Consider the following 144,179-nt stretch of genomic DNA (forward strand, 5'->3'; position numbering starts at 1 on the left):
GGATGAACCTCTCTGGATGAATCTGCTATACAGACTGACAGGATGAACCTGCTATACAGACTGACAAGATGAACCTCTTTGGATGAACCTGCTATACAGACTGACAGGATGAACCTCTATGGTTGAACCTGCTATACAGACTGACAGGATGAACCTGCTATACACACTGACAGGATGAACCTGCTATACAGACTGACAGGATGAACCTCTATTGTTGAACCTGCTATACAGACTGACAGGATGAACCTGCTATACAGACTGATAGGATGAACCTATATGGATGAACCTGCTATACAGACTTACAGGATGAACCTGCTATACAGACTGACAGGATGAACCTCTATGGTTGAACCTGCTATACAGACTGACAGGTTGAACCTGCTATACAGAATGACAGGATGAACCTCTATGGTTGAACCTGCTATACAGACTGACAGGATGAACCTGCTATACAGACTGACAGGTTGAACCTGCTATACAGACTGACAGGATGAACCTCTATTGTTGAACCTGCTATACAGACTGACAGGATGAACCTGCTATACAGACTGACAGGATGATCCTCTATGGTTGAACCTGCTATACAGATTGACATGTTGAACCTGCTATACAGAATGACAGGATGAACATCTATGGTTGAACCTGCTATACAGACTGACACGTTGAACCTGCTATACAGACTGACAGGTTGAACCTGCTATACAGACTGACAGGTTGAACCTACTATACAGACTGACAGGTTGAACCTGCTATACAGACTGACAGGATGAACCTGCTATACAGACTGACAGGATGAACCTCTATGGTTGAACCTGCTATACAGACTGACAGGTTGAACCTGCTATACAGACTGACAGGATGAACCTCAATGTATGAACCTGCTATACAGAATGACAGGATGAACCTGCTATACAGATTGACAGGATGAACCTCTATGGTTAAACCTGCTATACAGACTGACAGGATGAACCTCTATGGATGAATCTGCTATACAGACTGACATGATGAACCTGCTATACAGACTGACAAGATGAACCTCTTTGGATGAACCTGCTATACAGACTGACAGGATGAACCTCTATGGATGAACCTGCTATACAGACTGACAGGATGAACCTGCTATACACACTGACTGGATGAACCTGCTATACAGACTGACAGGATGAACCTGTTATACAGACTGACAGGATGAACCTCTATGGTTGAACCTGCTATACAGACTGACAGGATGAACCTCTACGGATGAACCTGCTATACAGACTGACAGGATGAACCTGCTATACAGACTGACAGGATGAATGTCTATGGTTGAACCTGCTATACAGATTGATATGATGAACCTCTATGGTTGAACCTGCTATACAGACTGACAGGATGAACCTCTATGGATGAAACTGCTATACAGACTGACAGGATGAACCTGCTATACAGACTGACAGGATGAATCTCTATGGTTGAACATGCTATACAGACTGACAGGATTAACCTGCTATACAGACTGACAGGATGAACCTGCATTACAGACTGACAGGATGAACCTCTATGGTTGAACCTGCTATACAGACTGACAGGATGAACCTGCTATACAGACTGACAGGATGAACCTGTTATACAGACTGACAGGATGAACCTCTATGGTTGAACATGCTATACAGACTGACAGGATGAACCTGCAATACAGACTGGCAGGATGAACCTCTATGGTTGAACCTGCTATACAGACTGACAGGATGAACCTGCTATACAGACTGACAGGATGAACCTGCTATACAGACTGACAGGATGAACCTGCTATACAGACTGACAAGATGAACCTCTTTGGATGAACCTGCTATACAGACTGACAGGATGAACCTCTATGGATGAACCTGCTATACAGACTGACAGGATGAACCTGCTATACACACTGACTGGATGAACCTGCTATACAGACTGACAGGATGAACCTGTTATACAGACTGACAGGATGAACCTCTATGGTTGAACCTGCTATACAGACTGACAGGATGAACCTCTACGGATGAACCTGCTATACAGACTGACAGGATGAACCTGCTATACAGACTGACAGGATGAATGTCTATGGTTGAACCTGCTATACAGATTGATATGATGAACCTCTATGGTTGAACCTGCTATACAGACTGACAGGATGAACCTCTATGGATGAAACTGCTATACAGACTGACAGGATGAACCTGCTATACAGACTGACAGGATGAATCTCTATGGTTGAACATGCTATACAGACTGACAGGATTAACCTGCTATACAGACTGACAGGATGAACCTGCATTACAGACTGACAGGATGAACCTCTATGGTTGAACCTGCTATACAGACTGACAGGATGAACCTGCTATACAGACTGACAGGATGAACCTGTTATACAGACTGACAGGATGAACCTCTATGGTTGAACATGCTATACAGACTGACAGGATGAACCTGCAATACAGACTGGCAGGATGAACCTCTATGGTTGAACCTGCTATACAGACTGACAGGATGAACCTGCTATACAGACTGACAGGATGAACCTGCTATACAGACTGACAGGATGAACCTGCTATACAGACTGACAGGATGAACCTCTACGGATGAACCTGCTATACAGACTGACAGGATGAACCTCTATGGATGAAACTGCTATACAGACTGACAGGATGAACCTGCTATACAGACTGACAGGATGAACCTCTATGGTTGAACATGCTATACAGACTGACAGGATGAACCTGCTATACAGACTGACAGGATGAACCTCTATGGTTGAACCTGCTATACAGACTGACAGGATGAACCTGCTATACAGACTGACAGGATGAACCTGCTATATAGACTGACAGGATGAACCTGCTATACAGACTGACAGGATGAACCTCTATTGTTGAACCTGCTATACAGACTGACAGGATGAACCTGCTATACAGACTGATAGGATGAACCTATATGGATGAACCTGCTATACAGACTGACAGGATGAACCTCTATGGTTGAACCTGCTATACAGACTGACAGGTTGAACCTGCTATACAGAATGACAGGATGAACCTCTATGGTTGAACCTGCTATACAGACTGACAGGATGAACCTGCTATACAGACTGACAGGTTGAACCTGCTATACAGACTGACAGGATGAACCTCTATTGTTGAACCTGCTATACAGACTGACAGGATGAACCTGCTATACAGACTGACAGGATGAACATGCTATACAGACTGACAGGATGATCCTCTATGGTTGAACCTGCTATACAGATTGACATGTTGAACCTGCTATACAGAATGACAGGATGAACATCTATGGTTGAACCTGCTATACAGACTGACACGTTGAACCTGCTATACAGACTGACAGGTTGAACCTGCTATACAGACTGACAGGTTGAACCTACTATACAGACTGACAGGTTGAACCTGCTATACAGACTGACAGGATGAACCTGCTATACAGACTGACAGGATGAACCTCTATGGTTGAACCTGCTATACAGACTGACAGGTTGAACCTGCTATACAGACTGACAGGATGAACATGCTATACAGACTGACAGGATGATCCTCTATGGTTGAACCTGCTATACGGATTGACATGTTGAACCTGCTATACAGAATGACAGGATGAACATCTATGGTTGAACCTGCTATACAGACTGACACGTTGAACCTGCTATACAGACTGACAGGTTGAACCTGCTATACAGACTGACAGGTTGAACCTACTATACAGACTGACAGGTTGAACCTGCTATACAGACTGACAGGATGAACCTGCTATACAGACTGACAGGTTGAACCTCTATGGTTGAAATTGCTATACAGACTGACAGGATGAACCTCTATGGTTGAACCTGCTATACAGACTGACAGGTTGAACCTGCTATACAGACTGACAGGATGAACCTCTATGTATGAACCTGCTATACAGACTGACAGGATGAACCTCTATGGTTGAACCTGATATATAGACTGACAGGATGAACCTGCTATACAGACTGACAGGGTGAACCTGCTATACAGACTGACAGGACGAACCTCTATGGTTGAACCTGCTATACAGACTGACAGGATGAACCTGCTATACAGACTGACAGGATGAACCTGCTATACAGACTGACAGGATGAACCTCTACGGATGAACCTGCTATACAGACTGACAGGATGAACCTCTATGGATGAACCTGCTATGCAGACTGACAGGATGAACCTCTATGGATGAACCTGCTATGCAGACTGACAGGATGAAACTCTATGGTTGAACCTGCTATACAAACTGACAGGATGAACCTATATTGTTGAACCTGCTATACAGACTGACAGGACGAACCTGCTATATAGACTGACAGGATGAACCTCTATTGTTGAACCTGCTATACAGACTGACAGGATGAACCTGCTATACAGACTGACAGGATGAACCTCTATGGATGAACCTGCTATACAGACTGACAGGATGAACCTGCTACACAGACTGACAGGATGAACCTCTATGGTTGAACCTGCTATACAGAATGACAGGATGAACCTCTATGGTTGAACCTGCTATACAGACTGACAGGATGAATCTGCTATTCAGACTGACAGGATGAACCTGCAATACAGACTGACAGGATGAACCTCTACAGATGAACCTGCTATACAGACTGACAGGATGAACCTCTATGGATGAACCTGCTATACAGACTGACAGGATGAATCTCTATGGTTGAACCTGCTATACAGACTGACAGGATGAACCTGCTATACAGACTGACAGGTTGAACCTGCTATACAGACTGACAGGATGAACCTCTATGGATGAACCTGCTATACACACTGACAGGATGAACCTGCTATACAGACTGACAGGATGAACCTCTATGGATGAATCTGCTATACAGACTGACAGGATGAACCTGCTATACAGACTGACAAGATGAACCTCTTTGGATGAACCTGCTATACAGACTGACAGGATGAACCTGCTATACACACTGACAGGATGAACCTGCTATACAGACTGACAGGATGAACCTCTATTGTTGAACCTGCTATACAGACTGACAGGATGAACCTGCTATACAGACTGATAGGATGAACCTATATGGATGAACCTGCTATACAGACTTACAGGATGAACCTGCTATACAGACTGACAGGATGAACCTCTATGGTTGACCCTGCTATACAGACTGACAGGTTGAACCTGCTATACAGACTGACAGGATGAACCTCTATGGTTGAACCTGCTATACGGACTGACAGGATGAACCTGCTATACAGACTGACAGGTTGAACCTGCTATACAGACTGACAGGATGAACCTCTATTGTTGAACCTGCTATACAGACTGACAGGATGAACCTGCTATACAGAATGACAGGATGAACATGCTATACAGACTGACAGGATGATCCTCTATGGTTGAACCTGCTATACAGATTGACATGTTGAACCTGCTATACAGAATGACAGGATGAACATCTATGGTTGAACCTGCTATACAGACTGACACGTTGAACCTGCTATACAGACTGACAGGTTGAACCTGCTATACAGACTGACAGGTTGAACCTACTATACAGACTGACAGGTTGAACCTGCTATACAGACTGACAGGATGAACCTGCTATACAGACTGACAGGTTGAACCTCTATGGTTGAACCTGCTATACAGACTGACAGGATGAACCTCTATGGATGAACCTGCTATACAGACTGACAGGATGAACCTGCTATACAGACTGACAGGATGAACCTCTATGGTTAAACCTGCTATACAGACTGACAGGATGAACCTCTATGGATGAATCTGCTATACAGACTGACAGGATGAACCTGCTATACAGACTGACAAGATGAACCTCTTTGGATGAACCTGCTATACAGACTGACAGGATGAACCTCTATGGTTGAACCTGCTATACAGACTGACAGGATGAACCTGCTATACACACTGACAGGATGAACCTGCTATACAGACTGACAGGATGAACCTGTTATACAGACTGACAGGATGAACCTCTATGGTTGAACCTGCTATACAGACTGACAGGATGAACCTCTACGGATGAACCTGCTATACAGACTGACAGGATGAACCTGCTATACAGACTGACAGGATGAAAGTCTATTGTTGAACCTGCTATACAGATTGATATGATGAACCTCTATGGTTGAACCTGCTATACAGACTGACAGGATGAACCTCTATGGATGAACCTGCTATACACACTGACAGGATGAACCTGCTATACAGACTGACAAGATGAATCTCTATGGTTAAACCTGCTATACAGACTGACAGGATGAACCTCTATGGATGAATCTGCTATACAGACTGACAGGATGAACCTGCTATACAGACTGACAAGATGAACCTCTTTGGATGAACCTGCTATACAGACTGACAGGATGAACCTCTATGGTTGAACCTGCTATACAGACTGACAGGATGAACCTGCTATACACACTGACAGGATGAACCTGCTATACAGACTGACAGGATGAACCTCTATTGTTGAACCTGCTATACAGACTGACAGGATGAACCTGCTATACAGACTGATAGGATGAACCTATATGGATGAACCTGCTATACAGACTTACAGGATGAACCTGCTATACAGACTGACAGGATGAACCTCTATGGTTGAACCTGCTATACAGACTGACAGGTTGAACCTGCTATACAGAATGACAGGATGAACCTCTATGGTTGAACCTGCTATACAGACTGACAGGATGAACCTGCTATACAGACTGACAGGTTGAACCTGCTATACAGACTGACAGGTTGAACCTCTATTGTTGAACCTGCTATACAGACTGACAGGATGAACCTGCTATACAGACTGACAGGATGAACATGCTATACAGACTGACAGGATGATCCTCTATGGTTGAACCTGCTATACAGATTGACATGTTGAACCTGCTATACAGAATGACAGGATGAACATCTATGGTTGAACCTGCTATACAGACTGACACGTTGAACCTGCTATACAGACTGACAGGTTGAACCTGCTATACAGACAGACAGGTTGAACCTACTATACAGACTGACAGGTTGAACCTGCTATACAGACTGACAGGATGAACCTGCTATACAGACTGACAGGATGAACCTCTATGGTTGAACCTGCTATACAGACTGACAGGTTGAACCTGCTATACAGACTGACAGGATGAACCTCTATGTATGAACCTGCTATACAGAATGACAGGATGAACCTGCTATACAGATTGACAGGATGAACCTCTATGGTTAAACCTGCTATACAGACTGACAGGATGAACCTCTATGGATGAATCTGCTATACAGACTGACATGATGAACCTGCTATACAGACTGACAAGATGAACCTCTTTGGATGAACCTGCTATACAGACTGACAGGATGAACCTCTATGGATGAACCTGCTATACAGACTGACAGGATGAACCTGCTATACACACTGACTGGATGAACCTGCTATACAGACTGACAGGATGAACCTGTTATACAGACTGACAGGATGAACCTCTATGGTTGAACCTGCTATACAGACTGACAGGATGAACCTCTACGGATGAACCTGCTATACAGACTGACAGGATGAACCTGCTATACAGACTGACAGGATGAATGTCTATGGTTGAACCTGCTATACAGATTGATATGATGAACCTCTATGGTTAAACCTGCTATACAGACTGACAGGATGAACCTCTATGGATGAAACTGCTATACAGACTGACAGGATGAACCTGCTATACAGACTGACAGGATGAATCTCTATGGTTGAACATGCTATACAGACTGACAGGATTAACCTGCTATACAGACTGACAGGATGAACCTGCATTACAGACTGACAGGATGAACCTCTATGGTTGAACCTGCTATACAGACTGACAGGATGAACCTGCTATACAGACTGACAGGATGAACCTGTTATACAGACTGACAGGATGAACCTCTATGGTTGAACATGCTATACAGACTGACAGGATGAACCTGCAATACAGACTGGCAGGATGAACCTCTATGGTTGAACCTGCTATACAGACTGACAGGATGAACCTGCTATACAGACTGACAGGATGAACCTGCTATACAGACTGACAGGATGAACCTGCTATACAGACTGACAGGATGAACCTCTACGGATGAACCTGCTATACAGACTGACAGGATGAACCTCTATGGATGAAACTGCTATACAGACTGACAGGATGAACCTGCTATACAGACTGACAAGATGAACCTCTATGGTTGAACATGCTATAAAGACTGACAGGATGAACCTGCTATACAGACTGACAGGATGAACCTCTATGGTTGAACCTGCTATACAGACTGACAGGATGAACCTGCTATACAGACTGACAGGATGAACCTGCTATATAGACTGACAGGATGAACCTGCTATACAGACTGACAGGATGAACCTGCTTTACAGACTGACAGGATGAACCTCTATGGATGAAACTGCTTTTCAGACTGACAGGATGAACCTGCTATACAGATTGACAGGTTGAACCTCTATGGATGAACCTGCTATACAGACTGACAGGATGAACCTCTATGGTTGAACCTGATATATAGACTGACAGGATGAACCTGCTATACAGACTGACAGGGTGAACCTGCTATACAGACTGACAGGATGAACCTCTATGGTTGAACCTGCTATACAGACTGACAGGATGAACCTGCTATACAGACTGACAGGATGAACCTGCTATACAGACTGACAGGATGAACCTCTACGGATGAACCTGCTATACAGACTGACAGGATGAACCTCTATGGATGAAACTGCTATACAGACTGACAGGATGAACCTACTATACAGACTGACAGGATGAACCTCTATGGTTGAACATGCTATACAGACTGACAGGTTGAACCTGCTATACAGACTGACAGGATGAACCTCTATGGATGAACCTGCTATACAGACTGACAGGATGAACCTCTATGGTTGAACCTGCTATACAGACTGACAGGTTGAACCTGCTATACAGACTGACAGGTTGAACCTGCTATACAGACTGACAGGATGAACCTCTATGGTTGAACCTGCTATACAGACTGACAGGATGAATCTGCTATACAGACTGACAGGATGAACCTGCTATACAGACTGACAGGGTGAACCTGCTATACAGACTGACAGGACGAACCTCTATGGTTGAACCTGCTATACAGACTGACAGGATGAACCTGCTATACAGACTGACAGGATGAACCTGCTATACAGACTGACAGGATGAACCTCTACGGATGAACCTGCTATACAGACTGACAGGATGAACCTCTATGGATGAAACTGCTATACAGACTGACAGGATGAACCTACTATACAGACTGACAGGATGAACCTCTATGGTTGAACATGCTATACAGACTGACAGGTTGAACCTGCTATACAGACTGACAGGATGAACCTCTATGGATGAACCTGCTATACAGACTGACAGGATGAACCTCTATGGTTGAACCTGCTATACAGACTGACAGGTTGAACCTGCTATACAGACTGACAGGTTGAACCTGCTATACAGACTGACAGGATGAACCTCTATGGTTGAACCTGCTATACAGACTGACAGGATGAATCTGCTATACAGACTGACAGGATGAACCTGCTATACAGACTGACAGGGTGAACCTGCTATACAGACTGACAGGACGAACCTCTATGGTTGAACCTGCTATACAGACTGACAGGATGAACCTGCTATACAGACTGACAGGATTAACCTGCTATACAGACTGACAGGATGAACCTCTACGGATGAACCTGCTATACAGACTGACAGGATGAACCTCTATGGATGAACCTGCTATGCAGACTGACAGGATGAACCTCTATGGATGAACCTGCTATGCAGACTGACAGGATGAAACTCTATGGTTGAACCTGCTATACAAACTGACAGGATGAACCTATATTGTTGAACCTGCTATACAGACTGACAGGACGAACCTGCTATACAGACTGACAGGATGAACCTCTATTGTTGAACCTGCTATACAGACTGACAGGATGAACCTGCTATACAGACTGACAGGATGAACCTCTATGGATGAACCTGCTATACAGACTGACAGGATGAACCTGCTACACAGACTGACAGGATGAACCTCTATGGTTGAACCTGCTATACAGAATGACAGGATGAACCTCTATGGTTGAACCTGCTATACAGACTGACAGGATGAATCTGCTATACAGACTGACAGGATGAACCTGCAATACACTGACAGGATGAACCTCTACAGATGAACCTGCTATACAGACTGACAGGATGAACCTCTATGGATGAACCTGCTATACAGACTGACAGGATGAATCTCTATGGTTGAACCTGCTATACAGACTGACAGGATGAACCTGCTATACAGACTGACAGGTTGAACCTGCTATACAGACTGACAGGATGAACCTCTATGGATGAACCTGCTATACACACTGACAGGATGAACCTGCTATACAGACTGACAGGATGAACCTCTATGGTTAAAACCTGCTATACAGACTGACAGGATGAACCTCTAAGGATGAATCTGCTATACAGACTGACAGGATGAACCTGCTATACAGACTGACAAGATGAACCTCTTTGGATGAACCTGCTATACAGACTGACAGGATGAACCTCTATGGTTGAACCTGCTATACAGACTGACAGGATGAACCTGCTATACACACTGACAGGATGAACCTGCTATACAGACTGACAGGATGAACCTCTATTGTTGAACCTGCTATACAGACTGACAGGATGAACCTGCTATACAGACTGATAGGATGAACCTATATGGATGAACCTGCTATACAGACTTACAGGATGAACCTGCTATACAGACTGACAGGATGAACCTCTATGGTTGACCCTGCTATACAGACTGACAGGTTGAACCTGCTATACAGACTGACAGGATGAACCTCTATGGTTGAACCTGCTATACGGACTGACAGGATGAACCTGCTATACAGACTGACAGGTTGAACCTGCTATACAGACTGACAGGATGAACCTCTATTGTTGAACCTGCTATACAGACTGACAGGATGAACCTGCTATACAGACTGACAGGATGAACATGCTATACAGACTGACAGGATGATCCTCTATGGTTGAACCTGCTATACAGATTGACATGTTGAACCTGCTATACAGAATGACAGGATGAACATCTATGGTTGAACCTGCTATACAGACTGACAGGTTGAACCTGCTATACAGACTGACAGGTTGAACCTGCTATACAGACTGACAGGTTGAACCTACTATACAGACTGACAGGTTGAACCGCTATACAGACTGACAGGATGAACCTGCTATACAGACTGACAGGTTGAACCTCTATGGTTGAACCTGCTATACAGACTGACAGGATGAACCTCTATGGTTGAACCTGCTATACAGACTAACAGGTTGAACCTGCTATACACACTGACAGGATGAACCTGCTATACAGACTGACAGGATGAACCTCTATGGATGAACCTGCTATACAGACTGACAGGATGAACCTGCTATACAGACTTACAGGATGAACCTCTATGGTTAAACCTGCTATACAGACTGACAGGATGAACCTCTATGGATGAATCTGCTATACAGACTGACAGGATGAACCTGCTATACAGACTGACAAGATTAACCTCTTTGGATGAACCTGCTATACAGACTGACAGGATGAACCTCTATGGTTGAACCTGCTATACAGACTGACAGGATGAACCTGCTATACACACTGACAGGATGAACCTGCTATACAGACTGACAGGATGAACCTGTTATACAGACTGACAGGATGAACCTCTATGGTTGAACCTGCTATACAGACTGACAGGATGAACCTCTACGGATGAACCTGCTATACAGACTGACAGGATGAACCTGCTATACAGACTGACAGGATGAAAGTCTATGGTTGAACCTGCTATACAGATTGATATGATGAACCTCTATGGTTGAACCTGCTATACAGACTGACAAGATGAACCTCTATGGATGAACCTGCTATACACACTGACAGGATGAACCTGCAATACAGACTGGCAGGATGAACCTCTATGGTTGAACCTGCTATACAGACTGACAGGATGAACCTGCTATACAGACTGACAGGATGAACCTGCTATACAGACTGACAGGATGAACCTGCTATACAGACTGACAGGATGAACCTCTACGGATGAACCTGCTATACAGACTGACAGGATGAACCTCTATGGATGAAACTGCTATACAGACTGACAGGATGAACCTGCTATACAGACTGACAGGATGAACCTCTATGGTTGAACATGCTATACAGACTGACAGGATGAACCTGCTATACAGACTGACAGGATGAACCTCTATGGTTGAACCTGCTATACAGACTGACAGGATGAACCTGCTATACAGACTGACAGGATGAACCTGCTATATAGACTGACAGGATGAACCTGCTATACAGACTGACAGGATGAACCTGCTTTACAGACTGACATGATGAACCTCTATGGTTGAACCTGCTATACAGACTGACAGGATGAACCTCTATGGATGAACCTGCTTTTCAGACTGACAGGATGAACCTGCTATACAGATTGACAGGTTGAACCTCTATGGATGAACCTGCTATACAGACTGACAGGATGAACCTCTATGGTTGAACCTGATATATAGACTGACAGGATGAACCTGCTATACAAACTGACAGGGTGAACCTGCTATACAGACTGACAGGATGAACCTCTATGGTTGAACCTGCTATACAGACTGACAGGATGAACCTGCTATACAGACTGACAGGATGAACCTGCTATACAGACTGACAGGATGAACCTCTACGGATGAACCTGCTATACAGACTGACAGGATGAACCTCTATGGATGAAACTGCTATACAGACTGACAGGATGAACCTACTATACAGACTGACAGGATGAACCTCTATGGTTGAACATGCTATACAGACTGACAGGTTGAACCTGCTATACAGACTGACAGGATGAACCTCTATGGTTGAACCTGCTATACAGACTGACAGGTTGAACCTGCTATACAGACTGACAGGTTGAACCTGCTATACAGACTGACAGGATGAACCTCTATGGTTGAACCTGCTATACAGACTGACAGGATGAATCTGCTATACAGACTGACAGGATGAACCTGCTATACAGTATGAAAGGATGAACCTCTATGGTTGAACCTGCTATACAGACTGACAGGATGAATCTGCTATACAGACTGACAGGATGAACCTGCAATACACTGACAGGATGAACCTCTACAGATGAACCTGCTATACAGACTGACAGGATGAACCTCTATGGATGAACCTGCTATACAGACTGACAGGATGAATCTCTATGGTTGAACCTGCTATACAGACTGACAGGATGAACCTGCTATACAGACTGACAGGTTGAACCTGCTATACAGACTGACAGGATGAACCTCTATGGATGAACCTGCTATACAGACTGACAGGATGAACCTGCTATACAGACTGACAAGATGAACCTCTATGGTTAAACCTGCTATACAGACTGACAGGATGAACCTCTATGGATGAATCTGCTATACAGACTGACAGGATGAACCTGCTATACAGACTTACAAGATGAACCTCTTTGGATGAACCTGCTATACAGACTGACAGGATGAACCTCTATGGTTGAACCTGCTATACAGACTGACAGGATGAACCTGCTATACACACTGACAGGATGAACCTGCTATACAGACTGACAGGATGAACCTGTTATACAGACTGACAGGATGAACCTCTATGGTTGAACCTGCTATACACACTGACAGGATGAACCTCTATGGATGAACCTGCTATACAGACTGACAGGATGAACCTGCTATACAGACTGACAGGATGAACCTCAATGGATGAACCTTCTATACAGACTGACAGGATGAACCTGCAATACAGACTGACAGGATGAAAGTCTATGGTGTAACCTGCTATACAGAATGATAGGATGAACCTCTATGGTTGAACCTGCTATACAGACTGACAGGATGAACCTCTATGGATGAAACTGCTATACTGACAGGATGAACCTGCTATAAAGACTGACAGGATGAATCTCTATGGTTGAACATGCTATACAGACTGACAGGATGAACCTGCTATACAGACTGACAGGATGAACCTGCATTACAGACTGACAGGATGAACCTCTATGGTTGAACCTGCTATACAGACTGACAGGATGAACCTGCTATACAGACTGACAGGATGAACCTGCTATACAGACTGACAGGATGAACCTGCTATACAGACTGACAGGATGAACCTATACGGATGAACCTGCTATACAGACTGACAGGATGAACCTCTATGGATGAAACTGCTATACATACTGACAGGATGAACCTGCTATACAGACTGACAGGATGAACCTGCTATACAGACTGACAGGATGAACCTGCTTTACAGACTGACATGATGAAACTCTATGGTTGAACCTGCTATACAGACTGACAGGATGAACCTCTATGGTTGAACCTGCTATACAGACTGACAGGATGAACCTGCTATACAGACTGACAGGATGAACCTGCTATACAGATTGACAGGATGAACCTGCTATACAGACTGACAGGATGAACCTGCTTTACAGACTGACATGATGAACCTCTATGGTTGAACCTGCTATACAGACTGACAGGATGAACCTCTATGGATGAACCTGCTTTTCAGACTGACAGGATGAACCTGCTATACAGATTGACAGGTTGAACCTCTATGGATGAACCTGCTATACAGACTGACAGGATGAACCTCTATGGTTGAACCTGATATATAGACTGACAGGATGAACCTGCTATACAAGCTGACAGGGTGAACCTGCTATACAGACTGACAGGATGAACCTCTATGGTTGAACCTGCTATACAGACTGACAGGATGAACCTGCTATACAGACTGACAGGATGAACCTGCTATACAGACTGACAGGATGAACCTGCTATACAGACTGACAGGATGAACCTCTACGGATGAACCTGCTATACAGACTGACAGGATGAACCTCTATTGATTAAACTGCTATACAGACTGACAGGATGAACCTCTATGGATGAACCTGCTATGCAGACTGACAGGATGAACCTGCTATACAGACTGACAGGATGAACCTCTATTGTTGAACCTGCTATACAGACTGACAGGATGAACCTGCTATACAGACTGACAGGATGAACATCTATGGATGAACCTGCTATACAGACTGACAGGATGAACCTGCTACACACACTGACAGGATGAACCTCTTTGGTTGAACCTGCTATACAGACTGACAAGATGAACCTCTATGGTTGAACCTGCTATACAGACTGACATGTTGAACCTGCTATACAGACTGACAGGTTGAACCTGCTATACAGACTGACAGGATGAACCTCTATGGTTGAACCTGCTATACAGACTGACAGGATGAATCTGCTATACAGACTGACAGGATGAACCTGCTATACAGAATGACAGGATTGAACCTCTATGGTTGAACCTGCTATACAGACTGACAGGATGAATCTGCTATACAGACTGACAGGATGAACCTGCAATACAGACTGACAGGATGAACCTCTACAGATGAACCTGCTATACAGACTGACAGGATGAACCTCTATGGATGAACCTGCTATACAGACTGACAGGATGGATCTCTATGGTTGAACCTGCTATACAGACTGACAGGATGAACCTGCTATACAGACTGACAGGTTCAACTTGCTATACAGACTGACAGGATGAACCTCTATGGATGAACCTGCTATACAGACTGACAGGATGAACCTCTATGGATGAACCTGCTATACAGACTGACAGGATGAATCTCTATGGTTGAACCTGCTATACAGACTGACAGGATGAACCTGCTATACAGACTGACAGGTTGAACTTGCTATACAGACTGACAGGATGAACCTCTATGGATGAACCTGCTATACAGACTGACAGGAAGAATCTCTATGGTTGAACCTTCTATACAGACTGACAGGATGAACCTCTATGGTTGAACATGCTATACAGACTGACAGGATGAACCTGCTATACAGACTGACAGGATGAACCTGCTATACAGACTGACAGGATGAACCTCTATGGTTGAACCTGCTATACAGACTGACAGGATGAACCTGCTATACAGATTGACAGGATGAACCTCTATGGTTGAACCTGCTATACAGACTGACAGGATGAACCTGCTATACAGACTGACAGGATGAACCTGTTATACAGACTGACAGGATGAACCTCTATGGTTGAACATGCTATACAGACTGACAGGATGAACCTGCAATACAGACTGACAGGATGAACCTCTATGGTTGAACCTGCTATACAGACTGACAGGGTGAACCTGCTATACAGACTGACAGGATGAACCTGCTATACAGACTGACAGGATGAACCTGCTATACAGAATGACAGGATGAACCTCTATGGTTGAACCTGCTATACAGACTGACAGGATGAATCTGCTATACAGACTGACAGGATGAACCTGCAATACAGACTGACAGGATGAACCTCTACAGATGAACCTGCTATACAGACTGACAGGATGAACCTCTATGGATGAACCTGCTATACAGACTGACAGGATGAATCTCTATGGTTGAACCTGCTATATAGACTGACAGGATGAACCTGCTATACAGACTGACAGGTTCAACTTGCTATACAGACTGACAGGATGAACCTCTATGGATGAACCTGCTATACAGACTGACAGGATGAATCTCTATGGTTGAACCTTCTATACAGACTGACAGGATGAACCTCTATGGTTGAACATGCTATACAGACTGACAGGATGAACCTGCAATACAGACTGACAGGATGAACCTCTATGGATGAACCTGCTATACAGACTGACAGGATGAACCTCTATGGATGAACCTGCTATACAGACTGACAGGATGAATCTCTATGGTTTAACCTGCTATACAGACTGACAGGATGAAACTGCTATACAGACTGACAGGATGAACCTGCAATACAGACTGACAGGATGAACCTCTACAGATGAACCTGCTATACAGACTGACAGGATGAACCTCTATGGATGAACCTGCTATACAGACTGACAGGATGAATCTCTATGGTTGAACCTGCTATACAGACTGACAGGATGAACCTGCTATACAGACTGACAGGTTGAACTTGCTATACAGACTGACAGGATGAACCTCTATGGATGAACCTGCTATACAGACTGACAGGAAGAATCTCTATGGTTGAACCTTCTATACAGACTGACAGGATGAACCTCTATGGTTGAACATGCTATACAGACTGACAGGATGAACCTGCTATACAGACTGACAGGATGAACCTGCTATACAGACTGACAGGATGAACCTCTATGGTTGAACCTGCTATACAGACTGACAGGATGAACCTGCTATACAGACTGACAGGATGAACCTCTATGGTTGAACCTGCTATACAGACTGACAGGATGAACCTGCTATACAGACTGACAGGATGAACCTGTTATACAGACTGACAGGATGAACCTCTATGGTTGAACATGCTATACAGACTGACAGGATGAACCTGCAATACAGACTGACAGGATGAACCTCTATGGTTGAACCTGCTATACAGACTGACAGGGTGAACCTGCTATACAGACTGACAGGATGAACCTGCTATACAGACTGACAGGATGAACCTGCTATACAGACTGACAGGATGAACCTCTACGGATGAACCTGCTATACAAACTGACAGGATGAACCTCTATGGATGAAACTGCTATACAGACTGACAGGATGAACCTGCTATACAGACTGACAGGATGAACCTCTATGGTTGAACATGCTATACAGACTGACAGGATGAACCTGCTATACAGACTGACAGGATGAACCTGCTATACAGACTGACAGGATGAACCTGCTATACAGACTGACAGGATGAACCTGCTTTACAGACTGACATGATGAACCTCTATGGTTGAACCTGCTATACAGACTAACAGGATGAACCTCTATGGATGAACCTGCTTTTCAGACTGACAGGATGAACCTGCTATACAGATTGACAGGGTGAACCTCTATGGATGAACCTGCTATACAGACTGACAGGATGAACCTCTATGGTTGAACCTGATATATAGACTGACAGGATGAACCTGCTATACAGACTGAAAGGGTGAACCTGCTATACAGACTGACAGGATGAACCTCTATGGTTGAACCTGCTATACAGACTGACAGGATGAACCTGCTATACAGACTGACAGGATGCACCTGCTATACAGACTGACAGGATGAACCTGCTGTACAGACTGACAGGATGAACCTCTACGGATGAACCTGCTATACAGACTGACAGGATGAACCTCTATGGTTGATCATGCTATACAGACTGACAGGATGAACCTGATATACAGACTGACAGGATGAACCTGCTATACAGACTGACAGGATGAATCTGCTATACAGACTGACAGGTTGAACCTCTATGGATGAACCTGCTATGCAGACTGACAGGATGAAACTCTATGGTTGAACCTGCTATACAAACTGACAGGATGAACCTCTATTGTTGAACCTGCTATACAGACTGACAGGATGAACCTGCTATACAGATTGACAGGATGAACCTCTTTTGTTGAACCTGCTATACAGACTGACAGGATGAACCTGCAATACAGACTGACAGGATGAACCTCTATGGTTGAACCTGCTGTACAGACTGACAGGATGAACCTCTATGGATGAACCTGCTATACAGACTGACAGGATGAATCTCTATGGTTGAACCTGCTATACAGACTGACAGGATGAACCTGCTATACAGACTGACAGGTTGAACTTGCTATACAGACTGACAGGATGAACCTCTATGGATGAACCTGCTATACAGACTGACAGGAAGAATCTCTATGGTTGAACCTTCTATACAGACTGACAGGATGAACCTCTATGGTTGAACATGCTATACAGACTGACAGGATGAACCTGCTATACAGACTGACAGGATGAACCTGCTATACAGACTGACAGGTTGAACCTCTATGGTTGAACCTGCTATACAGACTGACAGGATGAACCTGCTATACAGATTGACAGGATGAACCTCTATGGTTGAACCTGCTATACAGACTGACAGGATGAACCTGCTATACAGACTGACAGGATGAACCTGTTATACAGACTGACAGGATGAACCTCTATGGTTGAACATGCTATACAGACTGACAGGATGAACCTGCAATACAGACTGACAGGATGAACCTCTATGGTTGAACCTGCTATACAGACTGACAGGGTGAACCTGCTATACAGACTGACAGGATGAACCTGCTATACAGACTGACAGGATGAACCTGCTATACAGAATGACAGGATGAACCTCTATGGTTGAACCTGCTATACAGATTGACAGGATGAACCTCTATGGTTGAACCTGCTATACAGACTGACAGGATGAACCTGCTATACAGAATGACAGGATGAACCTCTATGGTTGAATCTGCTATACAGACTGACAGGATGAACCTGCAATACAGACTGACAGGATGAACCTCTACAGATGAACCTGCTATACAGACTGACAGGATGAACCCCTATGGATGAACCTGCTATACAGACTGACAGGATGAATCTCTATGGTTGAACCTGCTATATAGACTGACAGGATGAACCTGCTATACAGACTGACAGGTTCAACTTGCTATACAGACTGACAGGATGAACCTCTATGGATGAACCTGCTATACAGACTGACAGGATGAATCTCTATGGTTGAACCTTCTATACAGACTGACAGGATGAACCTCTATGGTTGAACATGCTATACAGACTGACAGGATGAACCTGCAATACAGACTGACAGGATGAACCTCTATGGATGAACCTGCTATACAGACTGACAGGATGAACCTCTATGGATGAACCTGCTATACAGACTGACAGGATGAATCTCTATGGTTTAACCTGCTATACAGACTGACAGGATGAAACTGCTATACAGACTGACAGGATGAACCTGCAATACAGACTGACAGGATGAACCTCTATGGATGAACCTGCTATACAGACTGACAGGAAGAATCTCTATGGTTGAACCTTCTATACAGACTGACAGGATGAACCTCTATGGTTGAACATGCTATACAGACTGACAGGATGAACCTGCTATACAGACTGACAGGATGAACCTGCTATACAGACTGACAGGATGAACCTCTATGGTTGAACCTGCTATACAGACTGACAGGATGAACCTGCTATACAGACTGACAGGATGAACCTCTATGGTTGAACCTGCTATACAGACTGACAGGATGAACCTGCTATACAGACTGACAGGATGAACCTGTTATACAGACTGACAGGATGAACCTCTATGGTTGAACATGCTATACAGACTGACAGGATGAACCTGCAATACAGACTGACAGGATGAACCTCTATGGTTGAACCTGCTATACAGACTGACAGGGTGAACCTGCTATACAGACTGACAGGATGAACCTGCTATACAGACTGACAGGATGAACCTGCTATACAGACTGACAGGATGAACCTCTACGGATGAACCTGCTATACAAACTGACAGGATGAACCTCTATGGATGAAACTGCTATACAGACTGACAGGATGAACCTGCTATACAGACTGACAGGATGAACCTCTATGGTTGAACATGCTATACAGACTGACAGGATGAACCTGCTATACAGACTGACAGGATGAACCTGCTATACAGACTGACAGGATGAACCTGCTATACAGACTGACAGGATGAACCTGCTTTACAGACTGACATGATGAACCTCTATGGTTGAACCTGCTATACAGACTGACAGGATGAACCTCTATGGATGAACCTGCTTTTCAGACTGACAGGATGAACCTGCTATACAGATTGACAGGGTGAACCTCTATGGATGAACCTGCTATACAGACTGACAGGATGAACCTCTATGGTTGAACCTGATATATAGACTGACAGGATGAACCTGCTATACAGACTGAAAGGGTGAACCTGCTATACAGACTGACAGGATGAACCTCTATGGTTGAACCTGCTATACAGACTGACAGGATGAACCTGCTATACAGACTGACAGGATGCACCTGCTATACAGACTGACAGGATGAACCTGCTGTACAGACTGACAGGATGAACCTCTACGGATGAACCTGCTATACAGACTGACAGGATGAACCTCTATGGTTGATCATGCTATACAGACTGACAGGATGAACCTGATATACAGACTGACAGGATGAACCTGCTATACAGACTGAGAGGATGAATCTGCTATACAGACTGACAGGTTGAACCTCTATGGATGAACCTGCTATGCAGACTGACAGGATGAAACTCTATGGTTGAACCTGCTATACAAACTGACAGGATGAACCTCTATTGTTGAACCTGCTATACAGACTGACAGGATGAACCTGCTATACAGATTGACAGGATGAACCTCTATTGTTGAACCTGCTATACAGACTGACAGGATGAACCTGCTATACAGACTGACAGGATGAACCTCTATGGTTGAACATGCTATACAGACTGACAGGATGAACCTGCTATACAGATTGACAGGATGAACCTCTATGGTTGAACCTGCTATACAGACTGACAGGATGAACCTGCTATACAGACTGACAGGATGAACCTGTTATACAGACTGACAGGATGAACCTCTATGGTTGAACATGCTATACAGACTGACAGGATGAACCTGCAATACAGACTGACAGGATGAACCTCTATGGTTGAACCTGCTATACAGACTGACAGGGTGAACCTGCTATACAGACTGACAGGATGAACCTGCTATACAGACTGACAGGATGAACCTGCTATACAGAATGACAGGATGAACCTCTATGGTTGAACCTGCTATACAGACTGACAGGATGAATCTGCTATACAGACTGACAGGATGAACCTGCAATACAGACTGACAGGATGAACCTCTACAGATGAACCTGCTATACAGACTGACAGGATGAACCTCTATGGATGAACCTGCTATACAGACTGACAGGATGAATCTCTATGGTTGAACCTGCTATATAGACTGACAGGATGAACCTGCTATACAGACTGACAGGTTCAACTTGCTATACAGACTGACAGGATGAACCTCTATGGATGAACCTGCTATACAGACTGACAGGATGAATCTCTATGGTTGAACCTTCTATACAGACTGACAGGATGAACCTCTATGGTTGAACATGCTATACAGACTGACAGGATGAACCTGCAATACAGACTGACAGGATGAACCTCTATGGATGAACCTGCTATACAGACTGACAGGATGAACCTCTATGGATGAACCTGCTATACAGACTGACAGGATGAATCTCTATGGTTTAACCTGCTATACAGACTGACAGGATGAAACTGCTATACAGACTGACAGGATGAACCTGCAATACAGACTGACAGGATGAACCTCTACAGATGAACCTGCTATACAGACTGACAGGATGAACCTCTATGGATGAACCTGCTATACAGACTGACAGGATGAATCTCTATGGTTGAACCTGCTATACAGACTGACAGGATGAACCTGCTATACAGACTGACAGGTTGAACTTGCTATACAGACTGACAGGATGAACCTCTATGGATGAACCTGCTATAAAGACTGACAGGAAGAATCTCTATGGTTGAACCTTCTATACAGACTGACAGGATGAACCTCTATGGTTGAACATGCTATACAGACTGACAGGATGAACCTGCTATACAGACTGACAGGATGAACCTGCTATACAGACTGACAGGATGAACCTCTAGGGTTGAACCTGCTATACAGACTGACAGGATGAACCTGCTATACAGACTGACAGGATGAACCTCTATGGTTGAACCTGCTATACAGACTGACAGGATGAACCTGCTATACAGACTGACAGGATGAACCTGCTATACAGACTGACAGGATGAACCTCTACGGATGAACCTGCTATACAAACTGACAGGATGAACCTCTATGGATGAAACTGCTATACAGACTGACAGGATGAACCTGCTATACAGACTGACAGGATGAACCTCTATGGTTGAACATGCTATACAGACTGACAGGATGAACCTGCTATACAGACTGACAGGATGAACCTGCTATACAGACTGACAGGATGAACCTGCTATACAGACTGACAGGATGAACCTGCTTTACAGACTGACATGATGAACCTCTATGGTTGAACCTGCTATACAGACTGACAGGATGAACCTCTATGGATGAACCTGCTTTTCAGACTGACAGGATGAACCTGCTATACAGATCGACAGGGTGAACCTCTATGGATGAACCTGCTATACAGACTGACAGGATGAACCTGCTATACAGACTGACAGGATGAACCTCTATGGTTGAACCTGCTATACAGACTGACAGGATGAACCTGCTATACAGACTGACAGGATGCACCTGCTATACAGACTGACAGGATGAACCTGCTGTACAGACTGGCAGGATGAACCTCTACGGATGAACCTGCTATACAGACTGACAGGATGAACCTCTATGGTTGAACATGCTATACAGACTGACAGGATGAACCTGATATACAGACTGACAGGATGAACCTGCTATACAGACTGAGAGGATGAATCTGCTATACAGACTGACAGGTTGAACCTCTATGGATGAACCTGCTATGCAGACTGACAGGATGAAACTCTATGGTTGAACCTGCTATACAAACTGACAGGATGAACCTCTATTGTTGAACCTGCTATACAGACTGACAGGATGAACCTGCTATACAGATTGACAGGATGAACCTCTATTGTTGAACCTGCTATACAGACTGACAGGATGAACCTGCTATACAGACTGACAGGATGAACCTCTATGGATGAACCTGCTATACAGACTGACAGGATGAACCTGCTACACAGACTGACAGGATGAACCTCTATGGTTGAACCTGCTATACAGACTGACAGGATGAACCTGCTATACAGACTGACAGGATGAACCTCTATGGTTGAATCTGCTATACAGACTGACAGGTTGAACCTGCTATACAGACTGACAGGATGAACCTCTATGGTTGAACCTGCTATACAGACTGACAGGATGAATCTGCTATACAGACTGACAGGATGAACCTGCTATACAGAATGACAGGATGAACCTCTATGGTTGAACCTGCTATACAGACTGACAGGATGAATCTGCTATACAGACTGACAGGATGAACCTGCAATACAGACTGACAGGATGAACCTCTACAGATGAACCTGCTATACAGACTGACAGGATGAACCTCTATGGATGAACCTGCTATACAGACTGACAGGATGGATCTCTATGGTTGAACCTGCTATACAGACTGACAGGATGAACCTGCTATACAGACTGACAGGTTCAACTTGCTATACAGACTGACAGGATGAACCTCTATGGATGAACCTGCTATACAGACTGACAGGATGAACCTCTATGGATGAACCTGCTATACAGACTGACAGGATGAATCTCTATGGTTGAACCTGCTATACAGACTGACAGGATGAACCTGCTATACAGACTGACAGGTTGAACTTGCTATACAGACTGACAGGATGAACCTCTATGGATGAACCTGCTATACAGACTGACAGGAAGAATCTCTATGGTTGAACCTTCTATACAGACTGACAGGATGAACCTCTATGGTTGAACATGCTATACAGACTGACAGGATGAACCTGCTATACAGACTGACAGGATGAACCTGCTATACAGACTGACAGGATGAACCTCTATGGTTGAACCTGCTATACAGACTGACAGGATGAACCTGCTATACAGATTGACAGGATGAACCTCTATGGTTGAACCTGCTATACAGACTGACAGGATGAACCTGCTATACAGACTGACAGGATGAACCTGTTATACAGACTGACAGGATGAACCTCTATGGTTGAACATGCTATACAGACTGACAGGATGAACCTGCAATACAGACTGACAGGATGAACCTCTATGGTTGAACCTGCTATACAGACTGACAGGGTGAACCTGCTATACAGACTGACAGGATGAACCTGCTATACAGACTGACAGGATGAACCTGCTATACAGAATGACAGGATGAACCTCTATGGTTGAACCTGCTATACAGACTGACAGGATGAATCTGCTATACAGACTGACAGGATGAACCTGCAATACAGACTGACAGGATGAACCTCTACAGATGAACCTGCTATACAGACTGACAGGATGAACCTCTATGGATGAACCTGCTATACAGACTGACAGGATGAATCTCTATGGTTGAACCTGCTATATAGACTGACAGGATGAACCTGCTATACAGACTGACAGGTTCAACTTGCTATACAGACTGACAGGATGAACCTCTATGGATGAACCTGCTATACAGACTGACAGGATGAATCTCTATGGTTGAACCTTCTATACAGACTGACAGGATGAACCTCTATGGTTGAACATGCTATACAGACTGACAGGATGAACCTGCAATACAGACTGACAGGATGAACCTCTATGGATGAACCTGCTATACAGACTGACAGGATGAACCTCTATGGATGAACCTGCTATACAGACTGACAGGATGAATCTCTATGGTTTAACCTGCTATACAGACTGACAGGATGAAACTGCTATACAGACTGACAGGATGAACCTGCAATACAGACTGACAGGATGAACCTCTACAGATGAACCTGCTATACAGACTGACAGGATGAACCTCTATGGATGAACCTGCTATACAGACTGACAGGATGAATCTCTATGGTTGAACCTGCTATACAGACTGACAGGATGAACCTGCTATACAGACTGACAGGTTGAACCTCGATGGGTGAACCTGCTATACAGACTGACAGGATGAACCTGCTATACAGACTGACAGGATGAACCTGCTATACAGACTGACAGGATGAACCTGCTATACAGACTGACAGGATGAACCTCTACGGATGAACCTGCTATACAAACTGACAGGATGAACCTCTATGGATGAAACTGCTATACAGACTGACAGGATGAACCTGCTATACAGACTGACAGGATGAACCTCTATGGTTGAACATGCTATACAGACTGACAGGATGAACCTGCTATACAGACTGACAGGATGAACCTGCTATACAGACTGACAGGATGAACCTGCTATACAGACTGACAGGATGAACCTGCTTTACAGACTGACATGATGAACCTCTATGGTTGAACCTGCTATACAGACTGACAGGATGAACCTCTATGGATGAACCTGCTTTTCAGACTGACAGGATGAACCTGCTATACAGATTGACAGGGTGAACCTCTATGGATGAACCTGCTATACAGACTGACAGGATGAACCTCTATGGTTGAACCTGATATATAGACTGACAGGATGAACCTGCTATACAGACTGAAAGGGTGAACCTGCTATACAGACTGACAGGATGAACCTCTATGGTTGAACCTGCTATACAGACTGACAGGATGAACCTGCTATACAGACTGACAGGATGCACCTGCTATACAGACTGACAGGATGAACCTGCTGTACAGACTGACAGGATGAACCTCTACGGATGAACCTGCTATACAGACTGACAGGATGAACCTCTATGGTTGATCATGCTATACAGACTGACAGGATGAACCTGATATACAGACTGACAGGATGAACCTGCTATACAGACTGACAGGATGAATCTGCTATACAGACTGACAGGTTGAACCTCTATGGATGAACCTGCTATGCAGACTGACAGGATGAAACTCTATGGTTGAACCTGCTATACAAACTGACAGGATGAACCTCTATTGTTGAACCTGCTATACAGACTGACAGGATGAACCTGCTATACAGATTGACAGGATGAACCTCTATTGTTGAACCTGCTATACAGACTGACAGGATGAACCTGCTATACAGACTGACAGGATGAACCTCTATGGTTGAACATGCTATACAGACTGACAGGATGAACCTGCTATACAGATTGACAGGATGAACCTCTATGGTTGAACCTGCTATACAGACTGACAGGATGAACCTGCTATACAGACTGACAGGATGAACCTGTTATACAGACTGACAGGATGAACCTCTATGGTTGAACATGCTATACAGACTGACAGGATGAACCTGCAATACAGACTGACAGGATGAACCTCTATGGTTGAACCTGCTATACAGACTGACAGGGTGAACCTGCTATACAGACTGACAGGATGAACCTGCTATACAGACTGACAGGATGAACCTGCTATACAGAATGACAGGATGAACCTCTATGGTTGAACCTGCTATACAGATTGACAGGATGAACCTCTATGGTTGAACCTGCGATACAGACTGACAGGATGAACCTGCTATACAGAATGACAGGATGAACCTCTATGGTTGAATCTGCTATACAGACTGACAGGATGAACCTGCAATACAGACTGACAGGATGAACCTCTACAGATGAACCTGCTATACAGACTGACAGGATGAACCCCTATGGATGAACCTGCTATACAGACTGACAGGATGAATCTCTATGGTTGAACCTGCTATATAGACTGACAGGATGAACCTGCTATACAGACTGACAGGTTCAACTTGCTATACAGACTGACAGGATGAACCTCTATGGTTGAACCTGCTATACAGACTGACAGGATGAACCTGCTATACAGACTGACAGGATGCACCTGCTATACAGACTGACAGGATGAACCTGCTGTACAGACTGACAGGATGAACCTCTACGGATGAACCTGCTATACAGACTGACAGGATGAACCTCTATGGTTGATCATGCTATACAGACTGACAGGATGAACCTGATATACAGACTGACAGGATGAACCTGCTATACAGACTGACAGGATGAATCTGCTATACAGACTGACAGGTTGAACCTCTATGGATGAACCTGCTATGCAGACTGACAGGATGAAACTCTATGGTTGAACCTGCTATACAAACTGACAGGATGAACCTCTATTGTTGAACCTGCTATACAGACTGACAGGATGAACCTGCTATACAGATTGACAGGATGAACCTCTTTTGTTGAACCTGCTATACAGACTGACAGGATGAACCTGCTATACAGACTGACAGGATGAACCTCTATGGTTGAACCTGCTGTACAGACTGACAGGATGAACCTCTATGGATGAACCTGCTATACAGACTGACAGGATGAATCTCTATGGTTGAACCTGCTATACAGACTGACAGGATGAACCTGCTATACAGACTGACAGGTTGAACTTGCTATACAGACTGACAGGATGAACCTCTATGGATGAACCTGCTATACAGACTGACAGGAAGAATCTCTATGGTTGAACCTTCTATACAGACTGACAGGATGAACCTCTATGGTTGAACATGCTATACAGACTGACAGGATGAACCTGCTATACAGACTGACAGGATGAACCTGCTATACAGACTGACAGGATGAACCTCTATGGTTGAACCTGCTATACAGACTGACAGGATGAACCTGCTATACAGATTGACAGGATGAACCTCTATGGTTGAACCTGCTATACAGACTGACAGGATGAACCTGCTATACAGACTGACAGGATGAACCTGTTATACAGACTGACAGGATGAACCTCTATGGTTGAACATGCTATACAGACTGACAGGATGAACCTGCAATACAGACTGACAGGATGAACCTCTATGGTTGAACCTGCTATACAGACTGACAGGGTGAACCTGCTATACAGACTGACAGGATGAACCTGCTATACAGACTGACAGGATGAACCTGCTATACAGAATGACAGGATGAACCTCTATGGTTGAACCTGCTATACAGATTGACAGGATGAACCTCTATGGTTGAACCTGCTATACAGACTGACAGGATGAACCTGCTATACAGAATGACAGGATGAACCTCTATGGTTGAATCTGCTATACAGACTGACAGGATGAACCTGCAATACAGACTGACAGGATGAACCTCTACAGATGAACCTGCTATACAGACTGACAGGATGAACCCCTATGGATGAACCTGCTATACAGACTGACAGGATGAATCTCTATGGTTGAACCTGCTATATAGACTGACAGGATGAACCTGCTATACAGACTGACAGGTTCAACTTGCTATACAGACTGACAGGATGAACCTCTATGGATGAACCTGCTATACAGACTGACAGGATGAATCTCTATGGTTGAACCTTCTATACAGACTGACAGGATGAACCTCTATGGTTGAACATGCTATACAGACTGACAGGATGAACCTGCAATACAGACTGACAGGATGAACCTCTATGGATGAACCTGCTATACAGACTGACAGGATGAACCTCTATGGATGAACCTGCTATACAGACTGACAGGATGAATCTCTATGGTTTAACCTGCTATACAGACTGACAGGATGAAACTGCTATACAGACTGACAGGATGAACCTGCAATACAGACTGACAGGATGAACCTCTATGGATGAACCTGCTATACAGACTGACAGGAAGAATCTCTATGGTTGAACCTTCTATACAGACTGACAGGATGAACCTCTATGGTTGAACATGCTATACAGACTGACAGGATGAACCTGCTATACAGACTGACAGGATGAACCTGCTATACAGACTGACAGGATGAACCTCTATGGTTGAACCTGCTATACAGACTGACAGGATGAACCTGCTATACAGACTGACAGGATGAACCTCTATGGTTGAACCTGCTATACAGACTGACAGGATGAACCTGCTATACAGACTGACAGGATGAACCTGTTATACAGACTGACAGGATGAACCTCTATGGTTGAACATGCTATACAGACTGACAGGATGAACCTGCAATACAGACTGACAGGATGAACCTCTATGGTTGAACCTGCTATACAGACTGACAGGGTGAACCTGCTATACAGACTGACAGGATGAACCTGCTATACAGACTGACAGGATGAACCTGCTATACAGACTGACAGGATGAACCTCTACGGATGAACCTGCTATACAAACTGACAGGATGAACCTCTATGGATGAAACTGCTATACAGACTGACAGGATGAACCTGCTATACAGACTGACAGGATGAACCTCTATGGTTGAACATGCTATACAGACTGACAGGATGAACCTGCTATACAGACTGACAGGATGAACCTGCTATACAGACTGACAGGATGAACCTGCTATACAGACTGACAGGATGAACCTGCTTTACAGACTGACATGATGAACCTCTATGGTTGAACCTGCTATACAGACTGACAGGATGAACCTCTATGGATGAACCTGCTTTTCAGACTGACAGGATGAACCTGCTATACAGATTGACAGGGTGAACCTCTATGGATGAACCTGCTATACAGACTGACAGGATGAACCTCTATGGTTGAACCTGATATATAGACTGACAGGATGAACCTGCTATACAGACTGAAAGGGTGAACCTGCTATACAGACTGACAGGATGAACCTCTATGGTTGAACCTGCTATACAGACTGACAGGATGAACCTGCTATACAGACTGACAGGATGCACCTGCTATACAGACTGACAGGATGAACCTGCTGTACAGACTGACAGGATGAACCTCTACGGATGAACCTGCTATACAGACTGACAGGATGAACCTCTATGGTTGATCATGCTATACAGACTGACAGGATGAACCTGATATACAGACTGACAGGATGAACCTGCTATACAGACTGAGAGGATGAATCTGCTATACAGACTGACAGGTTGAACCTCTATGGATGAACCTGCTATGCAGACTGACAGGATGAAACTCTATGGTTGAACCTGCTATACAAACTGACAGGATGAACCTCTATTGTTGAACCTGCTATACAGACTGACAGGATGAACCTGCTATACAGATTGACAGGATGAACCTCTATTGTTGAACCTGCTATACAGACTGACAGGATGAACCTGCTATACAGACTGACAGGATGAACCTCTATGGTTGAACATGCTATACAGACTGACAGGATGAACCTGCTATACAGATTGACAGGATGAACCTCTATGGTTGAACCTGCTATACAGACTGACAGGATGAACCTGCTATACAGACTGACAGGATGAACCTGTTATACAGACTGACAGGATGAACCTCTATGGTTGAACATGCTATACAGACTGACAGGATGAACCTGCAATACAGACTGACAGGATGAACCTCTATGGTTGAACCTGCTATACAGACTGACAGGGTGAACCTGCTATACAGACTGACAGGATGAACCTGCTATACAGACTGACAGGATGAACCTGCTATACAGAATGACAGGATGAACCTCTATGGTTGAACCTGCTATACAGACTGACAGGATGAATCTGCTATACAGACTGACAGGATGAACCTGCAATACAGACTGACAGGATGAACCTCTACAGATGAACCTGCTATACAGACTGACAGGATGAACCTCTATGGATGAACCTGCTATACAGACTGACAGGATGAATCTCTATGGTTGAACCTGCTATATAGACTGACAGGATGAACCTGCTATACAGACTGACAGGTTCAACTTGCTATACAGACTGACAGGATGAACCTCTATGGATGAACCTGCTATACAGACTGACAGGATGAATCTCTATGGTTGAACCTTCTATACAGACTGACAGGATGAACCTCTATGGTTGAACATGCTATACAGACTGACAGGATGAACCTGCAATACAGACTGACAGGATGAACCTCTATGGATGAACCTGCTATACAGACTGACAGGATGAACCTCTATGGATGAACCTGCTATACAGACTGACAGGATGAATCTCTATGGTTTAACCTGCTATACAGACTGACAGGATGAAACTGCTATACAGACTGACAGGATGAACCTGCAATACAGACTGACAGGATGAACCTCTACAGATGAACCTGCTATACAGACTGACAGGATGAACCTCTATGGATGAACCTGCTATACAGACTGACAGGATGAATCTCTATGGTTGAACCTGCTATACAGACTGACAGGATGAACCTGCTATACAGACTGACAGGTTGAACTTGCTATACAGACTGACAGGATGAACCTCTATGGATGAACCTGCTATAAAGACTGACAGGAAGAATCTCTATGGTTGAACCTTCTATACAGACTGACAGGATGAACCTCTATGGTTGAACATGCTATACAGACTGACAGGATGAACCTGCTATACAGACTGACAGGATGAACCTGCTATACAGACTGACAGGATGAACCTCTAGGGTTGAACCTGCTATACAGACTGACAGGATGAACCTGCTATACAGACTGACAGGATGAACCTCTATGGTTGAACCTGCTATACAGACTGACAGGATGAACCTGCTATACAGACTGACAGGATGAACCTGCTATACAGACTGACAGGATGAACCTCTACGGATGAACCTGCTATACAAACTGACAGGATGAACCTCTATGGATGAAACTGCTATACAGACTGACAGGATGAACCTGCTATACAGACTGACAGGATGAACCTCTATGGTTGAACATGCTATACAGACTGACAGGATGAACCTGCTATACAGACTGACAGGATGAACCTGCTATACAGACTGACAGGATGAACCTGCTATACAGACTGACAGGATGAACCTGCTTTACAGACTGACATGATGAACCTCTATGGTTGAACCTGCTATACAGACTGACAGGATGAACCTCTATGGATGAACCTGCTTTTCAGACTGACAGGATGAACCTGCTATACAGATCGACAGGGTGAACCTCTATGGATGAACCTGCTATACAGACTGACAGGATGAACCTCTATGGTTGAACCTGATATATAGACTGACAGGATGAACCTGCTATACAGACTGAAAGGGTGAACCTGCTATACAGACTGACAGGATGAACCTCTATGGTTGAACCTGCTATACAGACTGACAGGATGAACCTGCTATACAGACTGACAGGATGCACCTGCTATACAGACTGACAGGATGAACCTGCTGTACAGACTGGCAGGATGAACCTCTACGGATGAACCTGCTATACAGACTGACAGGATGAACCTCTATGGTTGAACATGCTATACAGACTGACAGGATGAACCTGATATACAGACTGACAGGATGAACCTGCTATACAGACTGAGAGGATGAATCTGCTATACAGACTGACAGGTTGAACCTCTATGGATGAACCTGCTATGCAGACTGACAGGATGAAACTCTATGGTTGAACCTGCTATACAAACTGACAGGATGAACCTCTATTGTTGAACCTGCTATACAGACTGACAGGATGAACCTGCTATACAGATTGACAGGATGAACCTCTATTGTTGAACCTGCTATACAGACTGACAGGATGAACCTGCTATACAGACTGACAGGATGAACCTCTATGGATGAACCTGCTATACAGACTGACAGGATGAACCTGCTACACAGACTGACAGGATGAACCTCTATGGTTGAACCTGCTATACAGACTGACAGGATGAACCTGCTATACAGACTGACAGGATGAACCTCTATGGTTGAATCTGCTATACAGACTGACAGGTTGAACCTGCTATACAGACTGACAGGATGAACCTCTATGGTTGAACCTGCTATACAGACTGACAGGATGAATCTGCTATACAGACTGACAGGATGAACCTGCTATACAGAATGACAGGATGAACCTCTTTGGTTGAACCTGCTATACAGACTGACAGGATGAATCTGCTATACAGACTGACAGGATGAACCTGCAATACAGACTGACAGGATGAACCTCTACAGATGAACCTGCTATACAGACTGACAGGATGAACCTCTATGGATGAACCTGCTATACAGACTGACAGGATGGATCTCTATGGTTGAACCTGCTATACAGACTGACAGGATGAACCTGCTATACAGACTGACAGGTTCAACTTGCTATACAGACTGACAGGATGAACCTCTATGGATGAACCTGCTATACAGACTGACAGGATGAACCTCTATGGATGAACCTGCTATACAGACTGACAGGATGAATCTCTATGGTTGAACCTGCTATACAGACTGACAGGATGAACCTGCTATACAGACTGACAGGTTGAACTTGCTATACAGACTGACAGGATGAACCTCTATGGATGAACCTGCTATACAGACTGACAGGAAGAATCTCTATGGTTGAACCTTCTATACAGACTGACAGGATGAACCTCTATGGTTGAACATGCTATACAGACTGACAGGATGAACCTGCTATACAGACTGACAGGATGAACCTGCTATACAGACTGACAGGATGAACCTCTATGGTTGAACCTGCTATACAGACTGACAGGATGAACCTGCTATACAGATTGACAGGATGAACCTCTATGGTTGAACCTGCTATACAGACTGACAGGATGAACCTGCTATACAGACTGACAGGATGAACCTGTTATACAGACTGACAGGATGAACCTCTATGGTTGAACATGCTATACAGACTGACAGGATGAACCTGCAATACAGACTGACAGGATGAACCTCTATGGTTGAACCTGCTATACAGACTGACAGGGTGAACCTGCTATACAGACTGACAGGATGAACCTGCTATACAGACTGACAGGATGAACCTGCTATACAGAATGACAGGATGAACCTCTATGGTTGAACCTGCTATACAGACTGACAGGATGAATCTGCTATACAGACTGACAGGATGAACCTGCAATACAGACTGACAGGATGAACCTCTACAGATGAACCTGCTATACAGACTGACAGGATGAACCTCTATGGATGAACCTGCTATACAGACTGACAGGATGAATCTCTATGGTTGAACCTGCTATATAGACTGACAGGATGAACCTGCTATACAGACTGACAGGTTCAACTTGCTATACAGACTGACAGGATGAACCTCTATGGATGAACCTGCTATACAGACTGACAGGATGAATCTCTATGGTTGAACCTTCTATACAGACTGACAGGATGAACCTCTATGGTTGAACATGCTATACAGACTGACAGGATGAACCTGCAATACAGACTGACAGGATGAACCTCTATGGATGAACCTGCTATACAGACTGACAGGATGAACCTCTATGGATGAACCTGCTATACAGACTGACAGGATGAATCTCTATGGTTTAACCTGCTATACAGACTGACAGGATGAAACTGCTATACAGACTGACAGGATGAACCTGCAATACAGACTGACAGGATGAACCTCTACAGATGAACCTGCTATACAGACTGACAGGATGAACCTCTATGGATGAACCTGCTATACAGACTGACAGGATGAATCTCTATGGTTGAACCTGCTATACAGACTGACAGGATGAACCTGCTATACAGACTGACAGGTTGAACTTGCTATACAGACTGACAGGATGAACCTCTATGGATGAACCTGCTATACAGACTGACAGGAAGAATCTCTATGGTTGAACCTTCTATACAGACTGACAGGATGAACCTCTATGGTTGAACATGCTATACAGACTGACAGGATGAACCTGCTATACAGACTGACAGGATGAACCTCTATGGTTGAACCTGCTATACAGACTGACAGGATGAACCTGCTATACAGACTGACAGGATGAACCTCTATGGTTGAACCTGCTATACAGACTGACAGGATGAACCTGCTATACAGACTGACAGGATGAACCTGTTATACAGACTGACAGGATGAACCTCTATGGTTGAACATGCTATACAGACTGACAGGATGAACCTGCAATACAGACTGACAGGATGAACCTCTATGGTTGAACCTGCTATACAGACTGACAGGGTGAACCTGCTATACAGACTGACAGGATGAACCTGCTATACAGACTGACAGGATGAACCTGCTATACAGACTGACAGGATGAACCTCTACGGATGAACCTGCTATACAAACTGACAGGATGAACCTCTATGGATGAAACTGCTATACAGACTGACAGGATGAACCTGCTATACAGACTGACAGGATGAACCTCTATGGTTGAACATGCTATACAGACTGACAGGATGAACCTGCTATACAGACTGACAGGATGAACCTGCTATACAGACTGACAGGATGAACCTGCTATACAGACTGACAGGATGAACCTGCTTTACAGACTGACATGATGAACCTCTATGGTTGAACCTGCTATACAGACTGACAGGATGAACCTCTATGGATGAACCTGCTTTTCAGACTGACAGGATGAACCTGCTATACAGATTGACAGGGTGAACCTCTATGGATGAACCTGCTATACAGACTGACAGGATGAACCTCTATGGTTGAACCTGATATATAGACTGACAGGATGAACCTGCTATACAGACTGAAAGGGTGAACCTGCTATACAGACTGACAGGATGAACCTCTATGGTTGAACCTGCTATACAGACTGACAGGATGAACCTGCTATACAGACTGACAGGATGCACCTGCTATACAGACTGACAGGATGAACCTGCTGTACAGACTGACAGGATGAACCTCTACGGATGAACCTGCTATACAGACTGACAGGATGAACCTCTATGGTTGATCATGCTATACAGACTGACAGGATGAACCTGATATACAGACTGACAGGATGAACCTGCTATACAGACTGAGAGGATGAATCTGCTATACAGACTGACAGGTTGAACCTCTATGGATGAACCTGCTATGCAGACTGACAGGATGAAACTCTATGGTTGAACCTGCTATACAAACTGACAGGATGAACCTCTATTGTTGAACCTGCTATACAGACTGACAGGATGAACCTGCTATACAGATTGACAGGATGAACCTCTATTGTTGAACCTGCTATACAGACTGACAGGATGAACCTGCTATACAGACTGACAGGATGAACCTCTATGGTTGAACATGCTATACAGACTGACAGGATGAACCTGCTATACAGATTGACAGGATGAACCTCTATGGTTGAACCTGCTATACAGACTGACAGGATGAACCTGCTATACAGACTGACAGGATGAACCTGTTATACAGACTGACAGGATGAACCTCTATGGTTGAACATGCTATACAGACTGACAGGATGAACCTGCAATACAGACTGACAGGATGAACCTCTATGGTTGAACCTGCTATACAGACTGACAGGGTGAACCTGCTATACAGACTGACAGGATGAACCTGCTATACAGACTGACAGGATGAACCTGCTATACAGAATGACAGGATGAACCTCTATGGTTGAACCTGCTATACAGACTGACAGGATGAATCTGCTATACAGACTGACAGGATGAACCTGCAATACAGACTGACAGGATGAACCTCTACAGATGAACCTGCTATACAGACTGACAGTATGAACCTCTATGGATGAACCTGCTATACAGACTGACAGGATGAATCTCTATGGTTGAACCTGCTATATAGACTGACAGGATGAACCTGCTATACAGACTGACAGGTTCAACTTGCTATACAGACTGACAGGATGAACCTCTATGGATGAACCTGCTATACAGACTGACAGGATGAATCTCTATGGTTGAACCTTCTATACAGACTGACAGGATGAACCTCTATGGTTGAACATGCTATACAGACTGACAGGATGAACCTGCAATACAGACTGACAGGATGAACCTCTATGGATGAACCTGCTATACAGACTGACAGGATGAACCTCTATGGATGAACCTGCTATACAGACTGACAGGATGAATCTCTATGGTTTAACCTGCTATACAGACTGACAGGATGAAACTGCTATACAGACTGACAGGATGAACCTGCAATACAGACTGACAGGATGAACCTCTACAGATGAACCTGCTATACAGACTGACAGGATGAACCTCTATGGATGAACCTGCTATACAGACTGACAGGATGAATCTCTATGGTTGAACCTGCTATACAGACTGACAGGATGAACCTGCTATACAGACTGACAGGTTGAACTTGCTATACAGACTGACAGGATGAACCTCTATGGATGAACCTGCTATAAAGACTGACAGGAAGAATCTCTATGGTTGAACCTTCTATACAGACTGACAGGATGAACCTCTATGGTTGAACATGCTATACAGACTGACAGGATGAACCTGCTATACAGACTGACAGGATGAACCTGCTATACAGACTGACAGGATGAACCTCTAGGGTTGAACCTGCTATACAGACTGACAGGATGAACCTGCTATACAGACTGACAGGATGAACCTCTATGGTTGAACCTGCTATACAGACTGACAGGATGAACCTGCTATACAGACTGACAGGATGAACCTGCTATACAGACTGACAGGATGAACCTCTACGGATGAACCTGCTATACAAACTGACAGGATGAACCTCTATGGATGAAACTGCTATACAGACTGACAGGATGAACCTGCTATACAGACTGACAGGATGAACCTCTATGGTTGAACATGCTATACAGACTGACAGGATGAACCTGCTATACAGACTGACAGGATGAACCTGCTATACAGACTGACAGGATGAACCTGCTATACAGACTGACAGGATGAACCTGCTTTACAGACTGACATGATGAACCTCTATGGTTGAACCTGCTATACAGACTGACAGGATGAACCTCTATGGATGAACCTGCTTTTCAGACTGACAGGATGAACCTGCTATACAGATCGACAGGGTGAACCTCTATGGATGAACCTGCTATACAGACTGACAGGATGAACCTCTATGGTTGAACCTGATATATAGACTGACAGGATGAACCTGCTATACAGACTGAAAGGGTGAACCTGCTATACAGACTGACAGGATGAACCTCTATGGTTGAACCTGCTATACAGACTGACAGGATGAACCTGCTATACAGACTGACAGGATGCACCTGCTATACAGACTGACAGGATGAACCTGCTGTACAGACTGGCAGGACGAACCTCTACGGATGAACCTGCTATACAGACTGACAGGATGAACCTCTATGGTTGAACATGCTATACAGACTGACAGGATGAACCTGATATACAGACTGACAGGATGAACCTGCTATACAGACTGAGAGGATGAATCTGCTATACAGACTGACAGGTTGAACCTCTATGGATGAACCTGCTATGCAGACTGACAGGATGAAACTCTATGGTTGAACCTGCTATACAAACTGACAGGATGAACCTCTATTGTTGAACCTGCTATACAGACTGACAGGATGAACCTGCTATACAGATTGACAGGATGAACCTCTATTGTTGAACCTGCTATACAGACTGACAGGATGAACCTGCTATACAGACTGACAGGATGAACCTCTATGGATGAACCTGCTATACAGACTGACAGGATGAACCTGCTACACAGACTGACAGGATGAACCTCTATGGTTGAACCTGCTATACAGACTGACAGGATGAACCTGCTATACAGACTGACAGGATGAACCTCTATGGTTGAATCTGCTATACAGACTGACAGGTTGAACCTGCTATACAGACTGACAGGTTGAACCTGCTATACAGACTGACAGGATGAACCTCTATGGTTGAATCTGCTATACAGACTGACAGGATGAATCTGCTATACAGACTGACAGGATGAACCTGCTATACAGAATGACAGGATGAACCTCTATGGTTGAACCTGCTATACAGACTGACAGGATGAATCTGCTATACAGACTGACAGGATGAACCTGCAATACAGACTGACAGGATGAACCTCTACAGATGAACCTGCTATACAGACTGACAGGATGAACCTCTATGGATGAACCTGCTATACAGACTGACAGGATGAATCTCTATGGTTGAACCTGCTATACAGACTGACAGGATGAACCTGCTATACAGACTGACAGGTTGAACCTGCTATACAGACTGACAGGATGAACCTCTATGGATGAACCTGCTATACAGACTGACAGGATGAACCTCTATGGATGAACATGCTATACAGACTGACAGGATGAATCTCTATGGTTCAACCTGCTATACAGACTGACAGGATGAACCTGCTATACAGACTGACAGGTTGAACCTGCTATACAGACTGACAGGATGAACCTCTATGGTTGAACATGCTATACAGACTGACAGGATGAACCTGCTATACAGACTGACAGGATGAACCTGCAATACAGACTGACAGGATGAACCTCTACAGATGAACCTGCTATACAGACTGACAGGATGAACCTCTATGGATGAACCTGCTATACAGACTGACAGGATGAATCTCTATGGTTGAACCTGCTATACAGACTGACAGGATGAACCTGCTATACAGACTGACAGGTTGAACCTGCTATACAGACTGACAGGATGAACCTCTATGGATGAACCTGCTATACAGACTGACAGGATGAACCTCTATGGATGAACATGCTATACAGACTGACAGGATGAATCTCTATGGTTCAACCTGCTATACAGACTGACAGGATGAACCTGCTATACAGACTGACAGGTTGAACCTGCTATACAGACTGACAGGATGAACCTCTATGGTTGAACATGCTATACAGACTGACAGGATGAACCTGCTATACAGACTGACAGGATGAACCTGCTATACAGACTGACAGGATGAACCTCTATGGTTGAACCTGCTATACAGACTGACAGGATGAACCTGCTATACAGACTGACAGGATGAATCTCTATGGTTGAACCTGCTATACAGACTGACAGGATGAACCTGCTATACAGACTGACAGGTTGAACCTGCTATACAGACTGACAGGACGAACCTCTATGGATGAACCTGCTATACAGACTGACAGGATGAATCTCTATGGTTGAACCTTCTATACAGACTGACAGGATGAACCTGCTATACAGACTGACAGGATGAACCTGCTATACAGTCTGACAGGATTAACCTCTTTGGTTGAACCTGCTATACAGACTGACAGGTTGAACCTCTAGAGTTGAACCTGCTATACAGACATACAGGATGAACCTCTATGGATGAACCTGCTATACAGACTGACAGGATGAACCTGCTATACAGACTGACAGGATGAAACTCTATGGTTGAACCTGCTATACAGACTGACAGGATGAACCTGCTATACAGACTGACAGGATGAACCTCTATGGATGAACCTGCTATACAGACTGACAGGATGAACCTCTATGGATGAACCTGCTATACAGACTGACAGGATGAACCTACTATACAGACTGACAGGTTGAACCTGCTATACAGACTGACAGGATGAACCTCTATGGTTGAACCTGCTATACGGACTGACAGGATGAACCTGCTATACAGACTGACAGGTTGAACCTGCTATACAGACTGACAGGATGAACCTCTATTGTTGAACCTGCTATACAGACTGACAGGATGAACCTGCTATACAGACTGACAGGATGAACATGCTATACAGACTGACAGGATGATCCTCTATGGTTGAACCTGCTATACAGATTGACATGTTGAACCTGCTATACAGAATGACAGGATGAACATCTATGGTTGAACCTGCTATACAGACTGACACGTTGAACCTGCTATACAGACTGACAGGTTGAACCTGCTATACAGACTGACAGGTTGAACCTACTATACAGACTGACAGGTTGAACCTGCTATACAGACTGACAGGATGAACCTGCTATACAGACTGACAGGTTGAACCTCTATGGTTGAACCTGCTATACAGACTGACAGGATGAACCTCTATGGTTGAACCTGCTATACAGACTGACAGGTTGAACCTGCTATACAGACTGACAGGATGAACCTCTATGGATGAACCTGCTATATAGACTGACAGGATGAACCTGCTATACAGACTGACAGGATGAACCTCTATGGTTAAACCTGCTATACAGACTGACAGGATGAACCTCTATGGATGAATCTGCTATAAAGACTGACAGGATGAACCTGCTATACAGACTGACAAGATGAACCTCTTTGGATGAACCTGCTATACAGACTGACAGGATGAACCTCTATGGTTGAACCTGCTATACAGACTGACAGGATGAACCTGCTATACACACTGACAGGATGAACCTGCTATACAGACTGACAGGATGAACCTGTTATACAGACTGACAGGATGAACCTCTATGGTTGAACCTGCTATACAGACTGACAGGATGAACCTCTACGGATGAACCTGCTATACAGACTGACAGGATGAACCTGCTATACAGACTGACAGGATGAAAGTCTATTGTTGAACCTGCTATACAGATTGATATGATGAACCTCTATGGTTGAACCTGCTATACAGACTGACAGGATGAACCTCTATGGATGAACCTGCTATACACACTGACAGGATGAACCTGCTATACAGACTGACAGGATGAACCTCTATGGTTAAACCTGCTATACAGACTGACAGGATGAACCTCTATGGATGAATCTGCTATACAGACTGACAGGATGAACCTGCTATACAGACTGACAAGATGAACCTCTTTGGATGAACCTGCTATACAGACTGACAGGATGAACCTCTATGGTTGAACCTGCTATACAGACTGACAGGATGAACCTGCTATACACACTGACAGGATGAACCTGCTATACAGACTGACAGGATGAACCTCTATTGTTGAACCTGCTATACAGACTGACAGGATGAACCTGCTATACAGACTGATAGGATGAACCTATATGGATGAACCTGCTATACAGACTTACAGGATGAACCTGCTATACAGACTGACAGGATGAACCTCTATGGTTGAACCTGCTATACAGACTGACAGGTTGAACCTGCTATACAGAATGACAGGATGAACCTCTATGGTTGAACCTGCTATACAGACTGACAGGATGAACCTGCTATACAGACTGACAGGTTGAACCTGCTATACAGACTGACAGGATGATCCTATATTGTTGAACCTGCTATACAGACTGACAGGATGAACCTGCTATACATACTGACAGGATGAACATGCTATACAGACTGACAGGATGATCCTCTATGGTTGAACCTGCTATACAGATTGACATGTTGAACCTGCTATACAGAATGACAGGATGAACATCTATGGTTGAACCTGCTATACAGACTGACACGTTGAACCTGCTATACAGACTGACAGGTTGAACATGCTATACAGACTGACAGGTTGAACCTACTATACAGACTGACAGGTTGAACCTGCTATACAGACTGACAGGATGAACCTGCTATACAGACTGACAGGATGAACCTCTATGGTTGAACCTGCTATACAGACTGACAGGTTGAACCTGCTATACAGACTGACAGGATGAACCTCTATGTATGAACCTGCTATACAGAATGACAGGATGAACCTGCTATACAGATTGACAGGATGAACCTCTATGGTTAAACCTGCTATACAGACTGACAGGATGAACCTCTATGGATGAATCTGCTATACAGACTGACATGATGAACCTGCTATACAGACTGACAAGATGAACCTCTTTGGATGAACCTGCTATACAGACTGACAGGATGAACCTCTATGGATGAACCTGCTATACAGACTGACAGGATGAACCTGCTATACACACTGACAGGATGAACCTGCTATACAGACTGACAGGATGAACCTGTTATACAGACTGACAGGATGAACCTCTATGGTTGAACCTGCTATACAGACTGACAGGATGAACCTCTACGGATGAACCTGCTATACAGACTGACAGGATGAACCTGCTATACAGACTGACAGGATGAAAGTCTATTGTTGAACCTGCTATACAGATTGATATGATGAACCTCTATGGTTGAACCTGCTATACAGACTGACAGGATGAACCTCTATGGATGAACCTGCTATACACACTGACAGGATGAACCTGCTATACAGACTGACAGGATGAACCTCTATGGTTAAACCTGCTATACAGACTGACAGGATGAACCTCTCTGGATGAATCTGCTATACAGACTGACAGGATGAACCTGCTATACAGACTGACAAGATGAACCTCTTTGGATGAACCTGCTATACAGACTGACAGGATGAACCTCTATGGTTGAACCTGCTATACAGACTGACAGGATGAACCTGCTATACACACTGACAGGATGAACCTGCTATACAGACTGACAGGATGAACCTCTATTGTTGAACCTGCTATACAGACTGACAGGATGAACCTGCTATACAGACTGATAGGATGAACCTATATGGATGAACCTGCTATACAGACTTACAGGATGAACCTGCTATACAGACTGACAGGATGAACCTCTATGGTTGAACCTGCTATACAGACTGACAGGTTGAACCTGCTATACAGAATGACAGGATGAACCTCTATGGTTGAACCTGCTATACAGACTGACAGGATGAACCTACTATACAGACTGACAGGTTGAACCTGCTATACAGACTGACAGGATGAACCTCTATTGTTGAACCTGCTATACAGACTGACAGGATGAACCTGCTATACAGACTGACAGGATGATCCTCTATGGTTGAACCTGCTATACAGATTGACATGTTGAACCTGCTATACAGAATGACAGGATGAACATCTATGGTTGAACCTGCTATACAGACTGACACGTTGAACCTGCTATACAGACTGACAGGTTGAACCTGCTATACAGACTGACAGGTTGAACCTACTATACAGACTGACAGGTTGAACCTGCTATACAGACTGACAGGATGAACCTGCTATACAGACTGACAGGATGAACCTCTATGGTTGAACCTGCTATACAGACTGACAGGTTGAACCTGCTATACAGACTGACAGGATGAACCTCAATGTATGAACCTGCTATACAGAATGACAGGATGAACCTGCTATACAGATTGACAGGATGAACCTCTATGGTTAAACCTGCTATACAGACTGACAGGATGAACCTCTATGGATGAATCTGCTATACAGACTGACATGATGAACCTGCTATACAGACTGACAAGATGAACCTCTTTGGATGAACCTGCTATACAGACTGACAGGATGAACCTCTATGGATGAACCTGCTATACAGACTGACAGGATGAACCTGCTATACACACTGACTGGATGAACCTGCTATACAGACTGACAGGATGAACCTGTTATACAGACTGACAGGATGAACCTCTATGGTTGAACCTGCTATACAGACTGACAGGATGAACCTCTACGGATGAACCTGCTATACAGACTGACAGGATGAACCTGCTATACAGACTGACAGGATGAATGTCTATGGTTGAACCTGCTATACAGATTGATATGATGAACCTCTATGGTTGAACCTGCTATACAGACTGACAGGATGAACCTCTATGGATGAAACTGCTATACAGACTGACAGGATGAACCTGCTATACAGACTGACAGGATGAATCTCTATGGTTGAACATGCTATACAGACTGACAGGATTAACCTGCTATACAGACTGACAGGATGAACCTGCATTACAGACTGACAGGATGAACCTCTATGGTTGAACCTGCTATACAGACTGACAGGATGAACCTGCTATACAGACTGACAGGATGAACCTGTTATACAGACTGACAGGATGAACCTCTATGGTTGAACATGCTATACAGACTGACAGGATGAACCTGCAATACAGACTGGCAGGATGAACCTCTATGGTTGAACCTGCTATACAGACTGACAGGATGAACCTGCTATACAGACTGACAGGATGAACCTGCTATACAGACTGACAGGATGAACCTGCTATACAGACTGACAGGATGAACCTCTACGGATGAACCTGCTATACAGACTGACAGGATGAACCTCTATGGATGAAACTGCTATACAGACTGACAGGATGAACCTGCTATACAGACTGACAGGATGAACCTCTATGGTTGAACATGCTATACAGACTGACAGGATGAACCTGCTATACAGACTGACAGGATGAACCTCTATGGTTGAACCTGCTATACAGACTGACAGGATGAACCTGCTATACAGACTGACAGGATGAACCTGCTATATAGACTGACAGGATGAACCTGCTATACAGACTGACAGGATGAACCTGCTATACAGACTGACAAGATGAACCTCTTTGGATGAACCTGCTATACAGACTGACAGGATGAACCTCTATGGTTGAACCTGCTATACAGACTGACAGGATGAACCTGCTATACACACTGACAGGATGAACCTGCTATACAGACTGACAGGATGAACCTCTATTGTTGAACCTGCTATACAGACTGACAGGATGAACCTGCTATACAGACTGATAGGATGAACCTATATGGATGAACCTGCTATACAGACTGACAGGATGAACCTCTATGGTTGAACCTGCTATACAGACTGACAGGTTGAACCTGCTATACAGAATGACAGGATGAACCTCTATGGTTGAACCTGCTATACAGACTGACAGGATGAACCTGCTATACAGACTGACAGGTTGAACCTGCTATACAGACTGACAGGATGAACCTCTATTGTTGAACCTGCTATACAGACTGACAGGATGAACCTGCTATACAGACTGACAGGATGAACATGCTATACAGACTGACAGGATGATCCTCTATGGTTGAACCTGCTATACAGATTGACATGTTGAAACTGCTATACAGAATGACAGGATGAACATCTATGGTTGAACCTGCTATACAGACTGACACGTTGAACCTGCTATACAGACTGACAGGTTGAACCTGCTATACAGACTGACAGGTTGAACCTACTATACAGACTGACAGGTTGAACCTGCTATACAGACTGACAGGATGAACCTGCTATACAGACTGACAGGATGAACCTCTATGGTTGAACCTGCTATACAGACTGACAGGTTGAACCTGCTATACAGACTGACAGGATGAACATGCTATACAGACTGACAGGATGATCCTCTATGGTTGAACCTGCTATACGGATTGACATGTTGAACCTGCTATACAGAATGACAGGATGAACATCTATGGTTGAACCTGCTATACAGACTGACACGTTGAACCTGCTATACAGACTGACAGGTTGAACCTGCTATACAGACTGACAGGTTGAACCTACTATACAGACTGACAGGTTGAACCTGCTATACAGACTGACAGGATGAACCTGCTATACAGACTGACAGGTTGAACCTCTATGGTTGAAATTGCTATACAGACTGACAGGATGAACCTCTATGGTTGAACCTGCTATACAGACTGACAGGTTGAACCTGCTATACAGACTGACAGGATGAACCTCTATGTATGAACCTGCTATACAGACTGACAGGATGAACCTCTATGGTTGAACCTGATATATAGACTGACAGGATGAACCTGCTATACAGACTGACAGGGTGAACCTGCTATACAGACTGACAGGACGAACCTCTATGGTTGAACCTGCTATACAGACTGACAGGATGAACCTGCTATACAGACTGACAGGATGAACCTGCTATACAGACTGACAGGATGAACCTCTACGGATGAACCTGCTATACAGACTGACAGGATGAACCTCTATGGATGAACCTGCTATGCAGACTGACAGGATGAACCTCTATGGATGAACCTGCTATGCAGACTGACAGGATGAAACTCTATGGATGAACCTGCTATACACACTGACAGGATGAACCTGCTATACAGACTGACAGGATGAACCTCTATGGTTAAACCTGCTATACAGACTGACAGGATGAACCTCTCTGGATGAATCTGCTATACAGACTGACAGGATGAACCTGCTATACAGACTGACAGGATGAACCTCTTTGGATGAACCTGCTATACAGACTGACAGGATGAACCTCTATGGTTGAACCTGCTATACAGACTGACAGGATGAACCTGCTATACACACTGACAGGATGAACCTGCTATACAGACTGACAGGATGAACCTCTATTGTTGAACCTGCTATACAGACTGACAGGATGAACCTGCTATACAGACTGATAGGATGAACCTATATGGATGAACCTGCTATACAGACTTACAGGATGAACCTGCTATACAGACTGACAGGATGAACCTCTATGGTTGAACCTGCTATACAGACTGACAGGTTGAACCTGCTATACAGAATGACAGGATGAACCTCTATGGTTGAACCTGCTATACAGACTGACAGGATGAACCTACTATACAGACTGACAGGTTGAACCTGCTATACAGACTGACAGGATGAACCTCTATTGTTGAACCTGCTATACAGACTGACAGGATGAACCTGCTATACAGACTGACAGGATGATCCTCTATGGTTGAACCTGCTATACAGATTGACATGTTGAACCTGCTATACAGAATGACAGGATGAACATCTATGGTTGAACCTGCTATACAGACTGACACGTTGAACCTGCTATACAGACTGACAGGTTGAACCTGCTATACAGACTGACAGGTTGAACCTACTATACAGACTGACAGGTTGAACCTGCTATACAGACTGACAGGATGAACCTGCTATACAGACTGACAGGATGAACCTCTATGGTTGAACCTGCTATACAGACTGACAGGTTGAACCTGCTATACAGACTGACAGGATGAACCTCAATGTATGAACCTGCTATACAGAATGACAGGATGAACCTGCTATACAGATTGACAGGATGAACCTCTATGGTTAAACCTGCTATACAGACTGACAGGATGAACCTCTATGGATGAATCTGCTATACAGACTGACATGATGAACCTGCTATACAGACTGACAAGATGAACCTCTTTGGATGAACCTGCTATACAGACTGACAGGATGAACCTCTATGGATGAACCTGCTATACAGACTGACAGGATGAACCTGCTATACACACTGACTGGATGAACCTGCTATACAGACTGACAGGATGAACCTGTTATACAGACTGACAGGATGAACCTCTATGGTTGAACCTGCTATACAGACTGACAGGATGAACCTCTACGGATGAACCTGCTATACAGACTGACAGGATGAACCTGCTATACAGACTGACAGGATGAATGTCTATGGTTGAACCTGCTATACAGATTGATATGATGAACCTCTATGGTTGAACCTGCTATACAGACTGACAGGATGAACCTCTATGGATGAAACTGCTATACAGACTGACAGGATGAACCTGCTATACAGACTGACAGGATGAATCTCTATGGTTGAACATGCTATACAGACTGACAGGATTAACCTGCTATACAGACTGACAGGATGAACCTGCATTACAGACTGACAGGATGAACCTCTATGGTTGAACCTGCTATACAGACTGACAGGATGAACCTGCTATACAGACTGACAGGATGAACCTGTTATACAGACTGACAGGATGAACCTCTATGGTTGAACATGCTATACAGACTGACAGGATGAACCTGCAATACAGACTGGCAGGATGAACCTCTATGGTTGAACCTGCTATACAGACTGACAGGATGAACCTGCTATACAGACTGACAGGATGAACCTGCTATACAGACTGACAGGATGAACCTGCTATACAGACTGACAGGATGAACCTCTACAGATGAACCTGCTATACAGACTGACAGGATGAACCTCTATGGATGAAACTGCTATACAGACTGACAGGATGAACCTGCTATACAGACTGACAGGATGAACCTCTATGGTTGAACATGCTATACAGACTGACAGGATGAACCTGCTATACAGACTGACAGGATGAACCTCTATGGTTGAACCTGCTATACAGACTGACAGGATGAACCTGCTATACAGACTGACAGGATGAACCTGCTATATAGACTGACAGGATGAACCTGCTATACAGACTGACAGGATGAACCTGCTATACAGACTGACAAGATGAACCTCTTTGGATGAACCTGCTATACAGACTGACAGGATGAACCTCTATGGTTGAACCTGCTATACAGACTGACAGGATGAACCTGCTATACACACTGACAGGATGAACCTGCTATACAGACTGACAGGATGAACCTCTATTGTTGAACCTGCTATACAGACTGACAGGATGAACCTGCTATACAGACTGATAGGATGAACCTATATGGATGAACCTGCTATACAGACTGACAGGATGAACCTCTATGGTTGAACCTGCTATACAGACTGACAGGTTGAACCTGCTATACAGAATGACAGGATGAACCTCTATGGTTGAACCTGCTATACAGACTGACAGGATGAACCTGCTATACAGACTGACAGGTTGAACCTGCTATACAGACTGACAGGATGAACCTCTATTGTTGAACCTGCTATACAGACTGACAGGATGAACCTGCTATACAGACTGACAGGATGAACATGCTATACAGACTGACAGGATGATCCTCTATGGTTGAACCTGCTATACAGATTGACATGTTGAACCTGCTATACAGAATGACAGGATGAACATCTATGGTTGAACCTGCTATACAGACTGACACGTTGAACCTGCTATACAGACTGACAGGTTGAACCTGCTATACAGACTGACAGGTTGAACCTACTATACAGACTGACAGGTTGAACCTGCTATACAGACTGACAGGATGAACCTGCTATACAGACTGACAGGATGAACCTCTATGGTTGAACCTGCTATACAGACTGACAGGTTGAACCTGCTATACAGACTGACAGGATGAACATGCTATACAGACTGACAGGATGATCCTCTATGGTTGAACCTGCTATACGGATTGACATGTTGAACCTGCTATACAGAATGACAGGATGAACATCTATGGTTGAACCTGCTATACAGACTGACACGTTGAACCTGCTATACAGACTGACAGGTTGAACCTGCTATACAGACTGACAGGTTGAACCTACTATACAGACTGACAGGTTGAACCTGCTATACAGACTGACAGGATGAACCTGCTATACAGACTGACAGGTTGAACCTCTATGGTTGAAATTGCTATACAGACTGACAGGATGAACCTCTATGGTTGAACCTGCTATACAGACTGACAGGTTGAACCTGCTATACAGACTGACAGGATGAACCTCTATGTATGAACCTGCTATACAGACTGACAGGATGAACCTCTATGGTTGAACCTGATATATAGACTGACAGGATGAACCTGCTATACAGACTGACAGGGTGAACCTGCTATACAGACTGACAGGACGAACCTCTATGGTTGAACCTGCTATACAGACTGACAGGATGAACCTGCTATACAGACTGACAGGATGAACCTGCTATACAGACTGACAGGATGAACCTCTACGGATGAACCTGCTATACAGACTGACAGGATGAACCTCTATGGATGAACCTGCTATGCAGACTGACAGGATGAACCTCTATGGATGAACCTGCTATGCAGACTGACAGGATGAAACTCTATGGTTGAACCTGCTATACAAACTGACAGGATGAACCTATATTGTTGAACCTGCTATACAGACTGACAGGACGAACCTGCTATATAGACTGACAGGATGAACCTCTATTGTTGAACCTGCTATACAGACTGACAGGATGAACCTGCTATACAGACTGACAGGATGAACCTCTATGGATGAACCTGCTATACAGACTGACAGGATGAACCTGCTACACAGACTGACAGGATGAACCTCTATGGTTGAACCTGCTATACAGAATGACAGGATGAACCTCTATGGTTGAACCTGCTATACAGACTGACAGGATGAATCTGCTATTCAGACTGACAGGATGAACCTGCAATACAGACTGACAGGATGAACCTCTACAGATGAACCTGCTATACAGACTGACAGGATGAACCTCTATGGATGAACCTGCTATACAGACTGACAGGATGAATCTCTATGGTTGAACCTGCTATACAGACTGACAGGATGAACCTGCTATACAGACTGACAGGTTGAACCTGCTATACAGACTGACAGGATGAACCTCTATGGATGAACCTGCTATACACACTGACAGGATGAACCTGCTATACAGACTGACAGGATGAACCTCTATGGATGAATCTGCTATACAGACTGACAGGATGAACCTGCTATACAGACTGACAAGATGAACCTCTTTGGATGAACCTGCTATACAGACTGACAGGATGAACCTGCTATACACACTGACAGGATGAACCTGCTATACAGACTGACAGGATGAACCTCTATTGTTGAACCTGCTATACAGACTGACAGGATGAACCTGCTATACAGACTGATAGGATGAACCTATATGGATGAACCTGCTATACAGACTTACAGGATGAACCTGCTATACAGACTGACAGGATGAACCTCTATGGTTGACCCTGCTATACAGACTGACAGGTTGAACCTGCTATACAGACTGACAGGATGAACCTCTATGGTTGAACCTGCTATACGGACTGACAGGATGAACCTGCTATACAGACTGACAGGTTGAACCTGCTATACAGACTGACAGGATGAACCTCTATTGTTGAACCTGCTATACAGACTGACAGGATGAACCTGCTATACAGAATGACAGGATGAACATGCTATACAGACTGACAGGATGATCCTCTATGGTTGAACCTGCTATACAGATTGACATGTTGAACCTGCTATACAGAATGACAGGATGAACATCTATGGTTGAACCTGCTATACAGACTGACACGTTGAACCTGCTATACAGACTGACAGGTTGAACCTGCTATACAGACTGACAGGTTGAACCTACTATACAGACTGACAGGTTGAACCTGCTATACAGACTGACAGGATGAACCTGCTATACAGACTGACAGGTTGAACCTCTATGGTTGAACCTGCTATACAGACTGACAGGATGAACCTCTATGGATGAACCTGCTATACAGACTGACAGGATGAACCTGCTATACAGACTGACAGGATGAACCTCTATGGTTAAACCTGCTATACAGACTGACAGGATGAACCTCTATGGATGAATCTGCTATACAGACTGACAGGATGAACCTGCTATACAGACTGACAAGATGAACCTCTTTGGATGAACCTGCTATACAGACTGACAGGATGAACCTCTATGGTTGAACCTGCTATACAGACTGACAGGATGAACCTGCTATACACACTGACAGGATGAACCTGCTATACAGACTGACAGGATGAACCTGTTATACAGACTGACAGGATGAACCTCTATGGTTGAACCTGCTATACAGACTGACAGGATGAACCTCTACGGATGAACCTGCTATACAGACTGACAGGATGAACCTGCTATACAGACTGACAGGATGAAAGTCTATTGTTGAACCTGCTATACAGATTGATATGATGAACCTCTATGGTTGAACCTGCTATACAGACTGACAGGATGAACCTCTATGGATGAACCTGCTATACACACTGACAGGATGAACCTGCTATACAGACTGACAGGATGAATCTCTATGGTTAAACCTGCTATACAGACTGACAGGATGAACCTCTATGGATGAATCTGCTATACAGACTGACAGGATGAACCTGCTATACAGACTGACAAGATGAACCTCTTTGGATGAACCTGCTATACAGACTGACAGGATGAACCTCTATGGTTGAACCTGCTATACAGACTGACAGGATGAACCTGCTATACACACTGACAGGATGAACCTGCTATACAGACTGACAGGATGAACCTCTATTGTTGAACCTGCTATACAGACTGACAGGATGAACCTGCTATACAGACTGATAGGATGAACCTATATGGATGAACCTGCTATACAGACTTACAGGATGAACCTGCTATACAGACTGACAGGATGAACCTCTATGGTTGAACCTGCTATACAGACTGACAGGTTGAACCTGCTATACAGAATGACAGGATGAACCTCTATGGTTGAACCTGCTATACAGACTGACAGGATGAACCTGCTATACAGACTGACAGGTTGAACCTGCTATACAGACTGACAGGATGAACCTCTATTGTTGAACCTGCTATACAGACTGACAGGATGAACCTGCTATACAGACTGACAGGATGAACATGCTATACAGACTGACAGGATGATCCTCTATGGTTGAACCTGCTATACAGATTGACATGTTGAACCTGCTATACAGAATGACAGGATGAACATCTATGGTTGAACCTGCTATACAGACTGACACGTTGAACCTGCTATACAGACTGACAGGTTGAACCTGCTATACAGACAGACAGGTTGAACCTACTATACAGACTGACAGGTTGAACCTGCTATACAGACTGACAGGATGAACCTGCTATACAGACTGACAGGATGAACCTCTATGGTTGAACCTGCTATACAGACTGACAGGTTGAACCTGCTATACAGACTGACAGGATGAACCTCTATGTATGAACCTGCTATACAGAATGACAGGATGAACCTGCTATACAGATTGACAGGATGAACCTCTATGGTTAAACCTGCTATACAGACTGACAGGATGAACCTCTATGGATGAATCTGCTATACAGACTGACATGATGAACCTGCTATACAGACTGACAAGATGAACCTCTTTGGATGAACCTGCTATACAGACTGACAGGATGAACCTCTATGGATGAACCTGCTATACAGACTGACAGGATGAACCTGCTATACACACTGACTGGATGAACCTGCTATACAGACTGACAGGATGAACCTGTTATACAGACTGACAGGATGAACCTCTATGGTTGAACCTGCTATACAGACTGACAGGATGAACCTCTACGGATGAACCTGCTATACAGACTGACAGGATGAACCTGCTATACAGACTGACAGGATGAATGTCTATGGTTGAACCTGCTATACAGATTGATATGATGAACCTCTATGGTTAAACCTGCTATACAGACTGACAGGATGAACCTCTATGGATGAAACTGCTATACAGACTGACAGGATGAACCTGCTATACAGACTGACAGGATGAATCTCTATGGTTGAACATGCTATACAGACTGACAGGATTAACCTGCTATACAGACTGACAGGATGAACCTGCATTACAGACTGACAGGATGAACCTCTATGGTTGAACCTGCTATACAGACTGACAGGATGAACCTGCTATACAGACTGACAGGATGAACCTGTTATACAGACTGACAGGATGAACCTCTATGGTTGAACATGCTATACAGACTGACAGGATGAACCTGCAATACAGACTGGCAGGATGAACCTCTATGGTTGAACCTGCTATACAGACTGACAGGATGAACCTGCTATACAGACTGACAGGATGAACCTGCTATACAGACTGACAGGATGAACCTGCTATACAGACTGACAGGATGAACCTCTACGGATGAACCTGCTATACAGACTGACAGGATGAACCTCTATGGATGAAACTGCTATACAGACTGACAGGATGAACCTGCTATACAGACTGACAGGATGAACCTCTATGGTTGAACATGCTATAAAGACTGACAGGATGAACCTGCTATACAGACTGACAGGATGAACCTCTATGGTTGAACCTGCTATACAGACTGACAGGATGAACCTGCTATACAGACTGACAGGATGAACCTGCTATATAGACTGACAGGATGAACCTGCTATACAGACTGACAGGATGAACCTGCTTTACAGACTGACAGGATGAACCTCTATGGATGAACCTGCTTTTCAGACTGACAGGATGAACCTGCTATACAGATTGACAGGTTGAACCTCTATGGATGAACCTGCTATACAGACTGACAGGATGAACCTCTATGGTTGAACCTGATATATAGACTGACAGGATGAACCTGCTATACAGACTGACAGGGTGAACCTGCTATACAGACTGACAGGATGAACCTCTATGGTTGAACCTGCTATACAGACTGACAGGATGAACCTGCTATACAGACTGACAGGATGAACCTGCTATACAGACTGACAGGATGAACCTCTACGGATGAACCTGCTATACAGACTGACAGGATGAACCTCTATGGATGAAACTGCTATACAGACTGACAGGATGAACCTACTATACAGACTGACAGGATGAACCTCTATGGTTGAACATGCTATACAGACTGACAGGTTGAACCTGCTATACAGACTGACAGGATGAACCTCTATGGATGAACCTGCTATACAGACTGACAGGATGAACCTCTATGGTTGAACCTGCTATACAGACTGACAGGTTGAACCTGCTATACAGACTGACAGGTTGAACCTGCTATACAGACTGACAGGATGAACCTCTATGGTTGAACCTGCTATACAGACTGACAGGATGAATCTGCTATACAGACTGACAGGATGAACCTGCTATACAGACTGACAGGGTGAACCTGCTATACAGACTGACAGGACGAACCTCTATGGTTGAACCTGCTATACAGACTGACAGGATGAACCTGCTATACAGACTGACAGGATGAACCTGCTATACAGACTGACAGGATGAACCTCTACGGATGAACCTGCTATACAGACTGACAGGATGAACCTCTATGGATGAAACTGCTATACAGACTGACAGGATGAACCTACTATACAGACTGACAGGATGAACCTCTATGGTTGAACATGCTATACAGACTGACAGGTTGAACCTGCTATACAGACTGACAGGATGAACCTCTATGGATGAACCTGCTATACAGACTGACAGGATGAACCTCTATGGTTGAACCTGCTATACAGACTGACAGGTTGAACCTGCTATACAGACTGACAGGTTGAACCTGCTATACAGACTGACAGGATGAACCTCTATGGTTGAACCTGCTATACAGACTGACAGGATGAATCTGCTATACAGACTGACAGGATGAACCTGCTATACAGACTGACAGGGTGAACCTGCTATACAGACTGACAGGACGAACCTCTATGGTTGAACCTGCTATACAGACTGACAGGATGAACCTGCTATACAGACTGACAGGATGAACCTGCTATACAGACTGACAGGATGAACCTCTACGGATGAACCTGCTATACAGACTGACAGGATGAACCTCTATGGATGAACCTGCTATGCAGACTGACAGGATGAACCTCTATGGATGAACCTGCTATGCAGACTGACAGGATGAAACTCTATGGTTGAACCTGCTATACAAACTGACAGGATGAACCTATATTGTTGAACCTGCTATACAGACTGACAGGACGAACCTGCTATACAGACTGACAGGATGAACCTCTATTGTTGAACCTGCTATACAGACTGACAGGATGAACCTGCTATACAGACTGACAGGATGAACCTCTATGGATGAACCTGCTATACAGACTGACAGGATGAACCTGCTACACAGACTGACAGGATGAACCTCTATGGTTGAACCTGCTATACAGAATGACAGGATGAACCTCTATGGTTGAACCTGCTATACAGACTGACAGGATGAATCTGCTATACAGACTGACAGGATGAACCTGCAATACACTGACAGGATGAACCTCTACAGATGAACCTGCTATACAGACTGACAGGATGAACCTCTATGGATGAACCTGCTATACAGACTGACAGGATGAATCTCTATGGTTGAACCTGCTATACAGACTGACAGGATGAACCTGCTATACAGACTGACAGGTTGAACCTGCTATACAGACTGACAGGATGAACCTCTATGGATGAACCTGCTATACACACTGACAGGATGAACCTGCTATACAGACTGACAGGATGAACCTCTATGGTTAAAACCTGCTATACAGACTGACAGGATGAACCTCTAAGGATGAATCTGCTATACAGACTGACAGGATGAACCTGCTATACAGACTGACAAGATGAACCTCTTTGGATGAACCTGCTATACAGACTGACAGGATGAACCTCTATGGTTGAACCTGCTATACAGACTGACAGGATGAACCTGCTATACACACTGACAGGATGAACCTGCTATACAGACTGACAGGATGAACCTCTATTGTTGAACCTGCTATACAGACTGACAGGATGAACCTGCTATACAGACTGATAGGATGAACCTATATGGATGAACCTGCTATACAGACTTACAGGATGAACCTGCTATACAGACTGACAGGATGAACCTCTATGGTTGACCCTGCTATACAGACTGACAGGTTGAACCTGCTATACAGACTGACAGGATGAACCTCTATGGTTGAACCTGCTATACGGACTGACAGGATGAACCTGCTATACAGACTGACAGGTTGAACCTGCTATACAGACTGACAGGATGAACCTCTATTGTTGAACCTGCTATACAGACTGACAGGATGAACCTGCTATACAGACTGACAGGATGAACATGCTATACAGACTGACAGGATGATCCTCTATGGTTGAACCTGCTATACAGATTGACATGTTGAACCTGCTATACAGAATGACAGGATGAACATCTATGGTTGAACCTGCTATACAGACTGACAGGTTGAACCTGCTATACAGACTGACAGGTTGAACCTGCTATACAGACTGACAGGTTGAACCTACTATACAGACTGACAGGTTGAACCGCTATACAGACTGACAGGATGAACCTGCTATACAGACTGACAGGTTGAACCTCTATGGTTGAACCTGCTATACAGACTGACAGGATGAACCTCTATGGTTGAACCTGCTATACAGACTAACAGGTTGAACCTGCTATACACAATGACAGGATGAACCTGCTATACAGACTGACAGGATGAACCTCTATGGATGAACCTGCTATACAGACTGACAGGATGAACCTGCTATACAGACTTACAGGATGAACCTCTATGGTTAAACCTGCTATACAGACTGACAGGATGAACCTCTATGGATGAATCTGCTATACAGACTGACAGGATGAACCTGCTATACAGACTGACAAGATTAACCTCTTTGGATGAACCTGCTATACAGACTGACAGGATGAACCTCTATGGTTGAACCTGCTATACAGACTGACAGGATGAACCTGCTATACACACTGACAGGATGAACCTGCTATACAGACTGACAGGATGAACCTGTTATACAGACTGACAGGATGAACCTCTATGGTTGAACCTGCTATACAGACTGACAGGATGAACCTCTACGGATGAACCTGCTATACAGACTGACAGGATGAACCTGCTATACAGACTGACAGGATGAAAGTCTATGGTTGAACCTGCTATACAGATTGATATGATGAACCTCTATGGTTGAACCTGCTATACAGACTGACAAGATGAACCTCTATGGATGAACCTGCTATACACACTGACAGGATGAACCTGCAATACAGACTGGCAGGATGAACCTCTATGGTTGAACCTGCTATACAGACTGACAGGATGAACCTGCTATACAGACTGACAGGATGAACCTGCTATACAGACTGACAGGATGAACCTGCTATACAGACTGACAGGATGAACCTATACGGATGAACCTGCTATACAGACTGACAGGATGAACCTCTATGGATGAAACTGCTATACAGACTGACAGGATGAACCTGCTATACAGACTGACAGGATGAACCTCTATGGTTGAACATGCTATACAGACTGACAGGATGAACCTGCTATACAGACTGACAGGATGAACCTCTATGGTTGAACCTGCTATACAGACTGACAGGATGAACCTGCTATACAGACTGACAGGATGAACCTGCTATATAGACTGACAGGATGAACCTGCTATACAGACTGACAGGATGAACCTGCTTTACAGACTGACATGATGAACCTCTATGGTTGAACCTGCTATACAGACTGACAGGATGAACCTCTATGGATGAACCTGCTTTTCAGACTGACAGGATGAACCTGCTATACAGATTGACAGGTTGAACCTCTATGGATGAACCTGCTATACAGACTGACAGGATGAACCTCTATGGTTGAACCTGATATATAGACTGACAGGATGAACCTGCTATACAAACTGACAGGGTGAACCTGCTATACAGACTGACAGGATGAACCTCTATGGTTGAACCTGCTATACAGACTGACAGGATGAACCTGCTATACAGACTGACAGGATGAACCTGCTATACAGACTGACAGGATGAACCTCTACGGATGAACCTGCTATACAGACTGACAGGATGAACCTCTATGGATGAAACTGCTATACAGACTGACAGGATGAACCTACTATACAGACTGACAGGATGAACCTCTATGGTTGAACATGCTATACAGACTGACAGGTTGAACCTGCTATACAGACTGACAGGATGAACCTCTATGGATGAACCTGCTATACAGACTGACAGGATGAACCTCTATTGTTGAACCTGCTATACAGACTGACAGGTTGAACCTGCTATACAGACTGACAGGTTGAACCTGCTATACAGACTGACAGGATGAACCTCTATGGTTGAACCTGCTATACAGACTGACAGGATGAATCTGCTATACAGACTGACAGGATGAACCTGCTATACAGTATGAAAGGATGAACCTCTATGGTTGAACCTGCTATACAGACTGACAGGATGAATCTGCTATACAGACTGACAGGATGAACCTGCAATACACTGACAGGATGAACCTCTACAGATGAACCTGCTATACAGACTGACAGGATGAACCTCTATGGATGAACCTGCTATACAGACTGACAGGATGAATCTCTATGGTTGAACCTGCTATACAGACTGACAGGATGAACCTGCTATACAGACTGACAGGTTGAACCTGCTATACAGACTGACAGGATGAACCTCTATGGATGAACCTGCTATACAGACTGACAGGATGAACCTGCTATACAGACTGACAAGATGAACCTCTATGGTTAAACCTGCTATACAGACTGACAGGATGAACCTCTATGGATGAATCTGCTATACAGACTGACAGGATGAACCTGCTATACAGACTTACAAGATGAACCTCTTTGGATGAACCTGCTATACAGACTGACAGGATGAACCTCTATGGTTGAACCTGCTATACAGACTGACAGGATGAACCTGCTATACACACTGACAGGATGAACCTGCTATACAGACTGACAGGATGAACCTGCTATACAGACTGACAAGATGAACCTCTATGGTTAAACCTGCTATACAGACTGACAGGATGAACCTCTATGGATGAATCTGCTATACAGACTGACAGGATGAACCTGCTATACAGACTTACAAGATGAACCTCTTTGGATGAACCTGCTATACAGACTGACAGGATGAACCTCTATGGTTGAACCTGCTATACAGACTGACAGGATGAACCTGCTATACACACTGACAGGATGAACCTGCTATACAGACTGACAGGATGAACCTGTTATACAGACTGACAGGATGAACCTCTATGGTTGAACCTGCTATACACACTGACAGGATGAACCTCTATGGATGAACCTGCTATACACACTGACAGGATGAACCTGCAATACAGACTGGCAGGATGAACCTCTATGGTTGAACCTGCTATACAGACTGACAGGATGAACCTGCTATACAGACTGACAGGATGAACCTGCTATACAGACTGACAGGATGAACCTGCTATACAGACTGACAGGATGAACCTATACGGATGAACCTGCTATACAGACTGACAGGATGAACCTCTATGGATGAAACTGCTATACAGACTGACAGGATGAACCTGCTATACAGACTGACAGGATGAACCTCTATGGTTGAACATGCTATACAGACTGACAGGATGAACCTGCTATACAGACTGACAGGATGAACCTCTATGGTTGAACCTGCTATACAGACTGACAGGATGAACCTGCTATACAGACTGACAGGATGAACCTGCTATATAGACTGACAGGATGAACCTGCTATACAGACTGACAGGATGAACCTGCTTTACAGACTGACATGATGAACCTCTATGGTTGAACCTGCTATACAGACTGACAGGATGAACCTCTATGGATGAACCTGCTTTTCAGACTGACAGGATGAACCTGCTATACAGATTGACAGGTTGAACCTCTATGGATGAACCTGCTATACAGACTGACAGGATGAACCTCTATGGTTGAACCTGATATATAGACTGACAGGATGAACCTGCTATACAAACTGACAGGGTGAACCTGCTATACAGACTGACAGGATGAACCTCTATGGTTGAACCTGCTATACAGACTGACAGGATGAACCTGCTATACAGACTGACAGGATGAACCTGCTATACAGACTGACAGGATGAACCTCTACGGATGAACCTGCTATACAGACTGACAGGATGAACCTCTATGGATGAAACTGCTATACAGACTGACAGGATGAACCTACTATACAGACTGACAGGATGAACCTCTATGGTTGAACATGCTATACAGACTGACAGGTTGAACCTGCTATACAGACTGACAGGATGAACCTCTATGGATGAACCTGCTATACAGACTGACAGGATGAACCTCTATTGTTGAACCTGCTATACAGACTGACAGGTTGAACCTGCTATACAGACTGACAGGTTGAACCTGCTATACAGACTGACAGGATGAACCTCTATGGTTGAACCTGCTATACAGACTGACAGGATGAATCTGCTATACAGACTGACAGGATGAACCTGCTATACAGTATGAAAGGATGAACCTCTATGGTTGAACCTGCTATACAGACTGACAGGATGAATCTGCTATACAGACTGACAGGATGAACCTGCAATACACTGACAGGATGAACCTCTACAGATGAACCTGCTATACAGACTGACAGGATGAACCTCTATGGATGAACCTGCTATACAGACTGACAGGATGAATCTCTATGGTTGAACCTGCTATACAGACTGACAGGATGAACCTGCTATACAGACTGACAGGTTGAACCTGCTATACAGACTGACAGGATGAACCTCTATGGATGAACCTGCTATACAGACTGACAGGATGAACCTGCTATACAGACTGACAAGATGAACCTCTATGGTTAAACCTGCTATACAGACTGACAGGATGAACCTCTATGGATGAATCTGCTATACAGACTGACAGGATGAACCTGCTATACAGACTTACAAGATGAACCTCTTTGGATGAACCTGCTATACAGACTGACAGGATGAACCTCTATGGTTGAACCTGCTATACAGACTGACAGGATGAACCTGCTATACACACTGACAGGATGAACCTGCTATACAGACTGACAGGATGAACCTGTTATACAGACTGACAGGATGAACCTCTATGGTTGAACCTGCTATACACACTGACAGGATGAACCTCTATGGATGAACCTGCTATACAGACTGACAGGATGAACCTGCTATACAGACTGACAGGATGAACCTCAATGGATGAACCTGCTATACAGACTGACAGGATGAACCTGCAATACAGACTGACAGGATGAAAGTCTATGGTGTAACCTGCTATACAGAATGATAGGATGAACCTCTATGGTTGAACCTGCTATACAGACTGACAGGATGAACCTCTATGGATGAAACTGCTATACTGACAGGATGAACCTGCTATAAAGACTGACAGGATGAATCTCTATGGTTGAACATGCTATACAGACTGACAGGATGAACCTGCTATACAGACTGACAGGATGAACCTGCATTACAGACTGACAGGATGAACCTCTATGGTTGAACCTGCTATACAGACTGACAGGATGAACCTGCTATACAGACTGACAGGATGAACCTGCTATACAGACTGACAGGATGAACCTGCTATACAGACTGACAGGATGAACCTATACGGATGAACCTGCTATACAGACTGACAGGATGAACCTCTATGGATGAAACTGCTATACAGACTGACAGGATGAACCTGCTATACAGACTGACAGGATGAACCTGCTATACAGACTGACAGGATGAACCTGCTTTACAGACTGACATGATGAAACTCTATGGTTGAACCTGCTATACAGACTGACAGGATGAACCTCTATGGTTGAACCTGCTATACAGACTGACAGGATGAACCTGCTATACAGACTGACAGGATGAACCTGCTATACAGATTGACAGGATGAACCTGCTATACAGACTGACAGGATGAACCTGCTTTACAGACTGACATGATGAACCTCTATGGTTGAACCTGCTATACAGACTGACAGGATGAACCTCTATGGATGAACCTGCTTTTCAGACTGACAGGATGAACCTGCTATACAGATTGACAGGTTGAACCTCTATGGATGAACCTGCTATACAGACTGACAGGATGAACCTCTATGGTTGAACCTGATATATAGACTGACAGGATGAACCTGCTATACAAGCTGACAGGGTGAACCTGCTATACAGACTGACAGGATGAACCTCTATGGTTGAACCTGCTATACAGACTGACAGGATGAACCTGCTATACAGACTGACAGGATGAACCTGCTATACAGACTGACAGGATGAACCTGCTATACAGACTGACAGGATGAACCTCTACGGATGAACCTGCTATACAGACTGACAGGATGAACCTCTATTGATTAAACTGCTATACAGACTGACAGGATGAACCTCTATGGATGAACCTGCTATGCAGACTGACAGGATGAACCTGCTATACAGACTGACAGGATGAACCTCTATTGTTGAACCTGCTATACAGACTGACAGGATGAACCTGCTATACAGACTGACAGGATGAACATCTATGGATGAACCTGCTATACAGACTGACAGGATGAACCTGCTACACACACTGACAGGATGAACCTCTATGGTTGAACCTGCTATACAGACTGACAAGATGAACCTCTATGGTTGAACCTGCTATACAGACTGACATGTTGAACCTGCTATACAGACTGACAGGTTGAACCTGCTATACAGACTGACAGGATGAACCTCTATGGTTGAACCTGCTATACAGACTGACAGGATGAATCTGCTATACAGACTGACAGGATGAACCTGCTATACAGAATGACAGGATGAACCTCTATGGTTGAACCTGCTATACAGACTGACAGGATGAATCTGCTATACAGACTGACAGGATGAACCTGCAATACAGACTGACAGGATGAACCTCTACAGATGAACCTGCTATACAGACTGACAGGATGAACCTCTATGGATGAACCTGCTATACAGACTGACAGGATGGATCTCTATGGTTGAACCTGCTATACAGACTGACAGGATGAACCTGCTATACAGACTGACAGGTTCAACTTGCTATACAGACTGACAGGATGAACCTCTATGGATGAACCTGCTATACAGACTGACAGGATGAACCTCTATGGATGAACCTGCTATACAGACTGACAGGATGAATCTCTATGGTTGAACCTGCTATACAGACTGACAGGATGAACCTGCTATACAGACTGACAGGTTGAACTTGCTATACAGACTGACAGGATGAACCTCTATGGATGAACCTGCTATACAGACTGACAGGAAGAATCTCTATGGTTGAACCTTCTATACAGACTGACAGGATGAACCTCTATGGTTGAACATGCTATACAGACTGACAGGATGAACCTGCTATACAGACTGACAGGATGAACCTGCTATACAGACTGACAGGATGAACCTCTATGGTTGAACCTACTATACAGACTGACAGGATGAACCTGCTATACAGATTGACAGGATGAACCTCTATGGTTGAACCTGCTATACAGACTGACAGGATGAACCTGCTATACAGACTGACAGGATGAACCTGTTATACAGACTGACAGGATGAACCTCTATGGTTGAACATGCTATACAGACTGACAGGATGAACCTGCAATACAGACTGACAGGATGAACCTCTATGGTTGAACCTGCTATACAGACTGACAGGGTGAACCTGCTATACAGACTGACAGGATGAACCTGCTATACAGACTGACAGGATGAACCTGCTATACAGAATGACAGGATGAACCTCTATGGTTGAACCTGCTATACAGACTGACAGGATGAATCTGCTATACAGACTGACAGGATGAACCTGCAATACAGACTGACAGGATGAACCTCTACAGATGAACCTGCTATACAGACTGACAGGATGAACCTCTATGGATGAACCTGCTATACAGACTGACAGGATGAATCTCTATGGTTGAACCTGCTATATAGACTGACAGGATGAACCTGCTATACAGACTGACAGGTTCAACTTGCTATACAGACTGACAGGATGAACCTCTATGGATGAACCTGCTATACAGACTGACAGGATGAATCTCTATGGTTGAACCTTCTATACAGACTGACAGGATGAACCTCTATGGTTGAACATGCTATACAGACTGACAGGATGAACCTGCAATACAGACTGACAGGATGAACCTCTATGGATGAACCTGCTATACAGACTGACAGGATGAACCTCTATGGATGAACCTGCTATACAGACTGACAGGATGAATCTCTATGGTTTAACCTGCTATACAGACTGACAGGATGAAACTGCTATACAGACTGACAGGATGAACCTGCAATACAGACTGACAGGATGAACCTCTACAGATGAACCTGCTATACAGACTGACAGGATGAACCTCTATGGATGAACCTGCTATACAGACTGACAGGATGAATCTCTATGGTTGAACCTGCTATACAGACTGACAGGATGAACCTGCTATACAGACTGACAGGTTGAACTTGCTATACAGACTGACAGGATGAACCTCTATGGATGAACCTGCTATACAGACTGACAGGAAGAATCTCTATGGTTGAACCTTCTATACAGACTGACAGGATGAACCTCTATGGTTGAACATGCTATACAGACTGACAGGATGAACCTGCTATACAGACTGACAGGATGAACCTGCTATACAGACTGACAGGATGAACCTCTATGGTTGAACCTGCTATACAGACTGACAGGATGAACCTGCTATACAGACTGACAGGATGAACCTCTATGGTTGAACCTGCTATACAGACTGACAGGATGAACCTGCTATACAGACTGACAGGATGAACCTGTTATACAGACTGACAGGATGAACCTCTATGGTTGAACATGCTATACAGACTGACAGGATGAACCTGCAATACAGACTGACAGGATGAACCTCTATGGTTGAACCTGCTATACAGACTGACAGGGTGAACCTGCTATACAGACTGACAGGATGAACCTGCTATACAGACTGACAGGATGAACCTGCTATACAGACTGACAGGATGAACCTCTACGGATGAACCTGCTATACAAACTGACAGGATGAACCTCTATGGATGAAACTGCTATACAGACTGACAGGATGAACCTGCTATACAGACTGACAGGATGAACCTCTATGGTTGAACATGCTATACAGACTGACAGGATGAACCTGCTATACAGACTGACAGGATGAACCTGCTATACAGACTGACAGGATGAACCTGCTATACAGACTGACAGGATGAACCTGCTTTACAGACTGACATGATGAACCTCTATGGTTGAACCTGCTATACAGACTGACAGGATGAACCTCTATGGATGAACCTGCTTTTCAGACTGACAGGATGAACCTGCTATACAGATTGACAGGGTGAACCTCTATGGATGAACCTGCTATACAGACTGACAGGATGAACCTCTATGGTTGAACCTGATATATAGACTGACAGGATGAACCTGCTATACAGACTGAAAGGGTGAACCTGCTATACAGACTGACAGGATGAACCTCTATGGTTGAACCTGCTATACAGACTGACAGGATGAACCTGCTATACAGACTGACAGGATGCACCTGCTATACAGACTGACAGGATGAACCTGCTGTACAGACTGACAGGATGAACCTCTACGGATGAACCTGCTATACAGACTGACAGGATGAACCTCTATGGTTGATCATGCTATACAGACTGACAGGATGAACCTGATATACAGACTGACAGGATGAACCTGCTATACAGACTGAGAGGATGAATCTGCTATACAGACTGACAGGTTGAACCTCTATGGATGAACCTGCTATGCAGACTGACAGGATGAAACTCTATGGTTGAACCTGCTATACAAACTGACAGGATGAACCTCTATTGTTGAACCTGCTATACAGACTGACAGGATGAACCTGCTATACAGATTGACAGGATGAACCTCTTTTGTTGAACCTGCTATACAGACTGACAGGATGAACCTGCTATACAGACTGACAGGATGAACCTCTATGGTTGAACCTGCTGTACAGACTGACAGGATGAACCTCTATGGATGAACCTGCTATACAGACTGACAGGATGAATCTCTATGGTTGAACCTGCTATACAGACTGACAGGATGAACCTGCTATACAGACTGACAGGTTGAACTTGCTATACAGACTGACAGGATGAACCTCTATGGATGAACCTGCTATACAGACTGACAGGAAGAATCTCTATGGTTGAACCTTCTATACAGACTGACAGGATGAACCTCTATGGTTGAACATGCTATACAGACTGACAGGATGAACCTGCTATACAGACTGACAGGATGAACCTGCTATACAGACTGACAGGATGAACCTCTATGGTTGAACCTGCTATACAGACTGACAGGATGAACCTGCTATACAGATTGACAGGATGAACCTCTATGGTTGAACCTGCTATACAGACTTACAGGATGAACCTGCTATACAGACTGACAGGATGAACCTGTTATACAGACTGACAGGATGAACCTCTATGGTTGAACATGCTATACAGACTGACAGGATGAACCTGCAATACAGACTGACAGGATGAACCTCTATGGTTGAACCTGCTATACAGACTGACAGGGTGAACCTGCTATACAGACTGACAGGATGAACCTGCTATACAGACTGACAGGATGAACCTGCTATACAGAATGACAGGATGAACCTCTATGGTTGAACCTGCTATACAGATTGACAGGATGAACCTCTATGGTTGAACCTGCTATACAGACTGACAGGATGAACCTGCTATACAGAATGACAGGATGAACCTCTATGGTTGAATCTGCTATACAGACTGACAGGATGAACCTGCAATACAGACTGACAGGATGAACCTCTACAGATGAACCTGCTATACAGACTGACAGGATGAACCTCTATGGATGAACCTGCTATACAGACTGACAGGATGAATCTCTATGGTTGAACCTGCTATATAGACTGACAGGATGAACCTGCTATACAGACTGACAGGTTCAACTTGCTATACAGACTGACAGGATGAACCTCTATGGATGAACCTGCTATACAGACTGACAGGATGAATCTCTATGGTTGAACCTTCTATACAGACTGACAGGATGAACCTCTATGGTTGAACATGCTATACAGACTGACAGGATGAACCTGCAATACAGACTGACAGGATGAACCTCTATGGATGAACCTGCTATACAGACTGACAGGATGAACCTCTATGGATGAACCTGCTATACAGACTGACAGGATGAATCTCTATGGTTTAACCTGCTATACAGACTGACAGGATGAAACTGCTATACAGACTGACAGGATGAACCTGCAATACAGACTGACAGGATGAACCTCTACAGATGAACCTGCTATACAGACTGACAGGATGAACCTCTATGGATGAACCTGCTATACAGACTGACAGGATGAATCTCTATGGTTGAACCTGCTATACAGACTGACAGGATGAACCTGCTATACAGACTGACAGGTTGAACTTGCTATACAGACTGACAGGATGAACCTCTATGGATGAACCTGCTATACAGACTGACAGGAAGAATCTCTATGGTTGAACCTTCTATACAGACTGACAGGATGAACCTCTATGGTTGAACATGCTATACAGACTGACAGGATGAACCTGCTATACAGACTGACAGGATGAACCTGCTATACAGACTGACAGGATGAACCTCTATGGTTGAACCTGCTATACAGACTGACAGGATGAACCTGCTATACAGACTGACAGGATGAACCTCTATGGTTGAACCTGCTATACAGACTGACAGGATGAACCTGCTATACAGACTGACAGGATGAACCTGTTATACAGACTGACAGGATGAACCTCTATGGATGAACCTGCTATACAGACTGACAGGATGAATCTCTATGGTTGAACCTGCTATATAGACTGACAGGATGAACCTGCTATACAGACTGACAGGTTCAACTTGCTATACAGACTGACAGGATGAACCTCTATGGATGAACCTGCTATACAGACTGACAGGATGAACCTCTACAGATGAACCTGCTATACAGACTGACAGGATGAACCTCTATGGATGAACCTGCTATACAGACTGACAGGATGAATCTCTATGGTTGAACCTGCTATATAGACTGACAGGATGAACCTGCTATACAGACTGACAGGTTCAACTTGCTATACAGACTGACAGGATGAACCTCTATGGATGAACCTGCTATACAGACTGACAGGATGAATCTCTATGGTTGAACCTTCTATACAGACTGACAGGATGAACCTCTATGGTTGAACATGCTATACAGACTGACAGGATGAACCTGCAATACAGACTGACAGGATGAACCTCTATGGATGAACCTGCTATACAGACTGACAGGATGAACCTCTATGGATGAACCTGCTATACAGACTGACAGGATGAATCTCTATGGTTTAACCTGCTATACAGACTGACAGGATGAAACTGCTATACAGACTGACAGGATGAACCTGCAATACAGACTGACAGGATGAACCTCTACAGATGAACCTGCTATACAGACTGACAGGATGAACCTCTATGGATGAACCTGCTATACAGACTGACAGGATGAATCTCTATGGTTGAACCTGCTATACAGACTGACAGGATGAACCTGCTATACAGACTGACAGGTTGAACTTGCTATACAGACTGACAGGATGAACCTCTATGGATGAACCTGCTATACAGACTGACAGGAAGAATCTCTATGGTTGAACCTTCTATACAGACTGACAGGATGAACCTCTATGGTTGAACATGCTATACAGACTGACAGGATGAACCTGCTATACAGACTGACAGGATGAACCTGCTATACAGACTGACAGGATGAACCTCTATGGTTGAACCTGCTATACAGACTGACAGGATGAACCTGCTATACAGACTGACAGGATGAACCTCTATGGTTGAACCTGCTATACAGACTGACAGGATGAACCTGCTATACAGACTGACAGGATGAACCTGTTATACAGACTGACAGGATGAACCTCTATGGTTGAACATGCTATACAGACTGACAGGATGAACCTGCAATACAGACTGACAGGATGAACCTCTATGGTTGAACCTGCTATACAGACTGACAGGGTGAACCTGCTATACAGACTGACAGGATGAACCTGCTATACAGACTGACAGGATGAACCTGCTATACAGACTGACAGGATGAACCTCTACGGATGAACCTGCTATACAAACTGACAGGATGAACCTCTATGGATGAAACTGCTATACAGACTGACAGGATGAACCTGCTATACAGACTGACAGGATGAACCTCTATGGTTGAACATGCTATACAGACTGACAGGATGAACCTGCTATACAGACTGACAGGATGAACCTGCTATACAGACTGACAGGATGAACCTGCTATACAGACTGACAGGATGAACCTGCTTTACAGACTGACATGATGAACCTCTATGGTTGAACCTGCTATACAGACTGACAGGATGAACCTCTATGGATGAACCTGCTTTTCAGACTGACAGGATGAACCTGCTATACAGATTGACAGGGTGAACCTCTATGGATGAACCTGCTATACAGACTGACAGGATGAACCTCTATGGTTGAACCTGATATATAGACTGACAGGATGAACCTGCTATACAGACTGAAAGGGTGAACCTGCTATACAGACTGACAGGATGAACCTCTATGGTTGAACCTGCTATACAGACTGACAGGATGAACCTGCTATACAGACTGACAGGATGCACCTGCTATACAGACTGACAGGATGAACCTGCTGTACAGACTGACAGGATGAACCTCTACGGATGAACCTGCTATACAGACTGACAGGATGAACCTCTATGGTTGATCATGCTATACAGACTGACAGGATGAACCTGATATACAGACTGACAGGATGAACCTGCTATACAGACTGAGAGGATGAATCTGCTATACAGACTGACAGGTTGAACCTCTATGGATGAACCTGCTATGCAGACTGACAGGATGAAACTCTATGGTTGAACCTGCTATACAAACTGACAGGATGAACCTCTATTGTTGAACCTGCTATACAGACTGACAGGATGAACCTGCTATACAGATTGACAGGATGAACCTCTATTGTTGAACCTGCTATACAGACTGACAGGATGAACCTGCTATACAGACTGACAGGATGAACCTCTATGGTTGAACATGCTATACAGACTGACAGGATGAACCTGCTATACAGATTGACAGGATGAACCTCTATGGTTGAACCTGCTATACAGACTGACAGGATGAACCTGCTATACAGACTGACAGGATGAACCTGTTATACAGACTGACAGGATGAACCTCTATGGTTGAACATGCTATACAGACTGACAGGATGAACCTGCAATACAGACTGACAGGATGAACCTCTATGGTTGAACCTGCTATACAGACTGACAGGGTGAACCTGCTATACAGACTGACAGGATGAACCTGCTATACAGACTGACAGGATGAACCTGCTATACAGAATGACAGGATGAACCTCTATGGTTGAACCTGCTATACAGACTGACAGGATGAATCTGCTATACAGACTGACAGGATGAACCTGCAATACAGACTGACAGGATGAACCTCTACAGATGAACCTGCTATACAGACTGACAGGATGAACCTCTATGAATGAACCTGCTATACAGACTGACAGGATGAATCTCTATGGTTGAACCTGCTATATAGACTGACAGGATGAACCTGCTATACAGACTGACAGGTTCAACTTGCTATACAGACTGACAGGATGAACCTCTATGGATGAACCTGCTATACAGACTGACAGGATGAATCTCTATGGTTGAACCTTCTATACAGACTGACAGGATGAACCTCTATGGTTGAACATGCTATACAGACTGACAGGATGAACCTGCAATACAGACTGACAGGATGAACCTCTATGGATGAACCTGCTATACAGACTGACAGGATGAACCTCTATGGATGAACCTGCTATACAGACTGACAGGATGAATCTCTATGGTTTAACCTGCTATACAGACTGACAGGATGAAACTGCTATACAGACTGACAGGATGAACCTGCAATACAGACTGACAGGATGAACCTCTACAGATGAACCTGCTATACAGACTGACAGGATGAACCTCTATGGATGAACCTGCTATACAGACTGACAGGATGAATCTCTATGGTTGAACCTGCTATACAGACTGACAGGATGAACCTGCTATACAGACTGACAGGTTGAACTTGCTATACAGACTGACAGGATGAACCTCTATGGATGAACCTGCTATAAAGACTGACAGGAAGAATCTCTATGGTTGAACCTTCTATACAGACTGACAGGATGAACCTCTATGGTTGAACATGCTATACAGACTGACAGGATGAACCTGCTATACAGACTGACAGGATGAACCTGCTATACAGACTGACAGGATGAACCTCTAGGGTTGAACCTGCTATACAGACTGACAGGATGAACCTGCTATACAGACTGACAGGATGAACCTCTATGGTTGAACCTGCTATACAGACTGACAGGATGAACCTGCTATACAGACTGACAGGATGAACCTGCTATACAGACTGACAGGATGAACCTCTACGGATGAACCTGCTATACAAACTGACAGGATGAACCTCTATGGATGAAACTGCTATACAGACTGACAGGATGAACCTGCTATACAGACTGACAGGATGAACCTCTATGGTTGAACATGCTATACAGACTGACAGGATGAACCTGCTATACAGACTGACAGGATGAACCTGCTATACAGACTGACAGGATGAACCTGCTATACAGACTGACAGGATGAACCTGCTTTACAGACTGACAGGATGAACCTCTATGGATGAACCTGCTTTTCAGACTGACAGGATGAACCTGCTATACAGATCGACAGGGTGAACCTCTATGGATGAACCTGCTATACAGACTGACAGGATGAACCTCTATGGTTGAACCTGATATATAGACTGACAGGATGAACCTGCTATACAGACTGAAAGGGTGAACCTGCTATACAGACTGACAGGATGAACCTCTATGGTTGAACCTGCTATACAGACTGACAGGATGAACCTGCTATACAGACTGACAGGATGCACCTGCTATACAGACTGACAGGATGAACCTGCTGTACAGACTGGCAGGATGAACCTCTACGGATGAACCTGCTATACAGACTGACAGGATGAACCTCTATGGTTGAACATGCTATACAGACTGACAGGATGAACCTGATATACAGACTGACAGGATGAACCTGCTATACAGACTGAGAGGATGAATCTGCTATACAGACTGACAGGTTGAACCTCTATGGATGAACCTGCTATGCAGACTGACAGGATGAAACTCTATGGTTGAACCTGCTATACAAACTGACAGGATGAACCTCTATTGTTGAACCTGCTATACAGACTGACAGGATGAACCTGCTATACAGATTGACAGGATGAACCTCTATTGTTGAACCTGCTATACAGACTGACAGGATGAACCTGCTATACAGACTGACAGGATGAACCTCTATGGATGAACCTGCTATACAGACTGACAGGATGAACCTGCTACACAGACTGACAGGATGAACCTCTATGGTTGAACCTGCTATACAGACTGACAGGATGAACCTGCTATACAGACTGACAGGATGAACCTCTATGGTTGAATCTGCTATACAGACTGACAGGTTGAACCTGCTATACAGACTGACAGGTTGAACCTGCTATACAGACTGACAGGATGAACCTCTATCGGTTGAATCTGCTATACAGACTGACAGGATGAATCTGCTATACAGACTGACAGGATGAACCTGCTATACAGAATGACAGGATGAACCTCTATGGTTGAACCTGCTATACAGACTGACAGGATGAATCTGCTATACAGACTGACAGGATGAACCTGCAATACAGACTGACAGGATGAACCTCTACAGATGAACCTGCTATACAGACTGACAGGATGAACCTCTATGGATGAACCTGCTATACAGACTGACAGGATGAATCTCTATGGTTGAACCTGCTATACAGACTGACAGGATGAACCTGCTATACAGACTGACAGGTTGAACCTGCTATACAGACTGACAGGATGAACCTCTATGGATGAACCTGCTATACAGACTGACAGGATGAACCTCTATGGATGAACATGCTATACAGACTGACAGGATGAATCTCTATGGTTCAACCTGCTATACAGACTGACAGGATGAACCTGCTATACAGACTGACAGGTTGAACCTGCTATACAGACTGACAGGATGAACCTCTATGGTTGAACATGCTATACAGACTGACAGGATGAACCTGCTATACAGACTGACAGGATGAACCTGCAATACAGACTGACAGGATGAACCTCTACAGATGAACCTGCTATACAGACTGACAGGATGAACCTCTATGGATGAACCTGCTATACAGACTGACAGGATGAATCTCTATGGTTGAACCTGCTATACAGACTGACAGGATGAACCTGCTATACAGACTGACAGGTTGAACCAACTATACAGACTGACAGGATGAACCTCTATGGATGAACCTGCTATACAGACTGACAGGATGAACCTCTATGGATGAACATGCTATACAGACTGACAGGATGAATCTCTATGGTTCAACCTGCTATACAGACTGACAGGATGAACCTGCTATACAGACTGACAGGTTGAACCTGCTATACAGACTGACAGGATGAACCTCTATGGTTGAACATGCTATACAGACTGACAGGATGAACCTGCTATACAGACTGACAGGATGAACCTGCTATACAGACTGACAGGATGAACCTCTATGGTTGAACCTGCTATACAGACTGACAGGATGAACCTGCTATACAGACTGACAGGATGAATCTCTATGGTTGAACCTGCTATACAGACTGACAGGATGAACCTGCTATACAGACTGACAGGTTGAACCTGCTATACAGACTGACAGGACGAACCTCTATGGATGAACCTGCTATACAGACTGACAGGATGAATCTCTATGGTTGAACCTTCTATACAGACTGACAGGATGAACCTGCTATACAGACTGACAGGATGAACCTGCTATACAGTCTGACAGGATTAACCTCTTTGGTTGAACCTGCTATACAGACTGACAGGTTGAACCTCTAGAGTTGAACCTGCTATACAGACATACAGGATGAACCTCTATGGATGAACCTGCTATACAGACTGACAGGATGAACCTGCTATACAGACTGACAGGATGAAACTCTATGGTTGAACCTGCTATACAGACTGACAGGATGAACCTGCTATACAGACTGACAGGATGAACCTCTATGGATGAACCTGCTATACAGACTGACAGGATGAACCTCTATGGATGAACCTGCTATACAGACTGACAGGATGAACCTCTATGGTTGAACCTGCTATACAGACTGACAGGATGAACCTCTATGGTTGAACCTGCTATACAGACTGACAGGATGAACCTGCTATACAGACTGACAGGATGAACCTCTATGGATGAACCTGCTATACAGACTGACAGGATGAACCTCTATGGATGAACCTGCTATACAGACTGACAGGATTATCCTCTATGGTTGAACCTGCTATACAGACTGACAGGATGAACCTGCTAAACAGACTGACAGGATGAACCTGCTATACAGACTGACAGGATGAACCTGCTATACAGACTGACAGGATGAACCTCTATGGTTGAACCTGCTATACAGACTGACAGGATGAACCTGCTATACAGACTGACAGGATGAACATGTTATACAGACTGACAGGATGAACCTCTATGGTTGAACATGCTATAAAGACTGAGAGGATGAACCTGCAATACAGACTGACAGGATGAACCTCTATGGTTGAACCTGCTATACAGACTGACAGGGTGAACCTGCTATACAGACTGACAGGATGAACCTGCTATACAGACTGACAGGATGAACCTGCTATACAGACTGACAGGATGAACCTCTACAGATGAACCTGCTATACAGACTGACAGGATGAACCTCTACTGATGAACCTGCTATACAGACTGACAGGATGAATCTCTATGGTTGAACCTGCTATACAGACTGACAGGATGAACCTGCTATACAGACTGACAGGTTGAACCTGCTATACAGACTGACAGGATGAACCTCTATGGATGAACCTGCTATACAGACTGACAGGATGAACCTCAATGGATGAACATGCTATACAGACTGACAGGATGAATCTCTATGGTTCAACCTGCTATACAGACTGACAGGATGAACCTGCTATACAGACTGACAGGTTGAACCTGCTATACAGACTGACAGGATGAACCTCTATGGTTGAACATGCTATACAGACTGACAGGATGAACCTGCTATACAGACTGACAGGATGAACCTGCTATACAGACTGACAGGATGAACCTCTATGGTTGAACCTGCTATACAGACTGACAGGATGAACCTGCTATACAGACTGACAGGATGAATCTCTATGGTTGAACCTGCTATACAGACTGACAGGATGAACCTGCTATACAGACTGACAGGTTGAACCTGCTATACAGACTGACAGGATGAACCTCTATGGATGAACCTGCTATACAGACTGACAGGATGAATCTCTATGGTTGAACCTTCTATACAGACTGACAGGATGAACCTGCTATACAGACTGACAGGATGAACCTGCTATACAGTCTGACAGGATTAACCTCTTTGGTTGAACCTGCTATACGGACTGACAGGTTGAACCTCTAGAGTTGAACCTGCTATACAGACATACAGGATGAACCTCTATGGATGAACCTGCTATACAGACTGACAGGATGAACCTGCTATACAGACTGACAGGATGAACCTCTATGGTTGAACCTGCTATACAGACTGACAGGATGAACCTCTATGGTTGAACCTGCTATACAGACTGACAGGTTGAACCTGCTATACAGACTGACAGGTTGAACCTGCTATACAGACTGACAGGATGAACCTCTATGGTTGAACCTGCTATACAGACTGACAGGATGAATCTGCTATACAGACTGACAGGATGAACCTGCTATACAGAATGACAGGATGAACCTCTATGGTTGAACCTGCTATACAGACTGACAGGATGAATCTGCTATACAGACTGACAGGATGAACCTGCAATACAGACTGACAGGATGAACCTCTACAGATGAACCTGCTATACAGACTGACAGGATGAACCTCTATGGATGAACCTGCTATAAAGACTGACAGGATGAATCTCTATGGTTGAACCTGCTATACAGACTGACAGGATGAACCTGCTATACAGACTGACAGGTTGAACTTGCTATACAGACTGACAGGATGAACCTCAATGGATGAACCTGCTATACAGACTGACAGGAAGAATCTCTATGGTTGAACCTTCTATACAGACTGACAGGATGAACCTCTATGGTTGAACATGCTATACAGAATGACAGGATGAACCTGCTATACAGACTGACAGGATGAACCTGCTATACAGACTGACAGGATGAACCTCTATGATTGAACCTGCTATACAGACTGACAGGATGAACCTGCTATACAGACTGAGAGGATGAACCTCTATGGTTGAACCTGCTATACAGACTGACAGGATGAACCTGCTATACAGACTGACAGGATGAACCTGTTATACAGACTGACAGGATGAACCTCTATGGTTGAACATGCTATACAGACTGACAGGATGAACCTGCAATACAGACTGACAGGATGAACCTCTATGGTTGAACCTGCTATACAGACTGACAGGGTGAACCTGCTATACAGACTGACAGGATGAACCTGCTATACAGACTGACAGGATGAACCTGCTATACAGACTGACAGGATGAACCTCTACAGATGAAACTGCTATACAGACTTACAGGATGAACCTCTACTGATGAACCTGCTATACAGACTGACAGGATGAATCTCTATGGTTGAACCTGCTATACAGACTGACAGGATGAACCTGCTATACAGACTGACAGGATGAACCTCTACGGATGAACCTGCTATACAAACTGACAGGATGAACCTCTATGGATGAAACTGCTATACAGACTGACAGGATGAACCTGCAATACAGACTGACAGGATGAACCTCTATGGTTGAACCTGCTATACAGACTGACAGGGTGAACCTGCTATACAGACTGACAGGATGAACCTGCTATACAGACTGACAGGATGAACCTGCTATACAGACTGACAGGATGACCCTCTACAGATGAACCTGCTATACAGACTGACAGGATGAACCTCTACTGATGAACCTGCTATACAGACTGACAGGATGAATCTCTATGGTTGAACCTGCTATACAGACTGACAGGATGAACCTGCTATACAGACTGACAGGATGAACCTCTACGGATGAACCTGCTATACAAACTGACAGGATGAACCTCTATGGATGAAACTGCTATACAGACTGACAGGATGAACCTGCTATACAGACTGACAGGATGAACCTCTATGGTTGAACATGCTATACAGACTGACAGGATGAACCTGCTATACAGACTGACAGGATGAACCTGCTATACAGACTGACAGGATGAACCTGCTATACAGACTGACAGGATGAACCTGCTTTACAGACTGACATGATGAACCTCTATGGTTGAACCTGCTATACAGACTGACAGGATGAACCTCTATGGATGAACCTGCTTTTCAGACTGACAGGATGAACCTGCTATACAGATTGACAGGGTGAACCTCTATGGTTGAACCTGATATATAGACTGACAGGATGAACCTGCTATACAGACTGACAGGGTGAACCTGCTATACAGACTGACAGGATGAACCTCTATGGTTGAACCTGCTATACAGACTGACAGGATGAACCTGCTATACAGACTGACAGGATGCACCTGCTATACAGACTGACAGGATGAACCTGCTGTACAGACTGACAGGATGAACCTCTACGGATGAACCTGCTATACAGACTGACAGGATGAACCTCTATGGTTGAACATGCTATACAGACTGATAGGATGAACCTGCTATACAGACTGAGAGGATGAACCTGCTATACAGACTGACAGGATGAACCTGCTATACAGACTGACAGGATGAACCTCTACAGATGAAACTGCTATACAGACTGACAGGATGAACCTCTACTGATGAACCTGCTATACAGACTGACAGGATGAATCTCTATGGTTGAACCTGCTATACAGACTGACAGGATGAACCTGCTATACAGACTGACAGGATGAACCTCTACGGATGAACCTGCTATACAAACTGACAGGATGAACCTCTATGGATGAAACTGCTATACAGACTGACAGGATGAACCTGCAATACAGACTGACAGGATGAACCTCTATGGTTGAACCTGCTATACAGACTGACAGGGTGAACCTGCTATACAGACTGACAGGATGAACCTGCTATACAGACTGACAGGATGAACCTGCTATACAGACTGACAGGATGAACCTCTACAGATGAACCTGCTATACAGACTGACAGGATGAACCTCTACTGATGAACCTGCTATACAGACTGACAGGATGAATCTCTATGGTTGAACCTGCTATACAGACTGACAGGATGAACCTGCTATACAGACTGACAGGATGAACCTCTACGGATGAACCTGCTATACAAACTGACAGGATGAACCTCTATGGATGAAACTGCTATACAGACTGACAGGATGAACCTGCTATACAGACTGACAGGATGAACCTCTATGGTTGAACATGCTATACAGACTGACAGGATGAACCTGCTATACAGACTGACAGGATGAACCTGCTATACAGACTGACAGGATGAACCTGCTATACAGACTGACAGGATGAACCTGCTATACAGACTGACAGGATGAACCTGCTTTACAGACTGACATGATGAACCTCTATGGTTGAACCTGCTATACAGACTGACAGGATGAACCTCTATGGATGAACCTGCTTTTCAGACTGACAGGATGAACCTGCTATACAGATTGACAGGGTGAACCTCTATGGTTGAACCTGATATATAGACTGACAGGATGAACCTGCTATACAGACTGACAGGGTGAACCTGCTATACAGACTGACAGGATGAACCTCTATGGTTGAACCTGCTATACAGACTGACAGGATGAACCTGCTATACAGACTGACAGGATGCACCTGCTATACAGACTGACAGGATGAACCTGCTGTACAGACTGACAGGATGAACCTCTACGGATGAACCTGCTATACAGACTGACAGGATGAACCTCTATGGTTGAACATGCTATACAGACTGATAGGATGAACCTGATATACAGACTGACAGGATGAACCTGCTATACAGACTGAGAGGATGAATCTGCTATACAGACTGACAGGTTGAACCTCTATGGATGAACCTGCTATGCAGACTGACAGGATGAAACTCTATGGTTGAACCTGCTATACAAACTGACAGGATGAACCTCTATTGTTGAACCTGCTATACAGACTGACAGGATGAACCTGCTATACAGACTGACAGGATGAACCTCTATTGTTGAACCTGCTATACAGACTGACAGGATGAACCTGCTATACAGACTGACAGGATGAACCTCTATGGATGAACCTGCTATACAGACTGACAGGATGAACCTGCTACACAGACTGACAGGATGAAACTCTATGGTTGAACCTGCTATACAGACTGACAGGATGAACCTCTATGGTTGAACCTTTTATACAGACTGACAGGTTGAACCTGCTATACAGACTGACAGGTTGAACCTGCTATACAGACTGACAGGATGAACCTCTATGGTTGAATCTGCTATACAGACTGACAGGATGAATCTGCTATACAGACTGACAGGATGAACCTGCTATACAGAATGACAGGATGAACCTCTATGGTTGAACCTGCTATACAGACTGACAGGATGAATCTGCTATACAGACTGACAGGATGAACCTGCAATACAGACTGACAGGATGAACCTCTACAGATGAACCTGCTATACAGACTGACAGGATGAACCTCTATGGATGAACCTGTTATACAGACTGACAGGATGAATCTCTATGGTTGAACCTGCTATACAGACTGACAGGATGAACCTGCTATACAGACTGACAGGTTGAACCTGCTATACAGACTGACAGGATGAACCTCTATGGATGAACCTGCTATACAGACTGACAGGATGAACCTCTATGGATGAACATGCTATACAGACTGACAGGATGAATCTCTATGGTTCAACCTGCTATACAGACTGACAGGATGAAGCTGCTATACAGACTGACAGGTTGAACCTGCTATACAGACTGACAGGATGAACCTCTATGGTTGAACATGCTATACAGACTGACAGGATGAACCTGCTATACAGACTGACAGGATGAACCTGCTATACAGACATACAGGATGAACCTCTATGGATGAACCTGCTATACAGACTGACAGGACGAACCTGCTATACAGACTGACAGGATGAAACTCTATGGTTGAACCTGCTATACAGACTGACAGGATTATCCTCTATGGTTGAACCTGCTATACAGACTGACAGGATGAACCTGCTAAACAGACTGACAGGATGAACCTGCTATACAGACTGACAGGATGAACCTCTATGGTTGAACCTGCTATACAGACTGACAGGATGAACCTGCTATACAGACTGACAGGATGAACCTGCTATACAGACTGACAGGATGAACCTCTATGGTTGAACATGCTATACAGACTGACAGGATGAACCTGCAATAAAGACTGACAGGATGAATCTCTATGGTTGAACCTGCTATACAGACTGACAGGGTGAACCTGCTATACAGACTGACAGGATGAACCTGCTATACAGACTGACAGGATGAACCTGCTATACAGACTGACAGGATGAACCTCTACAGATGAACCTGCTATACAGACTGACAGGATGAACCTCTACTGATGAACCTGCTATACAGACTGACAGGATGAATCTCTATGGTTGAACCTGCTATACAGACTGACAGGATGAACCTGCTATACAGACTGACAGGTTGAACCTGCTATACAGACTGACAGGATGAACCTCTATGGATGAACCTGCTATACAGACTGACAGGATGAACCTCAATGGATGAACATGCTATACAGACTGACAGGATGAATCTCTATGGTTCAACCTGCTATACAGACTGACAGGATGAACCTGCTATACAGACTGACAGGTTGAACCTGCTATACAGACTGACAGGATGAACCTCTATGGTTGAACATGCTATACAGACTGACAGGATGAACCTGCTATACAGACTGACAGGATGAACCTGCTATACAGACTGACAGGATGAACCTCTATGGTTGAACCTGCTATACAGACTGACAGGATGAACCTGCTATACAGACTGACAGGATGAATCTCTATGGTTGAACCTGCTATACAGACTGACAGGATGAACCTGCTATACAGACTGACAGGTTGAACCTGCTATACAGACTGACAGGATGAACCTCTATGGATGAACCTGCTATACAGACTGACAGGATGAATCTCTATGGTTGAACCTTCTATACAGACTGACAGGATGAACCTGCTATACAGACTGACAGGATGAACCTGCTATACAGTCTGACAGGATTAACCTCTTTGGTTGAACCTGCTATACAGACTGACAGGTTGAACCTCTAGAGTTGAACCTGCTATACAGACATACAGGATGAACCTCTATGGATGAACCTGCTATACAGACTGACAGGATGAACCTGCTATACAGACTGACAGGATGAAACTCTATGGTTGAACCTGCTATACAGACTGACAGGATGAACCTGCTATACAGACTGACAGGATGAACCTCTATGGATGAACCTGCTATACAGACTGACAGGATGAACCTCTATGAATGAACCTGCTATACAGACTGACAGGATGATCCTCTATGGTTGAACCTGCTATACAGACTGACAGGATCATCCTCTATGGTTGAACCTGCTATACAGACACACAGGATGAACCTCTATGGTTGAACCTGCTATACAGACTGACAGGATGAACCTGCTATACAGACTGACAGGATGAACCTCTATGGATGAACCTGCTATACAGACTGACAGGATGAACCTCTATGGATGAACCTGCTATACAGACTGACAGGATGAACCTCTAAGGATGAACCTGCTATACAGACTGATAGGATTATCCTCTATGGTTGAACCTGCTATACAGACTGACAGGATGAACCTGCTAAACAGACTGACAGGATGAACCTGCTATACAGACTGACAGGATTAACCTGCTATACAGACTGACAGGATGAACCTCTATGGTTGAACCTGCTATACAGACTGACAGGATGAACCTGCTATACAGACTGACAGGATGAACATGTTATACAGACTGACAGGATGAACCTCTTTGGTTGAACATGCTATACAGACTGACAGGATGAACCTGCAATACAGACTGACAGGATGAACCTCTATGGTTGAACCTGCTATACAGACTGACAGGGTGAACCTGCTATACAGACTGACAGGATGAACCTGCTATACAGACTGACAGGTTGAACCTGCTATACAGACTGACAGGATGAACCTCTACGGATGAACCTGCTATACAAACTGACAGGATGAACCTCTATGGATGAAACTGCTATACAGACTGACAGGATGAACCTGCTATACAGACTGACAGGATGTACCTCTATGGTTGAACATGCTATACAGACTGACAGGATGAACCTGCTATACAGACTGACAGGATGAACCTCTATGGTTGAACCTGCTATACAGACTGACAGGATGAACCTGCTATACAGACTGACAGGATGAACCTGCTATACAGACTGACAGGATGAACCTGCTATACAGACTGACAGGATGAACCTGCTTTACATACTGACATGATGAACCTCTATGGTTGAACCTGCTATACAGACTGACAGGATGAACCTCTATGGATGAACCTGCTTTTCAGACTGACAGGATGAACCTGCTATACAGATTGACAGGGTGAACCTCTAAGGCTGAACCTGCTATACAGACTGACAGGATGAACCTCTATGGTTGAACCTGATATATAGACTGACAGGATGAACCTGCTATACAGACTGACAGGGTGAACCTGCTATACAGACTGACAGGATGAACCTCTATGGTTGAACCTGCTATACAGACTGACAGGATGAACCTGCTATACAGACTGACAGGATGCACCTGCTATACAGACTGACAGGATGAACCTGCTATACAGACTGACAGGATGAAGCTCTACGGATGAACCTGCTATACAGACTGACAGGTTGAACCTCTATGGATGAAACTGCTATACAGACTGACAGGATGAACCTACTATACAGACTGACAGGATGAACCTCTATGGTTGAACATGCTATACAGACTGACAGGATGAACCTGATATACAGACTGGCAGGATGAACCTGCTATACAGACTGAGAGGATGAATCTGCTATACAGACTGACAGGTTGAACCTCTATGGATGAACCTGCTATGCAGACTGACAGGATGAAACTCTATGGTTGAACCTGCTATACAAACTGACAGGATGAACCTCTATTGTTGAACCTGCTATACAGACTGACAGGATGAACCTGCTATACAGACTGACAGGATGAACCTCTATTGTTGAACCTGCTATAGAGACTGACAGGATGAACCTGCTATACAGACTGACAGGATGAACCTCTATGGATGAACCTGCTATACAGACTGACAGGATGAACCTCTATGGTTGAAACTGCTATACAGACTGACAGGATGAACCTCTATGGTTGAACCTTTTATACAGACTGACAGGTTGAACCTGCTATACAGACTGACAGGTTGAACCTGCTATACAGACTGACAGGATGAACCTCTATGGTTGAACCTGCTATACAGACTGACAGGATGAATCTGCTATACAGACTGACAGGATGAACCTGCTATACAGACTGACAGGATGAACCTCTATGGTTGAACATGCTATACAGACTGACAGGATGAACCTGCTATACAGACTGACAGGATGAACCTGCTATACAGACTGACAGGATGAACCTCTATGGTTGAACCTGCTATACAGACTGACAGGATGAACCTGCTATACAGACTGACAGGATGAATCTCTATGGTTGAACCTGCTATACAGACTGACAGGATGAACCTGCTATACAGACTGACAGGTTGAACCTGCTATACAGACTGACAGGATGAACCTCTATGGATGAACCTGCTATACAGACTGACAGGATGAACCTCTACGGATGAACCTGCTATACAAACTGACAGGATGAACCTCTATGGATGAAACTGCTATACAGACTGACAGGATGAACCTGCTATACAGACTGACAGGATGTACCTCTATGGTTGAACATGCTATACAAACTGACAGGATGAACCTGCTATACAGACTGACAGGATGAACCTCTATGGTTGAACCTGCTATACAGACTGACAGGATGAACCTGCTATACAGACTGACAGGATGAACCTGCTATACAGACTGACAGGATGAACCTGCTATACAGACTGACAGGATGAACCTGCTTTACATACTGACATGATGAACCTCTATGGTTGAACCTGCTATACAGACTGACAGGATGAACCTCTATGGATGAACCTGCTTTTCAGACTGACAGGATGAACCTGCTATACAGATTGACAGGGTGAACCTCTAAGGCTGAACCTGCTATACAGACTGACAGGATGAACCTCTATGGTTGAACCTGATATATAGACTGACAGGATGAACCTGCTATACAGACTGACAGGGTGAACCTGCTATACAGACTGACAGGATGAACCTCTATGGTTGAACCTGCTATACAGACTGACAGGATGAACCTGCTATACAGACTGACAGGATGCACCTGCTATACAGACTGACAGGATGAACCTGCTATACAGACTGACAGGATGAAGCTCTACGGATGAACCTGCTATACAGACTGACAGGTTGAACCTCTATGGATGAAACTGCTATACAGACTGACAGGATGAACCTACTATACAGACTGACAGGATGAACCTCTATGGTTGAACATGCTATACAGACTGACAGGATGAACCTGATATACAGACTGGCAGGATGAACCTGCTATACAGACTGAGAGGATGAATCTGCTATACAGACTGACAGGTTGAACCTCTATGGATGAACCTGCTATGCAGACTGACAGGATGAAACTCTATGGTTGAACCTGCTATACAAACTGACAGGATGAACCTCTATTGTTGAACCTGCTATACAGACTGACAGGATGAACCTGCTATACAGACTGACAGGATGAACCTCTATTGTTGAACCTGCTATAGAGACTGACAGGATGAACCTGCTATACAGACTGACAGGATGAACCTCTATGGATGAACCTGCTATACAGACTGACAGGATGAACCTGCTACACAGACTGACAGGATGAACCTCTATGGTTGAAACTGCTATACAGACTGACAGGATGAACCTCTATGGTTGAACCTTTTATACAGACTGACAGGTTGAACCTGCTATACAGACTGACAGGTTGAACCTGCTATACAGACTGACAGGATGAACCTCTATGGTTGAACCTGCTATACAGACTGACAGGATGAATCTGCTATACAGACTGACAGGATGAACCTGCTATACAGAATGACAGGATGAACCTCTATGGTTGAACCTGCTATACAGACTGACAGGATGAATCTGCTATACAGACTGACAGGATGAACCTGCAATACAGACTGACAGGATGAACCTCTACAGATGAACCTGCTATACAGAATGACAGGATGAACCTCTATGGATGAACCTGCTATACAGACTGACAGGATGAATCTCTATGGTTGAACCTGCTATACAGACCTACAGGATGAACCTGCTATACAGACTGACAGGTTGAACCTGCTATACAGACTGACAGGATGAACCTCTATGGATGAACCTGCTATACAGACTGACAGGATGAACCTCTATGGATGAACCTGCTATACAGACTGACAGGATGAATCTCTATGGTTGAACCTGCTATACAGACTGACAGGATGAACCTGCTATACAGACTGACAGGTTGAACCTGCTATACAGACTGACAGGATGAACCTCTATGGTTGAACATGCTATACAGACTGACAGGATGAACCTGCTATACAGACTGACAGGATGAACCTGCTATACAGACTGACAGGATGAACCTCTATGGTTGAACCTGCTATACAGACTGACAGGATGAACCTGCTATACAGACTGACAGGATGAATCTCTATGGTTGAACCTGCTATACAGACTGACAGGATGAACCTGCTATACAGACTGACAGGTTGAACCTGCTATACAGACTGACAGGATGAACCTCTATGGATGAACCTGCTATACAGACTGACAGGATGAATCTCTATGGTTGAACCTGCTATACAGACTGACAGGATGAACCTGCTATACAGACTGACAGGATGAACCTGCTATACAGACATACAGGATGAACCTCTATGGTTGATTCTGCTATACAGACTGACAGGATGGACCTGCTATACAGACTGACAGGATGAACCTCTTTGGTTGAACCTGCTATACAGACTGACAAGGTGAATCTGCTGTACAGACTGACAGGATGAACCTCATTGGTTGAACCTGCAATACAGACTGACAGGTTGAACCTGCTATACAGACTGACATGTTGAACCTGCTATACAGACTGACAGCATGAACCTCTATGGATGAACCTGCTATACAGACTGACAGGTTGAACCTGCTATACAGAGTGACAGGATGAACCTCTATGGATGAACCTGCTATACAGACTGACAGGATGAACCTGCTATACAGACTGACAGGATGAACCTCTATGGATGAACCTGCTATACAGACTGACAGGATGAACCTGCTATACAGACTGACAGGATGAACCTCTATGGATGAACCTGCTATACAGACTGACAGGATGAACCTCTATGGTTGAACCTGCTATACAGACTGACAGGATGAACCTCTTTGGTTGAACCTGCTATACAGACTGACAGGATGAACCTGCAATACAGACTGACAGGATGAACCTCTACAGATGAACCTGCTATACAGAATGACAGGATGAACCTCTATGGATGAACCTGCTATACAGACTGACAGGATGAATCTCTATGGTTGAACCTGCTATACAGACCTACAGGATGAACCTGCTATACAGACTGACAGGTTGAACCTGCTATACAGACTGACAGGATGAACCTCTATGGATGAACCTGCTATACAGACTGACAGGATGAACCTCTATGGATGAACCTGCTATACAGACTGACAGGATGAATCTCTATGGTTGAACCTGCTATACAGACTGACAGGATGAACCTGCTATACAGACTGACAGGTTGAACCTGCTATACAGACTGACAGGATGAACCTCTATGGTTGAACATGCTATACAGACTGACAGGATGAACCTGCTATACAGACTGACAGGATGAACCTGCTATACAGACTGACAGGATGAACCTCTATGGTTGAACCTGCTATACAGACTGACAGGATGAACCTGCTATACAGACTGACAGGATGAATCTCTATGGTTGAACCTGCTATACAGACTGACAGGATGAACCTGCTATACAGACTGACAGGTTGAACCTGCTATACAGACTGACAGGATGAACCTCTATGGATGAACCTGCTATACAGACTGACAGGATGAATCTCTATGGTTGAACCTGCTATACAGACTGACAGGATGAACCTGCTATACAGACTGACAGGATGAACCTGCTATACAGACATACAGGATGAACCTCTATGGTTGATTCTGCTATACAGACTGACAGGATGGACCTGCTATACAGACTGACAGGATGAACCTCTTTGGTTGAACCTGCTATACAGACTGACAAGGTGAATCTGCTGTACAGACTGACAGGATGAACCTCATTGGTTGAACCTGCAATACAGACTGACAGGTTGAACCTGCTATACAGACTGACATGTTGAACCTGCTATACAGACTGACAGCATGAACCTCTATGGATGAACCTGCTATACAGACTGACAGGTTGAACCTGCTATACAGAGTGACAGGATGAACCTCTATGGATGAACCTGCTATACAGACTGACAGGATGAACCTGCTATACAGACTGACAGGATGAACCTCTATGGATGAACCTGCTATACAGACTGACAGGATGAACCTGCTATACAGACTGACAGGATGAACCTCTATGGATGAACCTGCTATACAGACTGACAGGATGAACCTCTATGGTTGAACCTGCTATACAGACTGACAGGATGAACCTCTATGGTTGAACCTGCTATACAGACTGACAGCATGAACCTGCTATACAGACTGACAGGTTGAACCTCTATGGATGAACCTGCTATACAGACTGACAGGATGAACCTCTATGGATGAACCTGCTATACAGACTGACAGGATGAACCTCTAAGGATGAACCTGCTATACAGACTGACAGGAGTATCCTCTATGGTTGAACCTGCTATACAGACTGACAGGATGAACCTGCTAAACAGACTGACAGGATGAACCCCTATGGATGAACCTGCTATACAGACTGACAGGATGAACCTCTATGGTTGAACGTGCTATACAGACTGACAGGGTGAACCTGCTATACAGACTGACAGGGTGAGGTGAACCTGCTATACAGACTGACAGGGTGAACCTGCTATACAGACTGACAGGGTGAACCTCTATGGTTGAACCTGCTATACAGACTGACAGGATGAACCTGCTATACAGACTGACAGGATGAACCTCTATGTTTGAACCTGCTATACAGACTGACAGGATGAACCTCTATGGTTGAACCTGCTATACAGACTGACAGGATGAACCTCTATGGTTGAACCTGCTATACAGACTGACAGGATGAACCTGCTATACAGACTGACAGGATGAACCTGCTATACAGACTAACAGGTTGAACCTCTATGGATGAACCTGCTATACAGACTGACAGGATGAAACTCTATGGTTGAACCTGCTATACAGACTGACAGGATGAACCTCTATTGTTGAACCTGCTATACAGACTGACAGGATGAATTTTCTATACAGACTGACAGGATGAACCTGCTATACAGACTGACCGGATGAACCTCTATGGTTGAACCTGCTATACAGACTGACAGGATGAACCTGCTATACAGACTGACAGGATGAACCTCTATTGTTGAACCTGCTATACAGACTGACAGGATGAATTTTCTATACAGACTGACAGGATGAACCTGCTATACAGACTGACAGGATGAACCTCTATGGTTGAACCTGCTATACAGACTGACAGGATAAATCTGCTATACAGACTGACAGGATGAACCTGCTATACAGACTGACAGGATGAACCTCTATTGTTGAACCTGCTATACAGACTGTCAGCTTGAACCTGCAATACAGACTGACAGGTTGAACATGCTATACAGACTGACAGGATGAACCTCTATGGATGAACCTGCTATACAGACTGACAGGTTGAACCTGCTATACAGACTGACAGGATGAACCTCTACGGATGAACCTGCTATACAGACTGACAGGATGAACCTGCTATACAGACTGACAGGATGAAACTCTATGATTGAACCTGCTATACAGACTGACAGGATGAACCTGCTATACAGACTGACAGGATGAACCTCTATGGATGAACCTGCTATACAGACTGACAGGATGAACTATTTTTGATGAACCTGCTATACAGACTGACAGGATGAACCTCTATGGTTGAACCTGCTATACAGACTGACAGGATGAACCTCTATGGTTGAACCTGCTATACAGACTGACAGGATGAACCTGCTATACAGACTGACAGGATGAACCTCTATGGATGAACCTGCTATACAGACTGACAGGATGAACCTCTATGGATGAACCTGCTATACAGACTGACAGTATGACCCTCTATGGTTGAACCTGCTATACAGACTGACAGGATGAACCTGCTAAACAGACTGACAGGATGAACCTCTATGGATGAACCTGCTATACAGACTGACAGGATGAAACTCTATGGTTGAACCTGCTATACAGACTGACAGGATGAACCTCTATGGTTGAACCTGCTATAGAGACTGACAGGATGAACCTGCTATACAGTCTGACAGGATGAACCTGCTATACAGACTAACAGGTTGAACCTCTATTGATGAACCTGCTATACAGACTGACAGGATGAAACTCTATGGTTGAACCTGCTATACAGACTGACAGGATGAACCTCTATTGTTGAACCTGCTATACAGACTGACAGGATGAACCTGCTATACAGACTGACAGGTTGAACCTGCTATACAGACTGACAGGATGAACCTCTATGGTTGAACATGCTATACAGACTGACAGGATGAACCTGCTATACAGACTGACAGGTTGAACCTGCTATACAGACTGACAGGATGAACCTCTATGGTTGAACATGCTATACAGACTGACAGGATGAACCTGCTATACAGACTGACAGGATGAACCTGCTATACAGACTAACAGGTTGAACCTCTATTGATGAACCTGCTATACAGACTGACAGGATGAAACTCTATGGTTGAACCTGCTATACAGACTGACAGGATGAACCTCTATTGTTGAACCTGCTATACAGACTGACAGGATGAACCTGCTATACAGACTGACAGGTTGAACCTGCTATACAGACTGACAGGATGAACCTCTATGGTTGAACATGCTATACAGACTGACAGGATGAACCTGCTATACAGACTGACAGGTTGAACCTGCTATACAGACTGACAGGATGAACCTCTATGGTTGAACATGCTATACAGACTGACAGGATGAACCTGCTATACAGACTGACAGGATGAACCTGCTATACAGACTGACAGGATGAACCTCTATGGTTGAACCTGCTATACAGACTGACAGGATGAACCTGCTATACAGACTGACAGGATGAATCTCTATGGTTGAACATGCTATACAGACTGACAGGATGAACCTGCTATACAGACTGACAGGTTGAACCTGCTATTCAGACTGACATGATGAACCTCTATGGATGAACCTGCTATACAGACTGACAGGATGAATCTCTATGGTTGAACCTTCTATACAGACTGACAGGATGAACCTGCTATACAGACTGACAGGATGAACCTGCTATACAGACTGACAGGATGAATCTCTATGGTTGAACCTGCTATACACACTGACAGGATGAACCTGCTATACAGACTGACAGGTTGAACCTGCTATACAGACTGACAGGATGAACCTCTATGGATGAACCTGCTATACAGACTGACAGGATGAATCTCTATGGTTGAACCTTCTATACAGACTGACAGGATGAACCTTCTATACAGACTGACAGGATGAACCTGCTATACAGACTGACAGGATTAACCTCTTTGGTTGAACCTGCTATACAGTCTGACAGGTTGAACCTTTAGAGTTGAACCTGCTATACAGACTGACAGGATGAACCTCATTGGTTGAACCTGCAATACAGACTGACAGGTTGAACCTGCTATACAGACTGACAGGATGAACCTGCTAAACAGACTGACAGGATGAACCTCTATGGATGAACCTGCTATACAGACTGACAGGATGAAACTCTATGGTTGAACCTGCTATACAGACTGACAGGATGAACCTCTATGGTTGAACCTGCTATAGAGACTGACAGGATGAACCTGCTATACAGACTGACAGGATGAACCTGCTATACAGACTAACAGGTTGAACCTCTATTGATGAACCTGCTATACAGACTGACAGGATGAAACTCTATGGTTGAACCTGCTATACAAACTGACAGGATGAACCTCTATTGTTGAACCTGCTATACAGACTGACAGGATGAACCTGCTATACAGACTGACAGGTTGAACCTGCTATACAGACTGACAGGATGAACCTCTATGGTTGAACATGCTATACAGACTGACAGGATGAACCTGCTATACAGACTGACAGGTTGAACCTGCTATACAGACTGACAGGATGAACCTCTATGGTTGAACATGCTATACAGACTGACAGGATGAACCTGCTATACAGACTGACAGGATGAACCTGCTATACAGACTAACAGGTTGAACCTCTATTGATGAACCTGCTATACAGACTGACAGGATGAAACTCTATGGTTGAACCTGCTATACAGACTGACAGGATGAACCTCTATTGTTGAACCTGCTATACAGACTGACAGGATGAACCTGCTATACAGACTGACAGGTTGAACCTGCTATACAGACTGACAGGATGAACCTCTATGGTTGAACATGCTATACAGACTGACAGGATGAACCTGCTATACAGACTGACAGGTTGAACCTGCTATACAGACTGACAGGATGAACCTCTATGGTTGAACATGCTATACAGACTGACAGGATGAACCTGCTATACAGACTGACAGGATGAACCTGCTATACAGACTGACAGGATGAACCTCTATGGTTGAACCTGCTATACAGACTGACAGGATGAACCTGCTATACAGACTGACAGGATGAATCTCTATGGTTGAACATGCTATACAGACTGACAGGATGAACCTGCTATACAGACTGACAGGTTGAACCTGCTATTCAGACTGACATGATGAACCTCTATGGATGACCCTGCTATACAGACTGACAGGATGAATCTCTATGGTTGAACCTTCTATACAGACTGACAGGATGAACCTGCTATACAGACTGACAGGATGAACCTGCTATACAGACTGACAGGATGAATCTCTATGGTTGAACCTGCTATACACACTGACAGGATGAACCTGCTATACAGACTGACAGGTTGAACCTGCTATACAGACTGACAGGATGAACCTCTATGGATGAACCTGCTATACAGACTGACAGGATGAATCTCTATGGTTGAACCTTCTATACAGACTGACAGGATGAACCTTCTATACAGACTGACAGGATGAACCTGCTATACAGACTGACAGGATTAACCTCTTTGGTTGAACCTGCTATACAGTCTGACAGGTTGAACCTTTAGAGTTGAACCTGCTATACAGACATACAGGATGAACCTCTATGGTTGAACCTGCTATACAGACTGACAGGATGGACCTGCTATACAGACTGACAGGATGAACCTGCTATACAGACTGACAAGGTGAATCTGCTGTACAGACTGACAGGATGAACCTCATTGGTTGAACCTGCAATACAGACTGACAGGTTGAACCTGCTATACAGACTGACAGGTTGAACCTGCTATACAGACTGACAGGATGAACCTCTCTGGATGAACCTGCTATAAAGACTGACAAGGTGAACCTGCTATACAGACTGACAGGATGAACCTCATTGGTTGAACCTGCTATACAGACTGACAGGTTGAACCTGCAATACAGACTGACAGGTTGAACCTGCTATACAGACTGACAGGATGAACCTCTATGGATGAACCTGCTATACAGACTGACAGGTTGAACCTGCTATACAGACTGACAGGATGAACCTCTATGGATGAACCTGCTATACAGACTGACAGGATGAACCTGCTATACAGACTGACAGGATGAAACTCTATGGTTGAACCTGCTATAAAGACTGACAGGATGAACCTGCTATACAGACTGACAGGATGAACCTCTATGGATGAACCTGCTATACAGACTGACAGGATGAACCTCTATGGATGAACCTGCTATACAGACTGACAGGATGAACCTCTATGGTTGAACCTGCTATACAGACTGACAGGATGAACCTCTATGGTTGAACCTGCTATACAGACTGACAGGATGAACCTGCTAAACAGACTGACAGGATGAACCCCTATGGATGAACCTGCTATACAGACTGACAGGGTGAACCTCTATGGTTGAACCTGCTATACAGACTGACAGGATGAACCTATATGGTTGAACCTGCTATACAGACTGACAGGATGAACCTCTATGGTTGAACCTGCTATAGAGACTGACAGGATGAACCTGCTATACAGACTGACAGGATGAACCTGCTATACAGACTAACAGGTTGAACCTCTATGGATGAACCTGCTATACAGACTGACAGGATGAAACTCTATGGTTGAACCTGCTATACAGACTGACAGGATGAGCCTCTATTGTTGAACCTGCTATACAGACTGACAGGATGAACCTGCTATACAGACTGACAGGATGAACCTCTATTGTTGAACCTGCTATACAGACTGACAGGATGAATTTTCTATACAGACTGACAGGATGAACCTGCTATACAGACTGACAGGATGAACCTCTATGGTTGAATCTGCTATACAGACTGACAGGATGAACCTGCTATACAGACTGACAGGATGAACCTCTATTGTTGAACCTGCTATACAGACTGACAGGATGAATTTTCTATACAGACTGACAGGATGAACCTGCTATACAGACTGACAGGATGAACCTCTATGGTTGAACCTGCTATACAGACTGACAGGATAAATCTGCTATACAGACTGACAGGATGAACCTGCTATACAGACTGACAGGATGAACCTCTATTGTTGAACCTGCTATACAGACTGACAGGTTGAACCTGCTATACAGACTGACAGGATGAACCTCTATGGATGAACCTGCTATACAGACTGACAGGATGAACCTGCTATACAGACTGACAGGATGAAACTCTATGGTTGAACCTGCTATACAGACTGACAGGATGAACCGGCTATACAGACTGACAGGATGAACCTCTATGGATGAACCTGCTATACAGACTGACAGGATGAACCTCTATGGATGAACCTGCTATAAAGACTGACAGGATGAACCTCTATGGTTGAACCTGCTATACAGACTGACAGGATGAACCTCTATGGTTGAACCTGCTATACAGACTGACAGGATGAACCTGCTAAACAGACTGACAGGATGAACCCCTATGGATGAACCTGCTATACAGACTGACAGGATGAACCTCTATGGTTGAACCTGCTATACATAATGACAGGATGAACCTGCTAAACAGACTGACAGGATGAACCCCTATGGATGAACCTGCTATACAGACTGACAGGGTGAACCTCTATGGTTGAACCTGCTATACAGACTGACAGGATGAACCTATATGGTTGAACCTGCTATACAGACTGACAGGATGAACCTGCTATACAGACTGACAGGATGAACCTCTATGTTTGAACCTGCTATACAGACTGACGGGATGAATTCCTGTGGTTGAACCTGCAATACAGACTGACAGGATGAACCTCTATGGTTGAACCTGCTATACAGACTGACAGGATGAACCTCTATGGTTGAACCTGCTATAGAGACTGACAGGATAAACCTGCTATACAGACTGACAGGATGAACCTGCTATACAGACTAACAGGTTGAACCTCTATGGATGAACCTGCTATACAGACTGACAGGATGAAACTCTATGGTTGAACCTGCTATACAGACTGACAGGATGAGCCTCTATTGTTGAACCTGCTATACAGACTGACAGGATGAACCTGCTATACAGACTGACAGGATGAACCTCTATTGTTGAACCTGCTATACAGACTGACAGGATGAATTTTCTATACAGACTGACAGGATGAACCTGCTATACAGACTGACAGGATGAACCTCTATGGTTGAACCTGCTATACAGACTGACAGGATAAACCTGCTATACAGACTGACAGGATGAATCTCTATGGTTGAACCTTCTATACAGACTGACAGGATGAACCTGCTATACAGACTGACAGGATGAACCTGCTATACAGACTGACAGGATGAATCTCTATGGTTGAACCTGCTATACACACTGACAGGATGAACCTGCTATACAGACTGACAGGTTGAACCTGCTATACAGACTGACAGGATGAACCTCTATGGATGAACCTGCTATACAGACTGACAGGATGAATCTCTATGGTTGAACCTTCTATACAGACTGACAGGATGAACCTTCTATACAGACTGACAGGATGAACCTGCTATACAGACTGACAGGATTAACCTCTTTGGTTGAACCTGCTATACAGTCTGACAGGTTGAACCTTTAGAGTTGAACCTGCTATACAGACATACAGGATGAACCTCTATGGTTGAACCTGCTATACAGACTGACAGGATGGACCTGCTATACAGACTGACAGGATGAACCTGCTATACAGACTGACAAGGTGAATCTGCTGTACAGACTGACAGGATGAACCTCATTGGTTGAACCTGCAATACAGACTGACAGGTTGAACCTGCTATACAGACTGACAGGTTGAACCTGCTATACAGACTGACAGGATGAACCTGCTATACAGACTGACAGGATGAACCTCTATGGATGAACCTGCTATACAGACTGACAGGATGAACCTCTATGGATGAACCTGCTATACAGACTGACAGGATGAACCTCTATGGTTGAACCTGCTATACAGACTGACAGGATGAACCTCTATGGTTGAACCTGCTATACAGACTGACAGGATGAACCTGCTAAACAGACTGACAGGATGAACCCCTATGGATGAACCTGCTATACAGACTGACAGGATGAACCTCTATGGTTGAACCTGCTATACATAATGACAGGATGAACCTGCTAAACAGACTGACAGGATGAACCCCTATGGATGAACCTGCTATACAGACTGACAGGGTGAACCTCTATGGTTGAACCTGCTATACAGACTGACAGGATGAACCTATATGGTTGAACCTGCTATACAGACTGACAGGATGAACCTGCTATACAGACTGACAGGATGAACCTCTATGTTTGAACCTGCTATACAGACTGACGGGATGAATTCCTGTGGTTGAACCTGCAATACAGACTGACAGGATGAACCTCTATGGTTGAACCTGCTATACAGACTGACAGGATGAACCTCTATGGTTGAACCTGCTATAGAGACTGACAGGATAAACCTGCTATACAGACTGACAGGATGAACCTGCTATACAGACTAACAGGTTGAACCTCTATGGATGAACCTGCTATACAGACTGACAGGATGAAACTCTATGGTTGAACCTGCTATACAGACTGACAGGATGAGCCTCTATTGTTGAACCTGCTATACAGACTGACAGGATGAACCTGCTATACAGACTGACAGGATGAACCTCTATTGTTGAACCTGCTATACAGACTGACAGGATGAATTTTCTATACAGACTGACAGGATGAACCTGCTATACAGACTGACAGGATGAACCTCTATGGTTGAACCTGCTATACAGACTGACAGGATAAACCTGCTATACAGACTGACAGGATGAATCTCTATGGTTGAACCTTCTATACAGACTGACAGGATGAACCTGCTATACAGACTGACAGGATGAACCTGCTATACAGACTGACAGGATGAATCTCTATGGTTGAACCTGCTATACACACTGACAGGATGAACCTGCTATACAGACTGACAGGTTGAACCTGCTATACAGACTGACAGGATGAACCTCTATGGATGAACCTGCTATACAGACTGACAGGATGAATCTCTATGGTTGAACCTTCTATACAGACTGACAGGATGAACCTTCTATACAGACTGACAGGATGAACCTGCTATACAGACTGACAGGATTAACCTCTTTGGTTGAACCTGCTATACAGTCTGACAGGTTGAACCTTTAGAGTTGAACCTGCTATACAGACATACAGGATGAACCTCTATGGTTGAACCTGCTATACAGACTGACAGGATGGACCTGCTATACAGACTGACAGGATGAACCTGCTATACAGACTGACATGGTGAATCTGCTGTACAGACTGACAGGATGAACCTCATTGGTTGAACCTGCAATACAGACTGACAGGTTGAACCTGCTATACAGACTGACAGGTTGAACCTGCTATACAGACTGACAGGATGAACCTCTCTGGATGAACCTGCTATAAAGACTGACAAGGTGAACCTGCTATACAGACTGACAGGATGAACCTCATTGGTTGAACCTGCTATACAGACTGACAGGTTGAACCTGCAATACAGACTGACAGGTTGAACCTGCTATACAGACTGACAGGATGAACCTCTATGGATGAACCTGCTGTACAGACTGACAGGTTGAACCTGCTATACAGACTGACAGGATGAACCTCTATGGATGAACCTGCTATACAGACTGACAGGATGAACCTGCTATACAGACTGACAGGATGAAACTCTATGGTTGAACCTGCTATAAAGACTGACAGGATGAACCTGCTATACAGACTGACAGGATGAACCTCTATGGATGAACCTGCTATACAGACTGACAGGATGAACCTCTATGGATGAACCTGCTATACAGACTGACAGGATGAACCTCTATGGTTGAACCTGCTATACAGACTGACAGGATGAACCTGCTAAACAGACTGACAGGATGAACCCCTATGGATGAACCTGCTATACAGACTGACAGGGTGAACCTCTATGGTTGAACCTGCTATACAGACTGACAGGATGAACCTATATGGTTGAACCTGCTATACAGACTGACAGGATGAACCTCTATGGTTGAACCTGCTATAGAGACTGACAGGATGAACCTGCTATACAGACTGACAGGATGAACCTGCTATACAGACTAACAGGTTGAACCTCTATGGATGAACCTGCTATACAGACTGACAGGATGAAACTCTATGGTTGAACCTGCTATACAGACTGACAGGATGAGCCTCTATTGTTGAACCTGCTATACAGACTGACAGGATGAACCTGCTATACAGACTGACAGGATGAACCTCTATTGTTGAATCTGCTATACAGACTGACAGGATGAATTTTCTATACAGACTGACAGGATGAACCTGCTATACAGACTGACAGGATGAACCTCTATGGTTGAACCTGCTATACAGACTGACAGGATGAACCTGCTATACAGACTGACAGGATGAACCTCTATTGTTGAACCTGCTATACAGACTGACAGGATGAATTTTCTATACAGACTGACAGGATGAACCTGCTATACAGACTGACAGGATGAACCTCTATGGTTGAACCTGCTATACAGACTGACAGGATAAATCTGCTATACAGACTGACAGGATGAACCTGCTATACAGACTGACAGGATGAACCTCTATTGTTGAACCTGCTATACAGACTGACAGGTTGAACCTGCTATACAGACTGACAGGATGAACCTCTATGGATGAACCTGCTATACAGACTGACAGGATGAACCTGCTATACAGACTGACAGGATGAAACTCTATGGTTGAACCTGCTATACAGACTGACAGGATGAACCTGCTATACAGACTGACAGGATGAACCTCTATGGATGAACCTGCTATACAGACTGACAGGATGAACCTCTATGGATGAACCTGCTATACAGACTGACAGGATGAACCTCTATGGTTGAACCTGCTATACAGACTGACAGGATGAACCTCTATGGTTGAACCTGCTATACAGACTGACAGGATGAACCTGCTAAACAGACTGACAGGATGAACCCCTATGGATGAACCTGCTATACAGACTGACAGGGTGAACCTCTATGGTTGAACCTGCTATACAGACTGACAGGATGAACCTATATGGTTGAACCTGCTATACAGACTGACAGGATGAACCTGCTATACAGACTGACAGGATGAACCTCTATGTTTGAACCTGCTATACAGACTGACGGGATGAATTCCTGTGGTTGAACCTGCAATACAGACTGACAGGATGAACCTCTATGGTTGAACCTGCTATACAGACTGACAGGATGAACCTCTATGGTTGAACCTGCTATAGAGACTGACAGGATAAACCTGCTATACAGACTGACAGGATGAACCTGCTATACAGACTAACAGGTTGAACCTCTATGGATGAACCTGCTATACAGACTGACAGGATGAAACTCTATGGTTGAACCTGCTATACAGACTGACAGGATGAGCCTCTATTGTTGAACCTGCTATACAGACTGACAGGATGAACCTGCTATACAGACTGACAGGATGAACCTCTATTGTTGAACCTGCTATACAGACTGACAGGATGAATTTTCTATACAGACTGACAGGATGAACCTGCTATACAGACTGACAGGATGAACCTCTATGGTTGAACCTGCTATACAGACTGACAGGATAAACCTGCTATACAGACTGACAGGATGAACCTCTATTGTTGAACCTGCTATACAGACTGACAGGATGAATTTTCTATACAGACTGACAGGATGAACCTGCTATACAGACTGACAGGATGAACCTCTATGGTTGAACCTGCTATACAGACTGACAGGATAAATCTGCTATACAGACTGACAGGATGAACCTGCTATACAGACTGACAGGATGAACCTCTATTGTTGAACCTGCTATACAGACTGACAGGTTGAACCTGCAATACAGACTGACAGGTTGAATCTGCTATACAGACTGACAGGATGAACCTCTATGGATGAACCTGCTATACAGACTGACAGGTTGAACCTGCTATACAGACTGACAGGATGAAACTCTATGGATGAACCTGCTATACAGACTGACAGGATGAACCTCATTGGTTGAACCTGCTATACAGACTGACAAGGTGAACCTGCTGTACAGACTGACAGGATGAACCTCATTGGTTGAACCTGCTATACAGACTGACAGCTTGAACCTGCTATACAGACTGACAGGATGAACCTCTATGGATGAACCCGCTATACAGACTGACAGGTTGAACCAGCTATACAGACTGACAGGATGAACCTCTATGGTTGAACCTGCTATACAGACTGACAGGATGAACCTGCTATACAGACCGACAGGATGAACCTGCTATACAGACTGACAGGATGAACCTCTATGGATGAACCTGCTATACAGACTGACAGGTTGAACCTGCTATACAGACTGACAGGATGAAACTCTATGGATGAACCTGCTATACAGACTGACAGGATGAACCTCATTGGTTGAACCTGCTATACAGACTGACAAGGTGAACCTGCTGTACAGACTGACAGGATGAACCTCATTGGTTGAACCTGCTATACAGACTGACAGCTTGAACCTGCTATACAGACTGACAGGATGAACCTCTATGGATGAACCCGCTATACAGACTGACAGGTTGAACCAGCTATACAGACTGACAGGATGAACCTCTATGGTTGAACCTGCTATACAGACTGACAGGATGAACCTGCTATACAGACCGACAGGATGAACCTGCTATACAGACTGACAGGATGAAACTCTATGGTTGAACCTGCTATACAGACTGACAGGATGAAATTCTATGTTTGAACCTGCTTTACAGACTGACAGGATGAACCTCTATGGATGAACCTGCTATACAGACTGACAGGATGAACCTGCTATTCAGACTGACAGGTTGAACCTCTATGGTTGAACCTGCTATGGGATTTCACTCATTTGATGAAGTTATATCCTACTTTTTGCTTATTAAAAGATGATTATTTTATTTTATCAATTAATTTATATCGAAAGCAAGCTTCTCTTAATTGTGCAGTTAACAGTGTTCATAATGTTACTGTGTGCAGCAGAAACACAGGGGCCGGTCAGACTGAGTGAGCTATCTCTCTCTCTCCCCTCCCTCCTGTCCCTCAGTCACTTTGGCCCCCCTCTCTCCCACTCCTCTTCCTCCTCTTCCTCCTCTCTCTCCTGCCCCCCCTCTCTCCCCTCCTCCCACTCCTCTCCCTCCTCTCTCTCCCGTCCCCCCTCTCTCCCCTCCTCCCACTCCTCTCCCTCATCTCTCTCCTGCCCCCCCTCTCTCCCCTCCTTCTCCTCCTCTCCTTTCTCTTCCTCACACACACACACACACACACACACACACACACACAAGTCATGTTCTGATGTTCTGCCACACAACACACACACACACACACACACACACACACACACACACACACACACACACACACACACACACACACACACACACACACACACACACACACACACACACACACACCAGTCATGTTCTGATGTTCTGCACACACAGACAAGTAGATCTTAACAAACATTTTCCATTAGAGTAATGCTCTTCATGACTGAACACTGGGGAGAGGGACAGAAAGGACGGCCCTGTTGGACTGGGATACAATCTACAGTAACAGACAGGACGGCCCTGTTGGACTGGGATACAATCTACAGTAACAGGCAGGACGGCCCTGTTGGACTGGGATACAATCTACAGTAACAGGCAGGACGGCCCTGTTGGACTGGGATACAATCTACAGTAACAGACAGGACGGCCCTGTTGGACTGGGATACAATCTACAGTAACAGGCAGGACGGCCCTGTTGGACTGGGATACAATCTACAGTAACAGACTACAGTAACAGGCAGGACGGCCCTGTTGGACTGGGTTACAATCTACAGTAACAGACTACAGTAACAGGCAGGACGGCCCTGTTGGACTGGGATACAATCTACAGTAACAGGCAGGACGGCCCTGTTGGACTGGGATACAATCTACAGTAACAGACAGGACGGCCCAGTTGGACTGGGATACAATCTACAGTAACAGACAGGATGGCCCTGTTGGACTGGGATACAATCTACAGTAACAGGCAGGACGTCCCTGTTGGACTGGGATACAATCTACAGTAACAGACAGGACGGCCCTGTTGGACTGGGATACAATCTACAGTAAGCCCTGTTGGACTGGGATACAATCTACAGTAACAGACAGGACGGCCCTGTTGGACTGGGTTACAATCTACAGTAATGTCCACAAACATGCGCACACACAGGAGCACACACACACACTCACACACACACACACACACACACACACACACACACACACACATCACACACACACACACACACACACACACACACACACACACACACACACACACACACACACACACAGACACAAATATGTGATCAGTCAGTGTCACAGCCACGGTATTTACATACGGCCTTAGAAAGGACCAGAGCAGCACAACAGAAACAGATCCTCTCTCTGGGTGATAACAGACCAGAACAGAGCCTCTCTCTCTCTGGGTGATAACAGACCAGAACAGAGCCTCTCTCTCTGCTGGGTGATAACAGACCAGAACAGAGCCTCTCTCTGGGTGATAACAGACCAGAACAGAGCCTCTCTCTCTCTGGGTGATAACAGACCAGCACAGAGCCTCTCTCTCTCTGGGTGGTAACAGACCAGAACAGAGCCTCTCTCTCTGCTGGGTGATAACAGACCAGAACAGAGCCTCTCTCTGGGTGATAACAGACCAGAACAGAGCCTCTCTCTCTGGGTGATAACAGACCAGAACAGAGCCTCTCTCTCTGGGTGATAACAGACCAGAACAGGGCCTCTCTCTCTCTGGGTGATAACAGACCAGAACAGAGCCTCTCTCTCTGGGTGATAACAGACCAGAACAGGGCCTCTCTCTCTGGGTGATAACAGACCAGAACAGGTCCTCTCTCTCTGGGTGATAACAGACCAGAACAGATCCTCTCTCTCTGGGTGATAACAGACCAGAACAGAGCCTCTCTCTCTGGGTGATAACAGACCAGAACAGACCCTCTCTCTCTCTGGGTGATAACAGACCAGAACAGGGCCTCTCTCTCTGGGTGATAACAGACCAGAACAGAGCCTCTCTCTCTCTGGGTGATAACAGACCAGAACAGAGCCTCTCTCTCTCTGGGTGATAACAGACCAGAACAGGGCCTCTCTCTCTGGGTGATAACAGACCAGAACAGAGCCTCTCTCTCTGGGTGATAACAGACCAGAACAGGGTCTCTCTCTCTCTCTCTGGGTGATAACAGACCAGAACAGAGCCTCTCTCTCTGGGTGATAACAGACCAGAACAGAGCCTCTCTCTCTGGGTGATAACAGACCAGAACCTCTCTCTCTGGGTGATAACAGACCAGATCTCTCTCTCTGGGTGATAACAGACCAGAACAGGACCTCTCTCTCTCTGGGTGATAACAGACCAGAACAGGGCCTCTCTCTCTGGGTGATAACAGACCAGAACAGAGCCTCTCTCTCTGGGTGATAACAGACCAGAACAGGGCCTCTCTCTCTGGGTGATAACAGACCAGAACAGAGCCTCTCTCTCTGGGTGATAACAGACCAGAACAGGAGCCTCTCTCTCTGGGTGATAACAGACCAGAACAGATCCTCTCTCTGGGTGATAACAGACCAGAACAGAGCCTCTCTCTCTCTGGGTGATAACAGACCAGAACAGAGCCTCTCTCTTCTCTGGGTGATAACAGACCAGAACAGAGCCTCTCTCTCTCTGGGTGATAACAGACCAGAACAGAGCCTCTCTCTCTGGGTGATAACAGACCAGAACAGAGCCTCTCTCTCTCTGGGTGATAACAGACCAGAACAGATCCTCTCTCTGGGTGATAACAGACCAGAACAGAGCCTCTCTCTCTCTGGGTGATAACAGACCAGAACAGGGCCTCTCTCCCTCTGGGTGATAACAGACCAGGGCCTCTCTCTCTGGGTGATAACAGACCAGAACAGGGCCTCTCTCTCTGGGTGATAACAGACCAGAACAGAGCCTCTCTCTCTCTGGGTGATAACAGACCAGAACAGGGCCTCTCTCTCTGGGTGATAACAGACCAGAACAGAGCCTCTCTCTCTGGGTGATAACAGACCAGAACAGGGCCTCTCTCTCTGGGTGATAACAGACCAGAACAGAGCCTCTCTCTCTCTGGGTGATAACAGACCAGAACAGAGCCTCTCTCTCTGGGTTATAACAGACCAGAACAGGGCCTCTCTCTCTGGGTGATAACAGACCAGAACAGGGCCTCTCTCTCTCTGGGTTATAACAGACCAGAACAGAGCCTCTCTCTCCTGGGTGATAACAGAACAGAGCCTCCCTCTCTCTACCCTGGGTGATAACGGAACAGAACATATACTCTCTCTCTCTCTCTCCTGGGTGATAACGGAACAGAACAGAGTGTCGCTCTCTCTCTCTCTCTCTGTCTGTAATGACTTTAATGTACTGCTGTAACATGGATGTTACTGTACTGGGTGTAATGGACTGCTGTAGCTTGGTTTTCATGCACACACACACACACACACCACACACCTGTATCTTTATAGTAACTTGGGTGCATTGATAACCATCCAAAGTGTAATTAATAACTTCACCATACTCAAAGGGTTATTCATTGTCTGTTTATTTTTATTTTTACCAATCTATCAATCGGTGCCCTTCTTTGTGAGGCACTGGAAAACCTCCCTGGTCTTTGTAGTTGAATCTGTGTTTGAAATTCACTTCTAAACTGAGGCACTGTCACACCCTGATCTGTTTCACCTTCCACCCCCCTCCAGCTGTCGCCCATCTTCCCCAATACCCCCTGTGTATTTATACCTGTGTTCTCTATTTGTCTTTTGCCAGTTCGTCTTGTTTGTCAGCTCCTGCTTATCCCCAGTCTCTCTTTTCTCGTCCTCCTTTTTGTTTTTACCCTTGCCTGTCCTGACCCAATACCCACCCACCTGACCACTCTGCCTGCCTCTGATCCTGAGCCTGCCTGCTGTCTTGTAGATGGCGCCGGCCTGCTGTCAGATGGCGCCTGGCGGAGATGGCCTCCTAACCAATTGTGCTATTATGTGTTTTTTTTTGTTGCGATATTTGTAAATTATTTTGTACATTATGTATCTGGTTGCAGAAAAGAGCTTCTGGATATCAGGACAGCGATCACTCACCATAGACAAAGATTCTTTCAACAACAACAACAACAACAAGCAGGACTCACACGATATTCTCCAAACACCCCACAGGGCAGACATCCTAATTATTCGCAAAAGGAAGTGACGCAGAGAACGAAGAGCTGGATGCCTCGTCCGGACCCGCAGAAGGCGAGTAGGAAAGCTGCCATTACCGTCAATATTACTCGCCAACGTGCAATCATTGGACAATAAATTAGACGAGGTACGATCACGAATATCCTACCAACGGGACATCAAAAACTGTAATATCCTATGTTTCACGGAATCGTGGCTGAATGACGACATGGATATTCAGCTAGCGGGATATACGCTGAGAGTACAGACGTCCCCGTGGCGGCGTGGTGCTAGGGAGAAGGTCAATCCTGCAGTCATAGGGTCGGTGCGCCGGAAGCGACGTGGTCTGGGCCTTGCTGAACACCTCCCAGAGGTCCTGGTACTCCACAGGAATGGCGGAAAGGTCCGGGGCACCTTTTGAGCCCCCAGGAAGACGTCCCGAGGCAGGTTGTGCTGACTTCAGGCAATGGGCATGGCAGAATGTGCTCCAGCCCATGATGGTACCAGTAGACCTGTTAATGAGCTGTTTGTGTCGTTGGAGCCAGGAGAATCCCAATACCACGGGAATCAGAGGCGACTTGATGAGTAGGATAGCCTGATGTTTGGACGAGCTGAACATCCCCACACAGTCCCTCTCCATTCCCTGAGTAGGATAGCCTCGCTGAGTTTCCCCGACACCCGTCGGTTGATGGAGTGGTGTAGTGGATGACTCGGCCTATTAGAGCGCCCGTCCAGTGCTCTAACGTCCAAGGGAATGGAGAGGGACTGAGTGGGGATGTTCAGCTCGTCCAAACATCTCTCGTCGGGCCCCAGAGTCAATGAGAACCCGGAGAGATTTGGACTGGTCTCTTCACAGCAGAATGTCATGAAAAGGGGTGCGAGCAGGGGAGGCAGGAATGTTCTCCATATGGCCCACCAGAATACTTCTCCTACTGGTGAGCCTGGTTTCTTTAAAGGACAAGAGGACATGAAATGACCAAGAGTCCCACAATACAGACAACTTTGTGTCAATCCTGTATTGCCATTCCTCTGGCAACACCCAGCTCTGCCTAGTGGCATAGGCTCAGGAAGCGCGTGACTCGGCCGTCTTCGGCAGCCCTCGGAGCATGTCGGGAAGCCTCAGGTTCTCTCCGCAGCGAGACCGTCGGGAGCTTCCAGGATGACTCGAAGACAAGGTGGGATTCCTGGGGCGTGCGAGCGAAATCCAAATTCCTATCCCTCCGTCATTCCAGTAATCGCCCATCAATCTGGATGGTCAAAGGGAATCAAGCTTGACCTCCTCCAGATGTACGTAAATCTACCACATAATCAGCTACACTGAAGGAGTCCTGCCGAGGCTGGATTAGCTTCCGGACGTCTCTCACCCGGAGAATGGAGCATCAAAGACCTTCCTCACTTCTCCCACGAACCCCTCCAGACTAGCGCAATGGCCAGCTGCTGTTCCCACAGGTGAGAGCCCTCCCAGGCATCAGCGTGATGAGGTAGGCTATCTTGGAGCGATCCGAGGGGAAGGAGGAGGGCTGAAGCTCAAAGACAAGGGAACACCCACAGGTGCTTGCAACATGTTGACCCTTGCCTGTCCTGACCCTGTACCCACCCACCTGAGCACTCTGCCTGCCCCTGACCCTGAGCCTGACTGCCGTCCTGTACCTTTTCTCCTGTAACTGTAATAGACATTGTTACTTCGACACGGTCTGCATCTGGCTCTTACCTCTACACTAAATATAATATCACCCTATTGGAGAGTCTAGATGTATGTTAAATAGAACATCACCCTATAGGGGAGTCTAGAGGTATGTTAAATAGAACATCACCCTATAGGGGAGTCTAGAGGTATGTTAAATAGAACATCACCCTATAGGGGAGTCTAGATGTATGTTAAATAGAACATCACACTATAGGGGAGTCTAGATGTATGTTAAATAGAACATCACACTATAGGGGAGTCTACAGGTATGCTAAACAAGTTCTTAAGACTAGGCGTCCCGCTAGAGGGACATCTTCTGGTGAAACTGGAGGGTGCGCAATTCAAATAAATAATCATAAAAATTATGGATATTAAACATTTAAGAGCATACAAATGTCTTACATCGCTTAAATTCTTGTTAATCTAACTGCACTGTCCAATTTACAATAGGCTCTACAGTGATAGCATGCCATGCGATTGTTTGAGGACGGCGCCCCACATCCAAATATTTTTCCTCCAGTACAGGTTTCATAAATTCACAAATAGCGATTAAATATTCACTTGCCTTTTGAAAATCTCCCTCTGATTTGTCATCCAAAGGGTCCCAGTTACAACATGTAGTGTCGTTTGTTAGATAAAATCCTTCTTTATATCCCAAAACATCAGTTTAGTTGGCGCCATCGATTTGAGTAATCCACTCATTCAACATGCAGAGAAAGAAATCCAAAAAGCTACCGCTAAACTTTATTAAAACAAGTCAAAATAAATTTCTATTCAATCCTCAGGTACCCTAAAATGTAATTAAACTATAATATTTCATACAGAAAATGTATGTTCAATAGGAAAACGATATTAGCAGGTGCGCGTCCTCTTCGTCGCGGGCGCACAGACTGATTTTCAAGTCTGTATCCCAGTACTAAAACTCATAATTCTTCCTCGTTTGGGAAGAAACAGCCTGAAACCTTGAACAAGGACTACTGACATCCAGTGGAAGCCATAGGAATTGCATACTGGGGGCTGGATTTAATTCTTCCCCTCTACGTTCTAGTGGAAGAGCATGGGCTCTCAAAACAAATAATTCTGGTTGGTTTTTTTTCTTTGGATTTTCTCCTACCACATCTATTGTGTTATAGTCTCCTACATTATTTTAACATTTCCACAAACTTCAGAGTGTTTTCTTTCCAATGGTACCAATTATATGCATATCCTGGCTTCAGGGCCTGAACAACAGGCAGTTTACTATGGGCATGTCAGTCAGGCGGAAATGGAGAAAAATAGACCATAGATTGAAGAAAATAGAACATCACCCTATAGAGGAGTCTAGAGGTATGTTAAATAGAACATCACCCTATAGAGGAGTCTAGAGGTATGTTAAATAGAACATCACCCTATAGAGGAGTCTAGAGGTATGTTAAATAGAACATCACCCTATAGAGGAGTCTAGAGGTATGTTAAATAGAACATCACCCTAAAGGGAAGTCTAGAGGTATGTTAAATAGAATATCACCCTATAGAGGAGTCTAGAGGTATGTTAAATAGAACATCACCCTATAGAGGAGTCTAGAGGTATGTTAAATAGAACATCACCCTATAGAGGAGTCTAGAGGTATGTTAAATAGAACATCACCCTATAGAGGAGTCTAGAGGTATGTTAAATAGAACATCACCCTATAGGGGAGTCTAGATGTATGTTAAATAGAACATCGCCCTAAAGGGAAGTCTAGAGGTATGTTAAATAGAATATCACCCTATAGAGGAGTCTAGAGGTATGTTAAATAGAACATCACCCTATAGAGGAGTCTAGAGGTATGTTAAATAGAACATCGCCCTAAAGGGAAGTCTAGAGGTATGTTAAATAGAATATCACCCTATAGAGGAGTCTAGAGGTATGTTAAATAGAACATCACCCTATAGAGGAGTCTAGAGGTATGTTAAATAGAACATCACCCTAAAGAGGAGTCTAGATGTATGTTAAATAGAACATCAAGGGAGTCTAGATGTATGTTAAATAGAACATCAAGGGAGTCTAGATGTATGTTAAATAGAACATCGCCCTAAAGGGGAGTCTAGATGTATGTTAAATAGAACATCACCCCATAAGGGAGTCTAGATGTATGTTAAATAGAACATCACCCTATAAGGGAGTCTAGATGTATGTTAAATAGAACATCAAGGGAGTCTAGATGTATGTTAAATAGAACATCACCCTATAGGGGAGTCTAGATGTATGTTTAATAGAACATCGCCCTAAAGGGAAGTCTAGATGTATGTTAAATAGAACATCACCCCATAGGGGAGTCTAGAGGTATGTTAAATAGAACATCACCCTATAGGGGAGTCTAGAGGTATGTTAAATAGAACATCACCCCATAGGGGAGTCTAGAGGTATGTTAAATAGAACATCACCCTATAGGGGAGTCTAGAGGTATGTTAAATAGAACATCGCCCTATAGGGGAGTCTAGAGGTATGTTAAATAGAATATCGCCCTATAGAGGAGTCTAGAGGTATGTTAAATAGAACATCGCCCTATAGAGGAGTCTAGAGGTATGTTAAATAGAACATCACCCTATAGAGGAGTCTAGAGGTATGTTAAATAGAATATAGAATAAGCCGTAGCCAGTTATGTTATTTATCTCTCTGCTATCGCTCCTGTTATGTTCTGTTAATTACTGATGTCCCCTTTAAGAACGGAGCGCCCTTGATCACGTACAGTTCTATGTTATTCTTGGACTAAGTATTTAGTAAATGTGAATCTCCAGTTCACTTCCTTGTATTCAGAGTCTTTCTTAATACATTCACTAGTAATAAGAGCTAAGACACTACAATGGCGACGAGGGTGATTACCGACAGTGTGCATCCCGAATGGAGATCTTAGAAAGTGAGGAAGACGTTCTTCCTGTAGCACAGCAGCTCGCAAACAGTGGCGACGAGGGGAGTGCTGACGAGAACAAGGCGGCAGATCAAAGACCCGCGTAGCTGGAGGTAAAGAGAATGGCTAGCGTCGGGAAAAATATATGTTTTTGATGACGCGCAAGAAAACTGGGCAACTTACATTGCACGACTGGAGCACTACTTCATTGCTGATAACAAGAGAGTACCAGCGTTGTTGAGTTTGATTGGCCCAAAAAACGTACAGTTTGCTAAGAGATCTGACAGCCCCTCTGAAGCCCTCCAATAAAACATTCACAGAGATGGTGGAGATATTGCAAAAATTACTTATGACCTAAACCACTCCTCATCGCAGAACGTTTTGGTCTCCACAAGAGAGACTAGATTGAGGGTGTTCGTACATCTGTAGCGGAGTTGAAGAAAGTGTCCGAGCATTGCCAGTTTGGAGAGAACCTAAATGATACATTAAGGGATAGATTTGTTTGTGGACTGAAAGATGAACACATTCAGAAATGTTTGCTCACACAGAATCAGATCTCATCTCAAAGGCTGTTGAAATTGCTGTAGCTATGAAAGTTCACACAGAGAGAGGCCAGTGGCCTTTTACGTCACGAAAAATGCAGAGAAGAGCTACTCACAAATCAACTAAGAAGCACTGGGGCTAGTGTGGGGGCGTCAAGAAATTCCGCGCATACCTTTATGGCGTGTGTTTCACACTGGTTACGGATCACCAGCCCGTTGCTTTCCATTTTCAGTCCAGAGAAAGGCATTCCGGCACTGACAGCGGCCAGGTTACAGCGATACGCCTTGTTCCTTGCCAGTCATGTGCATGACATAGAGTTTAAGCTGCCGTCCCTCCACACAAATGCAGATAGATTATCCAGACTGCCGTGTACAAGAGAAAGACAATGCAGGGGACATTTTCCATACCTCTCAGCTAGATGCAATACATGTCACAAGCACAGTTATCAAACGGGAGACAAGGAAAGATGTGACCTTGTCAAAAGTATACACCTACAACATGTCAGGATGGCCAGCTGCAGACAGAAAGGAGCTGTATTTCCAGCGGAGAAACAAAATTACAATGTACAAAGGATGTTTGATGTGGGGAATGAGAGTCATGATACCCCAGAAATGCCAACATCAGGTTTTGCAGCAACTACAAACATACCTAGTCCTGAAGAAACGGTGTCTCTACTCTGCTACAAACATACCAAACATCATCACATACAGTATATCACCTGGGCGTCCCAAATGGCACCCTGGTCCTTATATAATGCACTTCTTTTGACCAGAGCCATAAGGATATAATTTGGTACGTATTCATTATAACTTCACTCTGCTCCAAGCGTATCAAACCATCAACATTACTGTTTAATCACTGAATCTAGAGACTGCAGTGTATTTTGCCCAGGAGACACTGGATCCACAACCAGGAGACACTGGATCCACAACCAGGAGACACTGGAACCACAACCAGGAGACACTGGATCCACAACCAGGAGACACTGGAGTCACAACCAGGAGACACTGGAATCACAACCAGGAGACACTGGAATCACAACCAGGAGACACTGGATCCACAACCAGGAGACACTGGGGCCACAACCAGGAGACACTGGATCCACAACCAGGAGACACTGGATCCACAACCAGGAGACACTGGATCCACAACCAGGAGACACTGGAGTCACAACCAGGAGACACTGGAATCACTGGAATCACAACCAGGAGACACTGGATCCACAACCAGGAGACACTGGAGTCACAACCAGGAGACACTGGAATCACAACCAGGAGACACTGGAATCACAACCAGGAGACACTGGATCCACAACCAGGAGACACTGGGGCCACAACCAGGAGACACTGGATCCACAACCAGGAGACACTGGATCCACAACCAGGAGACACTGGATCCACAACCAGGAGACACTGGAGCCACAACCAGGAGACACTGGAATCACAACCAGGAGACACTGGATCCACAACCAGGAGACACTGGATCCACAACCAGGAGACACTGGATCCACAACCAGGAGACACTGGATCCACAACCAGGAGACACTGGATCCACAACCAGGAGACACTGGAATCACAACCAGGAGACACTGGATCCACAACCAGGAGACACTGGATCCACAACCAGGAGACACTGGATCCACAACCAGGAGACACTGGAACCACAACCAGGAGACACTGGAACCACAACCAGGAGACACTGGAACCACAACCAGGAGACACTGGATCCACAACCAGGAGACACTGGAGCCACAACCAGGAGACACTGGAGCCACAACCAGGAGACACTGGAGCCACAACCAGGAGACACTGGAGTCACAACCAGGAGACACTGGATCCACAACCAGGAGACACTGGATCCACAACCAGGAGACACTGGATCCACAACCAGGAGACACTGGATCCACAACCAGGAGACACTGGATCCACAACCAGGAGACACTGGAGTCACAACCAGGAGACACTGGAACCACAACCAGGAGACACTGGAATCACTGGAATCACAACCAGGAGACACTGGAATCACTGGAATCACAACCAGGAGACACTGGAGCCACAACCAGGAAACACTGGATCCACAACCAGGAGTACGATGCTTTCCTCTGTCTGCATTCTGACTTCGTCCTTGATTTACAGATGGATAAATACTAACTCGATAGCCTTAAAGTCATCAAAAGCCATCAAATAACAATAGTAGTTTTTATTTTGTTTGGCCTAACGTTCTGCATCTCTGTTCTAAAACGCAGCAGGGATACTATTCGGGATGCTTTTGTTCAGTGAGTGTTGGGGTGAATTCTTGATCTTCACCGAGACTCATTCGTTACAGAGAATCACTATGTGTTGCTGGTCCAAGACCTCATAGCTGTGGATGTTAACTAATGGAAATCAAATATTGTATCTGGAAGAAGAAGAAAGAAAAAAACCCGGCTAGCTGGAACTTATCTGATGAGGGTTTGGCTTCTGAGCTTTCACCTGCTATGTGCTTATGTACTGATTGACTTAGATCTACTCACTACAGGCAGTCTGGCTGAGCCAGTTTGATTGGCTCTTAGTCACCATCACAGGGCTGTCCGGTCAGAACGAACACACACACACACACACACACACACACACACACACACACACACACACACACACACACACACACACACACACACACACACACACACACACACACACACACACACACACACACACACACAGCTGCTTCCATTTGAAAATGTTGTCTATACTTCTGTAGTTCCAGAAAAAGGCAGAGTAAAACAATCATTAGAAGATACTTAGATAAATAGGAAATACAACGATCAGGCAAACAATGAATGGAATGAGCATTTACAAGATGATGAATGCAAAGGGATATACAGTTGAAGTCAGAAGTTTACATACACCTTAGCCAAATACATTTAAACTCAGTTTTCCACAATTTCTGACATTTAATCCTAGTAAAAATTCCCTGTCTTAGGTCAGTTAGGATCACCACTTTATTTTAAGAATGTGAAATGTCAGAATAATAGTAGAGAGAATGATTTATTTCAGCTTTTATTTCTTTCATCACATTCCCAGTGGGTCAGAAGTTTACATACACTCAATTAGTATTTGGTAGCATTGCCTTTAAATTGTTTAACTTGGGTCAAACGTTTCAGGTAGCCTTCCACAAGCTTCCCACAATAAGTTGGGTGAATTTTGGCCCATTCCTCCTGACAGAGCTGGTGTAACTGAGTCAGGTTTGTAGGCTTCCTTGCTCACACACGCTTTTTCAGTTCAGCCCACACATTTTCTATAGGATTGAGGTCAGGGCTTTGTGATGGCCACTCCAATACCTTCCCCACTGTGTTTTGTGGGATCTTGTTTATGTGTTGTGGCCTGTGAGCACTCCATAGCTTCACGTGGTCATTGCTCTTTATTGTTTTTGTGAGTTTCATTTAATAAAGATGTGGAACTTTACATACGCTGCGCCTTGGTCTGAGTATGATTACAATGACGATCGTGACACCCATGGTGTTTATACTTGCATACTATTGTTTTTACAGATGAACGTGGTACCTTCAGACGTTTGGAAATTGCTCCCAAGGATGAACCAGACTTGTGGAGGTCTACAATTTTCTTTCTGAGGTCTTGGCTGATTTCTTTTGATTTTCCCATGATGTCAAGCAAAGAGGCACTTTGAAGGTAGGCCTTGAAATACATCCACAGGTACACCTTCAATTGACTCAAAGGATGTCAATTAGCCTATCAGAAGCTTCTAAATCCATGACATCATTTTATGGAATTTTCCAAGGTGTTTAAAGGCACAGTGAACTTAGTGTATGTAAACCTCTGACCCACTGGAATTGCGATACAGTGAATTATAAGTTAAATAATCTGTCTGTAAACAATTGTTGGAAAAATGACTTGTGTCATGCACAAAGTAGATGTCCTAACCGACTTGCCAAAACTATAGTTTGCTAACAAGAAATTTGTGGAATGGTTGAAAAACAACTTTTAATGACTCCAACATAAGTGGATGTAAACTTCCGACTTCAACTGTACATATCCAATGACAATACCAAAGAACTCATTAAGTAAAAGGAATGCAGTAATTTTGCAGACACATCTACGAATACTGAAATACTGTACATATTACCAGAGAGAGAGAGAGAGAGAGAGAGAGAGAGAGAGAGAGAAACTAGCAGGCCATGGGTTAGTTTTATAGCCCTCTCTCTTGCCTGGCTAGGGCTAGATGATATCTGAAGGCGGGCTAGATAGGGCTGGAAAGTTACAGAAACTACGTAATGGCAGCCTGCTAATAAACGCACCGTATAAAGCTATATAAATCATTGTGGTAACATGTGATATAGACACTACTAATACAACGTCAATTGCAACACTCAATATACAGGTAGCAACGCAGTAGAGAAATTATAAGACAGGTAGCAATGCTGTAGGGTAATGATAATACACAGGTAGCATCGCAGCAGGCTAGTGATAATACACAGGTAGCAACGCAGCAGGCTAGTGATAATACACAGGTAGCAACGCAGCAGGCTAATGATAATACACAGGTAGCAACGCAGCAGGCTAGTGATAATACACAGGTAGCAACGCAGCAGGCTAGTGATAATACACAGGTAGCAACGGAGCAGGCTAGTGATAATACACAGGTAGCAACGCAGCAGGCTAGTGATAATACACAGGTAGCATCGCAGCAGGCTAGTGATAATACACAGGTAGCAACGCAGCAGGCTAGTGATAATACACAGGTAGCAACGCAGCAGGCTAATGATAATACACAGGTAGCAACGCAGCAGGCTAGTGATAATACACAGGTAGCAACGCAGCAGGCTAGTGATAATACACAGGTAGCATCGCAGAAGGCTAGTGATAATACACAGGTAGAAATGCAGCAGGCTAGTGATAATACACAGGTAGCATCGCAGCAGGCTAATGATAATACACAGGTAGCGAAACAGTAGGCTAATGATAATACACAGGTAGCATCGCAGCAGGCTAGTGATAATACACAGGTAGCAACGCAGCAGGCTAATGATAATACACAGGTAGCGAAACAGTAGGCTAATGATAATACACAGGTAGCATCGCAGCAGGCTAGTGATAATACACAGGTAGCAACGCAGCAGGCTAATGATAATACACAGGTAGCATCGCAGCAGGCTAGTGATAATACACAGGTAGCAACGCAGCAGGCTAGTGATAATACACAGGTAGCATCGCAGCAGGCTAGTGATAATACACAGGTAGCAACGCAGCAGGCTAGTGATTTTACAGGGGTAGCAATGTAGCAGGCTAAGGATAATACACAGGTAGCATCGCAGCAGGCTAGTGATAATACACAGGTAGCAACGCAGCAGGCTAATGATAATACACAGGTAGCATCGCAGCAGGCTAGTGATAATACACAGGTAGCATCGCAGCAGGCTAGTGATAATACACAGGTAGCATCGCAGCAGGCTAGTGATAATACACAGGTAGCAACGCAGCAGGCTAGTGATAATACACAGGTAGCATCGCAGCAGGCTAGTGATAATACACAGGTAGCATCGCAGCAGGCTAGTGATAATACACAGGTAGCAACGCAGCAGGCTAGTGATAATACACAGGTAGCAACGCAGCAGGCTAATGATAATACACAGGTAGCAACGCAGCAGGCTAATGATAATACACAGGTAGAAACGCAGCAGGCTAGAGATAATACACAGGTAGCAACGCAGCAGGCTAGTGATAATACACAGGTAGAAACGCAGCAGGCTAGTGAAATACACAGGTAGCATCGCAGCAGGCTAATGATAATACACAGGTAGCATCGCAGCAGGCTAGTGATAATACACAGGTAGCAACGCAGCAGGCTAGTGGTAATACACAGGTAGAAACGCAGCAGGCTAGTGATAATACACAGGTAGCATCGCAGCAGGCTAGTGATAATACACAGGTAGCAACGCAGCAGGCTAGTGATAATACACAGGTAGCAACGCAGCAGGCTAATGATAATACACAGGTAGCAACGCAGCAGGCTAATGATAATACACAGGTAGCATCGCAGCAGGCTAGTGATAATACACAGGTAGCAACGCAGCAGGCTAATGATAATACACAGGTAGCATCGCAGCAGGCTAGTGATAATACACAGGTAGCATCGCAGCAGGCTAGTGATAATACACAGGTAGCATCGCAGCAGGCTAGTGATAATACACAGGTAGCATCGCAGCAGGCTAGTGATAATAAACAGGTAGCATCGCAGCAGGCTAGTGATAATACACAGGTAGAAAAACAGTAGGCTAATGGTAATACACAGGTAGCGAAACAGTAGGCTAATGATGATACAGGTAGAAATGTAGTAGGCTAATGATAATACACAGGTAGAAACGCAGCAGGCTCATGATAATACGTCAATAGAAAAGGCATGCATGATCAAACAATAGCGCTAACATTAGCTACAAGCTAAGCATTACAAACCAAACTCTCAAACCTAACAACTCGACCTAGTCCAGAGAGGGTTGGACTCACGCAACAGTACTCAATTACTGATTTCACATACGATTTACGGTATTGTGCCTGTAAAAAAAAAGAAAAAAGGCCAATGTTTATATGACCGTCTTACAAACAGGCCCATTTTTATGACATTCTTGTCTTGCATACGCCTTTAATACCTCCTTTAATACCTCCTTTAACACCGCCTTTAATACCGCCTTTAATACCTCCTTTAATACCTCCTTTAACACCTCCTTTAACACCTCCTTTAATACCGCCTTTAATACCTCCTTTAATACCTCCTTTTAAACCTCCTTTTAATACCTCCTTTTAATACCTCCTTTAATACCTCCTTTTAATACCTCCTTTAACACCTCCTTTAATACCTCCTTTAATACCTCCTTTAATACCTCCTTTAATACCTCCTTTAATACCTCCTTTAATACCTCCTTTTAATACCTCCTTTAATACCTCCTTTTAATACCTCCTTTAATACCTCCTTTAATACCTCCTTTAATACCGCCTTTAATACCGCCTTTAATACCGCCTTTAATACCTCCTTTAATACCTCCTTTAATACCGCCTTTTAATACCGCCTTTAATACCGCCTTTAATACCTGCCTTTAATACCGCCTTTAATACCGCCTTTAATACCGCCTTTAACACCTCCTTTAACACCTCCTTTAACACCTCCTTTAATACCTCCTTTAATACCTCCTTTAATACCTCCTTTAACACCTCCTTTAACACCTCCTTTTAATACCTCCTTTAATACCTCCTTTAACACCTCCTTTAACACCTCCTTTAATACCTCCTTTTAATACCTCCTTTTAATACCTCCTTTAATACCTCCTTTAACACCTCCTTTAACACCTCCTTTAATACCTCCTTTTAATACCTCCTTTTAATACCTCCTTTAATACCTCCTTTAATACCTCCTTTAACACCTCCTTTAACACCTCCTTTTAATACCTCCTTTAATACCTCCTTTAATACCTCCTTTAATACCTCCTTTAATACCGCCTTTAATACCGCCTTTAATACCGCCTTTAATACCTCCTTTAATACCTCCTTTAATACCGCCTTTTAATACCGCCTTTAATACCTCCTTTAATACCGCCTTTAATACCGCCTTTAATACCGCCTTTAACACCTCCTTTAACACCTCCTTTAACACCTCCTTTAACACCTCCTTTAACACCTCCTTTAATACCTCCTTTAATACCTCCTTTAACACCTCCTTTAACACCTCCTTTTAATACCTCCCTTTAATACCTCCTTTAATACCTCCTTTAACACCTCCTTTAACACCTCCTTTAAATACCTCTAATACCTCCTTTAATACCTCCTTTAATACCTCCTTTAATACCTCCTTTAATACCGCCTTTAATACCGCCTTTAATACCTCCTTTAATACCTCCTTTAATACCTCCTTTAATACCGCCTTTAATACCTCCTTTAATACCTCCTTCCTCCTTTAATACCTCCTTTAATACCTCCTTTAATACCTCATTTAATACCTCATTTAATACCTCCTTTAATACCTCCTTTAATACCTCCTTTTAAACCTCCTTTTAATACCTCCTTTTAATACCTCCTTTAATACCTCCTTTAATACCTCCTTTAATACCGCCTTTAATACCTCCTTTAATACCTCCTTTAATACCTCCCGTGCGCATTCCTGCATGCCGGGGATGAGTGGTAGTAGTTGTGGGTGGGCGTCCATTTTAATAAATCCATTAAGAATATACACCATCAAAGAGTATCCTAAGAAACATTATAAGACTAATAAAATAAATAGAAATATTAAAATGTTATTTTTTGTTGTTGAGTTATGTTATTGGTCTGTGCAGCCTATATGGCTGTGGCATGCACATGAAATCATGAGTAATTATGTTAATTAAACAGACAAGGCACACTAAGGCTTCCCTGATCACAGTCAACCACATACATTTTATAGTAGACTAAGAATATAATTAAACATAACAGAATAAAATACCAAAGCATATTTTTCCAACATAACTGGCATCATGGCCATGTGCGGAACCGTTGTCATATAAAAATGTCTAAACATCACGGATGGTTGAGAGGCAGCTCTCTGGGAACTGTGGGGGGGGGGTCACGGATGGTTGAGGGGCAGCTCTCTGGGAACTGTGTGGGGGGGGTCATGGATGGTTGAGAGGCAGCTCTCTGGGAACTGTGTGGGGGGGGTCATGGATGGTTGAGGGGCAGCTCTCTGGGAACTGTGTGGGGGGGGTCATGGATGGTTGAGAGGCAGCTCTCTGGGAACTGTGTGGGGGGGGTCATGGATGGTTGAGAGGCAGCTCTCTGGGAACTGTGTGAGGGGGGTCATGGATGGTTGAGAGGCAGCTCTCTGGGAACTGTGTGGGGGGGGTCATGGATGGTTGAGGGGCAGCTCTCTGGGAACTGTGTGGGGGGGGTCATGGATGGTTGAGGGGCAGCTCTCTGGGAACTGTGTGGGGGGGGTCATGGATGGTTGAGAGGCAGCTCTCTGGGAACTGTGTGGGGGGGGTCACGGATGGTTGAGAGGCAGCTCTCTGGGAACTGTGTGGGGGGGGTCACGGATGGTTGAGAGGCAGCTCTTGGGGAACTGTGGGGGGGGGGTCATGGATGGTTGAGAGGTAGCTCTTGGGGAACTGTGTGAGGGGGGGGGTCATGGATGGTTGAGGGGCAGCTCTTGGGGAACTGTGGGGGGGGGTCATGGATGGTTGAGAGGCAGCTCTTGGGGAACTGTGGGGGGGGTCATGGATGGTTGAGGGGCAGCTCTTGGGGAACTGTGGGGGGGGTCATGGATGGTTGAGAGGCAGCTCTTGGGGAACTGTGGGGGGGGTCACGGATGGTTGAGGGGCAGCTCTCTGGGAACTGTGTGGGGGGGGTCATGGATGGTTGAGAGGCAGCTCTTGGGGAACTGTGGGGGGGGTCATGGATGGTTGAGAGGCAGCTCTTGGGGAACTGTGTGGGGGGGTCATGGATGGTTGAGGGGCAGCTCTTGGGGAACTGTGGGGGGGGGTCATGGATGGTTGAGAGGCAGCTCTTGGGGAACTGTGGGGGGGGGGGTCATGGATGGTTGAGAGGCAGCTCTTGGGGAACTGTGTGGGGGGGTCATGGATGGTTGAGGGGCAGCTCTTGGGGAACTGTGGGGGGGGGGGTCATGGATGGTTGAGAGGCAGCTCTCGGGGAACTGTGGGGGGGGTCATGGATGGTTGAGGGGCAGCTCTTGGGGAACTGTGGGGGGGGTCATGGATGGTTGAGGGGCAGCTCTTGGGGAACTGTGGGGGGGGTCATGGATGGTTGAGGTGCAGCTCTTGGGGAACTGTGGGGGGGGGTCATGGATGGTTGAGAGGCAGCTCTTGGGGAACTGTGTGGGGGGGGTCATGGATGGTTGAGGGGCAGCTCTCGGGGAGCTGTGGGGGGGGGGGTTACGGATGGTTGGTGGCCTGGGGGTTGGGAGCCTGGGCCGGTGGCCGATAGGTCGCTGGTTCGGGTCCCCGTTTTGACTTGGTGGGAGATCTGTCAATGTGCCCTTGAGCAGGGCGTTGACCCTGGTTGCTCCTGTTGGTCCCTCTGGATGGGATTCTGTTAGATGATTGAATGTAATGTAAATGTTGAGCGGCTTTAATGCAGGTTGATTGTGTGTTTTAATCTTCAAACATAAATATATATATAAAAAATATATATTTGAAAAAGTCTGTCGATTGATCCTGCCGAACAAGGCCGTGTCTGAGGAGCTGTTTGGCGTAGTAGCTAGCTTAGCTGCTAGCTAGCTGCCTATCAAGCTAGCAGGGTTTTCTTGAGGGCTTCAACTTAGCCCGCGAAGCGGTTAGCCATTGTGGCCGGGACTGCAGATTGTCTCGGGTTTGTGGCTGTCTAGATCCCTACTGCTTGCTGTTGTTTTCAATCTTCCCTGCGACCTGTCCAGTCTGGAACCGAGAGGAGTAACAGCATAACCTATGTAGCTAGTTACCATTGTCATGCCCTGATCTGTTTCACCTGTCCTTGTGATTGTCTCCACCCCCTCCAGGTGTCACTTATTTTCCCCGGTGTATTTATCCCCGTGTTTCCTGTCTCCCTGTGCCTGTTTGTCTTATATGTTCAAGTCAACCAGCGTTTTTTTCCCCGTGTTCCTACTTTTCTATTCTCTTTTACTAGTCCTCCCGGTTTTGACTTTTGCCTATTTCTCTGGACTCCATTCCCGCCTGCCTGACCGTTCTGCCTGACCTGACCTCGAGCCTGTCTGCCATTCTGTACCTCTGGAACTCTGAACTGGTTTTGACCTTTTTGCCTGTCCACGACCATTCTCTTACCTATTCCCTTTTGGATTATTAATAAACATCGTGGACTCTAACCATCTGCCTCCTGTGTCTGTATCTGGGTCTCGCCTTGTGCCCTTATAACAATGACAAAGACCAAATCCGGCGTGAGTACCGTTGAGGACAGTGGTGTCTCTCTATCACAGGTGAAGGATCTTTTAAAACGAACAAAAATAGTTCTACAAGCAGTTATTACAATGTCGTGTCTTTGGCATCATTAAATTGAAGACTTATTTTTATCAAATCAATTCTCTGTAATTATTATTACGTGATTAAACTAATCATGTAAATAACTAGGAAGTCGGGGCACCAAAGAAAATCTTCAGATTACAAAGTTATTATTTTCCTAATATAACTCTTCTAATATAACTCTTCAGATATTTTTATATCTGATCAATTAGTCTTCTAATTAATTAATTATTCTTTACCTCACGTTAGTCTCATACCAAACGTCGTAAATTGTTGGTTATCTGCACGAACCCAGCCTGTACTATGAATCATCCATACATCAATTGTCTTAATCATTTATTTACTAACTAAATAATCACAGAAATGCATAAACAAACAAACAGTAGATATGGTTACAAGCAAATGATAGGGGAGGTTCCCTAGTGGGCTAAGCCGATATGACGGCTTGGTGGACAAAGGGAAGTGGGTGTGGACTGAGAAGGGCAGGAAAGACAAAAGAGACACTACAAAGTTGATAATTCTAACAATTGAAATGCTAATCCTTTGCACATGAACGCTCACTCATTCGGGAATAAATGCAATCAATATATATTTACGCTCAGTGTGTCATCGTGATCTCTGTTGCAATCGTCCGTCTTTCTGTTGGAAAGTTCATCCAAGCGTCTTTCTGCTTCCCTGGAGTCTTTTGTGGTTAGAATAGATACTTCAGAAATGTTTTTGATAGAAGAGATGTTTCGGCGGTTGTTGGTCTTCGCATCTCAGGTTCACATAATTTCTAGCTGCAGACTAGTAATTAGTATCTAAGATTTGCTCGTATTCTGTCTCAGAGTTTAACCATTTCCACCCGTGTAGCCAATGTTCCACCTGGTATGGTTAGGAATTCAACAACCATTGTAACCTTAGCTTATACTGAGGTTTTTGTGGTCTGAAGAGGATTTCCTCAGGATGGGGTTTTTATTCATAGCAGTAGAACAGGGCTGTTCCATGACGCCAGATCATGTCTGTGCTCACGGGGACGGGCCAATGACTTAGTTAAACTTTAAAGGGAATACAATTCTCTCACATTAAAGGTTTAACATAGCATTACATCGTTTCACACATAGTTTCATCTTTAGTCATTCATTTTATAAAATAATTAGATTCAAACCTCATAACGGAGGCTCCTGTATAAACAGAGTGATGGTAATGTGGCTGTATTGTCTTTCATGAGGTCACAAACATGAAACAAAACAGACCGGGCTTCTCCAAAACATGGATATTGTTCAGTTCTCAAGTTCTATGATGTAGAAGAAGTTCCTTTGTTCTACTGTGAAACTCTCTCTCTCGGTATACTGCGTGGCCAGGAGGAGAGGGTCTCCTCCAGGAATTTACGACCTGAGATAACAGAACCTGGGTGTAGAAGAGGAGAGAGAGGTGACGATCACCACGCTGGACTGGTGAATTTCGACTAGACCAGCCAGAATACAGCACGAGCTGATTATGACAACTTGGTATGAACTTTGAACGATTATTCACTAAAGTACATCCTAGACGTCGAGTTATCAGCTGCAGCTGTAAACGGACAGACAATCTCCTGAGAACCACAGGGTAATTCAACGTATCCGCTCTGCAACACTACGACCAGAAACATTCTTCAAAGTACAATGGCGATCTCTGCTGGGTAAACCAGTCTTCCATCTTCGACCCATCTATCGAAGCACAGCTCACAGTAAATATATATCTTGCATTTTCCTCTTCCGAATGGGCGGTTATTAGAATGCATTTACATTTACATTTACGTCATTTAGCAGACGCTCTTATCCAGAGGTGAGGGCCCAGAGCAACTTACAAATTGGTGCATTCACCTTATGATATCCAGTGGAACAACCACTTTACAATAGTGCATCTAAATCTTTTAGGGGGGGTAGAAGGATTACTATCCCAGGTATCCCAGGTATTCCTTAAAGAGGTGGGGTTTCAGGCTTCTCAAGGTCCGATAGATATTCATTCCCTTTGTCCCTCAGTCTTCCTGCTCTTTCATTCAAACCCAACCCCCTTCCTTTGTGTAACCAGCCGTCATATCGAGTGAGCCCACTAGGGGGCTTTTCATGACATGATTAGTAATCGATGTGTGATCCCTCCTGTGTGTATATATATATGTAATTCTGTGTGATTATTTAGGTATTTAGTAAATATAATTTAATCAGTCAGAGACACGACAACAGACACACACAGCCCCCCCCCCCCACACACACACACACACACACACACACACACACACACACACACACACACACCAACTGATTAATGGACTGCTGTATCATGGCCCAGATGCAGATAAAAGGAAGTACACAAAGTTTATTATAGTACAAGGGGCAAAAATGTATGTCAAGGCAGGCAAAGAGTCGTAAATCCAAATCAGAGTCAGGCAGGTACAGAACTGGGAACAAAAACTAGAGCTGGTAGGACTTTACGGGACAAGATGAACTGGCAACAGACAAACCAAAAACGCAGGTATAAAATACACGGCGGATAATGGGGAAGATTGGAGACACCTGGTCGAGGGGGGGGGGGGGGGGGGGTGGAGATAAGCACAAAGACAGGTGAAACCGATCAGGGTGTGACACTGCTGAATGTACTTTTATTTTCTCTTGCTTTGTTCGCTCTTTTTCCATATTATGTCTATCGCTGATAAGCTACCCAGGAAATGGCTGAAAATAGCCCATGTTATTAAAATATGTAGCCTTAAAAATCAAATCAAATCAAATTGTATTGGTCACATACATGGTTAGCAGATGCTATTGCGAGTGTAGCGAAATGCTTGTGTTTCTAGTTCCGACAGTGCAGTAATATCTAACAAGTAATCTAACAATTCCACAACAACTTCCTAATACACACAAATCTAAGTATAGGAATGGAATAAGAATATATACATAAATATATTTAAACATTTAAAAAACATTTTAGTCATTTAGCAGACAATAAATATATGGATGAGCAATGACTGAACGGCATAGGCAACATGCAATAGCTGGTATAAAATACAGTATATACATATGAGATGAGTAATGGAAGATATGTAAACATTATTAAAGTGACTTGTGAGCTATTTATTAAAGTGGCCAATAATTTCAAGTCTGTATGTAGGCAGCAGCCTCTCTGTGCTAGTGATGGCTGTTTAACAGTCTGATGGCCTTGAGAGAGAAGCTATTTTTCAGTCTCTCGGTCCCAACTTTGACGCACCTGTGAACAGGCAGTGGCTCGGGTGGATGTTGTCCTTGATGATCTTTTTGGCCTTCCTGTGACAACGACTGCTGTAGGTGTCCTGGAGGGCAGGTAGTTTGCCCCCGGTGATGCGTTGTGCAGACCGCACCACCCTCTGGAGAGCCTTGTGGTTGAGGGCAGTGCAGTTGCCGTACCAGGTGGTGATACAGTCCGAAAGGATGCTCTCAACTGTGCATCTGTAAAAGTTTGTGAGGTGACAAGCCAAATTTCTTCAGCCTCCTGAGGTTGAAGAGGCGCAGTTGCGCCTTCTTCACCACACTGTCTGTGTGGGTGGACCATTTCAGTTTGTCCGTGATGGGTACGCCGAGGAACTTAACATTTTCCACCTTCACTGCTGTCCCATCGATGTGGATAAGGCGGTGTTCCCTCTGCTGTTTCCTGAAGTCCACGATCATCTCCTTTGTTTTGTTGACGTTGAGTGAGATGTTGTTTTCCTGACACCACACTCCGAGGGCCCTCACCTCCTCCCTATAGGCTGTCTCGTCGTTGTTGGTAATCAATCCTACCACTGTAGTGTCGTCTGCAAACTTGATGATTGAGTTGGAGGCGTGCATGGCCACGCAGTCATGGGTGAACAGGGAGTACAGGAGGGGGCTGAGCACGGACCCTTGTGGGGCCCTAAGTGTTGAGGATCAGCGAAGTGGAGAGGTTGTTTCCTACCTTCACCACTTGGGATTGGCCTGTCAGGAAGTCAAGGACCCAATTAACCCGTCATGGTATTGGCTAGAGGGGGGATATACACGGCTGTGACTATAACCAAGGAGAATTCTCTTGGGAGATAATATGGTCGGCATTTGATTGTGAGGAATTCTAGGTCAGGTGAACAAAAGGACTTCCTATTGTTCACTGTATGTTGTTACGATTACACCATAAGTCGTTAATCATGAAGCATACCCCCCCCCCACCCGTCTTCTTCCCAGAGAGATCTTTATTTTTGTTGTCACGACAACATATCTCGAGAGAGAGAGACATATCCCGAGAAAGCCATGTTTCCGTGAAACAGAGTATGTTACAGTCACTGGAAAGCAACACTTCCCCTAATTTTGTCGACCTTGTTATCTAGGGACATTAGCGAGTAATATACTCGGAAGCGGTGGGTGGTGTGCACGCCTCCGAAGTCTGACCAGGAACCTGCTCCGTCTACCTCTTCTGCGGCGACGTTGTTTTGGGTCGGCCTCTGGAATCAGATCACCCTGGGTGGTGGTGTGAACAAAGGACCCGCTTCAAGAAAGTCATATTCCTGGTCGTAATGTTGGTAAGTTGACGTCGCTCTTATATCCAATAGTTCTTCCCGGCTGTATATAATAACACTTAAGAATTTCTGGGCTAACAATGTAAGAAATAATACATTAAAAAAACAAAATACTGCTTTTCTAGTTTCCTAAAGCGAAGCGACCCTCTCTGTCGGCGCCATCTTGCTACGTCAAATAAGGTTAAGTTAATGAAATCAATAACTTGCTAACATCAGATAACATTCATATATTAGCCATTTCTGAGACTCACTTAGATAATTAATTTGATGATACATCAGTAGCAATACAAGGATATAACATTTATAGAAGAGACAGGAATGCTTATGGGGGAGGTGTTGCTGTATATATTCAGAGCCATATCCCTGTAATGCTTAGAGAAGATCTCATGTCAAGTGTTATTGAAGTGTTGTGGTTGCAGGTTCACTTGGCACATCTAAAGCCTTTTCTTTTGGGGTGTTGCTATAGGCCACCAAGTGCTAACAGTCAGTATCTAAATAATGTGTGTGAAATGCTTGGTAGTGTATGTGATGTAAACAGAGAGGTCTACTTTCTTGTGGACCTGAATATTGACTGGTTTTCATCAAGCTGTCCTCTCAAGAGGAAGCTTCTCACTGTAACCAGTGCCTGTAATCTGGTTCAGGTTATTATTCAACCTACCAGGGTGTTTACAAACACTTCAGGAACAAGATCATCCACATGTATCGATCACATTTTTACTAATACTGTAGAACTTTGTTCTGAAGCTGTATCCGTACCCATTGGACGCAGTGATCACAATATAGTGGCTATATCCAGGAAAGGCAAAGTTCCAACAGCTGGGCCTAAAATAGTTTATAAGAGATCATACAAAAGATGTTGCTGTGACTCTTATGTGGATGATGTTAAAAAATATTTGTTGGTCTGATGTGATTAATGAGGAGCATCCAGACTCTGCACTTGATGAATTTATGAAATTGCTTCTTCCAATTATTGATAAACATGAACCTGTTTAGAAACTGACTGTTAGAACTGTTAAGGCTCCATGGATTGATGAGGAAATGAAAACCTGGATGGTTGAAAGAGACGGGGGCAAAATGAGTGGCTAATAAGTCTGGCTGCACATCTGACTGGCTGACTAACTGCAAATTGAGAAATTATGTGACTAAACTCAACAACAAGAAGAATAAACTGTATTATGAAGCCAAGATCAATGATATGAAGAATGATGTAAAAAAAAAAAGTACTTTAAATGAAATTACGGGCAGATTCAACTCCATCTTTCATCGAATCAGATGGCTTATTCATCACAAAATCATTTGATGTTGCCAATTATTTTAATGATTACTTCATTGGCAAAGTGGGCAAACTCAGGCAGCATATGCCAACAACAAACAGTGAGCCTGTCACGTCCTGACTCTTGTAAGATGTCATTTTCTATAGTAGAGTAGGTCAGGGCGTGACAGGGGGTGTTTTTGGGTGGTTTTCGTGTTTTCTGTTTCTATGTTGTTTTTCTAGGTTTCTATTTCTATGTTGGGGTTGTTGGGATGATCTCCAATTAGAGGCAGCCGGTTCTCGTCTTGTCTTCTTCCATCTCGCTGGTAGTTTATTGGTCCCACTACTGTCTCCTTCCAGCTGTCTGGTAGTTGATTGGTCCCACTACTGTCTCCTTCCAGCTGTCTGGTAGTTGTTTGGTCCCACCACTGTCTCCTTCCAGATGGGCCGGTAACCGAAAGGTTGCTGGATCGAATCCCCGAGCTGACAAGGTAAAAATCTGTCGTTCTGCCCCTGAACAAGGCAGTTAACCCACTGTTCCTAGGACGTCATTGAAAATAAGAATTTGTTCTTAACTGACTTGCCTAGTTAAATAAAGGTAAAATAAATAAAATAAACTCGTCAACACTGGATAATCCCACCCCCTTCTGTCACTTTCATATCCTCCTCACTCATCAACACTGGATAATCCCACCCCCTTCTGTCACTTTCATATCCTCCCCACTCATCAACACTGGATAATCCCACCCCCTTCTGTCACTTTCATATCCTCCCCACTCATCAACACTGGATAATCCCACTCCCTTCTGTTACTGCCATATCCTCCCCACTCATCAACACTGGATAATCCCACTCCCTTCTGACCCCATTTATCCTCTTGATCATCCCCCTACACTGTCGCTCAACCAAAGGTATCACAGAACCGATGGCAACATGACCTCTTTGCCTGGCGGATAGTTCTCCTCACCAGGGCCTGGGCCAGTTTATATTGAATCAGACAGAGGGATAGTTCTTCTCACCAGGTCCTGGGCCAGTTTATACTGAATCAGACAGAGGGATAGTTCTTCTCACCAGGGCCTGGGCCAGTTTATATTGAATCAGACAGAGGGATAGTTTTTCTCAACAGGGCCTGGGCCAGTTTATATTGAATCAGACAGAGGGATAGTTTTTCTCAACAGGGCCTGGGCCAGTTTATACTGAAGGTATGTGTCCTTATCAGTACTCTAAGTGCCCTGTTCCTACTCCTCACCGCTGCCCCACGCTCCTCCGTCCACCATGGGACTACTTTCCTCCTCCTCCTCCCTGAACTCTTAGGTATTGCCTCAGTAAATGCCCCCACTAACGCTGTTCTCACCCAGTTATTCATACTATCCACATCCCATCTCATATCCACCCGAGCCATCACCTGCTCACTCAGCTCCTGAAACTGATCCCACTTTGCCCTTCCAAACACCCACCAGCCTAATCCATTCACTGACTCCTCTTCCTCACTCCAGCCTACTGTGCATACCCTAGTGTGCTTCCTCTCTCCAGCCTACTGTGCATACCATAGTATGCTTCCTTCCTCCGGCCTACTGTACATACCATAGTATGCTTCCTCCCTCCAGCCTACTGTACATACCATGGTATGCTTCCTCCCACCAGCCTACTGTACATACCATAGTATGCTTCCTCCCTCCAGCCTACTGTACATACCATAGTATGCTTCCTCCCTGCAGCCTACTGTACATACCATAGTATGCTTCCTCCCTCTAGGCTACTGTACATACCATAGTATGCTTCCTCCCTCCGGCCTACTGTACATACCATAGTATGCTTCCTCCCTCCAGCCTACTGTACATACCATAGTATGCTTCCTCCCTCCAGCCTACTGTACATACCATAGTATGCTTCCTCCCTCCAGCCTACTGTACATACCATAGTATGCCTCCTCCCTCCAGCCTACTGTGCATACCATAGTATGCTTCCTCTCTCCAGCCTACTGTGCTTACCATAGTATGCTTCCTCCCTCCAGCCTACTGTACATACCATAGTATGCTTCCTCTCTCCAGCCTACTGTGCATACCATAGTATGCTTCCTCCCTCCAGCCTACTGTATATACCATAGTATGCTTCCTCGCACCAGCCTACTGTACATACCATAGTATGCTTCCTCCCTGCAGCCTACTGTACATACCATAGTATGCTTCAACCCTCTAGGCTACTTTACATACCATAGTATGCTTCCTCCCTCCAGCCTACTGTACATACCATAGTATGCTTCCTCCCTCCAGCCTACTGTACATACCATAGTATGCTTCCTCCCTCCAGCCTACTGTACATACCATAGTATGCTTCCTCCCTCCGGCCTACTGTACATACCATAGTATGCTTCCTCCCTCTAGGCTACTGTACATACCATAGTATGCTTCCTCCCTCCAGCCTACTGTACATACCATAGTATGCTTCCTCCCTCCAGCCTACTGTACATACCATAGTATGCTTCCTCCCTCCGGCCTACTGTACATACCATAGTATGCTTCCTCCCTCCAGCCTACTGTACATACCATAGTATGCTTCCTCCCTCCAGCCTACTGTACATACCATAGTATGCTTCCTCCCTCCAGCCTACTGTACATACCGGCCGACTGTACATACCATAGTATGCTTCCTCCCACCAGCCTACTGTACATACCATAGTATGCTTCCTCCCTCCAGCCTACAGTACATACCATAGTATGCTACCTCCCTCCAGCCTACTGTACATACCATAGTATGCTTCCTCCATCCAGCCTACTGTACATACCCAAGTGTGCTTCCTCCCTCCAGCCTACTGTGCATACCATAGTATGCTTCCTCCCTCCAGCCTACTGTGCATACCGGCCGACTGTACATACCATAGTATGCTTCCTCCCTCCAGCCTACTGTGCATACCATAGTATGCTTCCTCCCTCCAGCCTACTGTGCATACCATAGTATGCTTCCTCCCTCCAGCCTACTGTACATACCATAGTATGCTTCCTCCCTGCAGCCTACTGTACATACCATAGTATGCTTCCTCCCTCTAGGCTACTGTACATACCATAGTATGCTTCCTCCCTCCGGCCTACTGTACATACCATAGTATGCTTCCTCCCTCCAGCCTACTGTACATACCATAGTATGCTTCCTCCCTCCAGCCTACTGTACATACCATAGTATGCTTCCTCCCTCCAGCCTACTGTACATACCATAGTATGCCTCCTCCCTCCAGCCTACTGTGCATACCATAGTATGCTTCCTCTCTCCAGCCTACTGTGCATACCATAGTATGCTTCCTCCCTCCAGCCTACTGTACATACCATAGTATGCTTCCTCTCTCCAGCCTACTGTGCATACCATAGTATGCTTCCTCCCTCCAGCCTACTGTATATACCATAGTATGCTTCCTCCCACCAGCCTACTGTACATACCATAGTATGCTTCCTCCCTGCAGCCTACTGTACATACCATAGTATGCTTCCTCCCTCTAGGCTACTGTACATACCATAGTATGCTTCCTCCCTCCAGCCTACTGTACATACCATAGTATGCTTCCTCCCTCCAGCCTACTGTACATACCATAGTATGCTTCCTCCCTCCAGCCTACTGTACATACCATAGTATGCTTCCTCCCTCCGGCCTACTGTACATACCATAGTATGCTTCCTCCCTCTAGGCTACTGTACATACCATAGTATGCTTCCTCCCTCCAGCCTACTGTACATACCATAGTATGCTTCCTCCCTCCAGCCTACTGTACATACCATAGTTTGCTTCCTCCCTCCGGCCTACTGTACATACCATAGTATGCTTCCTCCCTCCAGCCTACTGTACATACCATAGTATGCTTCCTCCCTCCAGCCTACTGTACATACCATAGTATGCTTCCTCCCTCCAGCCTACTGTACATACCGGCCGACTGTACATACCATAGTATGCTTCCTCCCACCAGCCTACTGTACATACCATAGTATGCTTCCTCCCTCCAGCCTACAGTACATACCATAGTATGCTACCTCCCTCCAGCCTACTGTACATACCATAGTATGCTTCCTCCATCCAGCCTACTGTACATACCCAAGTGTGCTTCCTCCCTCCAGCCTACTGTGCATACCATAGTATGCTTACTCCCTCCAGCCTACTGTGCATACCGGCCGACTGTACATACCATAGTATGCTTCCTCCCTCCAGCCTACTGTGCATACCATAGTATGCTTCCTCCCTCCAGCCTACTGTGCATACCATAGTATGCTTCCTCCCTCCAGCCTACTGTACATACCATAGTATGCTTCCTCCCTCCAGCCTACTGTACATACCATAGTGTGCTTCCTCCCTCCAGCCTACTGTACATACCGTAGTATGCTTCCTCCCTCCAGCCTACTGTGCATACCATAGTATGCTTCCTCCCTCCAGCCTACTGTACATACCATAGTGTGCTTCCTCCCTCCAGCCAACTGTACATACCATAGTGTGCTTCCTCCCTGCAGCCTACTGTGCATACCATAGTGTGCATCCTCCCTACAGCCTACTGTGCATACCATAGTATGCTTCCTCCCTCCAGCCTACTGTACATACCATAGTATGCTTCCTCCCTCTGGCCTACTGTACATACCATAGATGCTTCCTCCCTCCAGCCTACTGTACATACCATAGTATGCTTCCTCCCTCCAGCCTACTGTGCATACCATAGTATGCTTACTCCCTCCAGCCTACTGTACATACCATAGTATGCTTCCTCCCTCCAGCCTACTCTACATACCATAGTATGCTTCCTCCCTCCGGCCTACTGTACATACCATAGTATGCTTCCTCCCTCCAACCTACTGTGCATACCATAGTATGCTTCCTCCCTCCAGCCTACTGTGCATACCATAGTATGCTCCTCCCCTGGCCGCTCCTGAGCCCCCCCCGCCTACTGTACATACCGAGCCCCCCTCCAGCCACGTGCCCGTTGCCTCCCTCCAGCCTACGTGCTACCAGTAGCCCCCCCAGGCTACGCCCTGATGCTTCCTCCCTCCAGCCTACTGTACATACCATAGTAGCCCCCCTCCGCCCGTGCTCCGGCTCCCCTCTGGTCTACTGTACATACCATAGTATGCTTCCTCCCTCTGGCCAACTGTACATACCATAGTATGCTTCCTCCCTCCGGCCTACTGTGCATACCATAGTGTGCTTCCTCCCTCCAGCCTACTGTACATACCATAGTATGCTTCCTCCCTCCAGCCTACTGTGCATACCATAGTATGCTTACTCCCTCCAGCCTACTGTACATACCATAGTATGCTTCCTCCCTCCAGCCTACTGTACATACCATAGTATGCTTCCTCCCTCCAGCCTACTCTACATACCATAGTATGCTTACTCCCTCCAGCCTACTGTACATACCCTAGTGCATACTGGCCTACTTTGGATCAGTTCCCCTCCTCCCACCAGTTCCCCTCCTCCCACCAGTTCCCCTCCCCCCATCAGTTCCCCTCCCCCCACCAGTTCCCCTCCCCCCCACCAGTTCCCCTCCCCCCCATCAGTTCCCCTCCCCCCATCAGTTCCCCTCCCCCCACCAGTTCCCCTCCCCCCCACCAGTGCCCCTCCCCCCACCAGTTTCCCTCCCCCCACCAGTTCCCCTCCCCCCACCAGTTCAATCAGTTCCCCTCCCCCCATCAGTTCCCCTCCCCCCACCAGTTCCCCTCCCCCCCACCAGTTCCCCTCCCCCCACCAGTTCCCCTCCCCCCATCAGTTCCCCTCCCCCCATCAGTTTCCCTCCCCCCACCAGTTCCCCTCCCCCCACCAGTTCCCCTCCCCCCATCAGTTCCCCTCCCCCATCAGTTCCCCCCCCACCGTTCCCCTCCCCCCACCAGTTCCCCTCCCCCATTCAGTTCCGCTCCCCCCACCAGTTCCCCTCCCCCCACCAGTTCCCCTCCCCCATCAGTTCCCCTCCCCCCACCAGTTCCCCTCCCCCCATCAGTTTCCCTCCCCCCACCAGTTCCCCTCCCCCCACCAGTTCCCCTCCCCCCCATCAGTTCCCCTCCCCCATCAGTTCCCCTCCTCCCACCAGTTCCCCTCCCCCCACCAGTTCCCCTCCCCCCCACCAGTTCCCCTCCCCCATTCAGTTCCGCTCCCCCCACCAGTTCCCCTCCCCCCACCTGTTCCCCTCCCCCCATCAGTTCCCCTCCCCCTACCAGTTCCCCTCCCCCCACCAGTTCCCCTAACCACTCTCTACCTCTGTAGTATTTCCACGCTAACCACTCTCTACCTCTGTAGTATTACCACCATAACCACTCTCTACCTCTACCTCTGTAGTATTACCCCCCTAACCACTCTCTATCTTTGTAGTATTACCACCATAACCACACTCTACCTCTGTAGTATTTCCACGCTAACCACTCTCTACCTCTGTAGTATTACCACCATAACCACTCTCTACCTCTGTAGTATTACCACCATTACCACTCTCTACCTCTATCTCTGTAGTATTACCATTGTAACCACTCTCTATCTCTATCTCTACCTCTGTAGTATTACCACCATCACCACTCTCTACCTCTGTAGTATTACCACCATAACCACTCTCTATCTCTAATTCTGTAGTATTACCACCATAACCACTCTCTACCTCTATCTCTGTAGTATCACCACCATAACCACTCTCTACCTTTACCTCTGTAGTATTACCACCATAACCACTCTCTACCTCTATCTCTGTAGTATCACCACCATAACCACTCTCTATCTCTACCTCTGTAGTATTACCACCATAACCACTCTCTACCTCTGTAGTATTAGTACCATAACCACTCTCTACCTCTACTTCTGTAGTATTACCACCATAACCACTCTCTACCTCTATCTCTGTAGTATTACCATTGTAACCACTCTCTATCTCTATCTCTACCTCTGTAGTATTACCACCCTAACCACTCTCTATCTTTGTAGTATTACCAACATAACCACTCTCTATCTCTATCTCTGTAGTATTACCACCGTAACCACTCTCTATCTCTACCTTTGTAGTCTTACCACCCTAACCACTCTCTACCTCTGTAGTATTACCACCATAACCACTCTCTATCTCTGTAGTATTACTACCATAACCACTCTCTACCTCTGTAGTATTACCACCATAACCACTCTCTACCTCTGTAGTATTACCACCCTAACCACTCTCTACCTCTGTAGGATTACCACCATAACCACTCTCTATCTCTGTAGGATTACCACCATAACCACTCTCTATCTCTGTAGTATTACCACCATAACCACTCTCTACCTCTATCTCTGTTATATTACCACCATAACCACTCTCTATCTCTGTAGTATTACCACCCTAACCACTCTCTACCTCTGTAGTATTACTACCATAACCACTCTCTACCTCTGTAGTGTTACCACCATAACCACTCTCTATCTCTGTAGTATTACCACCATAACCACTCTCTACCTCTGTAGTGTTACCACCATAACCACTCTCTATCTCTGTAGTATTACCACCATAACCACTCTCTATCTCTATCTCTGCAGTATCACCACCATAACCACTCTCTATCTCTGTAGTATTACCACCATAACCACTCTCTACCTCTGTAGTATTACCACCCTAACCACTCTCTCTCTACCTCTGTAGTATTACAACCCTAACCACTCTCTCTCTACCTCTGTAGTATTACCACCCTAACCACTCTCTACCTCTACCTCTGTAGTATTACCACCATAACCACTCTCTACCTCTGTAGTATTAGTACCATAACCACTCTCTACCTCTACCTCTGTAGTATTACCACCGTAACCACTCTCTATCTCTACCTCTGTAGTCTTACCACCCTAACCACTCTCTACCTCTGTAGTATTACCGCCATAACCACTCTCTATCTCTGTAGTATTACTACCATAACCACTCTCTACCTCTGTAGTATTACCACCATAACCACTCTCTACCTCTGTAGTATTACCACCCTAACCACTCTCTACCTCTGTAGGATTACCACCATAACCACTCTCTATCTCTGTAGGATTACCACCATAACCACTCTCTATCTCTGTAGTATTACCACCATAACCACTCTCTACCTCTATCTCTGTTATATTACCACCATAACCACTCTCTAACTCTGTAGTATTACAACCCTAACCACTCTCTACCTCTGTAGTATTACTACCATAACCACTCTCTACCTCTGTAGTGTTACCACCATAACCACTCTCTATCTCTGTAGTATTACCACCATAACCACTCTACCTCTGTAGTGTTACCACCATAACCACTCTCTATCTCTGTAGTATTACCAAAATAACCACTCTCTATCGCTATCTCTGTAGTATTACCACCATAAACACTCTCTATCTCTATCTCTATCTCTGTAGTATTACCACCATAACCACTCTCTACCTCTGTAGTGTTACCACCATAACCACTCTCTATCTCTGTAGTATTACCACCATAACCACTCTCTATCTCTATCTCTGCAGTATCACCACCATAACCACTCTCTATCTCTGTAGTATTACCACCATAACCACTCTCTCTCTACCTCTGTAGTATTACAACCCTAACCACTCTCTCTCTACCTCTGTAGTATTACAACCCTAACCACTCTCTCTCTACCTCTGTAGTATTACCACCCTAACCACTCTCTACCTCTGTAGGATTACCACCATAACCACTCTCTATCTCTGTAGGATTACCACCATAACCACTCTCTATCTCTGTAGTATTACCACCATAACCACTCTCTCTCTGTAGTATTACCACCATAACCACTCTCTACCTCAACCTCTGTTATATTACCACCATAACCACTCTCTATCTCTACCTCTGTAGTATTACCACCCTAACCACTCTCTACCTCTGTAGTATTACCACCATAACAACTCTCTACCTCTGTAGTAATACCACCCTAACCACTCTCTATCTCTGTAGTATTACCACCATAACCACTCTCTATCTCTGTAGTATTACCACCATAACCACTCTCTATCTCTGTAGTATTACCACCATAACCACTCTCTATCTCTGTAGTATTACCACCATAACCACTCTCTATCTCTGTAGTATTACCACTATAACCACTCTCTACCTCTGTAGTATTACCACCATAACCTCTATCTCTGTAGTATTACCACCATAACCACTCTCTATCTCTGTAGTATTACCACCATAACCACTCTCTATCTCTGTAGTATTAACACCATAACCACTCTCTACCTCTGGAGTGTTACCACCATAACCACTCTCTATCTCTGTAGTATTACCACCATAACCACTCTCTATCTCTATCTCTGCAGTATCACCACCATAACCACTCTCTATCTCTGTGGTATTACCACCATAACCACTCTCTACCTCTGTAGTATTACCACCCTAACCACTCTCTCTCTACCTCTGTAGTATTACAACCCTAACCACTCTCTCTCTACCTCTGTAGTATTACCACCCTAACCACTCTCTACCTCTGTAGGATTACCACCATAACCACTCTCTATCTCTGTAGGATTACCACCATAACCACTCTCTATCTCTGTAGTATTACCACCATAACCACTTTCTACCTCTACTCTCTGTTAGTATTACCACCATAACCACTCTCTATCTCTGTAGTATTACCACCATAACCACTCTCTACCTCTATCTCTGTTATATTACCACCATAACCACTCTCTATCTCTGTAGTATTACCACCCTAACCACTCTCTACCTCAGTAGTATTACTACCATAACCACTCTCTACCTCTGTAGTATTACCACCATAACCACTCTCTATCGCTATCTCTGTATTATTACCACCATAACCACTCTCTATCTCTATCTCTATCTCTGTAGTATTACCACCATAACCACTCTCTACCTCTGTATTGTTACCACCATAACCACTCTCTATCTCTGTAGTATTACCACCATAACCACTCTCTATCTCTATCTCTGCAGTATCACCACCATAACCACTCTCTATCTCTGTAGTATTACCACCATAACCACTCTCTACCTCTGTAGTATTACCACCCTAACCACTCTCTCTCTACCTCTGTAGTATTACAACCCTAACCACTCTCTCTCTACCTCTGTAGTATTACCACCCTAACCACTCTCTACCTCTGTAGTATTACCACCATAACCACTCTCTATCTCTGTAGTATTACCACCATAACCACTCTCTATCTCTGTAGTATTACCACCATAACCACTCTCTATCTCTGTACTATTACCACCATAACAACTCTCTACCTCAACCTCTGTTATATTACCACCATAACCACTCTCTATCTCTACCTCTGTTGTATTACCACCCTAACCACTCTCTACCTCTGTAGTATTACCACCATAACCACTCTCTACCTCTGTAGTAATACCACCCTAACCACTCTCTATCTCTGTAGTATTACACCCATAACCACTCTCTATCTCTGTAGTATTACCACCATAACCACTCTCTATCTCTGTAGTATTACCACCATAACCACTCTCTATCTCTGTAGTATTACCACCATAACCACTCTCTATCTCTGTAGTATTACCACCATAACCACTCTCTACCTCTGTAGTATTACCACCATAACCTCTATCTCTGTAGTATTACCACCATAACCACTCTCTATCTCTGTAGTATTACCACCATAACCACTCTCTATCTCTGTAGTATTACCACCATAACCACTCTCTATCTCTGTAGTATTACTACCATAACCACTCTCTACCTCTGTAGTATTACCAGCCTAACCACTCTCTATCTCTATCTCTGTAGTATTACCACCATAACCACTCTCTATCTCTGTAGTATTACCACCATAACCACTCTCTATCTCTGTAGTATTACCACCATAACCACTCTCTACCTCTGTAGTATTACCACCATAACCACTCTCTATCTCTGTAGTATTACCACCCTAACCACTCTCTACCTCTGTAGTATTACCACCATAACCAATCTCTACCTCTGTAGTAATACCACCCTAACCACTCTCTATCTCTGTAGTATTACAACCATAACCACTCTCTATCTCTGTAGTATTACCACCATAACCACTCTCTATCTCTGTAGTATTACCACCATAACCACTCTCTATCTCTGTAGTATTACCACCATAACCACTCTCTATCTCTGTAGTATTACCACCATAACCACTCTCTACCTCTGTAGTATTACCACCATAACCTCTATCTCTGTAGTATTACCACCATAACCACTCTCTATCTCTGTAGTATTACCACCATAACCACTCTCTATCTCTGTAGTATTACCACCATAACCACTCTCTATCTCTGTAGTATTACTACCATAACCACTCTCTACCTCTGTAGTATTACCACCCTAACCACTCTCTATCTCTATCTCTGTAGTATTACCACCATAACCACTCTCTATCTCTGTAGTATTACCACCATAACCACTCTCTATCTCTGTAGTATTACTACCATAACCACTCTCTACCTCTGTAGTATTACCACCCTAACCACTCTCTATCTCTATCTCTGTAGTATTACCACCATAACCACTCTCTATCTCTGTAGTATTACCACCATAACCACTCTCTATCTCTGTAGTATTACCACCATAACCACTCTCTACCTCTACCTCTGTTATATTACCACCATAACCACTCTCTATCTCTACCTCTGTAGTATTACCACCCTAACCACTCTCTACCTCTGTAGTATTACCACCATAACCACTCTCTACCTCTGTAGTAATACCACCCTAACCACTCTCTATCTCTGTAGTATTACCACCATAACCACTCTCTATCTCTGTAGTATTACCACCACAACCACTCTCTATCTCTGTAGTATTACCACCATAACCACTCTCTACCTCTGTAGTATTACCACCATAACCTCTATCTCTGTAGTATTACCACCATAACCACTCTCTATCTCTGTAGTATTACCACCATAACCACTCTCTATCTCTGTAGTACTACCACCATAACCACTCTCTATCTCTGTAGTATTACCACCATAACCACTCTCTATCTCTGTAGTATTACCACCATAACCACTCTCTATCTCTGTAGTATTACTACCATAACCACTCTCTACCTCTGTAGTATTACCACCCTAACCACTCTCTATCTCTATCTCTGTAGTATTACCACCATAACCACTCTCTATCTCTGTAGTATTACCACCATAACCACTCTCTATCTCTGTAGTATTACCACCATAACCACTCTCTACCTCTGTAGTATTACCACCATAACCACTCTCTATCTCTGTAGTATTACCACCATAACCACTCTCTACCGCTATCTCTGTAGTTACCACCATAACCACTCTCTATCTCTGTAGTATTACCACCATAACCACTCTCTATCTCTGTAGTATTACCACCATAACCACTCTCTATCTCTGTAGTATTACTACCATAACCACTCTCTACCTCTGTAGTATTACCACCCTAACCACTCTCTATCTCTATCTCTGTAGTATTACCACCATAACCACTCTCTATCTCTGTAGTATTACCACCATAACCACTCTCTATCTCTGTAGTATTACCACCATAACCACTCTCTACCTCTACCTCTGTTATATTACCACCATAACCACTCTCTATCTCTACCTCTGTAGTATTACCACCCTAACCACTCTCTACCTCTGTAGTATTACCACCATAACCACTCTCTACCTCTGTAGTAATACCACCCTAACCACTCTCTATCTCTGTAGTATTACCACCATAACCACTCTCTATCTCTGTAGTATTACCACCATAACCACTCTCTATCTCTGTAGTATTACCACCATAACCACTCTCTATCTCTGTAGTATTACCACCATACCCACTCTCTACCTCTGTAGTATTACCACCATAACCTCTATCTCTGTAGTATTACCACCATAACCACTCTCTATCTCTGTAGTATTACCACCATAACCACTCTCTATCTCTGTAGTATTACCACCATAACCACTCTCTATCTCTGTAGTATTACCACCATAACCACTCTCTATCTCTGTAGTATTACCACCATACCCACTCTCTACCTCTGTAGTATTACCACCATATAGTATTACTACCATAACCACTCTCTACCTCTGTAGTGTTACCACCATAACCGAACTCTATCTCTGTAGTATTACCACCATAACCACTCTCTACCTCTGTAGTGTTACCACCATAACCACTCTCTATCTCTGTAGTATTACCACCATAACCACTCTCTATCGCTATCTCTGTAGTATTACCACCATAACCACTCTCTATCTCTATCTCTATCTCTGTAGTATTACCACCATAACCACTCTCTACCTCTGTAGTGTTACCACCATAACCACTCTCTATCTCTGTAGTATTACCACCATAACCACTCTCTATCTCTATCTCTGCAGTATCACCACCATAACCACTCTCTATCTCTGTAGTATTACCACCATAACCACTCTCTACCTCTGTAGTATTACCACCCTAACCACTCTCTCTCTACCTCTGTAGTATTACCACCCTAACCACTCTCTACCTCTGTAGTATTACCACCATAACCACTCTCTATCTCTGTAGTATTACCACCATAACCACTCTCTATCTCTGTAGTATTACCACCATAACCACTCTCTATCTCTGTAGTATTACCACCATAACCACTCTCTACCTCAACCTCTGTTATATTACCACCATAACCACTCTCTATCTCTACCTCTGTAGTATTACCACCCTAACCACTCTCTACCTCTGTAGTATTACCACCATAACCACTCTCTACCTCTGTAGTAATACCACCCTAACCACTCTCTATCTCTGTAGTATTACCACCATAACCACTCTCTATCTCTGTAGTATTACCACCATAACCACTCTCTATCTCTGTAGTATTACCACCATAACCACTCTCTATCTCTGTAGTATTACCACCATACCCACTCTCTACCTCTGTAGTATTACCACCATAACCTCTATCTCTGTAGTATTACCACCATAACCACTCTCTATCTCTGTAGTATTACCACCATAACCACTCTCTATCTCTGTAGTATTACCACCATAACCACTCTCTATCTCTGTAGTATTACCACCATAACCACTCTCTATCTCTGTAGTATTACCACCATAACCACTCTCTATCTCTGTAGTATTACCACCATAACCACTCTCTATCTCTGTAGTATTACTACCATAACCACTCTCTACCTCTGTAGTATTACCACCCTAACCACTCTCTATCTCTATCTCTGTAGTATTACCACCATAACCACTCTCTATCTCTGTAGTATTACCACCATAACCACTCTCTATCTCTGTAGTATTACCACCATAACCACTCTCTACCTCTACCTCTGTTATATTACCACCATAACCACTCTCTATCTCTACCTCTGTAGTATTACCACCCTAACCACTCTCTACCTCTGTAGTATTACCACCATAACCACTCTCTACCTCTACCTCTGTAGTATTACCACCATAACCACTCTCTACCTCTACCTCTGTAGTATTACCACCATAACCAATCTGTATCTCTGTAGTATTACAGCCATAACCACTCTCTATCTCTGTAGTATTACCACCATAACCACTCTCTATCTCTGTAGTATTACCACCATAACCACTCTCTATCTCTGTAGTATTACCACCATAACCACTCTCTATCTCTGTAGTATTACCACCATAACCACTCTCTACCTCAACCTCTGTTATATTACCACCATAACCACTCTCTATCTCTACCTCTGTAGTATTACCACCCTAACCACTCTCTACCTCTGTAGTATTACCACCATAACCACTCTCTACCTCTGTAGTAATACCACCCTAACCACTCTCTATCTCTGTAGTATTACCACCATAACCACTCTCTATCTCTGTAGTATTACCACCATAACCACTCTCTATCTCTGTAGTATTACCACCATAACCACTCTCTATCTCTGTAGTACTACCACCATAACCACTCTCTATCTCTGTAGTATTACCACCATAACCACTCTCTATCTCTGTAGTATTACCACCATAACCACTCTCTATCTCTGTAGTATTACTACCATAACCACTCTCTACCTCTGTAGTATTACCACCCTAACCACTCTC

The sequence above is a fragment of the Salmo salar genome, chromosome 01, assembly GCF_965601325.2.
Source record: "Salmo salar chromosome 01, fSalSal1, whole genome shotgun sequence".
Taxonomy (NCBI): domain Eukaryota; kingdom Metazoa; phylum Chordata; class Actinopteri; order Salmoniformes; family Salmonidae; genus Salmo; species Salmo salar.